Source organism: Pseudopipra pipra, chromosome Z (genome assembly GCF_036250125.1).
Source record: "Pseudopipra pipra isolate bDixPip1 chromosome Z, bDixPip1.hap1, whole genome shotgun sequence".
Lineage (NCBI taxonomy): Eukaryota > Metazoa > Chordata > Aves > Passeriformes > Pipridae > Pseudopipra > Pseudopipra pipra.
In genome coordinates this window covers 72,391,392-72,535,570 of record NC_087581.1, presented here as the reverse complement: position 1 = coordinate 72,535,570, position 144,179 = coordinate 72,391,392, and positions in this window count along the sequence as shown.

The following is a 144,179-nucleotide window of genomic DNA, read 5'->3' as shown; positions in this document are numbered from 1 at the left end:
TAGGATTGAGGGGTTTTATATTTAATTTGCATTTTAGTTGATTAATTGGTACATCTGATCACATATGCTTTGTACTTTTAATTGCAAAAACAAGCAACAAATGTAGAACTGCACATATTATGGTAGGTATAAAACTAGTGTTTCCTTTTCTGCCACTGGACTGACACCAGAGCTCATTACTCTCAACCACTGGCAGAAGATTATTGAAACTGAGGTTCTCACTCTCCATCACTGACAATGAAAAGAATATTTTATCTTGAACTGCTATCAATATCAGTTGTTAGCTGCAGTCCTGCAGCACCTCAGGTTGGGGAAAAAAAGTTTAAACTGCTTATCATCACAACACATCTGACAGCACAGCCTAGAAGAAATCTTATTTATGATGTTAGGTAGTTCTGTTTCTATATCACAGAAGCTAAACATGAATGACAGTCAAGATAACATAAAACATTTTAAATTTGATGTTGTGTAAAATTACAAATGAAGTAAACTCTCTGAAAACAAAGTATCTTACTTGCATCCTTAGCTGGATTTTACAGTGAACCCTTAGCTGGAATAGAGAAGTAAGGAGCTCTAACACCCAGAGGAAGTATCAAAAGGAGTTTGCCTTTGGGGGAATGTTTCCCTGACCTCCTTATTTTCAAAGCAGAAAAAATTATAATCTCTGATGCTCTCTTGTGTAATGCAGTATCTCATCTTATGTGGCCAACCAATATAAAAAAAGATATACAAAAGTGCCATTTTCAGGTGGATTTATTGTGTTTTTATTTGCAGTACAAAATGCAGGATAAAATCAACTGTGCTGGGTACAAAGTTGCTTTAAAATAAGGTTGAGTGTCAAACTAGTGGGCATGGCAGGGGGAGAGTATTTGTATATTTTAAAGCTTTTATGTCCAAATAACCTGCATTAGTATGACCTATTTTGTAGCCAGGAAAAGTCTAATGTGACTCCTTCAGGTGTTAGTCAGCTTGACTCTTGTATAAGGTGTCCCTTTATTCCTCACACAAGAGGAATAAAACTCACAGTATCCTCTGAAAACCTGACTGTGCTGTGTCTTTACTATATTACAAGATAGTTTTGCTCTTGTAACAAAGAACATGGGTCATTAGTCAAACCCTAGGGTTTTTCTCTTGGACAGTCATATGGGCTTGTGAACTCCATCTGTATTACCAATATGTAAGATTTGTTTAACTAAAAGACCTTTGTTTAATCAGATTATCCACCCTCAGTTGTATTGGTTCTGGCATACTGTAACATTATAATTACTTTTAATGAATTTTCTGTTTCATAGAGGGAAGAAGAGAAGTTTGATTTTAAAAACCCATCGCATGTTTTATGTCATCCTACTAATTGCTATTTAGGAAGGAACTATGATAAGGTGATTCATTAATGGAAAGAAACATTGAAAAATTAGGGGTCATCAATTAGTACAGTAAAAATTAAATGTCATCAAAGAAATTAGAAGACAAATCTTACATATACCTTGTCTCACCAGGAGTCATTATTACAATATGAAGATGGGTTTATTTGGTTAAATCAGAGGAATTTGCATAAAATATCCAGGAAGAGGAGATTCCATAAAGCTATCACTGTGCTAGAATATTCTTTTTAAGCTTTGTAACAAATGTAAGTTTCTGTCACAAAACGACATGCTAGGAAATTAAAATCTCTAGCCATAAGTAATAGAAACAAATCTATAGAAGCAAATTCACAAGTAAGACAAAATTATAAACTGAGTGATGAGGCACATATACAGAGGTTGCACCAATATTATTTCTGGATTTACTAGCCCATCTGCCTCTGAAGATTTGTCTCTTCAACTCAATTGCATTAATGCAATCCAGGCTTTAGAAAAGGAATTAGTATTAAGCTGCCAAAAAAGATTCAAAACAAACAAACAAAACCACTACAGAAATCTAAGTACATACAGGATAGCAGTCTAATCAACAATCAAGTATATGTAACTAAAATCCCACCTAGGCCACAGCCTCTTTCAAGTGTTACATTCATGTTTTATTAAGCTGAAAGGAAAGGAACAGACGATTTTTTTTGTCTCATCATGTTAAAGAAGCAGATGTTTTAAGCCTGAAAAAGATGTTATTCTCTCCTTCTGATTCTGTGCTGCCTTTATATTCAATGTATTGCAAAGTCTGTGTTGGTGCACTGGGTGATTCTCTGATGTGGTAGGTCTGTACTTAAGGTCCAAGCCAATCTAACACTTCCATCAAAGTTTAGTGTGTTCTCTGTATGTTAAAGCTGACATATCCTTGCAGTTTCTGGGATGTGTTTTATCAAAAATGTTAGAAGGATAGGCTTGGTTTCATGTAGAATAGGGGAGTGCCTCCAAGTGTCTTTGTTCTTCTCCTTGTTCAGCATTTAGATGTTCATTACAGAGCTGACATAACTGGCAAACAAGTTGCAAGTATAAACTGAACAAAAAAATGAACACCCCAGAGACTGGGAAGGTCCTCAGTGCCTAGAAAAACTGTGGTATTAACTTTTCATCTGAGAGACAGAAAAGTGGAATAGGGATAACCATTTTGTTGGGTTTGGGGAATTTTTGTTTTTAAGGGAGAACAAAAAAAGGAAAACAGCCTTGTAATAGTATTCTGGTGCTGGTATCTGATCTATGCAGATCAGAGTGTCTTCACATGTTGAAGTTCATGAGATATTTTAAATTCCAGCATAGTTCTTGGACCATAACAATGTAAAATCCCTGTAGATGTAGAACAGACTGGAGAGACTAAAAAGGACAAAAGTAGCACTGCTTTACAGCTGAGGTTTAAGGAGCCCTTAGTTCACATTCAGATTAAAATGGCTTGCAGCTGTATGTTCACTACGTGGGGTTTTTCTCCCACTATTAGTTGGTTCACAATTTCTCTCTTTCTCTTTCTAAAACTGCAGACAGAACTGTGAGGACAGTTTTAAAATGTGCAGCTCTCGTAGGCACTTATTACTGTAAACTTACCTTGAACAAACAAGTCACACCAAGTGCTCAGATTTTGAAATAAGGCTTTTGACAAAACGTGTGGTTTCCAGTTAGTTCTCTAAAATGGCTGATATTTTAACTTCCTATATTTAGAGATTTTAATTTTTCAGGGGAATATTGGCACAGAATAAAATGTGAAATATTTTTCATTTGGATGCATTCCTAATTCCATAATCAGGGGCATGATGGAGACAGTGAAAACCAAATAGATAAAAAGGACAGTCACATTACTACATTACACTTACTACATTAAGGCAATAAATACAGTATTTCAGCCAAAGAGAGAAAGAGCCTATTTCTATCCTTAATGATGCCTAGCACCTCTGGAGAACCTTTATGAAGCCTGGTTCAGCAGACAGAGAAATGTGCATTAAGTCTCAGGGAGCAAGCCCTTGTACAAACCATAATTCACTACTATATCTTCAGATAAAGTAATTCATCCATAAAAATTTATAGCAGTTTTAGGAAATGTATTAGTATGCAGAAACCACTTGAAATTAAAGTTTCCTGTAGTAAAAGTGAAGTAATACACTCAATTAATGGGCTCTGCATCTGGCTCTTGCATCTTGCCTTTATTCATTTGGTGTGATGAATGATGCGGCATTTACTGAATATTGTGGTGTAGATGCTTTTCTCCTTGAAGAACATTAGGTGGTTACCACATGCTGGACCAAGCTACATCCAGCCTATTTAATGTGATTCATACCAATACAGTATTTTCTTGCTTACTTAGTAAATATGATCCCTGTATTTATTACCCTTTTTTCCTAGATGAAACTATGATGGCTGTTATGCAGCCCTTGCTCAATGGATGCAGCCAAAACAAGTAAATAAATCAATCTGTTAAATGCACTGCTAAAGTCCTTCAACTCCAGGGAATTATATCCATGCCCCTTACTTTGTTCTGTGGGTAACTCCAACCGAAACTGTACATTTTTCTCTTGAGTCATCTGTGGCACATGCAGGCACTAGCAGTGAGCTGACAGCAAGAGAATAATCCCACTCAGCATAGTGCAACATGATAAAAAGAACTGCTGTGTTTCCCAGAAGTGGCCAGACAATGTTATTATACTGTTCCTGATACTAAAACTAGTTTGTTTTTCACTAACTCAGTTGTCTTTGAATTGTTTTTATTTGCTCATTGCAGACTGTGCCAGACTTCTTCTAAAAAGATCAATACATACACAGAGATGAATAATAAGCAGATGTGGTGGAAATTGGTTTGCTGAATAACTGCCTCTTAGGAATTCTTGACTAGACAGAATGAGTTGGCAGGGCATTTAACCTCTTTCTTTGAGTTTCCTGTACAGAGCAGGGATAATGATAATCACTCTATCGTTTTCTTTCATTAATGTTTCCAGAATGTTTTAAAAGCTCAAAGTGAAAAAAATTGTTAGCAATATAACATATAATAATTATGACTCATTTCAGGGTCAGTTTAGGCTGTTCGAAGATTCCTCATAATTTTATCACCAATGTGTAGCAAATTAATGGTGAGTGAAGGGAAAAAATATCAGTAGGATGAGCACTTTTCTTTTTTGCCTCTGTGAGAAACCTGAGTACTCTCTTCTGTAATTACTCTTAAAGAAAAAATCTATTCAGGAACTATTCTGGTGTCATATTTTCTCAGGGTTTCATCAAGCCAATTTACAATCTACCTTTCAGCAACACTCATTACACTATTTTATATCCAAACAGTAATCCAGCTCTATCCATTTTAATAGACATTCAACTCAGCCTATAAAGTTAATTAACTTTTACAATATTTAGAAATGAGTTTAGACATTCTTAGACCTTGAAATCGGAGACATTAGCCAAGTCAAATGATTTTACAGGCAGTTTGGTTAATAGGGCTATAATCGAGCCATAACAGCCTCTTTGGGTTTGGGCCAAGGTAAGCATTTTAAATATGCCTCCTTCCTCTGTTAATAGCTGACTCAGAACTTTAGAAGAAAAAAAAGTATCCCTCAAACTTAGAGAAGCAAACACATGACAGTGAGAATCTAGATTGTTTTATTTTGCGATGTCCTTGTACTTTTCTGTGGCCTTGTTGGAAAAGTTTACAACAAGGAATTTCTATCATTTTGAGAGATGGTGCTCTGTAGTGAATTAAAACCACATTACATATCTGATAGTAACTCCTAAATTTCTTAAGATGTCTGCTTCATCTGTTGATGCTTTGAGGTGTTAAATGTAGGGTATGATAAATTATAAGGACAAGAGGTAATGGGCACCAATTAAAACACCTTGAAATTCCATCTGGAAAGAAAAACACTTTTACTGTGAGGGTGGTCAAACATGGGCACAGCTTGTCCGTAGAGATTGTGGAATCTTCATCCTTGGAGATATTCAAAGTGTGACTGGATGCAGTCCTCAGTAAACTGTTTTAGCTGTTCCTGCTTGAGCAGATGTTTTGACCAGGTGACCTCAAGAGATGCGTTCCAACTTCAGATGATCCTCCGCCAAAAACAGAATTGGATTGTTTTTGTTTAAAAATAACTATGAGACTGTATTTTCAAATAACTGAATAATGGGATGGGGAAAAAATAAGACTGAAACACAGAAGAAACACAGAAACCATGCCTGTGCCTGACATCCTCAATTTTAATTTAAGACTGTATTTTTTAGACGTAAAAGTAGGCAAACTCCACTATGAAGCAGGCATGTGGTGGTTGGATGTCTACACAGTATTTCACAACCACACAGAGCTGTCCAATGCTCCTATTGCCTGAGTGTGAATTGACACTGCTGTGCCAGCTTTAAGGCAACTTTGATGTTCTCAGCTGTATATGCTGAATGCAAAAGAAGGGTGGGAAAGTCCTGGGCCTGAACCACTCTTTTTCATGATCTCGAGCAGAGACGTGCCTACATGTATCATACATGGTAAGGTCTTTGGCAGCAGGCAAGGCTGCAGCAGTGGCCTCTGTGAGAAGACACCAGGAGTGGCCCCTGGGTTGGGCAGAGCTGGTTCCAGCTGACTGCAAAACAGACACAGTGAGCTGGTCCCAACCCATATCAGTGAATTTAGTGAGATTCAGATCCAGCATCTCACAAGCAGCTCTCGAAAAGCTGAAGCATGTGGGAAGGACACACGTTGGAGAAGTCTGAGAAGAACTTTATCCCATGGGATTAATTTTTCTCATAGACATGGAGCCCACCATCACCTCTGTCCAACAACACGGCAGGTGGAGTTAAAGAGCACATGGGCCTCCCCACTCCCTCCTGCCTGAGTTTCTCTGACAATGCAAAAGCAGTTCTGCAACTTCTCACGGTCGAGTAGGAAGAGCCTTTTAGTTGCCCACAAAAAGAACAAGCCCCAAAAAAGAGCAGCCTTCATGCATGTTTCTGTAATATGCTTTTGTGCTTGAGTATGGATCATAACAACTGAAAGCATTTTTGCAAGCCAGCACTGCAGGAGCAATTTGCCATCACTGCACACCTGATCAACTTGTTTTGACTTCATTTTGTTCAGGTGGTCCTGGGTAACCTTGAAAACACTGACATCAAATGTTAATCAACGATGAAGACCATTCTTATTTAGTCAGGTTTCTTAGAGTTATTGCCATCATTCCCTCTATATGTGCAATTCAAGGTGTTTATAAATCTGACTAAATGAAGAGATATTTTTCTTCTGAATGAACATACATTTTAATGTTCTTGCAAATGTCTCTCAAGGCAGTAGTAATAACATCTAAAACTAATGCATCTAAATAGCATCTAAAGTGCCTTAATTTTTCATATTCTGAAGAACACGTCTTCACTAATATTTCCATTTATTTAGTAAAACAAATTGTTGTCAGCTGCTGGTTTTGAACATTCACATATGATCACAGGTACCCTTACAAAACACTAGGGTAAAAAAAAGAAAAATTACTTTTTTTTTTCCTTCCATCTCAAATTTCAGGGAAAACAAGCCTGTTTTGCTATGACTTCCAGGTTAAGATCCTGTATAACAAGCTGCAAATCAAAGTGATTTAGTATCTTTTATATACAGTAAAAAAAATCCGGTTTTGTTTTTTCTGTTGGGTTTTTTTTTCATTGTTGGTTTTTTTTTTTTCCATCCAAAAAACCAGCAAATTAAAAAAGATAAGGTCCAAAAAGTGCAAGCAAAATATTTAGGTAAGCTGAGAGATGAGGTAGGAGTTGTCATTACCAAGAGCAGACAGAAAACAAAGATTTATTTGATTGTTGGGGTTTTTTAAAGCAAACAAACAAAACTCTTTTTTTATTTGAATCTCTTTGAATTTGCTTGAAATTATTGTCTATAATGCAACTGTGATAACAAATATCAGGTAAAATTAGAAGTGAGGTGAGTTGGGTGATATCCAAAAATAGCAGAGGAATTTGTGAAATTTCCAAAATTACCATTTCAAGCAGAGATACAGGAGCTGAGTCTGTTTATGCATCACTTATGATCTCTCTCTTGCATCTGTACACCTGAAATGTCACTCCTATGAATTTTCACGTGAAGCAGGTATTAAATGATAGATAATTAACAGGTGAAGAACATTGTAATATAACAGATATACATATAACCAGTTCAGCTTCCAAAAGAGGACAAATTCTAAATTAAAATGGCATTGTTTTTAACTGACAATATGCAGCTGAGAATTAATCTCAACAGTAGTGAATTCCTTATTCTGTTAGCTCTTTACATCTATTTGCAAACTCTTTCTAAAGAGTTTGCCTGTTCTGCATCTCAGGCAGCACAGGGAATCCATTTTAGCAGTGCCCTGTTATGCAGAAGGTCTCACAAGAATAACTCATAAGTTATTCCAGACTTATAGGGTAAAAATATATGAATACCATAAAATTTTAGATTTGTAAGGGAAGTGATTGCTTAGCTACCCACTGAAAAAAAACAAACAAAACAAAACCAAAAAAAACCCCACAAACCAAAAAAAACTGAAACAAAACAAACCACAAAAACTCTCGATATAAGTCATGGAATAGGGAACATATGGAAAGATTAATGAGTGATATCAAGGTGAAGAACGAAGAAATTAAGAAGAAATTAAGAAGAAATAAAATATTTGATGGAATCATGAAATGCATGGCAACTCCACCTCTTGATCAGCAGTAGCACTGCCCTAGTCTGTGCCCTGCTTCAAAAGCAGTGCAGCCAGCAAGTTAAAGGAGGTGATTCTTCCTCTCTGCTTTGCTCTCATGGGAACCCACGAGCGAATACTGGGAACAGTCCTGATGCCCCCAACATAAAAAGGACGTTGCACTGTCGTAGAAAGTGCAGAGGAGGGCCACGAAGTTGTTAAGAGGACAGAAGCACCTCCCCTATCAAGACAGGCTGAGGAAGCTGGGGCTGCTCAGCCTGGAGAAGAGAAGGTTTCATGGAGACCTCATGGAAACCTTCCAGTGTCTGAAGGGGGCCTACAGGGATGCTGGAGAAGGATCCTTCTTCAGCCATTTTAGTGATAGGACAATGAGCATAGGGGCATGGCTTGAAACTAAAAGGCAGTACGGTTAGATTAGATGTTAGGATGAAATTCTTTGCTGTGAGGGTGGTGAGGAACAGGCTGCCCAGAGAAGTCATGGATGCCCCAGCCTTGGCTGTGTTAAATGCCAGGTTGGACAGGGCTTTGAGTAACCTGGTCTGAGAGGACGTGTCCCTGCCCATGGCAGGGACATTGAAACTAGATCTTTAAGGTCCCTTCCAACCCAAACCCTTCTGTGATTCTGTGATTGGTATCTTCTCCACCACTTTTCTGACACGGCTGGATGTGGTCAAAATATTTCCCACTGAGCATTCACACATTATGACCCCATTTTGGATATAGCAACATAATTTGGAATGAGGTATTTAGGGAAAGAGCAGGAAAATAAAAAGAAAAGTGGGGCCCTAATATCAACATTATGGACCCAGCATGACTGAAAAGAATAGTTACTGGTTGTTTCTGTTATATTTGACTGAGCACAACCTTTTGCTGGTTGGTTCCTCCTACAGAACAAACAAAGAGATTTTAAATGCAAAAAGTAAGAGAAGCTTTGCATTCCTCTTAACTCTAGGGTGGCCTAAGATTTCAGTTGCAAGGCTATTGTTCAAACTTGTTTGTCCTCTGCGATCAAAGACTCCAAATCACACACCTGGGGCCCCTCAGGCAAGCTGAAGTGAAGAACGTAGACAGGACAGACTCCTGCCCTGAAAGAAAGCAAACAAAACACCTTAGTCAGACTTCAAAGCTAGACTTTAGGAAAAAGTGGTAAATGGAAAAAGAAATGGAAAAAAACACTTTTCCCTAAAAGCATAGCATTTCTAAACATTCAAAATTACAAACACAGTGATTGTGCTATAACGGCTTTTCAGGACTATGTGGCTGCAATTTAAAATAAGCACGCTTTGAAAATTTTGATTTGAGTTTTCTTTAGATGAATCTGGGATTACAGGCTTTCCTTGTGTCTTTAAGTTTGTATATTTTCTTTGAAAAACGTTCCAATTTCACATATAACTGCTGTTTTCTTCTTTCACTTCTTATATACCACTTGGTCAATGCCATCAAGAAATGTTCATTATTTGTTCTCTCTTGTGGATTATCTGGACAACATACTAAATAAATCCAAATTATTGTACAAAAGACCATGATTTATCATGTAGATTTTCCTTCTTACATGATCACAGTTATGTTTTAGATGACTTATCTGTGTATGGCACTTTTTAGTAATAGTCAATTCAAAATGCTCTTTCAGTTTTACAGTTTTCAAATTTATACTCCTATTTTCCTGTTGTTGCTTTATATTACTAAATGCCTTTCAGATTTACTATCCTTCATCAATGAGAGGTCTTATAACATCTCAGAACTGCTTGCTCAATATTACTACTCGTAAAGATTATGTTCCTTTGAGAGTGATAGGTTTTTCATTCTTCTAACAACTTCCTTTAAACAAGACAAAAGAAAGGCTTTATTTATTTCTGTTATTGCAGTAAGGACAACAAGACTTTATTATGTATCCTTTATTTTCAACTAGACTTTTTAAGACAAAAATATCTTATAAGTTTTTTTTCTTAATTAGTGTATGGGCTTCCCAACAGTGTACCCATACTGGGAAATGATAATTTATATTTGCCCAATTGGAAATTTTAAGACTTTTTTGCACATCATTTGTTCATGAGTTTAAAAAGTCCTAAACTGCAGGAAAAAAATTCAAAACAACTTTACTTGATGGTTAAGAGTTAAGCAAAACCTATTGAAATTCAGAACAAACTTTGTTATTGAAAATAATGAGCCCTTTAGTGCAACACAGCTCATTATGATTGATAAAGAAGTGTTGAAATCCTTCAGGTATACTACTGAAAAATCTTTTCTCTGAAGGCACCATCCAGATTTTGAAATAGAAAATAAGCTGGCAGCGAGAGGCTCAGAAGTGGGGAAAAAGAAAAAAAAAAAAATCTCTTGACTTACACCTATATCAGCCCATGGGAAACTCACTGTCATAATGTATTTGAACACTCTATTAAAAATGTGAATTTTGCTGTAAAATATTTTAACAGAATGGATCTGGTTTGGATTATTTTTTTTAACTATAATTTACTTTCTATTAATTTCCACAGATACTGGAAATTAGACACACTTAAGAGAAGTGAACAGGCTTATCGAGAATTTTGTCAAGGCCTCTCAATGAAAAAATGCATGCCTCAGTACTGCTGTCACCTCCAGGACATAAATGTATGCCCAGTGATTTGAAATTTAATATGATTATTATAAAAGCTGCTCTTTTGACATGTCCCTTCCTGGACATTACAATAACTGGAAGCCAGGTGCAAGACAGCAATATAATATTTCTGGCCTTTTATGTCAAGGTACTGCAATGACTATTAGGTAATAAAATTATTCAGTAATAAAATTTCCCCAACTACAATCTAAAAAGCTGAAGAGAGAAGTTTCTTTTTACCTCTACTGTGACAAAGAATCCCATCAAACTGAAACCTGAAAATCCTAGGCAACATTGCTTTCATCATTTGTAAAATAAAAAAGCAACCCAACCCTTTGTGCTGGTTCACTCTCTTCATAGTAGTTGTGGGGCTGTTTTGGATTTGCACTGAATATATAGATAATACAGAGATGTTTTTGTTGTTGCTGAGCAGTACCTGCACAACATCAGGGACTTCTCTGCCTCTCTCACTGCCCCCCCAGAGAGTCTGCTGGGGGGTTCATGGGAAACTGGGAGGAGTCACAGCCAGGACAGCTGACCCCAACTGGCCAAATATATTCCATATCATATGACATGCTTGTTTCGAGGGGACAGATGGAAAGACTTTTATAGAACGGGTTTATTTTAAAATATTTTTTTTCTCCACTCGTTCTTTAAATCTACTCTTTCTGTTTATTTATTGGAAATTTTGGGGCACTACAGTCACTGACCTCTAGATACTCAATTATAAAAGACATTCTCGTCTCTAAAACCATGGATGTTCTAGAAATAAATACTTTAAAAAACAGAAATAAAAAAACCCCAAAGCACAACCAAGCACAAACCACAGGTTCTGGTTTGAAGATTCTGGACATTCATGTGATACCAGCAGCCTTGAAACTCTCAGTAACACAGTGAAGTTTCCTAGCCATTGGTATCTCATTTTGGCATTTATACTACATTCTGTGAAACTTCATCTAGTGTTCATAGGTTATTACAAGCCCTGTTGCCTTTTCTTTTCCCCCCTTAAATTACATATAAAAATCATGAACATAGATAACAAAGCAAAAATTACAGGCTTGAGTATAGTATTTTATATAATGTGCAGTTTCATTTGGATGAGGGTGGCATTTACAACAAATTACGTAAATATTGACCAACAGCAGTCATTCAGTTGAATATAATTGGTCATGTCCTGATACAGTCTTTTTCAAAAAATGTAAAGTGCAACACTTTCTCAGGCTCAGAAAACTGCACTTTTGATTTCTGTTCCTAAAGGACAGAAAAATGCTTCATACATTTAATGCTATATAAAGTAAATATTTTTACCAATTAAGAACAATTGTCTGTGGCTAGCTAAGTACATTGCAAATCTGCCAGTAAAGCTTTGGTTCTCTCTTTGTGTACCAATGTTACCAGCAGACGATCTACCCTCTTAATCTACTCTTTCTTGCTAACTTAGGGAGCAATGATCTTTAAAGTACAATTCTAAACAACTACTTTTTTTTTTTTTTTTCCCCAGATTCCAAATCAAGCAGGTAGATGCAGCTGGAAAATACTTTTTATCACAAGGGCAGTCAGAACAGAGTTGATTACAGATATTGTTCCCGTAAAAAAGCAGCAGAGGATCTCAGCTCCTGGTGACATCAAGACCATGGAAGATGCAGTTCTCACTGTGGTCATACACTAATCTTGCATTTTGCCTAAGGGAATCACCTGAGTGAATCTTTCATATATATCCTTCATTAATTCAACCTAAGCTTTTACCACTGAAGTAATTTTCTTCTTCTTCACCTGATAAGACCAAGGGTTCTCATTCAGTTCTTACTCGGCATTTTTGACGTTTCTTCTTTTTGCTGGTTACCACATTTTCTGTATTTCCCTATTTCTGATTTCCAGTCATGCTTTTGGCAATGCATTTTCCTTCAATTCTGGGACACAAAGCCGAAGACAAGACATCTTCTGCTTTAGGCTTCAAAATCCACTGCCTCCAGGAGCAGTGTCTGCAGGTTTTTACAGGCACATGTGAAAACAAACCACGGATGTGTAACTTCAGAGTACTTAAATGTCACTAACCAGTGGGAAAATAGGACTGAAGCAAATTCTTTCCCCAGTAACCCAAGAGAATGGAAGAGAGGATGGAACATCAGCACCTTTAAACAGAGTTTTCTGTATCAGTGAAGGGTGGTCTTTGTTAATTGAATGGCATCCGGAAAATATGCTGTCTCACTGTTTTATTTTCAGCTCTGAGAAGGTGAGTTGACCTCATCACTAAGGTTCTTCAAAAGTTTTTACATAAAATAGAGGGTAATAGAGGTGTACATGTATAGGAAGAAAGGTTGTCTCAACGTTGCCTTTATTGAAGTGTTAGACATGATTTAAAATTTGTCTTCCTGTGAAAGAGAGCTGATACCATCCACTGTAAGATTTTTATCTATGGGAATGTTTAATAAGGTTGAAAGAATACCTGCACTGGAAATCGCTACTTGAAAGACAGGTAGTATGTATGTAAAAAGAGTAACAAGTCCATTCTTAAAAATTCTTCAATAATTTACAGTTGCTTCTCTTCTGTATTTAAGAAACTTTTGTAGAAGCTATAGTTTTGTTATGGTTTTACTGGTGATGATAAGATGATAATGATAATGTGATGTTCTACTGTCCTTGAACCTCATAATTAATTTGACACACTTCTTTCACTGGCAGTTTGTTCTGTTCCTTATTATCTACAGAATTTCGCCACTACCAGCAAATAATCCTATTTCAAAGTTAATATTAAACACATAAATTAGTATGTATATGCATAAAGTTGCTTCTCATATATTTTAATAACAAAAATTATAATAAAAGATCAAAGTAACCATATTAATGCAAACACTCATCATCTTGTATCTTAATCCTTCTGGCTGTCTAGATGATTTTGATTGCAGAGGATCTCTTCATACCAGTGCCACATTTAGTCTAGATGTATGTTATACTCAAAGGCACTGCAGAAAAACTGGAAATTGCCAAGATTTTAAACAAGACACATCAAATACAAGATATTGAATGCACTCTTCATCAGTGGATGCAACTCATTCAGCACAGTGAAAGCATGGTAGCTGTGCAAGACCAAGCCTGGCTATGCCTTCCTGCCTTTTCAGGGGAGTATGTTAAAACACAGGAACCAGGACCAAAAAATATGTTGCAAACTTCTAGTTAATTATACTTTTACCACTTTTCACTCTAGTGTTTTTTCCTTTAATCATCTCTGTTGTGGGTTGTTTTTTTTTTTCATTCCTAGTTAGTAAAATATCTACTTTCAAGTGAAAATACAAGGGACTCTTTTTACTTGTTCATTACTCAGTAATGAGTGGGTGAGACAGGTCAGAAATTCTTATAGTATTTTCTTCCACTCATGTTTTTTTCTTCCTCATCTTCTTTTCTCTGCATACTGTTTTTATTTTTCCTTTAGATCATAGAAAGTTTAAAAAGTTTGAAGAAAGCTACACTTTGTAATCTGCTTTTCCAAAGACAGTTTTTGTGCACCCAATGCTCTATAATATAAATGAGAAATTATTTTCCTGAGCTTTCACTGAAGCCACTAAAATCCTTTCTTGCAACATCAAAGTGCGTTCCTTTATTTTGGTTTTCATTCAGTTTTTTTGCAGTTAGTAGTTAACCCCTTTGCAGGCAGTCACACATTAAATCATTTTGTCTTCCAGTGATGCCAGATCTGCCTCCATTTCTTCCATCATCCTCAAAGTACTGACACTTGCTTTCTACAATATTTCACAGACCAAAAAAAAATAAAAGAGAACCACAAACATCTTATAGGAAACTGTGATTCCTGGGAGGCAGCTGGAAAAAATGGAGTAAACTTACAAAAAATGTAAGTCAAGCTCTGTGCAGAGGAAAGTCCCTCTTTCTAACAGGGTTTTACTTTTCTATGAAACAAATTGGTTAGTTAGGGCTACCCTCTCTCAAAACTTTACTCTGTCACCACAGGACTTTTTCTTAATGGAGCTCCTGGACATGTGTATCAGATTTGCTCAGCTGTAGTTTTTCTCTTTAACTGAAACTAGACTAAAATAAAGTAAAAAGCATGTTGAAGCTGCTAGTTCCTTTCTGGCGGCTATTTCTGTGTGACAGTGTGAGAGACTGGATGGTTAATGGTCAGCGACTCAAAACAACTACCCATTTGTGGAGACACTAGGGTGCTTTGTTGGACCAGGTCTGCACCCCCTGAGAGGTGAGTTTTTGGCAATTCAAATAGGACAGAACACCCACCAACTTAGGGCTTTGAGGCCTGCAAGGGGCAGACCCTGTGAGGTGGGGTGATGCTTTTTATCATCCTCTAATCGTCCTCTCAGTTGTAAAACACACACCCACACACGCAAACCCCTTCCCCATTCCCTACCTCTCCCCTCCTCTGTTCTCCCCACCATTCCCTCAGGGAAAGGCATAACCAGCTCAACTGTGTTGACGTGAGAGGCAGCTGCCATGTCTTGGAAGCGGTCATAGACCATCAAAGACCCCCAAAGTGCCCTCACACTCCTTTCTGAGCCCTTCCACCAAAGGACTGAGAGCTGCCTCCTCCCATGGGTATTCCCACCAAGCCTGAGTGTATTTTAACCCCATGGATTTTGTGTTTCCTGGGCCTTTCCCCAATGGATCAAGACAGCGATCATCTCTTTGAAATTACAACAATCAAGTCTCATCATGGATCCGTGGGTGGTGATGTTTCTGCTTGTATCCTTTCATTCTCTTTCTTTCTTTTCTCTTATACATTTTCTTAAGTGACATTTTTATGTTTTCATATTGCTGTATTACTATGGATAATAATAACCTGAATGGCTGCATAACTGCTTTCCATTGCAACCAAACTGTTCTAAAATAAACCCCACATATGGAGGGGTTACAAACATGGATCATTCAATGCAGTTTCACTCTGATTTGCCCCAAGAGATCTATTAACAAGAACCTGGGTTATTCTCACCTTAACAGATAGTTATCTAAGTGTGCAGGATATACTTTCTTCACCTTAATCTTTATTCTCAAGCAATGTCACTCCAATGTGCACAATACTCTGAGGCATCTACATTGTTCAAACAGCAGAAAGAGTCTCTGATCCTTGTGAAATTAAGTGTGAGGTAACACTTCTCCTTTGATCATACAAATCCAGTCCCACTGATTGTTTTTGGGGGTTTGATTTTTATTTTTTTTTCCCTGGAGCAAGTGTAGAAAAGAGAAATCATGACCAGTCTGTCACAGCTCCAATATCAAACAACTGCTAAACTCACTGACAGTGGACCAAATTTTCAAGAGGGTAATGAATGTCTCACTGGTAGGGAGTTGCAAAACAGGGTGAGAACACAAGCCTGGATTTATTCCCACTACTCAGTCCTAGCTGTTGACCTGAATCACTGGCATCACAGCAGTAACTGGTGATTGACTTGGTTTCCAGAACAAGGCAAACCCTGGAATTCTAGTCTTGCAGGTCAACACAAGACTTGCATGGGACAGACGTCATTACCAGCAATAGAATTTCATGCAGTGTTAAATTAGGTATGAGAGGTCACCTATTGTTTTCAGCATGCCAAAAACATACCAAGAGTTTTGAACAGGATAACAGCAAGAAAAATACACTTAAGGTTCAAAATCATGCACTGCAGTATTTAATTTAATTAAGTCTAGTTACAGTACTAAATAGCTAGAAGCCAAATAATCACCCAACTTAGTTTAGGAAAGGAGAAACTATTTCAGTTCAGAAGGAATGAACCACATGATGACTTTTAAATAAAATTTGGCAGGATCAAGCACAAATAATCTTTGAACCATAAATCCACTCTGAGACACTTATAAATCCTCTGTCTGTACTATTGCTGGTATTTTATCAAAGCTTGTGGAATACTTTCTACTAGTACTACTGTTTGTTTTGCAACAAAAATATCTCCAATTTTGACGTCCCAGTCATTGTGGATGCAGTCCAAAGAAAGATTCCTCTTTTCTTTTCAGCATTATCATCCAGTAACTCGGTATGTGAACTGTGAAAGTCTCCAGTTTCTATTTCTGGTCTTTTATTTCCTATACACCTGTAAGCAACACCTAAAAACTTCCCATCTTTATTCTTGGATTCTAGTTTTTGCCCTTCCTACTGGGAAAATGCATCCTATTTTCACTCTGGAAAGACCATCACAGTTCAAATGTTCCTGTCAGTTATAGGGATTACCACAAGATTAGAGCTACTCCATCCCAGAACTACAGGTTTTTCCATAGGACACCACATGTTCTTCTTGTAGATATGTCTGTGGTAGTGGTTAGCAAGCACTACTTTTTTTAAAAGCTACTTTTCTGGTTAACTGTTTCATTTATGTCTTCCTTGCCACCATTTTGCCTGTGATTACTCTGCATCAGCTCTGTCCACAGTATTGTTGCATCGTGCGCTTGACTCTGTCGACTCAATATTTCATCTACAGCTGTGGTCTTCCAGTGGTCACATTCCTGCTTGTCTATTCATGCTTCAAATTATTCTGATTCCTATTGTTTCTGCTAAATCATTTTAACTTCTTAGTTTTAGCTAGAGCCATAATCAGCTCTAAGCAATTGCAGACATCTGGGAAAGTTTTATTTCAATTATTTCATGGCTAGGCTTCGCGAACAAAGATTTGGGATTTCAATTATTTACAGTCTTTTCTATGGTACCTAAAGAATGTCTACTTCTCTTAAGCCATCTCTTCACATTCATTGCTCCTGGGAATTACTATAGATATCCATCAATATTCAATAATCACTTTTTGCTCTTACCTGGACCCTGCCTTCCCCTTGTTTCCCATGGCAGTTAGTCTTTTCACACTCATGTATAGAGAATTTAAGCAGCAAAACCCACAAAGATAGATTTTTCCTGGTGGAAAGACTTAGGAAGTGAGCATACCAAAAGGGTAAAACTACATGTGAGACCAGAACAGAAGCAAACCTGTGGAACAAGCCTACATATATTTCATATATGTACATTACAACATCTCTATAGCTGGTATAAACTTCTGTGTCTCCAAGAACATCAGCTTATACACGTTGATTTACAGCAGTTGAGCAGCTGGCCTATCTGACTCCTGCTTCTTCTCTTCTCCTACACAAAAAAGGAAACACTGTGACACTTTCTATTGGAGTTTCACAATTGTTCTGACTGGGTTTTTGAGCCCTTTCCCTGCTAGGCAGTCTCTCATCTGTCCCCTATTTTCCAACTCTAGGGGTAAGGTGTTGAGGGGGTGTTTTGTAGTGCTGAAGCAAAGGTACTCAAATTCATGGAAATATTCATATTAGATGACCAAATTGTACTCCCATATGTCCAGAATATACACAATACATATTCTGGGATTTTTACTTAATCTTTTTTAAATTAAATGTTTTAATTAGCAGATAATTAATATTCAGTAATCATTCAGTAACTCAAAAACTTGTGCTCCTTTTTAAGGCATACCTAATTAGAAACAATGATGTTATAATCTAAAGCATTCTATAATCTAAATTACCCCCAGTGGAGCTCATTACCTTATAAATACAAGTGCCTGGTTAGAAAAGATACTCCATCCCAAGAGCCCATTTAACGGTGCTGAAGGTTTTTTAGCTAACTTCACCAGGCTCTCAAACACAGACAACATTAAGAAGAAACTGTTTTCTGCTAAAAGCTACCTTTTCTAGGGAATGTTGCTTCTACAGCTGTCACTGATTAATTGTGAAATGTAGTTAGAAAAGTTGTGTCTGATCCCCCAGGGACACGTGTAAGGGGGGGCAATCTGCACGCACCTCACAAAGTCATTCAAGTGTTCGTGGCTTTCTTATCAAATAATAGAAGCAAACAAATAAGAAAGTACATGGTAGGATGGCTTTATGCTGACATAAGATGTGGATTGGCACATGCAGCCATGAGATATGGCTGTCCTATGTCACACCCTCATCCAAAGCTCCAGTCTCTTGTCGGGTGTGCACCGTAATTTTGGACTTCATGAGACTTCACCCACATGAACTCTTGCAAACTCTTTGATTCTTTGATACCTCGAGTTCATGCCCGGAGACAGAGCCACAGACTCTTTCTCCAGGACATTTCTTTCAATTTGGTGAGAAAATAGGCATTTTGGCAGGAAGGGGTTTACAGAAATAACATGCAAACCAAGGAAAAGCATCATTTCAGCATTACTGGGACTAGCACTGCTGTGGAGTAAGGAACCTTTGCTACACCCAGTAAGCACAAACTCCATACAACTTAAGTGAAATACAGAAAATAGGTGTTTAAGTTGCCCACAGGAGTAAAGGAAGAGAGATTAAGAGAAGAATGTGATCTTCTGCACATGCCTCTTTATATTTGTTCTCCTTGTTAATAGTTGCACTGCTTTTATTTGGTTTTTTATACATATCCTAAGTCTATACATGCAATTTGCTTTCTGAAGGACTTAAAAGGAGGAAAAAAAAGGACTCAAAAATCTTTTCTTCTGACCTAAAAATCATTTAATGCCTTTTCCACAGGAAGAGTACACTGTCTTACTCCAGTTGCAGCTTTATGGGAAGAGACAGGAGTGGGAGGAGAGACATGTTCTTGAAGCATCTGCACAACCTTGATGCTCGTTCTTCAGATAGGCCTTAACAGATCTTGATTACATGTTTTCTGTGAACTAGATATCTGTCTTTCAAAGGAGGACTTCAGACTTGTCAGACTTGAAACAGCTCTGCTGAAAATATCAGCTGGAATCAGTGTTTTCCTCAAGGTATTGTCTGAAGTGGTTGGACAAGTTATTTATGCTTTTGCTTTGATTTGTTAGTCAGATGCCTCAAATGAGATGTATGCACACAAAATCATGTATTTCCAAAGAGCACTTCTGATGAAATTATGCTCACTTACATGAATGATGAATTTCTTTAGATATATCCTACTCATTTGATTGAGAAAGGAAGGGGGACAGCGGAAGATGGCAGTTTTATGGGCTTTTGCTGATTTTCTTATTTATTTCTCTATGTCCTTCCCTAAGAAACTTTAAACAAACTATGGTGTCTGTCTATACATCTTCCCACAGATGATTTTAGTGGCTCGAAACTACCAGAGATAATACTATATGACAAGCTGAAAAGCTTCCTTTCCCTTGAGAACAGGGCAAAGGCTTTCAGCCCTCAGCTTTTAATGTGTTTTAACCCATCTTCTCACAACATATGCATATCTTATAATTAATTAATTTAAAAATTCTTCCTTTTGTGGCTTTTTATATTAATAATTTAAAATGCAGGAGCAGATATATTTTTGCCAGCACTTTTCTCATATCTTCAGATGGGCTGTTCTCTTTTTCAGAAGTGTTAAAATCATGGCCACCGTGAAAAGTGATCCAGATAGTGACAAGACAGCATGGCTTTATGAGTATATTCTTTTTGTGTGCAGTGGTATCACCACTATAACATACTTTTGGATTAATCTTTTCTAACAGTTTGCTTTGACAATATCACAGGGCACTGCACTAATGTATGTTCAAGATCAGATCTCGCTTCGTTTCTAAATAATCCCAAGGGGAAAAGTGATTTGTTTCAAGGTCACTCTTTTGAACCAATGCTATCAGCCCAATATGAAACAGCATGTTGCTAACGTCAAATAGATTAAAAGAACTTCCCAAAACACCAAGTTGAAGGTCCCTAACCTTCTACTTTTCCATAAAGTAAAGAAAATACTACTTTAAAGTGGAACTCTGTTTTGTGTCTAACATTTCTATATGAATATGTTGAGTGTGGTGATTATAGGATGTCTTAATTTACATTATTAACAGTCATTCATTACCAAATTCCATTTCTAGATGAAGTTTCCACGTGTCAGCATTTAACCCCATGTGTTTAAAGCTAGAAATCAAGTTTTCTCCAGCCTTCTGATTTGCTAGCATGACAAACTATAAAAGAGCTCAACACGTTTGAAAGTTTTTTTGTTCAAAATTTCCCATTTTCCCAATTGGCCTAACATCCTTTCTATATGTGTCTTTTACAAATGTTTCTTATTTTTTGAGCATGCACATGGTGTTCCACACAGAATTTTTAGAGTAAGTTTTCCTTACCACTTTTGTTGAATTGGTGTTTCACATTTTGCTGGGTGCACTGGGAGATGCATTAGAACAGAACAAAAGGACTAATAGAGGGACTCAATATCATCAGAGCATTAGATAAAGCAGGTCATCAGGGCAGTTCTGTGAATGAAGTAGAAATAAAAAGAAAGGAAGCAACCTCAAAAGAACAAAGAAATCAGTTGCAGAAGCAATGGTAAAGATGTATTTTGAACATGTACTGCTTGCTGCCTATTATTTTATTTTTATCCATTGATACAAAAGAGAGAAAAAATCTTTGAGAACACACAGAGAAATTTACAGTGGCTTCTGGTGGATTGCAAGGAAAATGGTATGCCAATACCATAACTCATAGTTTTATGATATAAAATATGAGAGATGTTTAGCATGTCCAATGCACATGGAATTTTTTCAAAGTGGCATGCTTACTAAATATCTTTGCAGAAGTCAGTTTTGAAAACTCAGAGACTATAGCACTGTGAATATTTTTCTTCTTTTTTACCTTTTTTTTTTGCAGTTGGTTTTACAAACATCCAGAAGGCTCCAACCAATTATCTGAAGGTACGAAGGCTTAAAGAACTGTGCAAATTTCTGCTGTGTCCAACAGTTTTTCAATGCATTGCTAAGTTGCTTTATTATTTGGAATAATAAATAAAGAAAATTCTCAGAGGAATGCAAAGCAATGGCTGCTCTTTGTGGGTGCTCCAGTCAGCAATAACTTCATAGGCCAGAGTTTCTAACACTGCAACTACTGAAGCATTTTCTTGGTGATCCATTTATTCCAACATATTCAAATCACTTTCTTTAAGTTTACCTCACACTTGGAGAGCACGTTCCCTTCTAGCTGGTTTCCAAGATGCAGTGTTTAACATTATACAGTAAGTTTTTTGGAAAAGATGCTGGTTCCTTCAAAGTTTATGTCTTGAGTTCTCCGGTTTGTTTGGGTTTTGGGATTTTTGCTTGTTTGTTTGTTTTTGGTTGGTTGGGTTTTTTCAAATTGGTTTTTATGCTGGTTCTCTCTAGTACAGTAAAAAGAGAGGGGAAAATAGAGAGAGGAAAAAGCACAAATTCCTAGTCTTGCAATAGACACAAAAGCTGCTTTCTTTCACAGCTCAGTGAACTACAAGGTTCTGCTCAAAATGAATTACACAAATACGAAAAAATTGTACTTTTTTTCTTGTTATTAAAGGAGTTTTCACTCTTACAAACTAAAGTCATTTAAAGACATTATGAAACCTGTTCACTCTTGCCTTGAGGATTCAGTTTGTCCCTGTCCTTTGTAGAACAAATGAGAAATCATTTAGTTGAACTCAAACATGTTTTATTGCCAAAAATCCTCTGCTCACTCTTGAAAATTCGCAGAGCACTTACTCACATTTCCCGAGGAAAGACTGGCAATTTTGCAAAAAGAAGATTTCTGAATATGCACAAATTTAATACCAAGCTAACAAAGCTAAAAGCCATCATTCTTCCTCCTATTTTGCCCTGAGTTGCTCTTTGGCAGTACTGTGTCTGCGACCTACAACACCAGGTAACAGTGTTTTATTTTTGTTGTTTCTTCTGATCAATAGAAACTAAGCAATTTCCATGTGGGTTGCCAGTTGCTCAATCGTGCAACAAATGGATCCTACAATACATTCTTATATTATTTTTATTTACAAATGAAAACAGTCTACAAATAAGACAAAGGACATCAAACCCTGCAGCACTACAGTCTCACTTCATAATTTCTTAGTTGCTTTAGTAAAAACAAACTCACAAAAAAAAACCCCTGTCAGCTATTTTTCATGTTAATGCGGGATTGTTTATAGAAGAAAAGATTGATGTATTAGAAATAAAAGTTAAAAATAGAAAGTACGTAAAACTGCTATTGGATAGGTAACCCTACACATTAGTAGTCACTACAAGGATCTGTGTAACTTTTGCCACAAATATTCTTGTCCTTTATTCACAGAAACTGTAACTTTTCGTAAATGAACTCTGCTCTCTCATTCTCACTTACCTTTGTCTCTTCTGCAGATATGTGTTGCCCACCCCCCAAAAAATTGTGATCTTTCTCAATATTATATTTTTTTCTGATAGCTAAACTCATTTTAATTGCTCTTTTCCTTGTGGACACCTCCTTCATTTGAATTACCTCTCACAGTCTTTTTCAATATGTGCCCTTTTTTTGTAAAATACAACAGTTTCTGTATAGACTACACACTGGCAGAGCTGCCACTGAAATATAAGACATTAGTAACCACAAATGCATAGCAAAGGAAACAAAAAATGTGCAGTTGCACATGGAAGCATGTATGTGCACTTCTGTAACTCATTGTAAACGTAAAATATATCATTTTTTATGTATTATTTGTTTATTTCTAATTTTCTTCATCTGCATATGGGAATGTTGCCTTTAACTGCCCCTTAACAGGATTGTTTTAGGGGTGTTGACTCCACCCCAGACCACAGTCAGGAAATAACTTCCCATCAAGAAAATGAAACTGTAAAAGTGGTGATGCTCCAAAACCTGTCAAATTAGTCTTGAATTTTGCTGTCCCCATAGGCAGATGGAATTGTTGATTATAACTGCACACACCATACAAAGAGAGGCCATGTGGTATGTAATGAGTTTTCACGCAAGAAATGACATGATGGCCATCACTCTCCACCACATTATGCCTGTTGTCTTCTTTTAAACATCATCAAGGCAGAGTGTATTTATATTGTTGCTCCACAAGAAAACAATTGTTGAGTCCTCTACCAACTTTCTAAATATTCTCTGAGGAGCTTAAAAAATGGAAAGTACTTGGAGAGATCTTAGTCATCCTTGCACAGAAAAAAAATTAAGTGAACCCATGAAGGGGGTAGAGGCTTTCTTTTCAGTGATTTGGACAGGAAAATAAACACCTCTTTGAATCCTGTGCCTTTCTGTTTGAACAATGTCCATCACTACAGAAGTCAGCTATGAGACTGCCAGGATAAAAGAAAGCTGTGAGGATCAGTGAGCTCCAGAAATTATACTGAAGGGCAACCTTGGGACAGATAAATAGAAGAATGGTTTAGTACTTAGGTTAAGTGTTAAATAATAATCTAGCTATTGGCATTGCCACAGTAAATGGAAAGGGGAATCATCCTTCAGGAAGGAAATTGAGGTGTGGGAGTGGGTCCAGAGAAGGCCAAAAAGCCTTGCCTTGCCTTGCCTTGCCTTGCCTTGCCTTCCCTCTCCTCCCCTCCCCTCCCCTCCCCTTACCTCTCCTCTCCAGGAACAGTTCCTGAAATTTCCTTTCCTTTCCTGAAATTTCCTTTCCTGAAATTTCCTTTCCTTCCCAAACCTTCCCTTTCCAACATAACAAGCCTTATTTAATTTATCTACTCCATGGAGTAGATATTTCTCCCCATGAAGGATCAGGAATTTAGATTCTACCATGAGAGCCGTTGTGTTTTCTTAACTGCAATCACGTTTTCATTTGTGACAATTGACTGTAGAGGGAATAGAAGTCATCATCTTGCATAAAAGTAATATACAAACCTACCTTTTTAAATTGTCACATAAGTCTCATAAAATATGAATTTTTTAATTCTTCAAATATTAATTATTTATTTTAAAATAATTTATTGTGTCTTGATTTCATATATATGTAATTTATCTTTGAGTGGTCATAAAATGTTTATAGATTTTTTCCTACCTATTAGGAACTGATAAAATTCCCGTCCATCTTAAATGAGATGGTTTCTCTACCAAGTGTGAATACAAATCTTCTCTTCATGAGATAAGTTTTCTGTTCTAATAATTTTTATCAGAAAGGGGGAAAGGAATTTTCAAATAATTTCATACACAGCTTGAAAAAATTAAGACAGTAATTAGAAAGAAAAATGGATCATTGCCACATGAAAAAGAATAGTCATTTTATATGATGAATTTTGATTTGATTATCCAAGAAAAGTAATGAACTCATGTCATGGAAATAATCAGTGTTAATAGACTCTCATTTTTCATCATCAATGGGGAAAAATAATTCCAATCAATATATCAAAAGGACTTCATTTCAGCACTGCTTATCATAAGTATCAAAGAACCTCTCAGCTTTGAGGGTCTCTGAGTTTCTGCAAGACATGGAAAATTTTGAAGTATAGTACAAAAGAGGGAATATTCTGGTAGCTGATAAGACACAAGAAAACAAACGCAAGAACAGAAATTGAAAGTGAATCTCTAAGAAAACTCTATAATGCATCATCAAAGAATGTTTTCATAGAAAATTTTTTACATCAACAGTACTGACTGAAGCAGGCAGATAACGATATCCTTCCTTACAATTTCTTAGCAAAATTTTATAGTTCAAACTAGGAAACGTGGAAAATTCAACAATGACTGAATCAAAGACTTCCATTCATTCTATTTAGCTTTGATACTACATTTATATTTTAAATATATCCCAAGCTGACCAAAGGGATATTCCACACCATACAAAGTCATGCCCAGCATAGAAACTGGGGGGATTTATCCAGAAGAAGGATCTGGCAGTGGGTGGTGAGCAACTGCATTGTCCATCACTTGCTTTCCCTTTTTTATTATCATTATTGTTAAAATTTATTATTATTATTATTATTACTGTATTTTACTTTATTCACAATTATTAAACTGTTCTTATCTCAACATACAAGTTTTACTTTGATTTTCCTCCCCTTCCACCAGTGTTGGAGGGAGATAGAGTGGGCTGAGCAAGTGACTGAATGGTGCTTAATTTCCAGCTGGACTTAAATCACAACAATATCATATATATTTGCATATATGTATATTTGCATATATGTATATTTGCATACACACACACATTAATATTTATGGTGTGAGATACCAAACTGCTCATTTAGTTTTTTTCAAGTTTGCTAAATGACATTCTAACCCTAAATTACTGCAGTGGAAAGGTCTGTCATTCTGGATAATGTGTTGCCTCTGTGAAAAGAGAATCTTTTAAATTCTTTTAAGTAATGATTCTGAAACATACCTTTAAATATAACCAAACATGGTTTTCAAAATGCTATAACCTGTATCAGATTCATACATTCTTCTTTTATTAATATAGTAAAATGCTGAGGGATAATGAGTATCACCTTAAGTTTCCTGAGAGTATTCTCCAGAATTTAAAAGCAAATCTCCTTTGGCTGGAGTTTTATTTCATCTGTATTTCACTTCCACAGTCATGAAAGTGATTCCTGTTTCCCACTTGCTTGTGTACAGTAAATAGATAATAATGAGATTGGGATAATATTCAGATATCCTACAAGTCAAACACACATACTGCTTGCCAAGTGCTTTTAAAGACAAGATTCTGAAAATTCTGAATATACAACAGTACACACGCAATTTAGCAAAGCAGGAAAGGTTTTCTTCGAAACTTTGCAATTAGGACCACATGTATCCTTTGTGGGTTTGTCATCTGGCACAATGAGAAAAAAAATTAGTCTTCCCTATCACTTGTTCCAGCAAAAGCTGTCATTCATCAAGGAAGCAGGCTGACAGACAAAGCAGCTCCCACAAAGAAATAACCCCCAAACCCCTTCAGCCTCCTTCTTTCCCCTCTAATCTTCTCTTTGAAGTATATCTTTACCTGAACAAATTCAAAGACATAAAGAATCATTAATTTTTTACAACCTGTTCATTCCTGAAAGCACCACATAGATGATCTCCAATGGTCTTAACAGAAGTTCCAGACAGTTCCAGACTCTAAACACAGAGATTATAATAATTCTGCATATATAAATTTTAACTTGTTTAATATATACTGAATATTCCCAGTCTAACAAAAAATCTATTGCATGTGCAACTGTAAAGACTTGTGATCAAAGATGACCTTTAGAGTGGAAGACTTGGAAGACCATGGCATGTGTTCTAGATGAACACAATTATGATTATAGACATTAGATTTCAGGATTTACAAACTAAAATGCAGAAAGAAATCTCAGCCCACTGTTCATGGAGTGCAGTCATTATGCTGCACTATCCAGGATAGTAGACTTGTTCAACAAAGGCAAAATAAATATATATTGACTCACTAGCACGAGCAAGAAAAATTATAAATATATGTTGTAGAGATAGTAGTAGATTAAATAAACATAACTTTAAAAAATGATCAATGCATTGCACTGATCCCCTTTTTCATACAGTAAGGTATCAAGGATTATTTTTAAATGCTCATTACGCTTGTAATGGTTTGGTTTATCGTCTGTCTGAGATCATCTTAGGCAAATTGATAAAAATTCTTCCTGTCTTTTTCTTTTTTTTTTTTAATTTTTGAGAGATAAATCAGCTCTTTCCCCCTAGGACACGACTGTATAAGTGTGTGACACTGCACACAGCTCCTGTGCCTACACTATAGCTGAGAGACATTCCTTCCCACCTTGGTTACATGCATTGTCACCTTCATCAGGTGGCAGCTCGAAGCCTGCAATGCAGTGAGTTTTACACTCGGCCCAGTCAGCATCTGTACATCCCCAGTTTCACAGTAAACCTCAGGGAAAACACCTTCTAACAGCTAAGGCTTCTTGGGGTTCTCCTGAAGAACATACCCATAACCGGGAGCACACGCTTTACAAGTGCCGGTCCAAAATTTGCCCACACAAAATATAGATTAAATTATGGTTCTTCTACCCTTTATGCTGATGCTCTATTTTTTTGAGGCTTGTTATATTGAGGATAAATGGGAAAAGACTACATCCTTCGTGCATTGAGCCTGTACTTCACTGTGAAACATGAATACTAATATCCTCTAAATTGCAGGTCAGCATCATGTGTTGATAAGGGTATCCAAGGGGCATAGATGTTGTTCCCATAACATGGGGTGATATCTGTATAAGCAGTTGTTTCCTTTTCCACAGTATTGCCACAGTGGGAATTCTTGTCCAGTCACATTAACCAGGGTGTGCTAACCAAACCTCACCTCTCTTAGGCCTGGAATTAGAACCTTCTTACTGTGGATACATCAAGTCCCCCCTGCATTGGCTTATCTTCTGACAAATTCCTTCTGTGGCCCTGACAGCGTTTTGAGACAGGCAATAGCATCCTTCTAGTCCTTACAGACACAAATAGCAAAAATAGAGAATCCACGATTTCCTTACACTGTAATATTTTTTTTAGTGAGGTTCCCTCAGGGAAGAAGGTACAGGAATATTTCCCTTGAGGTTCTTTCTTGTGAGTTTTCCTTTTGACTTGCATTACTGTACATGTGGTACACACAGCATCCTTATTGTTGTTCTTTATAGAAGACCAGTATTTGAAGATATTTCAGGTTTTTCAGTCCCTTCAGACACAATTTGTCTGGTGTCAGTGTCATTCCTTAAGGAAGGTCATGATATTTGCTTGCAGTAAATATAAATAGTTTCTGTTTAATGACTTGTAAATAACTTTCATTTCAGACAGATTTTTATTTATCACATGCAATTCACAAGCTACTGTAAACTATGTCAAAACACAGCTGATTAATAAAAAACAAGTCTTGAAATACATTATTTTTTTACTTGGCAAATTCTGAATACTCTTGTAAGTGTTGACTGAAAGGGACTAAATTACACAGCCGGCTGTAATCAAGTCTTTGTCTCTTTTCAGCTGGTTGTTGTTTGCGTTTTTTTTGGCAAATAAGACCGTTGTTTTGTTATATTTTTTTCTCTTCCATCATCTCAAGCTGCCAATGTTTTAGTAGAGTTCAGAGGGACATTCACACTTTAAAGACTGGCTTCAGTAAAGTCTGCCACTTCTCTCTTGATAGATCCATGTTCTTTCCCAATCTTTTGTTTAAAAAACATATTCTCATATGTAGTTTTTTGCTCGCAGTCCACTCAGCCTGCAATGACAACCTGCTCATCATACCAGACAAATTTAGAATTCTTTCTTCTCATTTTCCTGCAAACCAGCTTCTTTATTCTATTGCAGCTCAGTTATCAGAACTCTTTTGGGTATTACGCCTACAGAAAACTAAATATTGTTTCTCTGTGTCCTTGTTTGCATATGTACTCACAGTCTGATTCTGATCTTTTATTTAGAGTGAAAGATTGTGAGGATTTTTTGTTCTGTGCCCAGTCAGAGGCAGTGGCAGTGGCATAACCAAAAACACACAATTTTACTCCTGAGCATCAGGAGACTTCTTTTTACTGGGACAGTGAGCAACTACTGCCACAGGTTGCCCAGAAATGGATTCTCCGTCTCGGAGATTCTTGGACATCTCCCAAAATCATGGGCCCAGACAACAGGTCCTAGATGGAGAGTGGAGAGTTGAACTGAGTGACCTCCAGAGGTTTCTTCCAGACTCAGACACTCTGTGATTCTTCAGCACAGCCTTTGGCATTTTCTTGATACTCATGATCACATATTATACCTGTGGGGCATTGTCTGTACACATCATCTATAAAAGTCTATAGAGATAAGGAAACATACATTAAAATTTCAAATAGCCTGCCACAGGATCAACAAAGAAGTCTTCTCATTTCACTTGAAATACTTCTTTATAACTCAGAATAGCTACCTCTAGATAATTTTAACAATATTAACCCTAGCTCAATTATCATGTATTTCAGCAAATTTGTTTTGCTTTGCTTTTAATTATTCCCAAGGAAAAGCAACTTTCTGAAAAGATTTAAAAATGTTGTGAAAATTCTGAATCTTTGAAAAAAAAATATGTAGCTAAGATATTTATTCATTATTTCCCAGAAAAAAAAAAAAAGGAAAAAAAAAGTTTTGATTTTAATGACTTGGTATTTTTCAGCAACTTCTGTTGCAATTCTCTGTACTATCTGTCTATTACTATTTTCACTTAGGTTCCTGTCACCTGCTACTTGAAAGAGACAAAACACTATCCCAGTCTGCCAAAAGCAATCAACTCATAAATTTGAACTGGTTAAAATGATGGAACAAACAGTTTTAGACTTTCAAATAGTCTCTATAGTCAATATACCTAGACAAACAACCTTCATATTTCAGCTGCCTCTAGAGAGTTCATATGTATTGCAGCCTGGGTGACAGATGCAGAGGTACCAAGGTGCAGTTCCCTACACAGGTTTCCTCTATATCAAATGATTAAGCACATTTTTTTTTTGCATACCCATCCTTTTTTGTATGTGCATCATAATTTGGGGAGCACAAGAAATTGAAAAATGACTTTTTATCTGTATATAATGCTTAGGGTATTATCTTACTGCACAATACACAGTAGCAGAAAAGCACTCGCAAGAGGCAATGAAACCAAGGATAATGTGGCAACTGCGGTGTATTAAATATGGGGACAGCTAATTGTGCATGTTCTACGTGAATCAGTCTTCTGATAAAATTCATTAAGAATGCACATTAAAGAAATTGGCAATTGCATTACCTTTTAGTCAAATGTCTCCTTTCTAACAACATTGTTAGTACTGTGAGAATTCTGCTTAGTGAGCTCACTGCACAGGTGCATCCACAGTAATTCAATGAGCAATTCAAAAATCTCTAGAAAGCATTCAAATTATCTAACTCCAAGGCCATTTAATAAGGTGTAGGAGTTCATCAGCTTCTTACTGCTCCCTTCTTCTTTTTAAATATCACAGCCACATACCTGACAAAAGAAAATGCTAGACTCTTGGCTTGAAACTGTTCAAAATCCTGACATGTAGTGGCTTGCAGAAGGTAGGAAAAATAACAATGATGGTGGTAGCCAAATTTTTAAGGGTTTGCTGTTGGATTTAGGAATACAACAAAACATATGGATGGTGTGCAGACCTTGTCACCTTGAGGGAGTTGCAGAAGTAGCATCAAAATAGCAGTAATCTGAGGGTGTTGCAGAACTAGAATCATAATAGCAATAATCCAATTCTATTCCAGAAGAAGGGAACATACTCTTCAAAACTAGCTTGTAAAAAATATCCCATTTTCTGAGAAATCATCTATAGCCCAGTTTGAAATTCAGAAACTTAAAAATAATTTAGAAAATCTTGATAAAATATGTTTCATGTTTCTGCCCTATTAATTATCTATTAGCAGTCTTGTGACTGAAAATTAGTTCAATTATCTAGTTAAACTGCATTTTATATGTGGACTCTTTAGAAGAGTATAAGTAAAAATGGTGGTGTTATCAGAAGCAAACTTCTTGACATAGACCTATAGAGATTATACAAAGTGTTTGTTTCAATTATACAGTGTTTGTACCTCAGAAACATTGATTTATGCTCTCAAAACTCAAGTACCAACACCAGTGCAGAATTTTGAGATTTTTCTGTTGCCCAAAAATAAAAAGTTGATATCAGTAGAGCTTTCTGAATTTAGAGCAACTAAAGGTTTGTTCGCAGAACTTTAGGGAACAACCCATGAACTGACCGAGGTATGTAAAGCTGACCTTAGGCAAAACTGAAGGACTTGCATTTAAATCCAAATCACCCCAAAATAGTTCGTGCACTTACATAACACTGGAGGTGCCAACATTTAATGTATGTAGAAGCGTTTAGTACAACATTCAATAAAAATAAAAATAAAAATCTATTGTTTTTATTTTTGTGCTTCTGAGGACACCAATTACAAATTAGATCAGCTTATACCTCCTGCACAGCTCCAAGACAAAACTGAAAATTTCTTTGCCAGTGCTCTGCAGATACACCAAAGAGCCATCCGTTGGATCTGTCTTTCGGGTTTATTTATTTACCTATTAAATATTGATGCAGTTTCTTTGTTTTAAAGCAGAGGTGAAGAAAAGAGCAGTACAAACACAGCAGCTGGAGAACTGACTCAGAGGTGAATGCCTTCTACTCACTACTCCTCCTTGCCCGAGGACGTTCAAGGCCGTATCTTTCACCACCAAGTGAAATGTGAGACTGTAAGACAAGCCAAAGGGAAGCTTTCTCTTCCCAATATTCACCTGCTTTGTTGAAACTGTACCATTTGTATGGGAAACAACACAAGATTTACAGTGGAGGGCGTGCAGACCACAGATCTGATCTTCCTGGTCAGCACAGTCCTGGGAAGAGGGAACAAAGGCTTCAGCTCCTGCACAATAAATTATTTCTACATTTTTGCCAGTGATTGTTCTGACTAAGGCAAAAGCTTGACAAGAATCATCATTCATCTGGCCAGACCATTTCTACTTGTCTTCAGAAGAAAATATGCTAGATGGATAGTGAATGGTACATAGAACCACAGCCCTAAATGATACACGTTTGTAGAAGGTCAGGATTCTAAAACCATCAAGCAATTTCATTTACTTGAAGTATTTCAAGTTATGTACAATGTTGCATTAACTGAGTGTCAATGACAACCACAATCAGTGTGTGAAACTCAGATTTCACAGTTGGAAAGGTAATTATTTTTTTTGGTGAGACACAGGAAACTACCTTGGGATCTTATTTCACGTTTGGCTATTGTGTCGTTGAGAGACAGCTGGAAGCTCGGGGCTTTGACTGCAGGGTTTCTGTCTTCTGGGAAATTTATTTTTGTAACTGGCCCTTTTGTAGCAGATGTGTCTTTCACTTAGCAGCTAAATTAAAAATTGCACTTTTAATAATGGAATGCAGTGTGGGTGAAGATTGTGTCAAGAGACTGCAGAGGAAGCAGAGCTGTTTAGTGAAAGTGTCCTACTTCTTTTAAGATAGATTATCTAAAATGGATCAAAATGCTTCCAATGTCTACACATGTATTGCATTAAAACACAAAATTATATGAATTGGGAACACAACAACCCATTAAAAAAAACCTTCCTTCTCCATGGTATCTTCACAAAGTGGCTAATTTCCTCAAGGTTTGCCTTCTGTTCTCTCAGTATTAAGGTTTCCCCGTCCAAAAAAAATCTTTATGAAGGCTTCTCCTGCTTCTCAGGAACAACATCCTTCCCTTACACTTGCAACCAGGCATTTCTTTTTTCAACAGGAGCCTCACAGAATGATATCTTCTTGCAAGATTCTGACTGTTTTGCCATCTATCATTGGATATTGTGAAACATTGTGTTGAGTTTAGTAATGAGAACTGTATTTTCTAGGCAGCAAAGATTGCAATTATTTTTCATAGGAGCTTATACACAAATGTGAAGGTGACTAAGAAGTATTTGGCTTCAAATAGTCCTCCTTACATATCCACTGTGGTACTGATCGTGGTCAAAATGAAATCCTGAGTCAAGTAGGGCATTAGTCGTCCCCACGTAGAGGTTCTGCTGCAGTTTTGGGGAAAAAAATGGGATACTGTTTTATTTATATGAAAGGTAAATCAATACTGAGCCTGTGTTTTGTCCTCTCTGTGGGATGCCAAGCAAGAGTCTTACAGGCATCCCAGAGGGGCCACACAACTTTTTTTCTCACCCCAGCTTTGTATTCCCTGCCCATCTAGGATGCCAGAGACTCTGAACTACTCCAACACAACAGTCTCTAGGCTATTAAGTACAATTGTTTGCCTTATCCTGAAGCACTGTCATTTTCCTGAGGATTTATAATAAACCCAGTTAAAAAACATGTAATGAAATTCACAGCTGTGTGCATAAAAGATGCTTTTCAAAACAAATCCTTCCTTGTTAATACAAGGCTTTATGTGTATATACATCATAATAATCAGAGATCTAGAAGTAAAAGTTATCATTTTACTTACTGAGATTTATATTTTACATGTTCATTTTCAACTGTGTTAATACTTCCCTGAAATCCTAATCCATCAAACTGATTGTTCACAGAAGATGCTCATTGCTTTTAATTGTAAACGTCAGCAAGAAGAATATAATTGAAATACTCTTTCCAGCCAAGTTCACATCTCTAAAGTACTTTATGCTATGCTACATTAGGCAGCTTTCTTGTGAGTTGTCAAGGGGGATGAGAGGGAACAGGGAAGAGACAGGCTGAGGACTTATAGTATGCAGGAAAACATTCACTGCTCATGGTGTACCTATAACCTTAAACACCCACCTGGACCCCCTGGAATTATCCTTGGAACAATAATAATTGAATCTTATTGCCTGATCAATCTATGGTCTATTTGCAAGACTGTTAATTATGTGTGATTACTACTGAAGTGAACAAGAGTACACTGTTTTCATAATGGCCACCAAAACTAAGGCCATTTTTTTCCTTAACTGAACAATAATTCTTACATTTTGTTGGCTGGTTTTTGTTTTTTTTCTTTTCTGATTTCAATGTTGATTTAAAAACAACAGGAGCTCAGCACATTAAAATTGTGGAAACTCTGTATATAGCACATTGGTCAGGTTTCTTTCCTCTTAATTTTTCCATTCACACCAGACATGTACATCCAATCAGCATAGCCAGACTCACTAAAAGGTATTTGCCTAATGAACCTTCTCACATTTTGTTTTTGTTTAGGAAATTCTTTATATTATCATAATACACACTTTTTTTCTCTCTTTTATATATTCTCCAACTGTCACTACAGTACACTGTTTACCTATCTCAAGTTTAAATCACACGTATGTTCTTAAGTGACCTGCTAAACTAGGTTTTGGAGCCAAGTTTATAGAAAAGTCTATTAGAAAAAGCAAGAAAAATAGTTTCACCATGTCTTTTTAACATTAGACTTAATGTTTAATGTTTAATGTTTAATGTTTAATGTTTACTTAATGTAAAACTCAGAGTTTTACACTTTAACACTTCACCTCAGCTTTCCTGAAGTATCTTCTTCAAAATATACTCCATCATTCATAAGTGTCTCTATTCTACAATATATTCTGTATTTCCTTCTGTATCCTACTTCCTTCCCTTGGTAATGTTGATATACCCAGACAGTGCTTTAGTGTCTAAAAAGTCTAAAACCCTCAGATAGACAAACTGATATGTGGTGAGAAAGGAACATTTTCATTTGCCAATCAGCAGGTCACAGACTGCTACTATTTCTCATCTTTCTCTATGAAAATAAAACATTTGATTTGTTATATATGAGAGAAATATCATCAATGTAATATGTATAGACTATGATGAACAAGAAGATAGCACATAATCCACTTAAAATAATGCTTAGAAAGTAAAGCTGTATTCTGTCAGATTTGTTGTCCATGCAAGATGACCAATGAGATGATAAAGTAGATAATTGCAATGCATTTGTGCTGTTACAAAGTGTGTAATTATTACTTTTCTTCAAGTTTTGGACATGGGACAAGTGAAATGAATAGAATATTCAGTTGCACTTCCAGCAATGAAAATGTATCAGTTAATTAAGTATACTTTGTGACCTGAATATGTTTGAAGAGAGACAGTGGGTGCATAGGAAAAAAGTATACCCTCAGGCCTCATTGTTCCTTTGCAGTTAGCCCCACTCTTTATATGCATAAATTATCTTAGGTTAAATAGTTGTCTTTTTCAAATTACAGTATTTTCTTTGACTAATGATTTGGAAAAAACGCTTCCTTTTTAAAACCTACTCGCATTCCACAAGTGCAACTTATTTGGTTGCATTTCCTAGTTGTGGGACACACACACAGACACACAAACACAATTTATTAACAAAAAAAGCTAGACAACCAGATTTCATTTTTGTGCTGTCATTAATGCAAGTGCTCTGGTGCAAGTGAATTTTCAGCACTAAAGGGCTGTACAAAAAAAGTGCTTGCAGTTTCTACACCCATTAACGCTGGAATTAGGAAAAGGAGCAAAAGTGTGTGTCTGCCAGTCCAAATTCTATCACACATAAAAAAATGTTGTAGATTAATATAGCTGTGGGGGTTTTATTTATTTATGCTATTGTGTTGGCATATAACTCCACCAATTTGACTGGGGACATTGCACAGCTCAACAATGTCACTGACTACATCATGTGCTAAAATACTCATAGATTTTACACTGAATACTAGCCCATCCTAGCTCAATAAACACATTTGAAAATACATCTTTGTATAGAAAGTTCAGACACATGTAGTAACTATTTAAGTTCTAAAAGCACTGAAAAAATCCTGCATCCATATCTAAAATGCATTGAGAGCTACATTAAGCCAAGTATTTGCTCACAGAGGTGGATTTGAGCAGCTGCAAAACAAGATATTTCTGTTGATCTGCATTTTTAAGAGATACTATTTCTTGATACAACATTAATAGTATTCAGTAAGATAAATTTTAACAAGCCAGGCATCACTTCAGGAGAGAAATCTGACATTGCTTTGCTACTTAATTCTTCATATCCTGAGCATCTATTTTTACATGTGTGAATTAGTGTAGATTAGAATGATTATTTTAAGCATCCTTAGAAAAAACAGGAGAATTTTATGGGATCAAATATTTTAAGTCTCTTTTCTATTTACCTTGAATCATGTTACATTGTCCTTTGGATATTAACAGTTTGATAAAACACCAGAATGTCTACATATTCAAAGTGAACTATGAGTTGTTTTTTTGTAAGCAGTGACAAGACACAATTTCCAAAAATATTTGAGTGAATTATCCAGTAAACTTCAGATCCATATTTATATTTATACATCTCTCTAGAGAGAGAAACAACACTTTCATTAGACTGAGGTAAGTGACATACTTGGAAAAAAAGTCCCAAAACTTTTCATTTTGAAAAATATATTCCTTATGGCATATGCATAAAGTTTGCTGAGAAAAATAATTAGTTGTTCTACCCTATTTTGTATCTAAGTATTACTCTGCAAAGGAAAATAAAGAAAGAATTAATTATATGAAAAAAAAAAAAATAATCTGTAACTCCAGGGACCAGATTAATGACATCATTGGACATGCAGTCCTTAAAAATCTGACATGTCAATAGAACAGATTTTTTGCAAACAGGCTTAAAATTTATGTGTAATCTTCATATCGGTATTATATTACTTCAAAAAAAATTAAAAAGAACATGTGAAAAAATTGTGGTCTAGCAAGTGTTGCCTGACAATCTCTTAAGCAGCTGAATCTCTTGATGTTACTGTGCTGCTGTATAAATAGGAACAGGTACAGGAATGCCTAGTGACCTAAAAACCCAAGGACAAGATTCTGATTTTTCATTCGTTACAAAAAGGTGTGATAATGCTGTCTACAAGTTATGTGAACATCACATAAATCTGAAGAAAAATGTATTGTTGCAATGACATGCTACAGCTGAAGATGTGTTTGGTTCACTTTTGGCATTAAGTGGAGTTACAGTGAGTTAAACTTAGAGAAACCTCATTAAAGCAAACCATAAATTCCAAGGTGACACCTACAGTATATGTTATTACTACACATAGGAAGAGGAGTTAGGGGAAAGGACTGTCAGTCTTGAAGATAGGAATGAAGGAAGATACTAATCTATATAGACTCATCTGATAGCAGTTCAAGAGATACAGAGTGAACAGATTATCCATGGGATATTGGTGCAATTCTGTGAGCAGAGATGGAAGTTTCAGATGGGATTTTCATCACTTTCAGAGCAGGTAAATCTCTCTGTTAACAAGTACAGAGGCAAAAAAGTAAGCAACTCCAGGTCTACATGAAAAGTTGCCAGGGAAGAAAGATTTCATGTGTCTAAGAAAATGTGATTTATACAGTTATACAGCCAGCAACATCTGTCACTGGGCCAGAGAGAATACATTGCTGAAAATGTAAAATAGTTTCCTAATTGTAAGATCACAAGAGGTATTGTTGCCTCACATAAAGGAGAGTGTGTTTGATCTTGGCTTTTCTTTCCTTTTAGGCCTCAGGTTGTTAAATCATTATGTATATTAACCAAGAGGGGAAAAACCGAACCAAACCAAACAAACCAAACCAAATCAAAACAAAAAAAAAAAAAAAAAAAAAAAAAACAAACCAAAAAGCAACCAAATCAAACCAAACCAGAAAAAAAAGAAGGAAACCACAACCAAAAAACCAAAACACATTAAAATAGTGAAATGAACTGTGGGGTTTCTTCACTGCATTTGTAGTTCAAAGTACGTTTTTACACTAACATCCACACCAGATCTCTTTTTAAATGTGTAGAGCTCTTAAGCACACAGCTACTGTTTTCACTGGCAAGAAAATATGCCTATCCAAAGGCAATATCAGGAGGTTGTCCATCATTACAATGAATAAATGTTGACTTTGGCAAGATTACAGAATGCTAGAGAGTATTCCAGGAAAAAAAGTGGGGATTTATAGGAGATAAGCTTGAAGTCTTTTAGCACTTATGTTCTTTTTATCATACACTCAATCACGAAGACCTGAGAGCAATTGGCTCATTTACAAGGAAGCACACGTTGCCTTTTCTCTGGAGATTTTTGTTTTCAATATATTTCAGTTATTTAGTAAACAAGTGCAAGACAAAAATGAGAGGAAAAGCATAAAAAGCAACACTTAGGATTTCTTAGGCACAAAGAACATAACTAGGTATTGCATCAGGTTGACATGTCAGAACATTGGGTCCCTCTTCCACAGTAGGCAGCTGAATTACACAAACGTTTATGAAGTTCAACAAAAGTGGAAAGATAGAGGGAAGTTTCTATTCTTACAAAACATGGAAAGGAAAAATTGCCAATTTGAGGTAAATGTCTCACCTAAATTTACTAAAAAGTCCCCCGTGTCATTTATGGAAGTGGGCCATTAAGTACTGACAGGTTCTATAAATGGATTTTGCAGAAAGGAGGGAGCTAAAGTACTTGTATGAAGCTGACATTTATTGCTGGTACTTATTAGCAGCATATATGACAAACTCTCTTCTGCTACAACTATTGAGGCACCGCAGAATTTATGTGGAGTATGTAGGCTGTCCAAGGGAATCCTTCAGTTAATAGCCCAAGCACTCCTTAAGGAAAATCCTGCTTAGGAACACCACCCCTGCTCTAGTTTGCACAGCATCAAGCTGATGAGCGGAATACTTTGTGCCCGCAGAACTTTGCAAGCCAACACGTAGAAAAATTTTAAACAGAACTGGGAGAGGATGTTGCCGTGGGATTTAGGTGCTGAAAAAATCTCCAGAGCAGTTAATTAGGGGTGAGATAAGAAAGGGTTTATTTTGCCAAGGCTAAGGTGTTACAAGACGCGTGCTGGCCCTGCCTGAGATGTTACATTTTATAACACCATCCATCCAATCCCAGATGTGTCCACCCTGTGGCCTTTACTCTGGACCGCCCCGGGGGCCACCCCCTGAGAAATGGGTCTGGGGGTTTTGGGACCCCCTGTTTATCCCACCTTCCTCTTCATCAGAGCACAAAGGGTACATAGTTACCTAATTCTTGACCGTATTCTGTGGTTTAGGCCCTGATATGCTGTTCTCCAACAATCTAGGCCTTGCCTTGACAAAAGACTAAACATTTCTGCTATATTCAGGGGTATGAGTGATATAGGGAGCATAGGATGGGGTAAGAGGGTTCAGGAATGTGTAAAAAAGGGTGCTAGAGAGAAAGGGAAAGGGACAAGGGACAAAGGAGGGAGGGGTTGCTGCTTTTAAAATCTACTTCAACTACTTATAAAACTTACAAGTCTTACAAATATTAGAAAAATTAAAAAACATTAGGGGCTTAAGGCATCAAGGAGAAGGCAATTTCCCATTTCATTTTGGTGCTGCATCAGGACTCAACGCTCCCCAGGAAGTGCCTAAATTCAGAGGAGGAAGAGACGACCCTCCAAAAAGTGCTTTGCGACAGGCACATATTGCGGGTGTTCTTAAGGCGTTCTGAATTCCCTGCCAAGCCTTCCGAGGTTCATCCAGCTGCTGAATGTGTGCTCCGTAGCCAGCTCCTGATGGCTTTGTCTGCTGCTGCCCACGAAGAACAGGCTGGCGTGCTGAAGTGGTGTGGTAGTTTAGTCTGAGCCTTCCTTGGTGACCAGTTTGTAACCAAGGAAGTGGCCAGACTACCCATTATTCCCTATGACTTTTACATAAGCCGGGGTATAAGAAGAAAGGAGGAGAGGCCTTCGCTCTCTTTCCTTCCAGTGGCTTTGGATGTGCAGGTTCCCTGCTGTTGAGTCTGTCGGGTTGGGGAGCGAGGCCTGGTGAGGCCTTGCCGACCTTGGGAGGCGGAGGTTGCCGGCGATCGTTCCAGCGTGACTTTCTGTTGTCCCAAGGAGAGTAGTGAGATATTCTTTTGCTAATTCTTTTAGTTGCTAGATCTTGGGCTATTGATCATGTACATTTTATTTTGGTTTTGTTCCTTTTTTTCCTTCCCTTTTCCCTTTCCCTTTCCCTTTTCCTTTTGAAATTATACATATGTTTCAATTGTATAGAAATGTAATATAAGTGTAAATGTATTTATATATATTGCTTTAGCTGCTTCTCATTTCAGTTGTCTTGGTTTTTTCTCTTCTCTGTTGGTTTGGAGGGTGGGGGAGCTCTTCTAGTGAGGTTTGGAGACTTGGCAGGGAGCCAGCTTCAAACCCCCTCAAGTGGTCTGTAAGAAGACACAGCATGTCTGCCTGCTCCAATTTGGGAAACTGGACACAGCTGGCGTCAGGCAAGAAGTCAATGCTTCACCCATTCAGAGGAACTGGCAGCAACTACGTCTCCAGTGGCCAGAGCTCTGCCTTGCCTTGTGAGCAGACTAGAGGGCCACTGAGCTGGTTGAACAGAATCCTTGTTGTGGAGATGCACCCTTGCCTCTCTGTCAGGGTTGACAGCAAACCTGTCAGCAGCCTGGCATTTATCAACAAAGCAGTGGACATAAACCGGATTACAGTACACCCCTGAAAGGAGGAGAACACAGCATGCAGAGGAATGTGGGCAACTTTCAGAAAGGAAGAAGATGGAGGACAGAAATGGACTTCTTGTACTTTCTGCAAGTCATCATGACTTGACAGAAGCTGTGTCAGTATGAGTTTACTATATTTCAGCCAATCCTGATTTATTTATACATCAAGACACCAATAGTAGATTGACATGAATATGGCCTGATGTGTGTGTACATGAAAATACCAATCACCAAGCTGACAAGTATATGGCCTAACCTATGTGTACCAATAGCAGGATGACGTGTATAGCCTGATATATGTTTATATGAAGACACCAATAGAAAGTTAGCATGTGTGATATGTGAAAAGTATAAATGTTTGCAACCTGTTACAATAAAGTGATTACAGCCTGTCCCTGCTTTGAAAGAAGATTCTATGTCGCTCTGCCCGTCCCAACTTTAACAGCAACACCTCTCGGCCTAAAGAGATGGGATGGAAGCATCATCCAAGCCAGAGCTGGTCTGTAGATCACCCATTTGGTCATGCTGCTTTACTTGTCAGTTTGCACAAAAAAAGCCAGCTGCTGCTTCATTCTGAGCAAAAATGTGAGAAGGAAATCTATCTTAAAACATGAAACTTTTATCTACTGACTCAGGCATGCTCCTACTTTAACCTTCAGCACTTCGGATCAACTCTCCAGCAGTGTGAAATGATGGAGGCATAAATCAGTCAATCTGGTCAAGAAATAGGCAAGAATGGAAGAACCCTACCACTTCACATACCCCTATCCAGTAATTAGAATCTTCACTGCTTCCAGTTCAGTAAGGGCAGAATATTGGTACTTGGTACTTGTTGCTGTACATACATCAATGAGTGTATTACCCTGGCTTAACAACTCCCATATGGGCTTCCTGTACATGTTTATTTTTATGGTTACTATTTCCACCAAGCTTTGATCATTGGCTGTTGTTTATTTACTTTATTTCTAATGCAAAGTATGTTGACTAGAATTAGTTGAAAAACATGAGAAAGACATATATATATATACACACCATCTCCCCAGTGCATATTGTTTTATTCATGTATGCACCATGAATGAGTGCACGCTGATTTATGTTTGCAATTTGCACTAACAGTAAAAGAAAGCAGTAGGTTTTGTTGGTTGGTGGGTTTTTCTAAGAGTTAAAGGAAAAAAAGAATGGTCATAAATAGAAATTGTACAAAAGCTCTGAAAGCAATCCCATAAAATTAAACGCAAAAAGAAATATTCACACACACACACACACATACACACAGACACACACACTCCAAGTTAAGATATTTCATAAAACAGAAAGCTAAGATAAAAATACAAGCATGTAAGGCATTTTCCAGAACTATATTTTTTTTAAAACAGTGAGAATTGCTGAGCAGGCAAATTGTTTATTTTATATTTCTCTTCAGAGAAAAGTGAGACAGAGAAAATTATACAAGCAGGTACATTCTCATACGTGTATGCTCATGGGAGTAAATGCCAAAGTAATACATTATCTGAGACACTCTTAAAATGAAAAAAATGGGCTTCAAAAATTCCACGATACTGTGAAGGCTTCCAAATGAATGTTTTACTCATGCCCAGACTAATAAGCAGATAACTTATGTCCACAGTAGTATTTTTCCCAGCTGTGAAAGCATATAATAAGGAAGAGATGATAAGAACACATAATAAGAAAAAAAAAAAAAACAAAGGTAAATTTCCTTGAACAATGACAGGCTAGCGTTCCAGTAATCAAGTTTTGTGTGATCACATGCTTATGCTCATGCAGCCCTAAAAACTGTTGAGCTTGTTGGCCAGTGTCAGCAAAATTTGGAGTTGGTACACAAAATTCATCAAATGGCTCTGAAAGCAGGTAGTTAGACAGAGGAAGGAGGTTTCAGCTCAGGAAAAGGCTGTAACCCAAGCAAATGTATCAGGATACCTAAATAGAAGGTGTTCCTAAAACTGCCCCGATTTTAGGAAATGTTTTAGTCAGCGAGCAAATAACGGCAGGTACCAAAAGAAAGAGTTAAACACACGTTTGCAAGAAAAATTGTTCATTCCTGCTGGTTTTCATAACTATTTGGTTTTGTATTGGTTTTATTTTAATTTGTCTGATTAAAGTCCTCTTCACATAATGCCCTTTCTTCTCCCTGAAATTGTAACTTCTTGCAAAAAATTTTTAGACATAAGCGGTGCCCAAATCACCGAGTTTTGTTCAATGATGATAATTCCCATAAACTGAATTTTTGTTTCCTTGGCTAGGAGCAAATTTGCCCCTCTTTACAGAGGCCTACCAGATTATATGTTGACCTAGCTGACCAATATGAGCCTAAAGATTTGGTACTGAAGGTATTACGATTGCCTCGAGCATCTGTCTTAAACATTGAGAAATCAGGTTGTTTCATCATGTTCATCTTGGTTTGCTATAGTTTGCTACAGGAAAACAGATTTGTATTAGGTTAACAGTAAGATGAGGCTGACTAAGGTTTATCTTTTTTCTGATGAAAGATTGTTTAACACTCAAGGGGTAAGGGGAACTAGTTCAACCACCAATGAAAAATAATTTCCCCCTTCTATACGAAGCCAGGAGACCTCCCCCTAAATCTTAATGCTTAACCTAACTATTGCATTTCAGATAGGAGAAAAGAGTCTGCCCCTTCAAATTTGACTCTTCACTGTGTGACAAAATCCAGAGTTCAAAAGGAATTGAACCAAAATTAGAGTATAAGGCAGTACTCTCAGTTTTAAAACTGTAAGCATTTCACTTCTAGGAGGGTAGTAAACACTGCAAAGGTGTGGGATGCCACTGATTAAAACAACAGCTTTTCACCTGTGCTCTATATTTTTCTGTCAGTTTTCCTGATTTATAGAAGAAGGACAAGCATGAGTCTCTTGATAATGTTTATTGATTATTTGTGCCCTTCCAAAGATCAGATCCTTGCATCATTTATCTGAGAAAGAGAAGAGAATGCAACAAGATATATAGCATGGCTTAGTAACCATGAAAGAATCTAATGGAAAGACAGTAGCTAAACCATTAGCAAAACATCTAAAGATTGTTACTACTTGAATATTGTGGTAGAGATTCTGTGTTTCTCTAACAGATGTGTTGCAATAAAAAAGCCAAATTACTTGAGTTTGATTTATCTATCAAAGATCCGTTGCATTTTCAAAAGACTAGGAATTATTTTTTGATGTAAATGTTGTCCTAAATAATTTTATATCCTTTGAATGAAAATCAGCCAATATACAGTCAGTGAGGGCTGTAATGTTCATTTCTATAGCACTCTATCCACTACCTGCAAAACTGTTGTTATTTTTTTAATTTTGAAAAGCCACTGTCCAACACCTCAAATGAGATCTATCTAGCTAATTCATTCATCTTTCATCAGATTAATCCAAGTCAGAAGAAAAATACAGAAATACTTTTTACTACCTTGTTTTGATTTTTTTTTTTTTCAATTGTGAAGTAGAAAGTTTCTTCTCAGGATGACTCATCAGAGACTTTCATTGTTTCATGTGGTTCCTTTTGTGAATGGATGAAATCTCAAGGACCACTTAGAACTTCCTTTCAACTTTATCCAGATACTTAAAATGCTTCTGAAAAATCTTAATATACCGTATTGGAAGAATGAAGCATAGATTGAAAAGGCAGTGGACTAATACAAATGCTTCACTGCTCTGTGTCAACTGCACATCTCTCATTCTTGAGTGCCAAAATGGTCTATTATCCCCCTATCTACCTCTTCTTGAAAAAGAATCTGTAATCTCACAGCACAAATTCAAACCTCCAAAGTAAAATGAGCTCTGACAGCAGGGAAATAAAAGTACAACATGAAAACATCTCCATTAAGAATCTTCTTGTGAAACATGGAAGATACTAGAAATCTTAGGCCATCATTTAAGTATATTACTAATTATGTGAGCTGCCATATGTCTTAACTGAAAGGTGATGACTCCTGTGTTGTTTCAGTAAGTACCAGCTGCAGAGAGGTGTTTGTGTGAAAGGAATGGCAATGAATAAGTGACTAAAATTTGAGAATCAATAATGTGATTAGTGAGCAAGATTCATCTTTAACCTCACAAAGCTAGGTATATTATTCTGACTTAAGTCACCAGAAAGATGCCCACTCCTACAATAAAAACATCTAATGCTATTTCATAGCTGGTCCACCTTCCTTCAGCATCACTGGCTGCAGTGTCTACTGCAAAAAGGAATATTGCCCCTTTAAAACATTGGGTTCATGGGTACATGAACATAAACCAAATACAACTGTTCAAAGAAAAAGGAATATATGGAAGTACAGCATTAACACCTCTACTGTCATGTGGGAGAGACAAGTGTTGCCTCTGGTTTGTGCAATTATTCAGTTTGAATTCATAAATATACAAATTAATGTATGGAGCTTTATGTCTAATGCTTTCCCTTTATATCAAAAAACCATAGCACTATGAGAGAACACTGAACAATTCAAATGTAATAATTAACCATACTAGCTCTCTCTTTTTTTGACATAACCATGCACAGTTTTTAGTAGTACACAGAGGAAATTATTAACACACTGTCATTCAGTGCTTTATATGGTGGAATATATATACAGAATAAAACATTGAAATAAATTAGAAAGAGTAATTTTAAATGGCAGAAGAAATTTTGGACTGTCTGGCTAGATTTTATCATCTCTCAGGCCCTGTCTTTAGTCTTTTCTTGGGTTTTGCTGGTGGGAATTTTATTGAAAAAACTTTATAATAATTGTCTCATGATCCATTAATGTGTATATAACTACCAACATTTTTTCACTGTAAGTTAACTACCACTGTGGTTACTGTTACATTCTTCTATTCTTGACTATTTTCTGAAGCTTTATGACACATTAAGACTTATTTGAGACTTAGCACTTTTCTTTCAGTCCCTATATATACCTGACCCCTATTACCACAATAACAAATTACAGATCTCTCTTTATAATAGATGTATTGCCTACTGTCCTAAAATGTAATATAACTGTTTTGTAAAGCCAGAAAAAGAGAATCAGCTTACTGCTTCATCAGATAGTACAGTCCTTCCCAGCAGCATGTCCCTTGAGCATGGCTGCTCCAGAAGATTTGCTGAGGAAACAGATGTTCCACTGGAAGTAGACTCTTCTGTTGGTATCTTCATCCTGAAGTTGCTGTCAAACTGGAGAGGGGTTTGATAAAATGCTTCAAGTTGCTTTATTAAATCACTTCTTTGTTACTAATGACTGCTATTAGTATTTATTTTTATATCTCCCAAATGCATGCTACATGTTCCAGAGCTCGTATCTCACGAACGTATCATAATTAAATGGTTAGCACAGAGATTTATAAACTTTTTTTTATACTGTAGACCACAGTCTGAGGCAAGACTTCTTCCTAGACCACTTCCTCTTCCATTCACTACATTAATGCATTGTACTAATGGTCCCTATGATTCTTACAGAAATTGCTTACAGAGAGAAAATAACAAGGAAAGAATTTAATGGATGATTTATTCTTCTTTAAAATGCAGTCTCTCTGGTAAATGTAAAACAATAGAAAACAGATTTTCAACTAGCTTACCACAGACCACCAAAAAACTTTTCCAATACCTCAGTACAAAAGCCTCTAGCCTTTTGAGAGTGTTGCACCATTTTCTCTATGGTCAGATTAGAATTCATATTAGTTTTTTTATCAAATGCCTAACACAACCTTCTGTTGATAATAGGAAAAGATTTGAAGAAAAATTGAAAGCATCATTGAGTCCATGTACTAAGTATAATTTTCAAGCTAGGAAAAATTACTGCTCTATTTGCTATGACTGACCTGACATCAAATAAAATATGGCATTTCGAAAAATCTTTTTTTTTCTTATATTCTTTGCTTTTTTATGAGTGTCCAAGACTCTTATCTCTTGACAATTCAAATATTTCAAATTATTATCCACATAATTAGGTTTTGGCATTAACAGCTCTCATGGATAACATTCAGGAGAAGAAACATGTCACAAGAAGAAATATTAGGATTACTGGTATAACAGATATTTTGTCTATAAAAAAATCTGAATCTTTTGTGACATCAGACAAGTTCATGAAGAGGATGATGTGCTCACATTCCCAGGATGTCTTGATTCCCCTGCATTTAAGTCAAAATCTTAACTTTCTGTGTCATTAACTGCCTAAAGACAAAGCTTTTTTCTGACAATCAAAATAAATGTTAAAATAACAACTGTTGTTAACAACTTGAAGCAACAATTTGTTATAGCACCCCCAAATAAAGGTAGGCACCTGTATAAATCCCAAGGGCATAAATTAAAATGAAATAACAAAGGAGTTATTTACATTATCTTCAATGTTTTTGTACCTTCACCAAAATATTATATCCATGATCACGCAGCTTTCTCCTTTCAGAAAGCAACATGTCATGGTTTTTATTCACTCTAAGAATAAATTTTTTCAAAATTTATGCCTACACATATGCACGCATACATAGGTATCACAGACCACATGAAAACCTCTCCTACTACAAACTTCACTTAAAAATAAGTAAGTGCTTGAATGCCTGTGTGCAATTTGCCTCAATAATATTTTCTCACCAGAGTCAAGGGAAGGTGGAGAAGAAGAAAAGGAGCAAGGCAAGGCAAAAATATTCTGCTTAGTCTCTCCTAACAAAGCAAAGCTGACATAATTTGAAATTTACAGACAAAACAAATCTGAAACACTGAACAACAGGTCACAATTTGTGCTATGACAGTGTTACATTTTTCTTTATACTTACAATATGCAGTTTTACTGTCACTGAACAGTGAGTTACTTTTTTTCAAGTAGGCTTGACAATCTATTTCACAAACCCTGCAAGTTATTATGAAACAAAAGTGCCCAGGTGCTATTGCAACACATGTCTATGATTACAGATAAGGAGTATTTAGCACTAATTATGCCCCTCATGCCACTTCCCAAACCTCAGAAAGAGTGGTCCTAAAATCTTGCCCTTTTCACAGATATTTACTTGGACTTTGTATGTATAACTTCAAGCAAGTTGCCATTTGGTAAATAATTTTGGTAAGGCACAAAGGTCAGAAGACAGTGCAGGAAAATTATGGAGAATACTCTATCTCCTGACTAGATGTATCCTGAATTGTAGACAAAAGAGACCTAAAAAGAGAATTTTTCACAGAAAGACTGGAGATGGTTGATTACCTGATGTGCTGCTGCACCCGTTGCTGGTTGTACAAACTGACCAAAAGGTTCAAGGGCTGTGGTTGAATGTAGTATAATGAACACAGATGTAAGTGCACAGGGAAGTAAGAACTGAACACACGGAAATAAAGAGAATGCAAAACTGGATTCTGAGGTGTCATAGTCTTAAAAAAATGTCACTGTTGTGAGACCCATCCCTTCAAATGTTTTTTTACATTTGAACTACATCCTATACAATTTAATAAGAAATTAACTTACTTCAGAAAGATGATTTTAAGCCTTTCATAAAGTTCAATCCTTAAAGACACGAGAGAGAGTGCAAACCTGTGTGAAGCTTAATGAAGTTTCATTCTAATTAATTGGTGCTTATTTTGTAATTGAAGTAGTACTTACTTCTTTGAAAGGAACGTGTTTTCCTCCTGAGAAATTCAGCCTGCTCAAAACAGCGTCAATCTTATTTCCCAGTTCATGAAAGCTGAACAAGTTTTGTGAACCCTTTTGCACTGCATAATAAAACATGACAATGGGGTATGAGTGATATAACCCAACGTGACTCACTGTATACCTGCTTATAAAAAAAATGGACTTATAAAATTTATCTAAGATCAAATTTTTTTTTTCACAGTAAAATAAGAAATTCTTTTTGAAAAAATATATGTTTGTCTTCATCGTCGTGCACATTTTCATAGATAGTTTTGTTCTAAGCTAGAACTTGACAGCAATTAACAATTGAGTATATCAGTATTAAACTGTTGTAGGACTGCCATGAAGGCAGTGACAAGAACAATGACCTTGGAGCTGAGTAAACAATGAACTGGTAATGGGATCTGCTGTACTGGAAGCCAGGTATAGCTTTCAACAAACCTGCTCTGGTTTTGCCTCAGACAGAAAAAGGTCAGCATAATAGCTGATAGTTATTGACAGATACTTATTTAGGTTCAGATAATAGCCTTGGAAGTAAAATTACAAAGCTATTTTGGATGATGGCTTAGAAACTTGGCAGACAAATTGACAATGCTCTTAGCTTGCATTCGTTGGTATTTTTATGAAGTAATTTTGTTGTTTTCTTTTATGATGCCTTGAATGTTTTTACCCATTATTCACTAAGATTTTATTTTGGAGAGTATAAAAGCTAAGCCACATTAAAAAGCTAACATGCAAAGCTAAGGAATGCTCTGGTTAACTAAAATGTAACTTCTGTGGCTTTTATGACTCACTTATTTGTTCGGTTTGTTCTGAAATGTTTATTTGTTATACCCCTTTAGAAAGAAAGATTATTGAAATTACATAGGATGTAGCTTGATAAAGCTGCATCAGGTTTTAAGTGGCTGGGTCTTGAAAAATGAGAAAATTAAGTTATATCTTAGAAGAACCTTCATTCATGGAAAAGGCACAATTCTCCTGAGATGAGACAAAGCAGCAGACAGCTTCCCAGTGGAGGGTCAGCACCACTCCCAGTCCCTTCACTTTTCTCCAGTGTCCTACTGGCTGAAAGCAGTACCCCAGTAGAGTTTTTTGGCTAAAGAGAGGGACAAAAATTGTAATGGAAGCATGAAATAAAGCACCAAACGGCAGAGACCGGCACCTAAAAAGTGAATTTCTAAAGAAAGGTTTGAATATCAATATTTGCTAGTACTAGATACAAGATAAAAAACATTCTGAAGAGTTTGTGCGATCAATATCTTCCCAGCTTCTCTGATAATAAGGAGCATATTGTGAAATGAACTGAAAAAATGGAGCTTAAATTAAAAACCCATTAGAGCCCTCTAATTTCATTAAGATTTAGAAAGCTGTTACTTCATTTGTATATTTAATAACACTAATAGCTCCATGAGATTGCAAGTGTTTAATAAGCCTTTCAGTTTGAGAGAGGGCAAAAGACTCCTAAACATCCCTAAATAGCTGTTTCTAATAGCTAGTTATGACCATCAAAAGAGTCTCTAATTTGCAACAGAATTTTTTTCCACTGTGACACTCGGCATTCCTGATGGGTTGCAGGGATTACTTGGTCCTCCTCTCCCAGTTCTTTCTACATGATGAGCACTTGTAAAATGAGGAGCATGTTAAGCTGGGTGTATTGTTTCAGTCTTGCTACAGCAGTATATAGTCAAGTGTAGATAAATCAGCAAAAGGCAGGGAAGTAGTGACACACGTGGTAGGAGGGACACATGATATGGTATTGCACAGCACACAGTCCAACATACAATTTTCAATTTGCTGAACAGTCTGCCATAAACTGGCTTTTTGAGGCAATTATTCTTCCCAACTTGAACTTGATGTTTTGCTATTTAAGTGCTACTCTAGCCAATGGTAACCTCAGCAACCATGTTGCTCTTCCAAGTTATATCGAATTGGTTTCCAAACCAAAACGCTAGATCTCTACTGAATATCTGCTTTCTGAAAATATTATCTCCTGTATTATTAGTGTAATCTCCACTTTCTATTCCTAGATATACATGGTTTTTCAACCCAAAAAGATGTGTATAATTTACTTGTGCTTTTCTTTAAACACTTAATCAAATTTGGAATAATTTACATATTTATTTAAAAGTATGTTTCCATTTCTATCCCTCTAACTGGTTAAAAATTGGTCAAAAAAAAATCAATAGTAGTAGGCTATTCCTTTTGGAATCTCACCAGAAACATCCTTAAATAGTGATTGTCCATATGCTTTTGCTTTTGGAAGTCCCCCAGCAAATTTAATCATTCAATATTATTTAATTTCCTTTGTATTCCTGAGGAAGCTTTCATAAGGTCCTTTCCTAAGCTAAAATTATTAAGTCTTGACTCAATCATTCATGTTTAGCTTAACTTGGCTTGGCATATAATGGTAGTAGATGTAATAAATGTAAACTTCAGCCAAGAATTTCTGACTTTTGCTACTTAACATGAAGACTGAAAAATAATCATGATAAAAATTATGAAATGATTGAAAATTAGGTACTTGATAGAGCCTAAAGATGTCTTGAAAACTGAGAATTGTCATAGAACAAGTGTATTACAAAGGAGTGCTACAGGGACTGATAATCAGGAAGAAAAGTCATAAAGAAATTAGCAGATTGTGGAAAGATTTGTTTGTAGCAAAGAGAACAATCCTACATCATTTAGTAAACAAGTTACAGAATCACAGAATCATGGAATGGTTTGGGTTGGAAGGGACCTTAAAAATCATCTAGTTCCACAACCTCTCTGGGCAACCTGTTCCAGGGCCTCACCACCCTCACAGTAAAGAATTTCTTCCTAATATCTAACCTAAACTTTCCTTCGTTCCTTCAGCTTCAGGCCATTCATTTAGTGCAACACGACTAACTTATATAAGGTAAGGGTGCAATTAAACCGTGTTGTTGAACATGATCAAGTCAATAATGAAAATTTCTACTGATCATTCCACTCACTAGAACTGGAAAAATATTCCAGAAGCAGATATAGTTCAAGAACTGCTGGGTCCTGCCCTTTGGCCACAACAACCCCCGGCAGCCCCACGGGCTGGGACAGAGTGGCTGGAGAGCAGCCAGGCAGGAAGGGAGCTGGGAGTGGGGATGGACAGGGAGCTGAACAGGAGCCAGAGTGTGCCCAGGGGGACAAGAGGGCCAATGGATCCTGGCCTGGCTCAGGAACAGTGTGGCCAACAGGTCCAAGGAAGTGATTCTTGCCCTGGACTCAGCACTGGTGAGGCCACCCCTGGAGTGCTGTGTCCAGTTCTGGGCCCTCAGCTCAGGAAGGACATGGAGGGGCTGGAGCAGGTCCAGAGGAGAGCAACAAGGCTGGGGAAGGGACTGGAGCACAAGTGCTGTGAGGAGAGGCTGAGGGAGCTGGGGGGGCTCAGCCTGGAGAAGAGGAGGCTCAGGGGAGACCTCCTCACTCTCTGCAACTCCCTGACAGGAGGGGGGAGCCAGGGGGGGTTGGTCTCTTTTCCCAGGCAACTCTCAGCAAGACAAGAGGGCTGGGTCTTCAGCTGTGCCAGGGGAGGGTTAGGTTGGATATTAGAAAGAATTTCTTTCCAGAAAGGGTGCTCAGCCATTGGAATGGGGTGCCCAGGGAAGGGGTGGATTCTCATCCCTGGAGGTTTTTAAGGTGAGACTGGATGTGGCATCAGTGCCATGGGCTGGGAACCACAGCGGGGTTGGATCAAGGATTGGACTTGACGATCTTGGAGGTCCCTTCCAATCCAGCTGATTCTGTGATTCTATGAAGAAGAGAGCAGAAAAACTGTCAAAGAGTCCAAAGTAGAGTCACAAAAATGACTCACAGTCTAGAAAATTAACTTTGCCAGTAGAGCCACCTCTCTCACTTTACACCACAAAAGCTGTGCAAGCACAAACACAGAAGTCTCTAGGAATAATGTTAATTATAAAAAAGATTCCAGAATAGAAGAGTTAACATCCTTCAACAGAGGAAAGCTGAAGCACCTGTCAGAGGTGCAAGTTTTTTAAGATTAATGCCTTGGTTAAGTCTTGGGAATGTTAATGGGATTATTTCTTTGAAAAGAACCTTTCATGAATGGAATTCTCAATGAGAAGTCCAGACCCAATCGAAGAGCCACAGCATTTCAAAAGCCTCTTGAAATCTGCAAAAGCTCAGATTCACTATGATGAGTAAAAATTAAAATATTTACTCATGACAGCTCAAGCCACACTGAGTTTTCAGACAGAAAAAGTCTGCCCTTAGATATACTACACAGAACCTGTGCTAAAAAGAAAACTAATATTAGAAAATGTACAATAGAGACAAAAGGGATTTCTGACACTTTTTAGGAATGCCCTAAAGACAAGCATCTAAACAAACCCATCATGCAGTTCCCGAGTTCCTGCGTATCCCTGTTCATCTTTGTCTCATGTTTCTTTACCATTATTACAACTGAAAATAAAATACTAAAAAGAAAGAAGCTGTAGATAGGGGTAACAGCTTGTTACTGCTGCCTCACATATCTAAGAAATACAGGAAAAAATTGATTCCCTGTCCTTAGAAAAAGGTACCAAATATCATGTTTGATATCATGTTTTCCCTTACAGCTCTTAAATCAAGATAGGATATTTTTATAGTAGAAACATTGCAGCTCAATCAGTGCTACTGACCATAAACCCAGAAATAATTTGTTCTTTTGAAAGTCAGGCTGGATGAATGGAGCATTCACTTCAGTTTTTACATCTGTTGCCTGTCCTAAACATGGCATACTCTTCTTTTTCATAGAGATGCTGTCTCCTACAAAGGCATGATGCACCTGCTATGGTTAAAATAGCTTCTATTGAATGATATTTTATATAATCCTAATTAAAAGAAAGATATTTATTTAAATCACATGACATTCAACAACATCCTTCCTCCTCAGCCATATGTTCCAGGATCATCTCCCTAATGTGGAACTATCCCAATACACTTACATGGTAAAAATAAGGCCATAAATCTGTATCCATTACATACCACCAGCATATGTCCTTGATGCACTTCATTGAGCAGCCAGAGTGCTGACAATAGCTGAAAATAAGCGTTTGTGCAAATCTTCATGTGGTCATGGTTGGACTTTTTAGGGCTGGATCCTTTAACTGATTATGCCAATGTGTAATCAAATTTTTATTAAAAAGTCTTTGAATAGAAAGAAGCTGTCTAGAGTTCAGTTTCAGAAGAGTGCTGTAGCTGTTCCATAAAGCCCTATTCAGCTACCTTATATAGAAAAATTTTGGAAATCATCCAGATATTTCATTGAATACTCAGTAAATAAAATAGGAAGACACAATTTATATATCATCAGATCTCTGGCAATTCAATTATATTTTCAGTTATATGGATTGTGAGGAAGATTTTACACTTTTACCCAAATTACAGAGCTAAACTGTAACACTACATATATGACACAGTTCTAACTGAAAACATCCCAGTGCATTTTAGCAGTCACTAGACACATTGGCAAGCCCTAAATTTATGCTCCTTATCATTTCAAATTTAAATAAATTTAAAATATTTTGAAATGTAACTGGTTTGCTTAATCTAAAGGTTTCATCATTTCAGTTTTTTGAGTAGGGAAAATGCATCCTACACAGCCAGATAGTTGGCAACAACAAATCCAGAGTTTTGAGTTCTTCTTCAAGAGCATTAGAATCACTTTTACAATTCAGCTGTAATGGCCAGTTGTAGTTCCTAATTGTAGAATTTGATATTAGGAATTTTTTTTTTTTTTTTTTTTTTTTTTTTTTGGAAAACAAATGGTTGAAAGTAGGCATTACACAACTTTCAGATGCAAGCTAACTTTTTTATATGAATACATGGCTGGGTATCAATTCAGAGCAGTACAAACCTGAGACTTGCTGGTGACGTGAAAGCAGAAGAATTGCTGGGCCAATGACAAGTCACAGGATGATTCTAATACACCAAACAGAGACAGTCCTTTCAGGGCTTAACACTGGAACTGAACAGGAACAAAAGTGGTAGAGGCCATTAGGGAAAGAGTACAAAAGGAACATTCAAGTTGTCTTCAAATGACGACATGTCTCTGTACCAGCACTGTGAAGCCCCCTGGCTGCTGTTTCCTAAACCTAATTGAGTAACAATTGTTCAATATAAAAGTCAGTGAAAATTGCTAATTTTTCATTTAAAAAAATGGAGTTAGAAGGGCTGTTCTTTGTATTCCAGGAGTGCTGTAGCTGACCATCTCCTATTTGTCAAATAAATTATTCAGTGGATACCAGCAACATTTGTAAAGTGATTTATTTATGAAAGCACTTATTTGGTATTCAGCCAACTCTCTGTCACTTGTTTGTTTGTAATGTCTAAATTGGAAAGTGTTCAATATCTGGGTAACAAACTGCTGCCTTATTTTACACCATGTTTCATCCAGATTTTCTGATGACCACAGTTCCCACGACTCAAATTTCAACCCAACCACAAGAAGTATCTACAAGACTATGGCAGAGGTCACCTTGTTCTTAAAGAATATAATTCCAAAACAATGAAACTCCTTCAGAACGTTCTCTTCATAAGTGCCATTAAGCACTGCGCCAAAAATGTTACATAAAAAAAAAATTAATTGTCATCTGTAGATCTTTTAGTGCCAAATTTGAAGATTGAATTCAACCATTAGAGACAACAAAACCACCCAGTTTTAGTTCTGTATTCAGAGCTGGTTCCTCGTGTTCCCGAACTGTAGGGCTACTGTTGAAGCAGAGAATTTACAAACACATAATAATTAAATACCTCCAGAAAGAGCTCAGGGAAATAAGCAAAATTAATTTGTATATTTCCCTGGCATTCAAGGGGTTAATTAAAGTGTTTTAAAATGTTTTTTGATGACATTCAACTGAGTCATGATTCATTGCTGATTTTTCATTTAGTTTTATTAGCATGGGCTTTGATGATATACATGAATGGGAAAGAGAGAAAGATAACACCATAGAAGGCAAAATATTGTTACAACAGAGATTTTTATCCCAGAGTAGCTTTACTGTATTTACTGTATTTACTGTAGCTTTACAGAGTAGTTTACTGTATTTTCACAAACTTAGGCTACCTGAATTTTTAGAAGCTCTGGATCTTTGTGAAAAGTGGAATGCCAAAACAATGGGAGAGAAAAAATTGTATTAAATTGCTTACTGCATTATAAAATAATTAATTAACTAGTTCAGGGATAGTGCACATTTTGAAAAAGCTTTGTAAGCACATCTTAATAGCTGCAGGGAAAGTGGTCCTTTTTCCTGTTAAATATTATTTCTAGATGATTTGTAAGTTTTTATTTGTTTTTATTTATTATTTTATAATAATTACAGGGAAGTGCAGGATTATTTTTCCACTAGTTCAGGTTGGACGTACTGGTGCATAAATAACCAGGCAGAAGTGAAAATATATCTTGTAGGAGATGAAAAATTAAACAAATTATAAATTTGCATCCAAATGTCAATTATATGAGGAGCATTGCTAGCTGCACATGAATGAAAACAACATAGTTCTGAAAACTACATGCATACTCTCCAATTTTTAAATTGAAAAAAGGTGTGTCAGATAAAGGCAAGTACTACAGGGAGAGAAAGTAAAACAAATTAAAAAATAATGACAAAAAAAAGGCACAAAACAAAAAAAAAACCAAACCAACCAAACGAATTAAACCCAAACCAGAACAAAACAAAAACCCACAAAAACAAAACCAACCAAACAAACAAATTAAAAACCAACCAACCAAACAAAGATGAAAAAAAACCCAACCAACCAAACAAAAAAAACCCCACCCTTCCAACCCAAACCATTCTATGATTTCAACATTGTGATTCTTTTATTCTATAACTATGAAATGGGGGCAGAAGATAACAGGTCAAGGACTGCTTGACTCTCAAGCCTCTGCATGAAATGAAACCTGAAAAGGGTTTTGGAAGAGTGCAGAGGTGGGTATATAAAACCTGGGAAAAAAAAGGAAATATTTACTGAGAGAACTTTTATGAAAACATGATGATAAATTATTATAAAGAGCAGTGATCGAGACTGTTTTGTGAGAAGGTGACAGCTGTAGGAGTGAAATTTAAACACAGACTTCACCATCTGTATCATGCACATGTTTTAATATTTTGATATAACAGCATATTGCAGTTTTTCTGTAGAAAAGAACAAGTTGTTTCTATGAGAATACAGTCCAGTTTGTCAGCTGAGGTAGGACAGCATAATCCTCATTCAGTCACTGAGAGCTGGGCTGATTTACAGTGAATAAATTCTCAAATCCAAACTTAGCTCTGTTCAAGGAAATAGAAAGAATTAAATGAAAGATGATGCTATTTCTGGATAGGAAAACTCTGGGAAGGTAAGGGAGAAAGTCAGCACTTGGTATTACGTCTTGTGTAGAAACTTCATCCACAAATGAGTTACTAATGAGTGTTCAAATCAAACATAAAAACTCACTGATTCTGACTTTACAACACCTAAAATTTACACTTTTGGGGGCCTGTGGGGTGGAAAAGCCATAATAATAAAACAGCTTTGAGGAAATCATTGGAAAAGAGGCAGTCAGTCTAGGTTACTCTTGACTTAGATTATTTCTTCAAGCATTATCATCTGAAACTTTTAATAAGAAAGAAGAAATAATAGAGAACATAATCTGTTTTTTTTTCAAGCAGTGTTTAGAATCTTTTTCAAAGGTATCAGCCAGATAAACAGAAAAGTCATCTTTGCCTACATTCAAGCTACATGTTCCCAGTAGCATTTCCCAACAACCCCCAGTCTTCAACAGACCTATCATGTATTGTTAGTACCGATATATATGAGTGATAATGAATAAACAAACTAAAAAATCCTTTTTAAAAGGTAGATTCATGTACTTTGGCCAGTATTTGTAGTTCTTGTAACTTGTCATGATCAATACCTTCCAGGTGAGAATCACTTCTCCTGAAGTTTTCCTTTGTTTTTTCCTGCTATAGGGCTTTCAACAAAAGTAACTCTATTTTGTGACTATCTCAAGTAGCAGACAAATATTTCTGCAGTATTAAATATAAAGATTCAAAATCAGAAACAGCACAGTAGGAGACAGTAATCTTTGTGGACACAAATCTGAAAAGCTACAAGACATATGTATACTTGAAATGAAATTTTGAATTTCTCACAATCATTGACCATCCTTTACATGGCTCCCTCAATCTGATGAGATGCTCTGACCTACTATTCAGAGATATTATGTGCTTATGCAGTGAGAGTTCCAAATTTGATGGTTATTTACCAAGGTTAATGTTTCTTCAATTAAGCTCCTTTAACACTTTTACTCTTGTACATGCTCATTCTACATTAAGATTATATTACAGGTTAATGTTCAAAATTAGTTCACTTAATCCTGCAAGGGTTTCCTGTTTATACAATACCACCAAATTGTAATAAGGAAAAAAAAAAAACAACTAAAATAACAACCAAAAAAACCAAAACCAAACCAAAACAAAGCCAAAAAAAAAAAAGCAAGCAAGCAAACACACAAACAAAAAAAAAACATGCTATGTTCTATGTGGATCAAACTTACTGTAGTTTCAGGCCCACAAATCAGTAAAAGAATTCACCTTTCTACCTTCTAAACTAACTTCTTTGTTTACAGTCCATCATTGCTTTCCAGAGTAATTAAAGCATTATCTGCAAGGCTCATGTTCAGGTTCTTGCATGACATTGTTCAATACTAGGTCAAAACTCTTCAGGGTGGACCTACCTGGAGAGCAGATTGCCCTCAGGAACATGGAAGTAGGGCAGGCACACCAGTAGCAATGATGTTACTGCAAGGAAAATCACAACACAAGTAAATAAATGTTTCAGCCCCAAGACAATATAATACATACAGCTGAATACTATGTTATCTTGAATATTTTAAGTGCCAAAGGATAGCACCCAGTCTTTGTTATTTGTTACTACAGCTCCTTTGTGGTCATCTGTGAGTTTAAAAGACAGCGTTGCATCTGCTTTTACTAAATACCCTTGCATCAAAAACCAATTTTTAAGGAACTCCAGTACAGGCAGCGTTGTTAGTAGCCTTACTAGTACCTAACTAGCTCTTTTTTCAGAACCCTCAATGAGCTAGTTTTTATGTGAGATATAGTCTCTCTATTCCCTAAAATTCTGATCAAAATATCAGGAAATTTCAATAGAGAAGTCAAGAGTAATTTCATTACGGGGGTTTCACAACTGAAAAATTAGTTTAGCTTCAGTACCCACTTTCTTAATGACATATAAATATTTTAAACCAAAACAGGGTTTTTTCCCAGTGACTAAACATTTTAAGATTCTTTCATTCTTCCATTATCTTTATTTGTTAATTTAATTATCTTTTTTTTTCTATTATCTTTGTCTACTTCCTTAGTTGACCTGGTTTTTTTCTTTATCAACTTTCACCATCTGTTCATTTAGTTGTGAAGTTCTTTGAAGCAGTTCTCTTCCCTCAAAAAGGGAACAAAATCCTTTTGTTTCACTCTCACACTGACTGCATAGGAAAGTTTGAGTAGTTTACAGAATTCACAGCATTTATCATTCTCTTGAAATAGAATAATCAACCTGTTGGAGGAGAAGAATTCCTCTTCAAAAATGCTTGAAAATTCCTTTAAAAATTTTTTTAAAAATATTTCTACTAAGTGTTGCCCCCAACATTTTTTTCAAGGATTAAGTTGAAAAAAATATTACATTTTAAAGCATGAAGAAGTCAACCTTTATAAACCGAATAACTGTCCATTCTGGTGGTTAACATAGTATTTTTATTAGACCTTTAACATTCCCTGAACTACACTAGATAAATCAATATACAATGCTTCCTTCTTTCTTCTTGAAAAGATAAAGTTTGTGACTTCTGAATGTCACTGAGGTTCCAAAAGTTATCAAATCTGCTTTGCATAAGGCATTGCTCCTACATGCACTTCAGGTAATTCAGAATGACAAAAAAAATCAGTGCAACATACAACACAGAGGATATCTCTCATCTCATATTTCTTTCTAGTTGGACATGCTTTAGTTGTTCTATTATGCAAGAAAATCCCACTGGCGACAAAGGGAGTTCAAAGCAATATAAGAAGAGAATATGAAGTGAAAATCAGAAGTGCAGATAGTAGAGACAAATCTTCTCTTAGGCTTATAAAGGTAAATCAACAGCTGTACGTCACACAGAAAATATACATAGACTATATACACAGAGAGAATATATGTATATAGAGAGAGAATATATATATATATATATATATATATTCTAATATATATAAATGTTAGAGAGAAAATTTCCTCCCAGGAACAACAGGGAGGGATTAACTGGAAGGCAGTCAATCTATACAACCTCTCTGACATCAGGAGCTTTACAGGATATGAGTGTTTCTCTTATTTCTGTAGACCTCTTATTGGAAGGTTGAACAGGGGGTCTGTCTACAGAGGAGCCATTTTATTTGAAATATTGAATAAAACATCAAATAGCCTCCTGTGATACTGTAAGTTTCTATTTAATGCCCCCCTGGACTTGCTCCTTCTGTGTATAAAAGCCTTGATACTCAGTAAATAAATTTTTAAAAAAAAAATTCTTCTATCTATAAGGTATAAGCATTTTTTTAATATCTTTTTTTTAATTTTCCACCTCAGATTGCAGGCTGTTTTGTTTCAAGTGGCACTGGAAAAATTCATTTAAAAAAACCCATAAAAACCATTTTAGCAAACATGAAAATCTGTAAGTTTTCGTTTAGAGGTACAATGAAAAATATCCAAGTAAAATGTCATTTTGGTTATTTCAGGGACCATTCATCAGAAGTCAGGATTTAAACACTTGTCTACTGTAAGTATATTAGTATATGGCAAGACTACCAAGCATTCACCTTCAAGTCCTCGTGGAGTCCAAGGCTCAGAGCAGTCAGTCTGTCAAGATATTCAGTAGATGTTTTTGTATTTCTTACTTGACACCATTAAGATTTATTAAATGCTGTATGAAGCTTTGAGAAGATAAAGAATTTTAATTTTTTTTTTTTATATTTAGAATTATAATTTTATTTATTCTGGTGGTCAGTGTGTTTTCACATTGCAAGTCTACAAGCACAGTGGAAGCTATCTGCAGATAAATGACATATTAAACCAGCAACATACCTTTCTACTGTTTCTGATCACAGATGTTCCAGCTAAGTGTGAGATAGCTTCCTATACAAGTCATTCATTTAGAAAACAACTCACTGAGAACATACTTTGAAACAACATCTCTAGTGCCATACCTTTAGCTCGCCTCATGTCAGGGAATTCCACTGTAGAATGGACAGACAGTGCTTAAAATGGAAAAAGTCACTTCGCATAAGGATATTCAGATCACGAATGAGAGTTTCATGATGACAGATTATTTCTGATAATCAAGTAGGAGATGACATTTCAGTGATTCAGTAACTGAAACACAAACAGAGCAAATGAAAATCTTATTTTTGCCAAGTCAGGTTCTGATAGTAACCCGGGAGACAAATTAAGCTGATTGTTTCTGAGATGCAGGAGTTTACAAGAGCTCTGCCTAGCCATCAAAAAAAAAACTTCAAAATATAAGTTGCATTACGTGCTGCTGGACATAAATCACCAGCCAACAGCCTTTCAGTCACATCAGAAGATCTACAACAGTGTCAGCTACTTAAGGAAAAAAAAAATTCACAGAACTACTCTAAATTGAGGGCCAAGTTTAGCTCTACCTGTTTAAACCACACTGTGGTTTGTGCGTGTTTGGGTGCTGAAATGATAACTTACTACTCATACCCCTTGAAAATAAAGGTCTTTTTGAGTCACGCTGCTTAATTTCACTCAATAAAACATTCTTGCTCAAGCTTTTTTGTGTGTTTATTTCCTGAGCGTGTGCCCAAAAACATTTATTCACTGACAGCCTCCCCACGGTGGTACTAATGGAAGGTTCAAAAAGAGGTAATCCAGAGTTACAATATTTCATAAATGACAAGTTCAGGAAGGGCTGAAAAAATTCTTACTTAATCTCCTGTACATCACAAGCCATTATATTTCACTCCACTCCACCCATAGGCTTAATAAGTCTATGAAGATGAAATCTTCCCTCAGAAAATAACCTATTGTCAGAATTTCTGACAATTTCTCAGCAACTGGTGAAGTCAGAGGTGCTGCTGTGTATACATTTGGCACTGCCAAAGGCCTTAAAAAAAGTTTTCCCATATCAGTCTGGTTGAATACAGTTTTTTGAACATAAAATTTCCACATAATTTGGACCCTAAACACTGGAAAAGATCTACTAAGAGCACTCTGAGAAGACTGCCATCTTAGCGTGTGAGTCCAGATCCTTTGGTTTCTTATTTCACATATTGGCAAATCCCAACATGTTTCAAAGCAAATATTGAACAGAGAGAATGATTAAAAAAAAAAAAAAAAGAGAGAAGAAGAACTAACTGATGCATTTAGCTTCCCACATCATGTTTTAAACTAGTTTCCACATGACCTTCACATGGAATATTTGATTTTGCAAATGCTTAACTAGAGTTTCTTGAAAACTCTGTTTTGCCTAGGATATGAAGCAAGGTATAACACCAGAGGGTCGTCTGATCAAGCATAAGAATTTCAGTAGGTACAAGCAGGAAAAAATTGGAATATCTCTTCTCCATGTAAAACAAGGATGAAATGGTGATGGCATAAAGTCCCAATATAGAATTTTGATCCATTCTCATTTTTACATGTATTTACCTATCTATTTCCTCATACATTCCTTTGCCATTATATATTATGCCTTAAATTAAGTCTCAAGTTCTGGATTAATTTTCAGAAGACTTAATAAATAAGCAATTGTGTTTTATGTGGATTATATACACATTTAGAGAACTTTATTTCATCTGAAAAAAGCTCATAATTCAACTTGTAATATAAAAATCCAAATAACAGTTTTTATCCTAACACATTGCTAACCCAGAGACATTAAAAACCAAACATGCTTCAATGAATAATAAGATCAAACAGATAATTTAACTTCAAATACAACCACCAATGGAAAAAACAAAATTGACAATGCAAGACAAACATGCATTATATCTCTTATGCATTTTATCCAGAGTCATTCTCATCGTTCTAAATAAAAGCAAAATAATCTGCTAAGAACAGAATCAATGGATGCCTGAATAAACCCTAAGTTAAAATAAAAAAAATAGCAGTTTTCTGTCCCAAACATCATTCAGTAATGAAAATTTCAGTATCCATCAGTATGCAAGGAAAACAGTAGCACAAGCTGCATTTCACATATCGATTGTTCTGCATCTGAGGTCAAATCCTGCATTTCTTGTTTGGTTGTCTGTTAGTCTAGACTTACATTGACTTCCAATGTAAAATTGGAAGTCCTTAAACCAGGACTCCATTTTTTGGCCTGCAAGGTATAGTATTTAAAGGCAGAGTCAGAGAAGTCCATGGTGTTTTGTCTATGTAATTACCTTAAATAAAGACTCTACTCAACAAACTATCCAGATTTCTTCTTAATGAAACAAAACTGTGAGCCCAAAGGTCAATACTGGCTAATGATGATCATGCAGAGCCAAATCCATCTGGGTTTTGGGTTTCAAAGGTTTCATCAACTTGAGCAACAAGACTAAAAGGGGGAAATAAAAGAATATACCTACAAACCATTGTTTCTAATACATTATCATGAATGATCCCAAGTGAAAGAAAATCACTGAAAAAAAGAAAATAAAATAACTATTGATAAATTTAGGCTGTATAACTTCAGGGTCTCATTGATGATGATCTCGATTGACGATCATGATTTTTTATCTTTTGGGTGGAGAAATTTGAATTCAGTCATTCAACGGGGTAAAGAGAAAAGTAAGGATTTTAAATAGGTACAAATGAATATAAAAATGTGGAGAAATTATTGTCTGTTTCTCTGGGTAACCCAAAAAGCTGTTATGCCTCTGTTATAATGAAACCACAACACCTCAAGTTCTGTCACATCTGTGGAGTCATAAAAGTCTGCAGTGCAATGTAGTACAAAATATTTTATCATAATACCTACACAGTCACCCGTCATGTCTTCAGGGATAAGACATCAAACACATCATAATAAAAGTATATTCATAACACATTTTAATTCAAGGTATCAAGACAGTACTTGCATTTCACCATGAAATCCATAATTCAAATGCAATAGCAAAGAGTTTTCTTATTTAATCAACGAAGACCAAGATGTACCTAGAGGTTTACCATGCCTTTATTGTAACTGTGTTGATGTTCCACAATATATCACTGAAATACATTAAAGGAAATATAAGAAAGAAAAAAAATAAATTACGAATATTCACAGAAATTTTTTTAAATGCATGAAACCCAATTATTTATATAAAGGCGTGGAAGAAAGATTATTTAATTGTAGTTGCTGAACTTGCCGCTAATTAAACACAAAAAAACCAATGTTGAAGTAAGGGAGACATATCTGAAGAAATACATTTTTTCTTCTTTGTGTGCATAGACAGGGCACTTGCTAGGATCCTGGAAAAACAGATCATACATTTATCTGCTGTTCAGTCTTTCCACAGGCTGCCATTTCGATGACATTTAACACTTCACACCACAAGGCACTTACAAAAAGATACAAGAGATGTTTGATGGCATGAAGGGCAACAGAGTCCAGACAAATGTTTTGATCTGGAGAAAGGAATCCTTTTCTCACCAGCAACAACTATGAAACGAAGGAAATTGTTTTAGGAGGCATCCAACTATCAAAAGAGAGGGGAAAATATACATACAGCCTTTAAAAAAAAAAAACCAACCAAACAAACAAAAAACAAACCTGCAGAATAATGTAGGTAGCTTATTCCTCAGAGCTGGAGAAAAAATCCAGCATTTGGGCAGCTCTGCTCTTTAAATGGGGTATGAGGGTATGAGGCTGACATGCTAACAAATCTGGGGTTGCACTCAGAGAGGTTGTTTTTTCAAACCAAGAGAATAACGGTACAAAACAGAAAATAAATGAGAAAAAAAAAATGAGAACATTAGAAAATAAAACTGTCAGAAACTGGTGGTCAGACTTGCAAGTGCAGGCTTGCAAAAACTGGAGTTAAAGATGATTCTTCCCCAAGAGCCATATATAAGCTGTGGTTGTGATCTTTCAACTCTTTCATGTTACTGGGCTCATAAGTAGATGAAAAAGTGAAGCTTAGTGTCTGTTATGAAAACAGGTGAAAAAGATTAACCAGATTTGAGGAATGTAGCCTGATTTAAACTATGTTGGCTGTATGCAACAGCTAGTCTTAATAAATTAAGTAATTCTGAGTTGCTAAACTATGAGAGACAGCTCCTTTAAGGACTTCAGGTCATCTGAACCATTTAAACTGTGTTAACAGGAGAGCTGGTAGGGGTTTATAAAATGCTTGATTTATGGATTCTCAAAAGATAAACCTACATCTGAAACTCCTACTGATTTAAAAAAAAATCTGACCTTGAAGTCCTTAAAGCAACTCAGATACTCCTGAAAACAATTTAATTTTTCATTTTTCATTAAAAATAAAATAAAAAATACCCCCATAGCTGTGTTTTGTGCTCTTTATTCCAAATACTTCAAATCAGTACAGAGTCCACTGTTGTGGATATACTGAACTCATTCTAGATATGTGTCCTATCTCAAATAGTAATGGTAATGGGATATCACTCTTTTCTCCCACTCTTTTACAGCTTTGAAGTTTTGTTTATTGACCAAATGGGAGCAACCATTACATTTAATTCAGATATATTAAAAAAAAAAAGTGATGAAACACATGGTAGAAAATTTCTTCATACACCTCAGATACCAAGTAGCAGGCAGACAGGTAGGGCACCACCTGGCAAAGTCTAAACTTTGGTGATATTTGCAGTGTTCACATGTTCCAGAGACATATGCTCCTGCATTCTGAAATTAAATTCACAGGCAAAAAAAAATAATCACAGAAATACAGTACACTGCTGGGGATTTCTGTAGCAGTCAGTCCTGACAAGCAGGGTGAACTACTCCCACGGAGATCAAACAATCTGCTAGGATTTAGGTATCAGGGACTTGATCAGAAAGAGGTAGGATGGGAATATTTGAATAGACTGGTTTAATATTCTCTGCGTTGCTTCTCACTGTCTCATTACATCAGGCCAAGCATGTGATGTGCTCTAAGAGAGTTTGGCAGTCCATGGCTAGCATGCTGCAAGAAAGGGAGAGGTGTAAAAGAAAGCTCCCATGGTCTCCCTGCCCATTTCCCTCTCAAGTGTTTCCCACGTAAATCCGGATTTCGAAGCTCGCCAACTACAAACACCCACCCCAAACACAGATCACAGCCTCAGCCACTGTGGTTCTCACAACAGGCATTTGAAACAAATAAAAAGGTACTTATTCTTCTTGAAAATTCAAAGAAATATTTGTGAGGACTCTTTGACATACAGCAACTGTTGGACACATAAAGTTGATTCAAACCCGTTTTGAGTATATGTTATGCTGCACCATTAAACTGGCAGAGTCACACTTTTCCTTCTTCATAAAATCTTTCATCATTTACTATACAAAATGGATAGTTCTCATTTAGCAATCAGTTATTTGATATGCTGTTTTCTCTTCATCATTAATTGGATTGCCCTGGGCCTTAGATATCACATATTATTCCTGGTGACAAAGATATTAATTTCCTCATGTGACTTTCTATGCCACTTATTATTAGAGTATCAACTAGAATTTCTATTGAATTTGGTTGCAACTGAATATTAGTCCTGAAAGCACTGACAGGCTGGCACCCAGGAATCAAGGCACATGTGAATGAAACTGAGGGTTTGCTGGCTTTGGGGTTTTCTTGTTAGAAAAAAAATAGGAGGGAAAATAGGCCAAAAAAAAGAAACAAACAAACAAAAAAAAGAAACAAACAAACAACAACCAAAAGATTGGTTTAAGTAGCACGCATAACATCACACAGGAATTGCCTAGGAAAATCTGTTCTATCCTGGTTTCTGCCACAACTAAGTGTGAGATAGTTTCTAGTTTTGCTTTAATCCTCTTTTACCATGACTGGACAGCTACTGGCAAGAGGGGGGAGGATTCATGAATGTAAGTTTCTTAAGGTGAATTAGTAGCAGAGAAAAATTTCCCTTTTTTATATAACTGATTCATGTTTTTTTACAACTTCTCACTACAAAAAAAAAAAAAAAAAAAAGAGCCCTCATTTTTCAGTGATTCCATTAAAAAGCCTAAAATTTATGCACTGTGAGACAATATATTTTTAACAAGCATAAGTTATTTTATCTTTACTTTCTTCTTGCCCAGTGAGATAGAACAACAAGATGTTAAATATTACTTTCAGTCATAAATATGAATACCAACAAAAGGATGAAAGGAGCAAAGCCAGTAATACCAGCTTTTATAACAAAACTTGCATGCAGTAGATACAGAGACAGATGGGATTTGAAGGAGTCTTAAGAGAGTTCTGGTAAGTAAACAGTAAAATCTGTAAAAAAATATCACCACTAGGAACTTTTTATGCACATTTCTTAGAGATCTTTCTGTATAAACTCCAAGAGCTCTGAAAAATATGAAGCAGACCAAAAAAATAATGAAGAATACTTGAATTCAGTTCTTGATTGTTAAAATGAAGAATCTGCCATAAATTGCACCTAAAGGATGTTAGGAATTGTAGACTACGGTGCTGTACCTACCAGTGTTTCCCTTGTTCTATCCTTTGGTTTTAGTTGGTTGTTTCTAAAAGTCATTGGTATCATGCACTTCTAGGTAACTGCATTCTGCTTAGCTCTGACAGCTGATATGAGACTATATAGGAAACCCTGAAAAACTCAAAGGATATGCAGGTTTTATAAAAAGAAGGATTTTAACAATTTGGAAAATAGTCTTAACATTATTTAAGGAACTATTCTGCCGTCTCACATATACAGGCTCCAGTAAAGGGCATTAATGAGAAGTGTTTCCTCTATTTAACTTATAAATGTCATGTTATTTCTGCCGACAATTATTTTAGTTGCAAATGAAATTAATTGCATCCATTTTTTTATTACCACGAAGCAGTATGATACAAATTGGTTTATTATGTGAAATCGATATTTAATGAGAGCCGTATTATTACAAGTGTGGCAATATTTTTGCTGGAGTTATTATGTCATGTTCACAGTTTCCTCCCCCCGTTGTCAGCCATCTTTTCCAATTCAAATAAAGCACTTCACTGCAATTCCAATTTCCAGGATCCGAACTACCAATTTCAAAATAAATGTTGCCTCTTTCTGTGGGAAACGCAGGTTTCTTTCGTTGTCTGGAGATGGTAGAAGAAGATAGATTTAGTTATAACTTAGTATTCTGATTTTTTAGCGTGCTACTTAGTCTGTTGGAAAAACAGCTTTCAAAGTGCCTCAGAGCTTCATCCTGCACTGTGCTGTTTGCCAAGGTTATAGGAAAGCTGTGCCATTATCCTGGTTTAGCTGTTCCCTTGCTCCTGTTTGTAGCAGTGTTTCCTGGACTCTGTGGCTGCAGCCATGCAGCACAGTGCTGCAGACTGGTTCTGAACACTACAATTAGCTTATTTAACCAAAAGAATCTGGCAGACCCAACTGGCAACTCTATTTATTTCTCTGCTGACTTGATGCTCCATGAAATAAAGAAAGCAAGCTTTATGAAACACGAAGATTTCGTCTTGCAAAACGAGAGATGAAAAAGGTCGGTAGGCTGAGTTTTTAGAAATTACCAGAGTACAGGAACAAAGAGCCTTTCAGTCCCTTAATTTTTTTAAATTAATTCCACTAGACTTATACTGAGGGTATGTGTTATTTAAATTCCTTTGCTTGGTTTCATTCTATAGACCCTTTCCAGAAAAAAGCAACATTATTTAAAGAATGAAGGATTCTGAAGAATGAAGGGTTGTCACTATTATGCTGACTTCTAAGAAGGAAATTGCCATTATCTTTATCTATTTCAATATCCTGTAATTGAAGACTGACTTGAGGGAGCTTGTAAGACTATCTGAGACCTTGTTTCCTGCATTAACTTTAAATGCTATTCTCTGGAATAGCTGTTCCCTCCTCTACAAGGATTTCAACAGAGCCAGGCCATGGTGTCTCCACTCTCCTCCACCCTTTGTTTTGTCCCTACTTAACCTGTATTGTATGTGGGAAGACAGACATGCTGACTGCATTTCATCCAGGTAATAACAACCTCTTTTTTCCCCTTAGCATGTCTTGGGTGAGGAGAATAGGGCATGCTAACTGCACTCTCTGTCCATATAAACGTAGTTTTACCCCCACCCTTTTTCCCATGAAAATGCATCACAATGAGAGGTATTCAAAGGCTCCAAGATGCTGATACCATTTTTTTACTGTATGGAAGTAGTAAACAAGTACCCCACTGTAGAATCCTAAAAAATAAGAGGCCAGTGTGTTTGTCTCAAACACCAACAGCTGGATGGGTGTGGAGCCAGCCACGGATTGTTGGCAATAACCAACAAAGATTGTTTCCGATAACCAAGGAGTTTTGGTAAAACAAGGACTGTTAGTAATAACAATGAGGGAAAGAACAAGGTGTGGCTGGAGAAGGGGGCCATGCAGAAGTAGGGCAGCACTTTTCTGGGGCAAACCTCTGCTCTAGTTCCTGGAAATAAGCACAACACAGTACAGCACAAGTCCAGGAATGAGGCCAATAAGTGGGCATGGACTCTAGGAAGTGATCAAGACCCCCAAAAACTCTCCAACCCATTTCCAGAGAGGTCTGAAAGAATGAACTGAGCGTGATGACTAATTTTATTAGAAAGTGAGAAACCTGTCTTCAGAATGGGGAATACCTATCTCTAAAAAGTTGCCCCCACCAAGTCTGGGTGGTGCCCCCAGGGCTCTGGACACCTCACCGACCATATCAACACTATAACTAGGACTGGTGGCTTCTTTCTTTCCTTCTTTCTCTCTTTCTCTTTTCCTTCTCTTTTTCTTCTCTTTTCCTTCTCTTCTCCTTCTCTTTTCCTTCTCTTCTCCTCTTTTCCTTCTCTTTTCTTTCCTTCCTTCCTTCCTTTTCCCTTTCTATCTTTGTCTTTAATTCATCTCTCATTCTCACTTGCTTTTCATCTTATCCCTTCATCCAAAACTCCCTGTCATGTGTTTATATAGAAGGTCAGGGACTAACATACCAATTTCCACACCAAGTGTGTTATTTACTCGTAAAACTTCGTGAGTTTTTGCAGACCCTCTGACTTTTGTTGTTCCTTTCGAATGCAAGCATCTACCAATCTTGGGTGTCCCCTTTCCTTTAAGGGTGGGATCTCACACCCACTGCAGGCATCCTGTTATGCTTTATTTTTCCAGTTGCTCTTGCTTGAGAAATATCTGAGAATGTCACGTGCAAGACATTTCTCTAAGATAGTACTAGAGGACCAGCATGTTCTTCCATGTATTCACCATCCTTAATGGTCAAAATGGAATACCATCTCTACATATATTACAGGAGGTAGAAATAGCTTTTCCACCACGTTAACCTATTTCTCAGACACCTGATATTTCTGATCATCATTAGTTCAATACTATGCTCATAAGAAATATCTTTGTTAAATATAATGCCTGCTTGAACTAAAGCATTACGTTGGTCCTATTCTAGAAGGAGCACTGTAACACAACAGGAAATATTCAAAGGTGGTTAAAGCTGCTGGCAGAGATTTCTCTTTCAGAATTTTCTCACAAAGTTTAGAATCAGCTTAAATGGCATGCCACCCAGCACTGACAGTTCCTGCTGCCTTGAATGACTAAACAACAAAATAGAAAGAAAAAGAGAAAAAAAGAGAGACAGACACAGTTGCAACCAAGGTCAGAGAAACAGCAAAATTAAATTAAAATAATAAAACTATTGCAAAGGTAAAGTGGTTTCTCACATTAAATGTGTAGTAGCCAGCTAGCAATGCTCTGTCTGTGCAAAGTAGACTAAATTAGGAAAATTGAAAATGTGTTTGGCAATCCCAGTAGAACTTCCATTTGTCTGCAGCAAAAAAACCCTCAGTATTGTAAAATTTAGCATGTCTAGCAAGCATTTTGGCTCAGGAGCAGCTCAGAAATAAACCAGACAGTTGATATTTAGGTACAGGACTGAAGAGCATTGGCAGAGCTGTGCAGGAGTTGTGTGTAAATCACCTGCTTCCGTTCTGACTTGCCCAAACCAATGCCATCTACCTTTTGCTAAACTGGCCACTAAATTCCCGCATAACATTTGGAGCAAGGGAGGTAGAAGCAGGAAATCAAAAGTGCCTGGTATATGAACTTCCAAGTACAGGACAGTTTGCAACAAGCAAAGGTTAAAGGGCTACTTTTTGCCTGCTCTGAGCTGAAAATTCTCAAGATTGACGAACATAAAGATGCCCAAGGAAAAGGAGCTATGCAGAAAAATGGACACTTTGTCACATGTCAGCAGTCTCAGAAACTTGAAACAAAACTTTATTACTAACAACCAATCTTCCTTTCAGGCTAGAAAGGATGGGTAAGAGTTACCTTGCCAAATATTTGGCCTCTGAAGTGGCAACAGAGATAACAGACAATTCATTTATGGATTGAGGATGAAAAGGTTTATTAGGCAAAGCATTTCAAGTAGGAGATCAACAATCCCCAAAATCTTTGTAAACTTTGTATTAAAAGATGAATCAATGAAAAAAAAATTATAAGCCCTAGAGAAAAATTAAAACTTACTGGGCATATTGTCTACCAGTGTGCCGTGAAATCACTTCCAATGTTTAATTCCGTGGATACAGCTCCATATATTGTAATCTTATATTCTCAGTTGGGTTGCCTTTCTTGCTTAAGAGTTATTCTTTAAGAGACACGTAGGTACATTTGGCCCACCAGGTAACTCTCAACCACTCATCATTTTCCACGTGGAAACAGATATATGTTGCTTTAGCAGCATAAGCCATGCACATAGATGGCTTATGAAACAAAGTACTTCTATGAAATATATACATTCATTTTTATACGATAAACCAGTTTTATCACGTTTTATACGATAAACATTCAGGCCTGCATACAGAATATATCTTATTAATTGTTAACTGTTCCAGTGAAATAACAAAATGTGATTATTTAATGAAATAAATTGGAAAAGGTGTCCTAATAATTGCCAGAATTCTTCAGTCTGTTTCAAAATCTGCTTTCTCTCTTTCGCTTTTGTTGTTGGTTACTTAATAATCTTCAATTGAAGGATATTAGTGCACTGTGCAATCCAAGGTGCTTTAATGTAAATAACATTGATTACTTTATTAAATCCTTACCGAAAATACAGCTTAAATTAATAATCAGTTTTATTTTGCAGGTATGATGGGTTGACTGTGGCTGAACTCCAAGTTCCCACCAAAGCTGCTCCATCCCTCCCCTTCTCAGGTGGACATAGGAGAGAAAACAAAACAAAAGGCTCCTGTATTGAGATAAAGACAGAGAGAGATCACTCACCAATTACTTGAGCTATAGAGACTCAAAAAAATTTGGAAATTTAATTTAATTTCTTGTCAATCAAATTACTGTAGGATAATGAGAAATAAAAAACAATTTAAAACACTCTACCCCTCCCTTCTTCCTGGGCTCAACCTGTGTGAATTTATAATCAATTCCACGTGAAAACAGCATCACTAAGAAGTAAAAACGAAGTTGCTCTGAGGAGGCAACCTTTTTCACTTACAAATTCAGTGAACACTGATTGACTGTTTTATTTTTTTAAAAAATCAATGTTGTTTATTGGAGAACAGAGAAAGACAAAATAGTTGCCCATTTGAACAAGTCAATAAAAGTAGAAATGCTTAAAAAATTCCTCAAGAGGAATAATTACATTGAGAGGATTTCATTAGTGTGGAGATTATCTTGAAGTAAATTTCAGCATCAGAAGTCAATAACTACCCTGAGTGTTTTGTCATTATTTTGCCAGTTTTCCACTAGAGACATACTTCTGTGGTAAAGACAAGACAAGGCAAATAACTAAAATCTGCCACAGTGTTCTGAATAGCAAACTAATTCTGTTCCTATATAGCCTTTTGTTTTCTGTTGGTGTTTGCTTATATTATATCTTGCCTTGACAGTCAAGAGAAGGGATGAATTATCATGTCAACAAAAAGTTCTAGTTCTGTCCTGCATTCAACCATTCAATATGTTGTTTAATATCATCTATAAAATATTGAACACATGCTTATAGTTGTTCAAAGTTTCAAAGCCTGAAAAGGCTCAGTCCTACAACAAAACATAATCAAGAGAATTGGTCTCCTACTCCATTTTTGGTCTGATAACAGCCTGTTGGGTTAACTTTCATGTTTAACAATTGGCTTTATTTCAATTTTTTTTCATGTCAGGAAGGATTAGAATATTTCATCACTTTTGTCTTATTTCTTATTAAATACAATAAGAATGAATTGGGTTGGACAAAAACAATTAAGGAATTGCACCTGAAGGAAAGCAAGATTGTTTGTTTTCTAATTAGCAAACTAGAAATTTTGATGATTCATAACTACTGTATATACCTACATGTTATTTTTTGTTCAGTCTTGTTTTTTGGTCTAAAATGCTTTGGTTACTTGTATCACAACATATACGCTTAATAAAGGCAGAAAGAATATATATGAAAACATGACTGTGAGATACTCTTAAACTTTAATATTGCATTTCCTTATGGTTAGAAACACAGTTAATAAGCATGTATGTTTAGAGCATTACTCCAAATAGTATCTTTAAGCTACCTGTAGACATATCTCATCCTTAGATTTGGAGATCACTGTATGTTCCTGAAAAGCTGAAAAGCTGTTTCTTTACCCAGGGCTGTAACTGCTTTTAAATGCAAAAACAAAACTAGAATTTTTAAGAACTAGAAATTTGTACATCCAACAGAAACAGATTAGAATTATGAACTTGTTTGTGCATAAAAAAACCTTAGCGAGCCTAAGTAGCTTTATATACTAGAATGAGTTTTTCTACAAAGGTTAGCCAGACTAACAGTAAGCTACATCTGCTCTTGCAGATGTTGACCAAAATAATAATTACTTTTGAGACAACTACACTTAAAATTAAATGTGTTCTCTCCTGCATAAGAAAATAGTGTCTGTACTGGTATTTAATATCATTTCACAAACCTATTTAAATTCAATCTTTTAGTTAATCTGTAGAAGTTTTTTGTACTTTTCACGATGGTCTGAGATTCAAAGCACTCCATAAAGTCACAGGAATAATAAGAGGTTCTGTAGGCTGAGCCCAGCCCGTAAGAGGATGTTTAGTCTTCCTGCACCCATTCATTACATGATGTGACTAAAAGCTTTTAAGTGTTAGAAAATTAATGTTAAACGTACATTTATTTCCACAGAAGTTTATTTTATTCCGAATTCAGATGTACGCGTCCCAATTCTTACATTTAAAACCAGATTTATATGGAAACATAAATTGATTGGGCTAAATGCTGAGTAATCATTATCCTGACTTTACTTATCTATAGATGGGGATACTCAACCACTTCGAATGATGTATCTCAACTCAGCACTGAAGCTTGTACCTAGAAACATGCTCCAGCAAACAGCCACTGAAGAGTTTCATGCTCTTCTGATTCAGTATGTTTTTTAACAGCTCACTAGTGTCAAGATGACTTGTTCTCCTGTAAAATCTGTTCTTGGCCCACAGTGACAACAACTTATTGTTGTGGGTCTGAAGGGCAGAAAGATAAGTAATCAGATTATCTTCTCAGGCATAGTTTTAGAGGAAAGATGCTACAAAATTCTTTTTTAACAATTGCTGCTGCAAATCCTAGCAACCATTTGATCTATATGTGGTCCTGTTTTATATCAAATCTCTACAGAGTAGTTGCTAAAATTAATCAGTTGATGCAGTGTGTCTTATAATCTAAAAGCCCTCTTTACCTGTGTGAATTCAGAGATGACTCCTTTTAAATAGATGCAAAATATTGTCATAGAAGCAGATGAGTTGTTTTCTCCTAGGAAACAGAGCTTTCTGTACCCAAATTTAATTTACCAGGGAAGTATTTGGAGAAGTATCAACCAATTTATCTGTACTTCTTCTTCTCTGCCCGATAGAAAGACAGTCAATTAGAAAAAGGTAATTCATAGCATCCCTCACTGATTCTTTGTCTAAATTACCCCTTGGGATATCTACCTTCCCTCTTTTTCTGTTATGGGTAGAGGTAGTCAGAGGGGAAGGGGTAAAAATGCTATCTGTGCTGTCTAAATTAATTGCCTACTGGATGGTAGGGCAGTAACATAAAACTCTTCTTTTTTTCTCTCCATTTCTAATTGATGTTGTGGTCATAAGATCATCTGTTCACACATACCCTTGATTAGCCTGTTTTGCATCACCCAAACACAGCTGTATGAAATCTGGTAGCTTATTTTTAGGCAGTGCCTTCCAGACTGTAGACAGTGTTGCTTTAGAGAGATGAAGGATCCACCACTGCTTATGCAGGGTTTAATCCCTTTCACTATTCAAAACGTATTCACTGGTTTGATTGCAGCTTCTGCCTCTTGGTGTTGTTATGCCTTTCTTTGCCTGGGAAATTGCAAAGTACTTAAGCAACTGGCTTTTTCTCCTTGTGAAAGTACTTACAAACTGCAGTCAAGACACTTCCAAGGTTTTTCTCTCAAAAAGTGTGAACTCCTTGTGTATCTCCATGATATAAATTACTTCTGCCTCTTGGATCATTCTCTCTTTTTTGCCCAATTCCATGTGTTGAATTTTAAAATGTGAGCATATCATCTGTACATAGTATTCTGATTTTGATAATGCCTATTTTTTCTGCATCAGAAAAGGTCACTTCTCTTTTTTAACTTACTCTTTCTCTACACAAGCAGATGATAAGGTCACAAATCTGCATCAAAGAGAGATTTAGAATCAGTTATGCAACTCCTAGGATCTCTTGGAACTGCTTAACATGTATTATTTCTTTACTACACCAACTCTTAAGCTTATGTATGCTAAATTTCACCGAATGCCTTGTTTCCAATATTTTAATGGAGGGAAGTACACCCCAAAATGGACTGTCACCAGTGTTCCCTGATAGATCCCTATTTATAAGACCATACCGTAAGAAAAAATGGCAAATTCTTGCTCAGAAAAACTGAAAAAGATAAAAAATATCCACAATATGAGAAACTTAACTGCAAACTGAAGTTAGCCCTTTATGCAGAATACACAAATCCTTCTAACTTATGTGCAAGGGGCTCTATTTTTATTAAAAACAAAAAAAGTCCCACTTTATTCCGGCAAAACAAAGCAGAACCAGAGTTAACTTACAGTTAATGTAATTTGGCTAACATTGTTATGATATCAATTGCTGTCAATTATATATTCTGCACAGGGTAGTTGAAACAATTTGCATAGAATAAATTACTAGCTATTCTGAAACTATTTTCTCATAGCACAGTGCTCCAAATGTGCTGTAATTGCATCTGATGTCTATCTGACAGGTTCGGCATTTCGTACCCATCGAACGAACAAAGTATGCTCTCCATCCAGCAGGATGCATTAAGAACAAAATGAAATCTGGCACTTACATGCCACTTCCATTGATATTCATGCAAGAAAATTTTGTGGTTCTGCTGCTCAGTCCAACAGCCCTCAAAGTGAATGGGAAGAGTCACAGCAACACCCACGGCAGCTGAATCACGAGCAGGGGCCTGGCAGAGGCAAGCTACCCATGGCACATGAAAATGAGGCACCAAGCCAAGCACCCCTACTGGGTAAAAAATAACAAGAGTGTTCTTAAGAGTGTTAATCTGCCTTGCAGTAAATATATAATAGCCTGCTTAGGTTCAAATAAATAACCAAGTCCACTAATAAATTATTCAGGCATTTCTGTGCTGCAGGTTAGGTACCAGACACATTTCTTTGACTGTCAGCACACACACTCCCTTAACATTCTTGTAGCAACTTTCTCTTTTTGAATGGGAGCAAAGTCCATTTCATTCCTCCTCTTAATTTTTATTTTTATTTTTTAATTATTATTATTTATTTTTTTTAGTGCTGTGGTAGCATCCAATATCCCTTATGATCAAAATAGCAACAGAAGTTTATGGTACCCAATGAATGGGATTTTAAAGAATTTTTCTGACATATAAAATTATACCAGTACCAGAAATAATTTCTTTTTACCTTTTTGACTGTACAGTACATTTACAATGAAATTTTGTGGGGTTTGGAAAAGTTCAAACTTCGGAAAAAAGAATATTCCAAACCTCAAAAGTGTTTTCTTCATCACAGTTGTCTTTATTTCTCTATGTGTCTTTATTCCACTGTTTCCCACAAGAGTTTGCACCGAGGGTTTTCAATAGGTAGACAGAGTTATACATAATCTACTACTTCGTCATGGCTCCTGTAAACACATTAGGATGCACCTTAAAAGCTACCTTCAAGACAGTAACATATTAATTCATAAGCATGTCTCCAATTTCAGTGCTTTCCCTAAATTATTACTCATTTTATTACTTTTGTGGGATTGATAGAATTATAAAATGGCTTGTGTTGAAAAGGACCTTAAAGATCTTCTAGTTCCAACGCCACTGACGTGGACAGGGACACCTTCCACTATATTCAGAGCTCCATCCAACCTAGCCTTGAACACTTCCAGGCATAAGGCATCCACAAATTCTCTGTGCAACCTGTTCTAATCCCTCACCACCCTCACAGTAAAGGATTCTTCCTAATACTGAACTTAAACCTACTCTCTTTCAATCTGAAACCATTCCCCCTTGTCTTATGACTAAAAAGCTCTTGTAAAAGGTCTCTCTCTGTCTTTCTTATGACATCCCTTCAGGTGCTGGAAGGCCAAAACTAGTTCACCATAAAACCAGGGTGAAGATCTTTTCCAGGTTGAACAATCCCAATTCTCTCAGCCTTGCCTCTATCCCTCTAATCACCCTGCTGGCCCTGCTCTGGACTTGCTCCAACAGGTTGATGTCCTTTCACAGCTGGGAACCCCAGAGCTGGATGCAGCTGGATTATTCATATGCTAAAAGTTATATGTGCACTTAGATTGTGAATACAGATCCAGTTATTTGGTGTAATTTCCATCCACGTAATGAAAATTTTATGCTGAGACTTGGCTTCGTCTTCCTGAAGAGCACTAATTTTCCCTTCTCACTTTCACGTGATGTTTGTTGCCTTCAATCTACTTAAAGTTGGCCTTAAGTTCCCAACTTAGTGTCAAGAAGTAGAGGTTACATCTATGTCATTACAGCGACTGATCCTTGTTGTATAGCTTCCTACTGGTAACAAAGCAGTTTTTAGGCTTGCCAGAAATATACCATTTTCAGCTGTATTTATAAAGCATTTTGGGGGTAATCTAGGACCCTTCAACATGTGACCATCTGGTTGTAAAATTAAAGAAAGCTTCAGTGTTGCTCAGTATAATCTATTTTTCAAAACTGCTAGCCTCTATATTGACATTTAAAGCTGGGGATAGTAAAGCTGACACAATTATTCTAGTGTACATTTTAAATAACCAGGAAAAAATATGGGTTTTTTTTCTATAAATGCAAATATCTTCTTTAAATAAATGTTCATTTCTGCATACTGCATGGAAGCTACAAACCAGCCAATTAACATTTTCGCCTCTGCTTATCCACCAACTCTTGATAAGTGTATGAGTGATTAAATGGACCGTTAAAACATGAAACAGATTATTTTATTCCAAAGATCAATTCATACTTCATACTGTACTGAAGATCTGAATACAAGATTTAAATTTTTTGCAGTTTTCCCCCTGTATATTGCATAATACTTGTTTTAGAGTATTTACAGTAATATTTGATTTATAGTAATAATATATGTGCAATTCTTATGACTGCATGCATACTTCCTTTGAGATAAATATCTAATAAAGTACAGAATATTTATGAAGGCTTACTGATTGTCAGTTTGAAGGCAACTTCTTAGGAAACATAGTTCAGGAACTTAGCTTTCAAAAACTTTAGCAACACATTTTCCTACTGATAGATTATTGACCAATACTAGAAAATAAATTCCTGCAAAGCAACCTTTTTCCTGGACAATGGTGGTTTTGCAAAGTTAAAATGGTCAGCAGCAAAGTCCATCTCATTTTGACAAAAGATATAATTCCTTGCAAAGACAGAAAGGCCATTTAAGTTAGTCTAACCTGTAACATTTTCCTCTGTCCATGTATTATAAATGAGTTCAATATTAATAGATTCACATTTTCCGTGAAATCTGCTCTCTTCTCAAATGGCAGAGAACTTGTGTGATGTCAAAGGAGTTACCTTACAGCTCATACATCACAGGATTGTTATTTCCTTCACCAAGCATAGTACAAAACTGGTTTCAGATCCTCTGTAACTCAGTCAAGCAAACCAACATCTTGCAAAAATGCAATTCACATACAATCAACTTGAAATCAATCATGTTAATTGGTTTAAACTAAATTTTAGATTAGAAACAGGGGTCTGAATGAAACTATTTCTGCAAGTTCTGTTCTCAGAAAAATGTTTTCATATTTTTATACTAAGTGTTCAATGTGAAAGAATTTTCATTTCCTGAAGGAATATAAATTTTGAATTTATTTCAGCTCAAACAGATGCCTGAAAATCTTCGGGAATAATAATATTACTAGTTATAACTTCATGGCCCCTGGAGAGTTGCTTTGGAAAAGGAAATGTATATTTTATGTTATAAAATGTGTCGTAAAGGGCATGAGAAATCTTTTTGTATTGAATACTGTAATCCAGTAAAATGTTTGCCATTCTGTCTTAGACATGTTACTTCCTTCAGTTCGAGGTTTTCCTGCACATGAACACAGTGATCTGTCGTTTGTTTCTCCATGCAGAGGGAAATATCACACAGAGAAAACAGGGTACAGAGTAACTGCAGAGTGAAAACTGAGCAGCATATAGGGGGGTAAACAAGACCCAGTCCCACATATATGCAGAGGAGCCACATACACACAAAAATACCTCAGACACACCAAAGAGCAGAAACATCTCCTTGAAAAATGTGGCTTGGCTGACTAAAACCTGTCCCTTAAAAGGCTGCCATAACCACAGGAACTTTATTGTTCTGTGTGTCTGTTTTAATGTTATTTCACAACCTGCAAAGTGGATTTTTAGAGCAAAATACTCTGCTAAGTGGCTTTTAACCTTAGTCTTTTCTATCTACATCTTTGTGCCCTGTATTACCCAAATTTCAGCCGCCTCTATAGAAAGATTTTGAAAAGAAGCCTTTCATCTTTATCCCTTGAAAACTGGAAAATTATTTGGAAAAAGGTTTTATAAAGCATCTTTGGACTTTCTAACCCTCTAAAAAAAAAAAAAAAAAGGTAATCACAGCTTTTATTCTTTAATATCTCTTCCAAATTTTGCAGTTCTCACACGGAGTTCTCACAACTACAGTTGCCTTGTGAACAATTTGGGAAAAAAACAGGGAGGAACTGTACACCACATAACATCATTTCACATTAATGTGATGAGTTTTGTGGGCTCTCTGCATTACCTCACTTTAAAAAGGCATAACCATCACATTCACGCAGCTTGAGAGAGTTCTAGAATCTCAGAAACACAAACTGTGAAATCAGCGTCGAGGAAGCAGGTATTTTTTTGCTACTAGCTTTGTCAGGCCCAGGCTTTTCCTTTGTTCATGTCATAAAACACAACACAGACCTGCTACGCAGCACAGCACTGACCACTAAGTTGGTTGTCAGCATATGAGTTATTATTTCCTGCCCATCCCACAGCTTTGGCAGGGAGGGGAGAACCTCAGTAAAAAGAAAAGACAAAATACAAGCTGTGGCTGAAAGACTTCCATTTGGAATGGGCAATAGTTTGTCTGGAGCACAGGTTATCAATAACCATTTCCATTTCCCAGCCCAACAGTATGTATACAATACTGTGGTTTAGTTGCCATAAGAAGGTTAATTCAAACTACAATCAGTTGCAAAGGCAGATACACAAAAAAATCCCACAGGTGTTGGACTTTAGCAGCACATCCCAAGGGAAAGAAAAACAACAAACAACACAACTGGTGCAAGTTCAGTTGACTGAACAATGTTTGAATTGCACTGAACCTGACAGCAGCAAATGCAGGTAGAAAAGTCTTCTCCCTCCCCCTGAAAACCTTCTTTTAAAAGTCTACAACGAATGTGATACAGCCTGAGGCTAAATACCAGCACATACAGAAATGGATGACACTTCTGTTCATTCCAGTTTTTCAGACTTTATCTCAAAGCTATCATTCAGCATGTATTGAAAGCAGAAAAAAAAAAAAAAACTTGCAACTATAATTGTAAGACCTGCAGGAAAACACGATGTGCAGGAAGGAATGCATAAAGCACAAACCTTCAGCATTTTCTGTGTATTGTTCTGGTTTGATGTGCTTACAGAATTTAAATTGAAGGGGAAAGCATATGCACCTTTCAGCCCATAAATGGACCAAAGTAGGAGTGTCATGTAGCTCATATGAAGCAGTGAGGCAGAATAGCCTTTTTCATTCACTGTTGGCAGATATGTGTATATGCATGTGTGCATGCACACTCATACTGTCAGTGAAATTAAAACTAACAAATTATAACTTTGCACTGAACAATGTCTTGCAAATTTGATGAACCCACAGCAGGAACTGGCAACTCTTAATCTTTGTATTTAACTTTAAATAAATAATTGCCTCTTATTAAACTATGAGCAACAGGGACTTCAATTTCAGCTAGTACCTTGAATTTTTGTGTTGATCCTTGTTCCAAACTACCAATGTATAAACCCAGTGCCAGTGTCAGTTACAAATATATGCAATTCAGAGAAGAACCTGGGAATCTCTTGTAGATACAGTTTATGGCATACTTACTGGATTGGTTCACAGGTCAGAATACACATACCTTCAAAAACTCAATCAACATTGAATTTAAATCTAAACTTAAGGTTCAGAAACAGTGCTTTTATATATGTTTGCAGTGACAATATCCTTCATGTTTCTTTAAAAAAAAAATATGACTGTTCACAGAGAATATATGATTCATGCTCATGTTCTCAGACAGATTTAGAAAAAAAAGCACACATTCTTTTATTGACAGCCATTTCTGCAGGAATCAAGAAAAGGCCTTTTAGTCAATAAACTGAGAAATAAGGGCATCCATTATCCCTTTGAGAACATTTTTTCCAGTACTTGTAATCCCCAAGTCCAATTAAAGAAGAGGTGACTGATGTCTCACAGATTAGAATAGTAACAACAGCTTCCTTTATTAGGAAGTAAATTAGAGTTAGACTACTGTCTAACTCTAGGTTTGGGATTTTGAGACCAATATCAGGCAATGCTTAAGAGCTGTTAAAGAAATGGTGTATTATTTATTCCCTTTGGACAACACTGGTAGTATTTTTATGGTTAGTAATACAATATAGGGAACATATTTCACCACTTGTGCAGCAATGAGATCTTCTAAAGTCTCTAAATGAAGCATAAGAAAACATCTCAAACTCTTTAGGCCGCATGTGGAGGTTTAGATTATAACAGCTTTGACATCTTTTCTGTTCATCATATGCCAACTTTTACATGGCATTTATTTCAACTTCATTTGATGCTTCCTAGTCTTCATAGATATTCTGCATTCTTGTGTTTGCACCTGCTTTCCACCATACTGAAAGCAAGCTGTCGAGGTGAACAGGCCAGCACAAAGCACTGCATTGGTTTTTTTATCTGTGTTGATTTTTCTCTTAGCAGTGTATCCTTTCAGCTGCCCTGTGTATCATATTTCGTATGCAACTGAATGACTCTCTGAGAACTCATCATTATCCAGCCTGGTCATCAAAGGTTTTAAGGGTGCAGCAATTTGTGTTTTCCACTTAATAATTCACCTGATGCATAAGAGGTCAGTGTAAATTACCAAAGACCTGTAATTTAAACATTTGCTGGCTTTCTGCTTCGCAAGTTTGATGGACATCTTAATGGTATGACTTTAGATTGCTGAGGAACGTAAAGATCACCCTTTATAAAGAGCTCACAGCTGCAAACACTTTCACAATAAGCTTCAAATTACAGTTGTATTTTCTGAAACTAGATTTGTGTTTTCTGTCAGATATACTTAATACCTGCAGAATGCTCATGCCATATGTGCCATCAGCTTCACCTGAAGTGTAGCCATCGATCCCTTGTAAAATCACATTGAATGGGCTGACACTTTTCTGCAATGAACTCCCGATTTTGAAGAGGTTGTGCTTTTCTTCAGGATTTCTGCTAATGAAACTGGGAGAAACTCCGGATAGTTTCACATGAAATGATTTGCACAAACAATGACAAATTCTTGATTAAACAATCTGGCAGCCAATTTTCATTAAATTGAAAAGCTATTAAATTATATAGACTTACTTTGCTTTAGCACTCAGGCTGCAATCTACATTTAATAGTTTCTAAGCATTCTTCTGATGTCTAAACTATTTCTAGACAGAAACAAAATTGATTTTGTAATAAAAGTAGAATTAAAGAAAATAAACTAATAGGAATCTGTTAATTTTTATTCACTTTATTTTGTACCATCTGCATACTAAGGACTTTGTACGGTATAGTAAACAAGTGCACATATGGACAGGAATATGTGCCAAAAAATTCTCCAACAAACTGAAATGTTAAAGTAAAATGATAAGCAGGTAGGCATCTTTCTGTTCTTAACAGGGGAAATTCCATTTCTGATGTATTTACTAGTTCTTTAGGGATTGGGGCTTTCTTTTTAAATTAATGTCATCCTTTATTTTATCCACTTAGTAAGATTTTAACTCTATCTCAAGACTGAAAAGGGAGCAGAAAGCAATACAAAAAACCTGTCATCTCTGGAAAGGACTCATAAAGACTGTTAGCTGCATTAATAATTCTATTTTACCATGCTTTGTGAATTACAGTGATAGGCACTGTCCTCTGCTAGCACTGCTTTTTGTGGTGTCTAGCTGATGCTAGTATTATTTAGCATACTGGTATCATGGGAGGCTTTTCCTTAATGCACAATGCAGCCAGGTTTGTCTAGCACTGCACTTTTTTTCCCCCTCGGTTAAGAACTGAAGACAACAAGGCACTAGGAATTTCAGGCTAACATCCACAAGGAGGAGACAAATGTACCTTTCCTCCTAGCATCACCCTGGGGTGAAGTTTCTGTCAAAGGATGAAGGACTTCAGTAAGGACCATGAGGGAGATGAGAGTGATAAGATGTCTAGTGGCAAAAGTAGAAAACCCATTCTGTCACTACTGCTTGACAGTCAAAATGGCTGTGCCCTAGTGGCTTACTAACCTCATGATCTTGTACCAGTACTATCAAATATTCAAAAAGTTTTATTTATTTATATTTTATTTATACTTATTTTTATTTATTTATTTTATTTATTTGTTTGTTTATTTATTTATTTCTACTTTATTTTTATTTATTTATTTATAATTTACTATCAATTATTCAAAAATATTAATATTCAAAAAGTATCCACTTCCTGTGAGGGGGATATCAGTTTGACCTCTGATATCTGTCTTTGGAAATAATAAGTCTGCAGGTAGCATTTTACCTTAACCTGTTGGAAGCCACTTTCAACTGGGCAAAGGCACATAAAGCGTCCCTGCCTTCCTCAGAGCACAGGACATCCAAGGAAATCTAAAACTTTCCCTCCCTGATTTTGCTGAGAGCTCTGTGGATTCTGTTCAGCCACCCCTGAAATCTTCTTCAAACCCCACCAGTATAAACATAGTTTTGCCTGGTTCTGGACCTTAGATGTGGGGTGCACTCTGGTAGCAATAGAAATAAAAAGTTAAATAAAAAAATCCTTTCGTTTTCCACTGTTTGATACAACAAACCAGTAAAACATGGAGTGGAGAATCTGGACTGCACGAGTGAGAGCCCTGTCCCTGCTCCTTCCTGTGTCAATACTTCTTGTGCCACATCATGGGTTCAATCTCCAGGACAATCATTTACGGCTGTGAAAGACACTCGTACCTGACGTCAAAACACTCCCAGCAATTCCGAGGAGCCATAAATAAGTTCAAGGGCCACCTGCAGAGCGATAACCGTGTGTTTAGGCTCAAGGAAATATCAATAGCTGCAGACTCTTTCCAGGTCCCACGAGGCAGTTCTCAGGCCCTCAATCCATTCCACAAAGCTATCACAATAGCATTAAGCACTGTTGCTGTGAGGGCAGTGAGCCATAAAATCAATGGTTTCTACTACCAGAAAAAAAATCCTCCCTGTCTTTCGCTTGCGCAGCTGCTCCTTCCCCTCCCGATTCCTAAGCAGGGAACAGGCATGTTGGAGCAAGTACTAGCAAATCTTGACCCAATCTTCAGCTTGTTAGACAGAGGCACTAAGGCAGAAGGACTAGGGAACTATTTTTCAGCCAGTGAAAGACAGGCACATGCATTTTCTCTTTCTCCCTCTCTTACACGTCAGAAAAAAAATGGGTAACCAACAAGTCTGATGCACCTCCTTTGTGATTTAGTAGTTCCCCAGGTTGCTCCTGAGGCAATACAGTGATGTACTACTTTTCCTTCAGGGGAAAGGGAACCTCATACCATAGCCCCTGTTTAAATGACATTTCACAAACACTTTTTTTTCTGTTGGCATAGCTCCTAGCAGAAAATATGATCTTCCTACGGGAGGAATTCAGTCCAAGAAACACATTTTAAACAGTGTAAGTCAAGCCCAAGAGAAATAAAGAGGGGGAAACACATAGCTTGGTCAGTAAGTTTCTGTTCTAGTATAACCACAAACTACAACCTCCTTTCAGAGCTGCTGGCAACATCAGTACAGCCAGAACTAGACAAGTTGCTGAATCTCTGCTAGTAAAGCTGTGTCAGTTCTGTTTGTGTATATATTACTCATGAATTTGTTGTCTTCAGGACAGTACAGCGAAACATAACCCAGAAATTATGAGGGCAAAGGACAACTTTTAAAGAGCAAATATCAAATTATATTGGGACAGATATATTGTTGTGTATATTGGAAAGAAGAAGCCTGCTGATTTTTCTCACAACTAACAACTGGTTGCAAAGAAAACAATAAAGATAGAAGAAACTCATATGTTGTTGGCTTTGTTTTTCTCTACGAGACAAGAGAAAAATGACTGTATATTTGGGTTCTCAATAGAACCCAGGTGAACGGCTGGAAAAGGAAATGTTACAAAGAAAGGAGTGATGAAACAGCTTGACTCTATTACCTTTATTATTAGGTGCCCCTCACCCTGCATTGCTAAATGCTTTGTCTTTGCCTCCTAGTGTGTCATTTGGCAGCACCTTTTTTCCCAGCTGTTAGCAAACACAACTTTCCTGTAACACTCCAAACAGGCTGTCTGATTATATATGGTTATTTTTCTAAGCAGAAAACTCCTGTGTGCTAACACACCATGTCCTAGAGTTGAGACGAAACTCCTAGGAGAAGTTAGTAAGATAGATTCTGTTTGTTGAGGTTAAATTCTGATATATCTACAACTCTTAGCAAAGGACACTAGAAAATTCTGTGACAAAATTCTCAGATGACACTGAGTATATTTACAAGAAAATGATATTTGAGACATATCATCCAGCTGCCCTATATCCAGTGATTCTCATTCTATTAATTTTCAGTGTTATTCTCTCCATCAGAGCAATTATAAATATCACACAGCAGCAAAGTGTCCCATGTTCCTATTTGCTGTGACCTGTTCTTAGACCACATGATGTTAAGCTTTTACTCACCCAGGCAGCTTTTCTGCCTAAAGCTCTTGAGCTGCTAACCCAGCAGACAGCCTTGCTCTACAAAAGCAGTTACAAACAGTTTCAGGAACAGCAACATGACAATCCAATAATTGAAGTACACTTTATATGGTGACATACCATTTTTTAACGGTCAACAGGATCATGACACTGAGAAAAATTTGTGTGAAGTTTAGCTTTGGGACATTTTTAAGTATGGTTTGATTTATCAGCAAATCTCAGGGCAAATTAGAATACAACCTTTCTTAAGTCACCATAAAATTCAAGGGTTACAAAAGAGGATAGGGTCTCAGCTTTCCTGTCAACCTGTGTCTTGATTACAGTGAATTTTCTCATTCTCAATTTCTTGTTAATGCCAAAGTTGAGCTTTAATTACCCAAACGAAAAGGTGGAACAGAAAAGAAAGGATAAGAATGTCAGAGGCAACTAAAATAACTTGGATAAAAAAGGTGTGGCTTAATTAGGGATTTAACTTTCATGAGTTAAAAAGCGCTGCTTAAACACTAATGTTGAAAGCCCAATCTACATCTCACTGAAGTCTACAGAGGAAAAATCCTCTACGACCTTAAAGGACTTTGAATCAGCCCCATAAAAGTTAATTTTGGTTTATACAAGTGTGTAGACTAAGGTTTTCCTTCCTTTCAGGGGAAAGCTGACGCACTAATGGTGTCTGGCAGCTTTGAGATAGTGTGGGTTTCAGCACGAGCCTCCTTGCCCCAGGCCAGTTCTGTGCTTGTGTGCCTTCTCCTGAGATGCCTCACTGTCTCACGGGAGTTACTGAAAGGAGGCACAGCATGCCTCCACCCTCAATTACGAAAAGCTTCTTATTCTAAATGGCACCAATCATCATTTATAGCAGTCTCCTGTCTGGCCAAGCACGTGTAGTGCATTCCAGGAGACAAATTCTAGTCAGCAGTGTGGGCACATGGGAGATATCAGAGCAGGAGCAATTTAAATATCTCTCTGAGGTGTCGCTGTAGTGTCCCCGAGTCCAAACCATTTTCCAAAGACACAGCACACCAGTGGTCTGATACAGAAGGAATTTGATCTTTTCATCTAATGCTTAATCAAAAAGCCTGAGAGAATAAAATATAATAATCAAATTCTTTTTTACTAAATAAGGGTTGCCAGTACCTTGTCTTCATTTTCCTACAATCTTTACTTTTCTTGCAGCTGATAAGGCTTTTCCAAGAGAGAAAAACCAGGGAATGGAGCACAAATTTGATGAAAAGGTGATTCACATATATCCAAGCACCTCTGGGACTATTTTTCACTTTATTTAAATTTGTCCCTTTCTTCCACAAAATACCAAAGACACAAAACATGGAACACTGCCCCTATTTTAAGGTATACAGACACACACACATAAACATGTATACACCAGATGTTTTCTTACAGCCCTGTTTTTACCCAATTCTGACTAATTATTTCCACAATCTTCGTTTTCATTTCCTTCTGTCCTTATACTCCTGCACAGGATTCACTCCTTAGGTGTAACAGAAAATAAGCAAGTCTTCAGCCTCAGCTCATCTTTCTTTTGCAAAAGTTTACATCATAAAATCCTCCTGGAGTAGTTAAGCAGCCTCAGACAGTTCAATTTTCAACTGAAGAAAATAAATATTTTTCCCAGATCTTGTATTCTACAGAACTGTTTAATAATTTAACTCATGTTCTAATGTGTAGTGAAAAAAAGTAATGAAACATCACCTTTTTCTCAGTTCTTCAATGAATCATTTCTAGATCTAACCAGCTTGTTCCTCTTCTTCTGTCCTCAAAAAAAGCTTTCTCCAGAATTATTTTTCTCCTCAACAAAAGTGTAGTGAGTTTCCATCAATTTTCCTCTACTTTTGACTTCTCCAGAAGAGACTTAAAATCTTAAGTAGGCTGACAACTGCAAGGGAGTCACTTTTGCAAATGCCTTTAGATCTGAGCCAAAGAGGGTTTTATCTCTACAGTTTAACTTTACTTGTTTTCCACGCTTCAGAACAACCTTTTTCATAACTATAGATAGTCTTTAGGTAATAGCCATTCAAATATACCATGGCAGCAAGCAAGCTTTGCTTTTGAGTTTGTACTTTACTGTAATTATCCCATATGTATTCATCCTCAAAGATTAACACTTACTGAGAGCTGGTGCAAGGTTTCCATTTTCACTTCCAAAAAATTTTTAACTTTCATTGTCAGCTGGAATACAGAGATTAAAATGTTCAAAACCACACATCAACGAGCTTCTAAAAAAAATTGAAATTTTTCAGTGCATTTATTTTGGATACACAGTATTCTCTTTGATGTTGCATCTTACCAAGCAAGATCTCACCTCTGACCTTACTGTATTTTCCTTTTTCGAAGTACCAATAGCAACCCAAATATATAGTAGTCATCACAGTGAATATTGTGACTAGTTGCTACACGTAGAGCTAAGGGGAAGAAAAATTTCCCCTGACACCATAGATCCTTGCTCCTAATGAAGACCTGTCCATTTTAAAAGAAGTCCATAATGGCAAGTTTACGGTTTCATTCCGTGTTGCTCAGCACAGCTGTCTGGGTCTGTATCACAGCCTGCAGCCCTAAGTGTGGTCAGACATCGACCAGAGCAGACTCCCTCTCAGCTGATCTGATTTCCCAAAAACACTTTGAGCCTCCTGAATTCCTTTCTAGCGTAACTGAGGGAACCGAGGCAGAGTTGGAATTATTTCAAAATTAAATGCGTCTTATACCTTTTTAAACTACATGAAAATATGACACAAAGGGACTTTTGATCAGATTCAGGGGGAAGTGGTGAAGTCAAACTCATGATTCATCCATTAGAATTTCTCAAAATAGGAAATAAATGAGGCATTACTGGAGCAACTGAATAATTTGTACATTTTCACAGTAGATCAGACTCATATAGCAGAAGCTGTTTTTGTAATTGTGACACATTGAGGGAAATTCAGTGACTTAGCGTTCAGAGGTTTTCATTTCCACCTTGATGGTATCTTGTTGGAATACAGGCAGACAAATCTTATAAAATAAGCCATGTAGAAACACTTGTTACCCAGAGGATTCAATTTTCTCACGCAATCAGTGATTCTTTAGCTATATTTCCTGTGCAAACCTCAGTTTTAGAATAGAATACACAGGAATTTTAATTAGTTTTAAAAACTCAGATTAACTTTTTTAACCAAAGTCACTTTGATCATTGATATATCCTTATGCCCGTAAAGCAGTGTAAGAAAGAATTTAACACTATCATTTCTTGAGGAGAACTCCACAACCTTTGAATTAGAATAATAAATACCAGTATTAATTTATACAGGTTGTTACACAAGGAAGGATAAAGCAAATACATTGATAATGTAATAAAAGAGGTTAATTGCCTTGCTCCCTTCTGCACACAAAAGCAAAGGAAGATGTGACTGAACAAATTACTCATACCTTAAGAAGCAGAGAAAAAAACCCTCCTTTATATGTTCCAATTAAAAAGAATTTGATTTTTAAAAAAAAGTGGTTTAAAAATAGACAAACAGAACACAAACATTTTTTTCCTTGATTGGAAGTTTAGGAGGTGACTGAAGAGTAACAAAGTTGTTCAAAGGATTTGCATGATTTGAAACGAGCCATCGTGAAGATCCTGTATATTTCAAGAGGAACCAAAATGATAAAAGTTCATAACATGGCTGACTGAAAAAATCTCTTTATGTCTGTATGAAGGTAAGTTCAAACATAATGGCCTTAGGAAGAATACTCTCCCCTGTGTGCCCTGTTTCACAGAATGGCGTTAAAATTCAGTTAATTCGTGCTGAAGGGTAGGTATTAATCTGCCTTAGGAAACAAAATGAGCAGTTGAAAGATGGCATAGAATAGTCAAGCTGATTTTCTTCTTTTTATCTGGTTTTCATTTTTGAAATTTTTATGTTTTAATGTGGCAATCATTCCTCACCACTTCCAAATCTGAGGTGTAGAAAATTAGCCCTTGCATACACTTTTCTCTTTCTCACTTGCCTTAGATAGAACTAGCTGCTCTAAGGGTGCTTCCCAGGTACTGGCAAACTAGGCTGCATGACAGCATGAGGTCAAATAGGAACATATACACACCATGCCTCAGATGCCTCAGAGCTTTTTTGATTTTTAACTTTTATAGATTTTAGAAGCAGATGTGTAGCGAATGTAGGTTTTAATGTAGCTGTATTATATCTCTCACCCTGCAGCATAATGTTTACACACACCCAACCCTACTTCCCCATTTCATACCAATCCCTCTAAAATTCCCTTAGCTTGTTTAGTCTTCTTTTCAAGGTAGAATTGTAGAAAAACACCTTAAGGCCTGGACTAGAAGATGTCACACAGCCACAGCGACCTTCAAGCCCAGAACTTTGGAGGAACTAGTTACAGAGGGGTACTCACAGATCTGGGGATGCTTCTCAGCATTGTCTAAATGGTTCCTGAATGTGTGATTCATGAGTTGCATCACTGACACTGATCTCTGTGTAGCTCACTGATTGCCAGTTAATTACATGTCATTAATAAATCAATAAACCACTTTGATCACAATTTAATTCAACAACATGGAATCGTAATCTTTCCCCTTTGGAAGCCCATGACTCCTTGTCATGAAAACACGAAATGGGTCCCCTGATGTTTAGATGTATTGTAGATATTTATTACAGAAGAAAAATTCTTCATAGCCAGCAAAGTTAAACTCAGTTTATAATCACTACAATTAAGAAACTAGTGCCATACGCCTGTGGCTTTAAGCTTCTAATAAATGTTACTTTCAACATTTTACAAAGGACTCATCTTAAATAACTCTATAATGAGAGTATCAGAGTTAAAGCAACGGGTGTGACAGCAGAGATTTCTCCTACTGCTTTTTTTCATTCACTTTTGGCCAGATCTTTTGCCAGTTTCTTTCCCTTTCGTCTTTTACTGTGTCCATCTAATTATAGAAACAGAAAGCGAAGCACACTCTTAAGCAGATTGTGTTTGCCCTTTTCAGAAATTTTTTCCTTCATTTCTGTGAACTCCTCAGATTATACAGCTCTTGATCTTTTGCAGTCACTTGAACAGCAGGTGGGAAAGCCAACTAATTTTAGAGACATATTTTAGAAACTGCACGCAGATAAATATGTTCTTTAGACATGTTTATTTTATACAATTAAAGCAATGTTAACACAAGTTCTTAATAAAAAATAGTCATAAAAAGCCCCACATGCATATACATATAGAGGGAGGGATTTAGTTAAAAAACACAACAGAAAAAATATTTTAATGAAGGCACAAAAGTTTATGAATTAAACCTGACATATTCTCAAGATTTCTATAACAAAATTACTGCCTCACTTGTCACATAACAAACTGTATAATGAAATCTCGTTTTGGAGACATCCCCAGGTGGCTCTGTTCTGCTGCATAAGAATCTTTTAATGCTTTCTATATTAAAACATTTGAATCATACTTGGATTTGAGCCTAGAAGTCTATTATGAAATTATTTTTCTGGGAAACAAAGTGGATCTGATTCCAAATATTTAAGACCATTTAAAAAAACCTCACCTTACAAATAACTGGTTTTCTGTCCTATATGTTTTTGTTCTTGAAGGAGTGCAGTTGATATTCTATGTATTATGAGTCTGGATGATGCAGACATCATCATCATCATCATCATCATCATCATCATCATCATCATCATCATCATCATCATCATTGCCAGGCTTCGTGAACGAAGATTTGGGAAGGGCTCTGCCCACGTTTGTTACAAACACACTGGTGGCTAAAAAGGCCAATACGAGACAGACACGTCCGGTTGCAAAAGGCACAGCAGAAAGACTCCTTAGGTGGGAAATTCTGCAAGACACGATTCTTTCTGCGTTGTCTTTTCTCCTCAAGGGTGATCCTGCTGCGTTCTCAAAGGCATCAGCAGCGTTAGAGATGGGGTGTCTCCAGACCTCCCCATTGGAGCCCAGAGTAGACCAGTTCTGATGATCAATATGGCCAAGGATGAGATGTTGTTTCAGGCAGTCCTTGTATCTCCTCTTTGGGGCTCCTCTCTTGCAGCAGCCGGTGGCAAGTTCCCCATAAAGCAAGATCTTAGGGAGAGGGTGGTTGGTCCTTCATCCTGGAGACGTGCCCTGCCCAGCACAGCTGTGTTCTCAGCAACATGGCCTCAATGCTTGTGACTGCTGCTTGTTCTAGAACAGATGTGTTGGTCACATCATCTGACCAGGGGATGTTTAGGATTGTTCGGAGGCAGCGTTGATGGAAGCGTTCCAGGAGTCGCAGGTGGTGGCGGTAGATGACCCATGATTCAGATCCATATGAGAGAGCAGACAGCACTATGGCTCTGTAAACACTGACCTTGGTACTTTTCTTCAGGTCTTTATTTCCCCAAACTCTTTTATGAAGCTTTCTGAAGGCACTGTATGCCTTTGCTAACCTGTTGTCTGTCTCCCCGTCAATCTCACCATCCGAGGAGATGAGGCTGCCTAGGGAATTAAACTGCTGGACTGATTTGAGCTCTGACTGGTCAATGCTGATGTGGGGATGATGGAAGACTTCCTGAGGTGCAGGTTGATGGAGAACTTCTGTTTTCTTTAAGCTGACTTCCAGCCCAAAGAGCTCAGCAGCCTCAGCAAAGCAGGATGTTAAACGCTGCAGAGCTGCTTCTGTGTGGGCAACCAGGGCGGCGTCATCAGCATAAAGCAGCTCCTGGACAAGATGGTTTAAGGGCAGACATCATAATAGGTGACTGAAAAGCAGTTTGAGGAAAGTAATTGGCCGGAACCAGTTAGGCTGAAAGATTCCTCGAGGATAGTCATGTCCTTTGCCCTAGGGCTCATGTAAATCTGAGGGGCTGTAGTCATTAAGTATCTCATGAAAACAGGACTGAAAGTTTTCTTTGCATGTTTGTATTTCTTACTAGGCCATGCAGGTGCAGGGGAACACCAGCAGTGTGACACCCAGCACTGAAAGCCAGGTAAATGCACAGCAACTTCTCTAATGAAGCCATGTGTTTTCCACATAAAAGCCAGCTGTTATATCATTTTTCAAGCTCAAATGATACCAACATGTGGTATGATCTCTTGGTATGTCAGAGCCAACATACACTTCTCCATGCATGTGTATATGTGCCCCTTGATTTAAAATAAGTAAATGAACAAATAAATAAATTTAAAAGTTAGAGACTGAGACACCACTGTGCTGGGTTGTGTTTCAGTTTTGTGGTTGATTTGCATTTTGGTGAGGGGTTTTTTTATATTTGTATACTTTTTAAATTTAAAAAAAAAAAAAGAAAGAAAAAAAAGAAAAAGAAAAAGAAAAAAAAAAGACAACATGATTCTCAGTTCTCAGCCTGAGGAAGCATAGTAAAAGAAATCCTTACAGCTTGCATTTCAGTTTAACCAAAAGTTCACTTGAAGCAAATTATAAACAAGTAGAGAGGTTCTTCGGCAATTCAAGAAACATCCCATTCTACACTAGTGCTGTAGAATTAATGGAATAAGGAGAATACAAGTTTCCCCGCACCTAAACAAAATTCAAATGTACTGAATATATAACCAACGGGCATCAATAACCCATACCAGTGACTCTCAATAGAGTCAGAATTTCAAGGTACAGCTCTGCCTGGAAAATCAGATATCAAATTTAATAGCCAGACTCTCCTTAGAAATCTTATATTGATACTAAGTCTGGGAATCTGAAATATTCTGTTAAATTGTGGTATTTGACCAGAAATGGGAATATGGAAATTGACCCTGATATTCAAAGCATCTTGTGGTAAGCTGAGTTTGCCCAAGCATCTCATTTTAGCTCCATGCCAACGCACCACTTCTGTGAGAGTCGGAATGAATAAATTTTAGGGGAAGTAAAACAATCAACAGCTAAAAAAAAAAAAAAAAAAAAAAAAGAGAAAAAGAATAAGACTTTTATCAAGTTATCTAGCCATTCGTAAATTCTTACAGAAATAAAACCTTAAATTCAATCTTATTTTAGTGCATTTTCATGTAATTATGCTGTAAAACACTCTCTTCACTACTGCTACATCATACTTTGTTTTTAGAAGATGAGTCCTGGTTTGATAGTGTTTCAAGGGCTGAATATGCAGAAAAACACAACTAAATAAAGACTGCAGTGCTGTTATACATCAAACATTACACTATTTTTTACTTTCTTCCCTGCTGCATCATCGGTATCAGAGAGACTATTTCATATGTCCCGTTCACTTGAAACTGTCCAGAACCTGGTTAACCTGAGCTCTTTCTGTTGAAGTAGGATATTTCTTATTTGTGGGTACCTTTAAAACACTGAAGTGTAAATAAGTGAGCCCTGTCACAGAGTGTGTTCTGAGACTTTGTTCTGAGATGTTTTCATGGAAATGATAGATCCCTTTGCTCCCCAGACTGTGAGAATACGTACTTTCAGAACCAGAACCAATCAAACACCTCTGAAGAGCTGGGACTCATTTCAAAAACCTGGTGAGGGCTTCTGGCATTTCAAGAAGCTTTCCTTCAGATAAACAGTTTTTGCTATTCAGAAAACCCAAAATAAACCATTTAAGAAGCTGCAGAATTACTGTTTTTGATAAAACACATTACTTCGAGAGATTTTTTAGACTTAACGTAAATGAAGGTCATAATTTATTTTAAACACTGCTATTATATTAGTCACAGCTAGTTCAGTTGAACTTGACTTTGCTTTCACTTTGCAAATGGCACTTACAGAATTATGATTTGTACACTCAACATTATAAAAAGAACAATACCTAGAGTCATAGGGCTATTCCTGGAAAATGTTTCCAAGAATATTTTTTGTAATTAGAATCCTTCAAATGACTTGTAAATATGGTTCTTAGCCAATCCTGACTAATTATCAGAGTTTAGCCTCCTTTCTTTGTGTCAGTTTTGGGGTCTTTTCCTTTACTTATTAATCTTTTTCAAAATTGAAAGTATACTCAAATTCCTCTTTCCTATTTTTACCCATATGATTTAAGTATAAGGAAGAAAGAAAACAAAGAAATCCTACTGATTGTAAAGGAGGGCCACATAGGAAGAAAGTAAGAACAAACACAATTTATATAACACTATATTGCAATAAAAATAATTTTTTACATTATGTTCCTATCAGAACCAAAGTTATCTCCTTTTTAAGATGCAGAATTGTTAGATAGTCAATATACACACATCCTAGAGTCTCCTCAAAATGTAGTATTTTGAGCTAATCTAATTCTTTCCTTTCTTATACTTTTCAATAAGCCTTTTTCCTGATGCTGTCTCCAGAAAAAAAGACCCATCTCTGCAACAATCAACCAGTGAAACAAATTGGAGAACGTGTCCTGTGCCTGTGGTTTCTGTGTCTCTAAAAACCCAAGTGGGCACTCAATCATTTAAATTTTCCTAAGAAATGAGCAAAGTTAAAGGACACTTTCAGAAGCATGCAATATTTTGTTTAATACCTCAGCAAGCGTGGGGAATTCATGAATTCTGAGAATGGACAACTGTACAGCTACGTGCATTTCTAGCCAGCTAAATACTACACAACTGTACACAAGAAGCTAAAAGATTTATACTCCCAATACACTCCTGAAAATGTCTGTTAAGTATCTGTCAGTTCAACAAACCTACAATAATGACCTGGTATACCTTTCTTTTTTCTGGTTTGTATTTTTTTTTGTTTGTTTGTTTTTTGTTTTGGTTTTTTGTTTTGGTTTTTTGTTTGGTTGGTTGGTTTTGGTTTTTGTGGGGGTTTTTTGTTTGGTTTTTTTGGGGTTTTTTTGGTTTTTTGTGGGTTTTTTTGTTGTTGTTTGTTTTTTGTATTTTTTTAATGTTTCAAGCAGTCTGTAACTTCTCCTACAAGAGCTCTTTTTCATCATTATGCGGGAATGCTACTTATCTCACATTACAAGGTGACTATAATTACATTCCTGCAGTATTGAGAGCAGTGGGCACAAAAGTCCATACATTTATTTTTTTTTTGGCTATTTCTATCAAAGTCAGGTTTCTAACACTTTCTTAGAGATCGGGTTTCAATGGAAGGGCTCTACCATCCTACTGACCATCACAGTTGATAAGAAAGCAAATAAACAAGTCAAAATGCTTGCAGTGTAATTGTACAAACATTGAATTACATTTTCTTGTCCTAAACACACAATTACCTTTTTGTGATCCTTTGCTGCATTGTTCCATTGCACATGTTCTGTCATATCAACCTCATGGCCAGAAACCCAATAAAAATCCAAAGTTCCAGCTAATCAATCAGTTATTCCACGTAATTATAATCTCTCTGTTATAAAATATAATTTTTAATGTAAACTGTACACTAATATTTGCAATCATTCAGGCTGAAAATCTCCTCTTAAAAAAATTATTTTAGACTAAGCAATTTTTCTCTACCTAAGCATGTTTAACATCATGTATATTACTCACCCTAGGATGAAAGAATAATCAGACTGCAGGCATTTCATTTTCTAACCTATTTTACCATGTTTCCTTTTGTAGTTGTCTAAATACTGTTGTAAAGATTATGCATAGCATTGTTAATGGGCAAGCTCTCCTGACCTTGCTTACTTTGAGTGTCAAACAAGGAAAAATACATGTACTATCTACATTGAGGAAGCGCCTACATCAGTGGATGAGGGAAGGAAGTAATTTATCTGGACTTCTATAAAGCCTTTCACATGGCCCACCACGTCATCCTTCCCTCTAAATTGAAGAGAGATGGATGTGATGGGGGGAATGCACAGTGGCAAAGGAATTTGTTGGATGGTCACATCTAGAGGGTGGTGGTCAATGACTCAGAGTCCCAGTGGACATCAGTGACAAGTGCTGTCCCTTGGGGGTTCCTATGGGCACCAGTGTTATTTAGTATCTTCGTTAATGACACAGACACAGGGATCGAGTGCATCCTCAGCAGATCTGCAGATGACACCAAGCTGAGTGGTGCCACTGCCACACTGGAAGGATGAGATGCCATCCAGAGGGACCTGGATAAGGACAAGAAGTGGGCCTATGAGAGACTCATGAGGTTTAACAAGACCAAGTGCAAGGGGCTGCAGATGCATCAGGGTAACCCCCGTATCAACAAAGGCTGGAGGATGAGCAGATCAAGAGCAGCCCTGCTGAGAGAGGCCTGGGGGTGCTGGTGGGTGAGAGGCTGGACATGAGCCAGCACTGTGCATTTCCAGCAGAGAAAGCCAGTTGTGTCCTGGGCTGCGTCCAAAGCAGCGTAGTCAGCATGACAAAGAAAATTATTCTGTCCCTCTACTCTGCTCTGGTAAGACCCCACCTCGAGCGCTGCATCCAGCTCTGGGTTCTGCAGCACAGGAGGCACATTGACACAGGAGAGAGTCCAGAGGAGGGCCACCAAGATGATTAGAGGGATGGAGCACCTCTCCTATTCAGATAGGCTGAGAGAGTGGGGATTTTTCAGCCTGGAAAAACACAAAAAAGGTTAGGGATGATCTAATTGAGGCCTTCCAGGACCTGAAGGGAGCCCAGACAAAGACGGAGAGAGACTTTTCACAAGAGCATATAGCAAGAGGACAAGGGGTAACGGCTTTAAAGTGAAAGAGACCAGGTTTAGATATTAGGAAGAAATTCTTTGCTGTGAGGGTGGTAAGGCCCTGGCACAGGTTGCCCAGAGAAGCTGCAGATGTCCCATCCCTGGAAGTGTCCAAGGTCAGGCTTGGGGGCTCTGAGCAACTTCATCTGGTGGAAGGTGTCCCTGCTCATGTCAGGGGGGTTGGAACCAGTTGATCTTTAAGGTCCCTTCCAACTCAAGTCTTTCTATGATCCTGCGATTCTTCCTACCCACTCCCACACCCTGGAAAAAGCTCTCTTTACCTAAAGACATGGTTAGTTTTCCTGTCTTCTGAAAGGTCAGAATTCAGCTTCTGATGACACAGAAAGACATGTGCAACTATTTTTGTTTGTGCAAACACACAGAAGCTTTTCTAAGTCCTATGATATTACATACTGAAGAATTTGTTCCTGAATTTTGAAAACCTACTCACATACTTTGTCAGCTTGTCCAAAAGATAATATAATGGCACTCATATCAGCTCCTTTTTTTTTTTTTGTTGAAACTCCATTTAAGAAATGCCATGTCTCTACATATTCCAAAAAAAATGCTGAGATAGTTAAAGAGACTTGTGCCACCTGAACTTCTAAATAACTAGAGTAGCATATACCTACCATATTCAATCATGCTTAAGTAAAGAGGTAATTCTTAGTATGTAAAACTAAGGTATATCTCTTGTTCTAGGCAGCAAAGCTAACTGTTTGGCAGAGAGGCTGATATTCAGAAGGCACAAGTAATGTACATACACCATGGACATCCAGTGTCTAGCAGCCATTAAGGATGCTAAATGATATACAAGCATCATGCAAATATCTCCCGAATTTCTAAATCAGGGAGACTAAATTAAAAAACTAAATAAATAAACAAGCAGACTAATAACTCCCCAGAAATCCCACCAGCTGTGTGTAAGAAGGGATGCAAGAAGGGTCATCAATAAAACCTCTACACTGGACTTCTGGTGGGCAGATTTCAGCCTGTTCAGAAGACAGGTTCAGAGGGCACTCTGGGCAACAACCATCGAAAACAAAGGGGTCCAGGAGGGATGGACATGCTTCAAGAAGGAAGTCTTGAAAGCACAGGACAGACTGTCCCAGGTGTGCCAAAAGGTGAACCAGGAGATTTTGAAGGAAATTAGGGTAAAAAAGGGAGCCTACCAATTAAGGAAAAAAGGGCTGGCCAGTCAGGAAGAGTTTAGGAATGTAATTAGGTCTTGTAGAAAGAAAATTAGAGAGACCAAGGCACAATTTGAACTCAATGTTGCCACATCTGTTAAGGATAACAAGAAGTCTTTCTACAGATCCATCAGTAGCAAAAGGAGGGGCAAGGAAAACCTTCATTCATTTTTGGACATGGACGGGAACATAGTTATCAAAGATGAGGAAAAGGTTGAGGTATTTAACACTTTCTTTGCCTCAGTTTTCAACAGTAAGACAGGTTGTCCTGAGGACAGCTGGCTTCTGGAGCTGGTAGAAAGAGACAGGAATCGGAATAGCCCCCCTGTAATCCAGGAGGGAACAGTCAGGGACCTGCTGAGCCACTTGGATCCTCACACGTCTATGGGACCAGTTGGATCCACCCCAGGGTGATGAGGAGCTGGTGGAAGAGCTCTCCAAGCCTCTCTCCATCATCTACCAACAGCCCTGGCTCACTGGGGAGGTCCCAGGTGATTGGAAGGTGGTGAATGTCACACCCATCCACAAAAAGGGCTGGAAGGAGGACCCAGGAAACTCCAGGCCTGTCAGCCTGACCTCAGTGCCTGGCAAGGTTCTGGAGCAGATCATCCTCAGTGCAATCACACAGCAACTGCAGGATGGACAAGGGATCAGACCCAGCCAGCACGGGTTTAGGAGGGGCAGGTCCTGTCTGACCAACCTGATCTCCTTTTATGACCAGGTGACCCGCCTGGTGGGTGAGGGGAAGGCTGTGGATGTGTCTGTCTGGACTTCAGCAAAGCCTTTGGCACCGTCTCCCACAGCATTCTCCTGGAAAAGCTGCAGCCAGGCTTGGACAGGAACACTCTGTGCTGGGTTAGGAACTGGCTGGAGGGCCGGGCCCAGAGAGTGGTGGGGATGGAGCTGCATCCAGTTGGGATCTGGTCACCAGTGGTGTCCCCAGGGATCAGTGTTGGGCCCAGTCCTGTTTAATATCTTTACTGATGAGGGGATTGAGTCCATCATCAGCAAATTTGCAGATGACACCAAGCTGGGGGGGAGTGTGGATCAGCTGGAAGGCAGGAGGGCTCTGCAGAGGGACCTGGACAGGCTGGAGAGTTGGGCTGATTCCAAGGGGATGAGGTTCAACCAGGCCAAGGGCCGGGTCCTGCCCTTTGGCCACAACAACCCCCGGCAGCCCCACGGGCTGGGACAGAGTGGCTGGAGAGCAGCCAGGCAGGAAGGGAGCTGGGAGTGGGGATGGACAGGGAGCTGAACAGGAGCCAGAGTGTGCCCAGGGGGACAAGAGGGCCAATGGATCCTGGCCTGGCTCAGGAACAGTGTGGCCAACAGGGCCAAGGAAGTGATTCTTGCCCTGGACTCAGCACTGGTGAGGCCACCCCTGGAGTGCTGTGTCCAGTTCTGGGCCCTCAGCTCAGGAAGGACATGGAGGGGCTGGAGCAGGTCCAGAGGAGAGCAACGAGGCTGGGGAAGGGACTGGAGCACAAGTGCTGTGAGGAGAGGCTGAGGGAGGCTGGAGAAGAGGAGGCTCAGGGGAGACCTCCTCACTCTCTGCAACTCCCTGACAGGAGGGGGGAGCCGGGGGGGGGGGGGTTGGGCTCATCTCCTGGGAAGAGCAGTAGGACAAGAGAGCATGGTTGTAAGCTCTGCCACAGGAGGTTTAGGTTGGATATTAGGAAGAATTTCTTTACAGAGAGGGTGCTCAGCCATTGGAATGGGCTGCCCAGGGAAGTGGTGGATTCTCCATCCCTGGAGGTGTTTAAGGTGAGACTGGATGTGGCATCAGTGCCATGGGCTGGGAACCACAGTGGGGCTGGATCAAGGGTTGGACTTTGATGATCTCGGAGGTCCCTTCCAACCCAGCTGATTCTATGATCTAAGATCTAAATCATATGCCTAACATTTTCAATGTGTTTGGAATAAAACTTCAGAGCCAGTCTCTCCTATAATGTTTCAACATTTCACTTTTAATCTGCAAAAGTATTTTTACAAGACCTTTTTGAAATGAAAAGGAATTGAGCTACTAACTCTGGAGCTTCATAAATATTCTAATTGAATTCTGGAACAGTCTTACCCAAAATAAAGACCAATATGATGGGGTCTAGGAAGAAGGAAATTGTTTGCTTAAACGTATTTTATCCAGGGTAGTAATTCTGTCACTTGCCTAATAATGGCCTACAGCCTCTTGTAAATGAATAAACTAATATGTGGACTATTCAAGACAACGGAGGCAAGTAACACTAACTTTTTTAAACATTACAAAGACAAGCCTGTGATTTTTTTCTGCTTACTTCTGCAAATTCAAGTTTTGCAGAGACCTAAGCATTATATGTAGACTGACTTGACCTTTGGAGCAGTGAGCATCTTAGGTTCTTCAGCTGTAACAGGCATCTCAGTATGATGAAAAAAGTGGCACAACTGCAACCCTACTAAGAACCAAAAGGATATAATTAAGAAATTTACAGACGTGATATGTGTAGTGAGTCAATAACTACGACAATCCCAGCAGAGGCAGAAAACTGGAATGCTTTATTGGACTTACAAGTTCATTTTTAAAGGATCTACATTTTCAACAGTCGGTTGTAACTATTACAATTATTACAAACAGGGGGTTTCAGGGGATGACATAAGGGAAAAACCCAGGTTAACAAATTTGGGGTCTTAACAATTACATCATAGGGAAAAACCCATCTTATCATAGGGGGATTACATGGGGAAAAGAGGTATTCAAGTTTGCAGAATGCACAGAATCCAGGGAGAGATAAAACACAATAAGTCTTCTGCACTGGCTTGATGAAATCAGGGCATGATTTCTCCGGGTTTGGGCAGGACATTCCAAACCCATGACATCAATAGATCCTCGTCTAGACTCTAGATGGAGGTTTTTCCCCAGTCTCTGTCAGCCCAAGGCTTTTGTTTAAACCTAGCAGTTTTCTTTTTCTCATATCCAAATTTTGGAATCCAACAGATATGCAGATTTCACTTGATGCCAGCCAAACCTAGATCCAGCTGAACTCCTAACAGTGCTCAGAAAACATGATGAAACATTTGATTTTCATTTCTCAAACACCTCAGATATGTTGGTTTCTGTGAAGACTATAAATTTTATAATACTGCTTAAAACAGAACAATGCTGGTTCTGCTGTCCATGAGGGACTGTCACTCATTAATCTAGGCTATTTAAGGCACTGTTTATTGGGAAAAAAAAAAAGATAACAGTATAATAAAGTCTGCATAGTAGGAATACCCACTTGCACTCCAAACCAATTCTAGAAGACCACTAGACAGCTTCTCTCCAGTAATAACCAAGACCTTCATTAAGTATCAGCTGTTCACTTCCAAGGTAGTTCTGATCCATGATTGAAGCCTATGGGTCTTAAAAAGATAAGTCATTATGTGACAAGTAGGAAAAACTTTCTTTAGAAGATAGTGTTGAAATTTGAGGGAGAAAACATTCCCTGTAAATCAGTCCAAGACTATTTTACTTTATCAGAATTAAAGGTTTTTGACCAACCATTTGGATTTCTTCACACAACTGAAGAAAAAAATTATTATATTGAAAGCCTAGTTTGTTTTCTCCTGCAGCTTGTTTCATGCATTTCCAGGGAAATAGAAGTCTTCTCTCTTCCCTTTGACATTCCTTATTTATTTTATCTTCCCTTTGGGAAAGAAAAAAAAAATGGAAAAAAAAAAAGCCATTGGTTTAAAAAAATTACTTCAAAATATCAAAAGAGGCAGCATAAGGAGAACAGTATTTGCCAGAAATGATAACAGCTTTTACATGGATGCATCAAGCCATTAATTCTTGACAATTCAAGAACACCCTAACTTCCACCTGTGATTGTTGGCAAGGTAGGTTCTGACTGATTTTGTACAGCTTTGGGACATGAGCAAAATTATTTGGGACGTGAGCTGTTATGAGTCTATGTATTTCAGAAATTGTTTTGCTTGTATGGCAGTCCATACACTATAACTAACAAATGAAACATTGGAAAAGAGAAAACCCAAACTCCTCGAGGGGGTACAATTTGGTGGTTTCACGTATTAGTGTGTTTTCTTTATTTGTCTTGATTTCTTTTTGTCAAAACGTTGTTAACTTCACCTCAGATAGTCTAAACAAAATTTCTTTTGACTCAGTGTACCTGAAAAAAAATTTTAATTGTGTTTTGGTTTTATTACTTAGAATTTTTTGATTTCTTGTGGTGTTTTGAGATGCCCTTGAGCTCCCTAAGACAAAATACTGCATTTTAAGTGCATATTAAAAGCAGAAAAAATAAAGAAGGGAATCTAAAAATTTCCTTTTTTCTGAGACAGCAATTGCTGCTGAAGTCAACAACTTACTGATCTTTGAATGAAACAGAAGATTGCTGGAAAACAACACCTATTAGTAAGATGTTTGCTTACTTACATTTTTATTACCATCACAGAAATAAAATGAATGGTACTAAAAGCCATGACTCTACTGCTTCAAAGTTCATCCTGCATGCTTTCAGCTACACCTAGCATTTAAGCAAAAGAACATGAGGAAATAATATCTAAAGTCTAAATTGCCTGAAAGGAATTTATTTTGACATTTGCTACAGTTGAGCCCATTGTCAGAGACGACAGAATTACAGAAGCAATTAGGTTGCAAAAGACCTCTGAGATCACCCTGTCCACCCTTTGACCAAACACCTCCATGGAAACTAGACCCTGGCACTCAGTGCCACATCCAGTCTTTTCTTAAACAACTCCGGGGACAGTGACTCCATCACTTCCCTGGGCAGCCCATTCCAATGTTATCCACCCTTTCTGTAAAGAAATTATTCCTGATGTCCAATCTAAACCTCCCCTGGTGCAGCACGAGATTATGTTCTCTTGTCCTACTGCTGGTTGCCTGGGAGAAGAGCCCGACCCCCACCTGGCTACAACCTCCTTACAGGCAGCTGTAGAGAGCAATAAGGTCTCCCCTGAGCCTCCTCCTCTCCAGGCTGAAAAACTCCAGCTCCCTCAGCCTGTCCTCATGGGACTTACCCTCCAGACCCTTCACCAGCTTCTTGTTTTTCTCTGGACCTGCTCTAGCCCCTCAATGTCCTTCCTGAACTGAGGGGTCCAGAACTGGACGCAGCACTCCAGGGGTGGCAGATTAGTGACAAGGTTCTGTATAACAACATTCTGAGTCTTTTTCTTGTGATTCCGTTATTTTATTGTTGCATATAGTGCAAAAGAAATTAATACTATAAAGGATACCACACTGATGCCACAGTAAGTGCAAACATACTTGGGTAGCAGCCAATACCAGCAAGCATCATTGAGGGCAAGACTATCGGCTGAACACAAGGTGAAGGGTTTATGTTTCCAATATATTTCAAAATCAATTACAGAGAGCTAATTATCAGACAGTGCTTTGTGGTTTTCTCTTGAAAAATACAAATTCCTCATAGGATCTAATAAATAATAAATAGTACAATACCTGCTTTATATACACAGTGTCAAAGAATTAGCAAGGCAGAGTGCAATAAAATCAGGGATCTTGAATTTTATTTGCTATTTTAATGCAAAGTGTAGAGAGTATTTAAGGTTCAGCTAATGCAGTAACACTTTATCGTTATTATTGATGATGATTATGATGATGATGATGATGACATTAACATAATGACCTCTTTATCCAGTGGGGATGTATTGTTGTTACTGTTGCTACAATAAATAAATCATTGTCCAAAGCCAAGAACTAATCTTGAACACAAATTTATCTGCCAGTTCTAATATCTTGATAAGTGCATGTGCATGTCAACTGCAAGTTTTAAAAGAATATTTTTTGATCATAGATGTATACATGTTCATGTTCTGTGGTTTTTTGTCACTCATTATCTAAGGGATACCATCCACCAGGTAGTTGAAAATTTAAAGAACAATTTTAGTAGCAATTAAACACCTAGAAGCAAGATAATACTAAAACTTTTGCTGAGCTGCATACTTTTCCAATCTAAGTGAAACACTGTCTTACTTTTGAACTTTGAAATCTCCAAAGTGTATGTCACCAATCCATAAGTCTGCCTAGAAGCACATCTCACAGGTGTGGACAGTTCTGAATTTATTTCACACCAAAGAATGGTCCTTATTCATAAATGAGATACGCTGCTCAAATCTGTATTAGCTGCACCCTTGGCATGTCAGGGACAAACCCCTTACCAGCCAGCTATCTTCCTTTAGAAACAGGTCAGCAGCAATGGAAAACGTTGATGCTGCTCAACTTCTAATAGTGAGGAGCACAGCACTTAAAGGTAATATCAAATTGGTTGAAAAATAGTGACAGGTTACAGACACATGAACTTCATCTCTTGCTGAAAGCCAGCTTCCCCCTTATACAAAAAGTCCCCCTTTTGCACCTCCAACGCAGTTGCATATCTTTAGCAAATGATGTGGACAGCATCCAGGGCTGTGGCATTCTCTCTAGAGAATAACTTATTTCCTGAGCTCTGTAATACAAGCACATCAAATAGCAGAAAAGAACATGTCCACTCTTTTCAGCCTGTGGGTTTTTGAAAGAAAGCTTGCACATGGATGGAATTTCAGGCTCTTGATGTGGAGTAAACAAAGGTCCATAGGTCCTGGCTCCTTATTTTCCTGTTGGTTGTCTCCAGGCAGATATGTGCCGGTATCTCCGGATTTGCTTAGTGTGTCATTTCAAAATCTGCTAGAAGGTGCCTAATGTACTTGGTATTACTCTACAGAGAGAATTGGCAATTCATTCCAGACCTTCACAATGGGAACAGGCTACCCCAAATTTCAGGACTTCTACATCTGCTGTTTCTGCAACTTGCTGAGCAACTTGCTCAAGATTACATGGAAAATATGAAGCTAAATTTGATATCCAAATTCTGATTCTCAGTCCAGTCCTTTAAGCATAAGCCAATTCTCCCCATGTAAAGATATAGACTGCAAAATACAAAGAACTACTGCCTACATCTGGCAGTTTTTGCTTTGAGCACAGGTTAGAAATAAACGACTTTTTTTCCACATTCACATACTTAGAAATAACAGCATGCATATGAAAAGCCTTAAAGCACTGCAATTATTCTTTTTAATGAAAAGTAAATAAAAATATCTCTAGTTCCATAGATTAATACTAGGGACCAGGAATTAGTATGTAGAGCTCCCAGATGCCAGTTGTACAGTCTGGAGCTGTACAGGCACAAGAGAAAAAAGAAGAATTACAGTAAAGTCTACTGACTGGTGAGCTAGAACTACACTTCCTGCACTGTGGTCTAGGGAGCACACTCAGCAGTCTGGAAAGTCAGTTCTGTCATACCAAGGACACAACTGTCAATCCCCAAGCAGAGATGTGCACCACAGATACAGCCAACCTAGAGTTCCTTCATGCAACCCAGAGGATTTCTTTAATTAGCCAAAAAACAGCATAGGCACAAGCACTGCACTTAAACCTGCATCCTCACCCTCAAGCTCCCTTCACTGCTTGTTTTGACAGATGCAGAACTCAACAGCTAAAAATGAGAGTCAGAGAGGAGGTTTAGGAGGACAAAAGTCTTTTCAATGGCCTGGAATTTACTATCAGAGAGGCTGGAAGAGCACACTCTGCAGCTCGACCTCCATACAACAAACTAGCTGAAGAACAGGTCAGTGCTCCCTCCTCTCCATAGCCAAGAGGTGGAGCCAATCATGCTACCAAGTCAGAAAGAGCCATCAGTTTTATACAGGGATGGGCAAGGAAGCAGGAAGTACACAAAGAAAGAACTTCTCCTCCAAGCCTGGGAGGCTGCAGGGAGGCCTCTGGCATGCCAGGATTGCAGACTTTATCCATGAGTGAAAGGACTGCCATAAAGTTTCCAGGGAAACAGGAATGCCACCTGAGGAAGTGTCTACCTGCCCTAAGTGCTATCACAAATTTTTTAACTCACAGGTCAGCACAACACCCACACAGACACACCAGTGTGTTTCGAAGCTCCACACCTCAACACTGTCCTTTTCTGGCAAGAATAATGGAAACCACCTCTTCCTCTTACTATGGCATTAAATTAAACACAACATCACGCTGTTTTCAGCGTGTTTGCTCAAGTGTTTGTAAAGGATTCTACTGCTGCAGTTCACCATTGAAGTCACACAGAACCTGAGAGCAAGTGTGCTGAGATGGCAACATGAAAGCAGCTGGAGATTTATCATTATTCTGAGGATGCAAAACAAGATCCCAATTCTCAATACACTAGAAACTTTACAACGTTTGGATCTACGGTTACTTAACAGCAAGAAGATGGTGTCTTTTCTCTAATGGGAGTTCATCTGTGAAAAGCTACAAAAAAGTTGAAGTGAATCTATGAGCCCACTTCACCTTAAATTTAGGTCTGAACTTTGCCACCAACATTTAAAGATTTGCTCTTAGGCTCATTTAATTGAGTGCTGCTTTTCCTTTAAAACAAGTGCTAAACACGTATGTACACGTGTCTCTCTGTCCAGAATGTGCATAAATACCAATACACAGCGAAAGAGTCACTGAATGTGTGTGGGGAAGGGAGGGGTGCACGGGGGCACTCGTGCATTTGTGAAAGGCCCTTGCTTGAGGCCCAGGGTTGATAACAAATGATGGGCTGCAAAAGGGTCTGTCTCTGACTGTTCTTCCAGAGCACGCCACCAGTCTTCAGAGATCTGACTGGTGTTGAATATTTGATCCATTTTTCTCCTTGCCACATGGTGAATCTCTCTCACTAGTTCTCATCATTACTTCTAATCTTTGGATTTCACCAGTTACTTTGTTGGTTCACAGAAAGCTGTGACAGCCCAAACTTCACAGGTTCCTTGGTCACTCTTGAAGTCCCATCCTGCAGATAGGATGCCTGAAAGATTGTTCTTTAAAAAGACATCCAAAGGAGCTCAGCCTACTAGAGAACATTATTTAAGATGAAAACAATCTTAAATACATTTCTCTGTGCTGCAGTACTCTTCACTAGATAAGTGGCCAAAGCAAAGGATCATCTTTTCTTCACCGCTGTTTGAAATTTACAGAGGAAGAAAGTAGACAGAAAAAGGTAATCTCCAGCTTTCAGGGAAAAGAAAAAAAATAATATTCTTAAGAAGCATTTTAATAAGAAAAGGCATTTAAATTATTTCATTATTCGGTGTTGATATGTGTTCCTTGGTTAAATCCGTCTTTAAATTCAAACTTTTATGTTATGAATCTATCCTGTTAAAAGACTCGTAACCATCAGGACCTTACTCTTAGATCACTTAGGACTCCACAAGTATGTATAAAGAGAGAAAGTTCATTTCTTAAGCTGAGGTTTTCTTCTTAGCACTAAGATTGCAGAGTCTCTCATCTGTATGGGCACAGCATTCCCCCTGTTAACTAGCATAGTTAAGGATGACTTGTCAAGGTGGTTACAAACACCCTATCTCATTATTTAGGAGCCCCATTCTCTAAAGAATAACAATTATGTCCTATTTACTATTACACTTCACAATTATTGAACATGGCTTTCAAAGAAGACGTTTAAAAAGAGGCATTATTTTCAGCTTATATCTTGTAAACAAGTGATCAAAAATTCTGAAGCTGCCTAACATGTCCAAGTGAGAAAAAAGAACAAGAAAGTTTTTTCAGTCTCCAACTCTGAAATGGAATAACTTAGCATGTCAGCAGCAAATCATGTGGGATTGGTTATATCCGTTAAGAATTATGCTCCTGCCAAGATCAAAATAAGCTTTATATTTTCCTTTTCTACAAGGCAACCACCCTTCTTATTAGCTCCTGATATTTTATTCCCTGCAGCCTGCCTTTGAGAGTACTATGTAAACAATTCTTTCTTCTTTCTTTTTTTTTTGTTCCCACTAAGTCAAATCCAAACTCATTCTCTTTCGTTGACATACAGTATTTGAGCAGGAAAATATGGAAATGGAGCAAATGACATCCACCATCTGATTGATACATTTAGCCCCATAGACTCTCTCATGGCTGCAAATGGCAGTGAAGTTGAAAGGATTTTTGTCAGCTGAGACATTTAATAAGTAACATATTTCTGAAGAAAACTCTAAGTTAAGGGGAGTTTAGCACTCTTCCTTTCTCACAGAGTTTATATTTAATATATCTGGATTGTAGAAAGATCTCATTTCTGCTCTCTGTATTTTAGTAAATGACAAAATCTCTCATTAAAACAGACATTAGAATGTCGGGAGACCATAAAAATAGGTAAAACCACAGTTAATCAATATAGAATGCCAAACATTGACTGCATATTTCATTCCTTAAATATGACTGATTAGTTTCATGTATGATTTTTATTTCTTACAATTCTGACAGGTCAGAGGTAAGACTCTACCTGGCTTAGCCTTCCTGCAGGGGAAAATGATGGGAAATTAGCACTTTCTCATGTGAGTTTGCAAACAGTATAAGCAAGCATCAATCATGTTCAGCCTGATGCCAGCTAGTTTCCTCAAAGTAATTTTCTGAATTTCAAATTTCAGCCCCAAGATTTTCTAGACTTGAAGAGAGTTCTGGTCTCTTAAGGTTTGTTTGTGATTTTTTTTTTTTTCAAGTTTTGGATTACTATTATTTAGTCTAATGACAACTTGTGTTAAAACACCTATGCCTACAAATAAGCCTAAGGTGAAGACTGGCAAACTGTTAACAATGGGCAAGGAGAAGGCTGAGGTGCTCAGTGACTTTTTGCCTCAGTCTTCACTGGCAACCTTTCTTCCCACACCTGCAGAGTGGGTAGTGGTCAATGGCTCAAAGTCCAGATGCAGATCAATGAGTCTCTCAGGGGTCTCCACTGGAACCCAGACTGTTTGATATCTTGACAGATGACCTGGACAGAATAATTGTGGGAGTCAAAGAAACTAACACGATCCCAGGGAGGCAAAATCTGGAATGGTTTATTGTACACACAGGCTTATATTTTAAGGGTCTGGGCCTACATAATCATAGGGGGGCTGAGCTATTACAAACAGGGGGTTTTACAAGGATGAGGCAAGGGAAAAACCCAAGTTACACCTTTTGGGTTTAGCACTTACATTGTGGGGAAAAAACACTTATTTTAGGATTACATTTTTGGGGATTTACATGAGGGAGAGATATCCAATGTTTACAGAATACACAGGATACCCGGGGAGGGGGAAAACAACAATGGATTTTATACAGATAACATCACAGCACAGTGTCTCTGTATCTTGCCAGGACATTCCAAACAGGTGACATCCTATCTGGTCCTCAAACGCAGGTTTTTTCAGCAGCTTTTGTGTCCCAAGGCTTTCTGCTGAGACCCATCAAACTCCTTTCTGCAGATATTTGATCTTGGAATCCTACACAGAATTGACTGCACAGTCAGGAAATTTGCAGAAGATACCAAGATGAATGGTGTGGTTGGCATGTCTGAGGCCTGGGATACCACCCAGAGGGACCTGGAAAAGCTTGAGAATTAGGTCCATGGGTGTCAGAGACTGAAATGGTCAACGGCTTAAACATTGCTAAGATCACCAAAAGACTTCTGTCAAACCACAAAGGAACAGCTGCTCACCCAGCAGAAGCCCACCCCTCCCTGAATGTGCCTGATGCAAAAGGACCTTCAGGTGAGATAAGGGGGTGCCATTGCCCAGGGTGTGCACACCTGTACCTACAAAATGGATTTCCAGATAAGGGAATAGGCCGAAAAGAGACAAATCCTTCTTGGGATAATCCTTCTTACCATGCCAATGTCCTCCCTTATGTGATGACTTTGGTGTGAAAATCCCTCAGAGAACCTTGAAGACATTTCACATCTAGCCTGGGCTGTTCATCTCAGATGCTGGACCATGATGGACCATGATTGATGCTGACACAATAGGCAGCTGCAACATCTTAAGATGTGTCAGAGACTCATGAGATGTCCCATGACACCATCCATTGTGAAATTCTCCACCCCAAGAGAGGTAGAAGGCATTCCCACCTGAGCTTGAAGTGTCTAATAACTCAAGAAATCTTTGAGTTTGGTGGGTTTTCCTCACCTCCAACAGATCAAGACCAACTCTTCAATCAACAGACATCAAAGCTGCGTCTACCAAGTTTCACTGCTGAATCCAGTGGGTGGTGACTATAAATTTATCTTTCCACTTTCACCCTTTCTTTCTCTTCCTTTCCTTATATGTTTCCTTAATTGCTATTTTTATGCTTTAATATTTCTGTATTACTATAGATGATAACAACCAAAATAGCTGTACACCTGTTTTCCTTTGAAACAAAACTATTCTAAAATAAACCCTACACATATACACTTACAAACACCGATTATTCAGTGTCGTTTCACTCTAATCCGCCCCAAGGGATTCATTAGCAAGAACCTGGGTTACCCTCCCGTTCTGGGGTGGGTTATAACAATGGGAACGTCATGAGGTTCAGAAAGGCCAAGTGCAAGATCCGCTCCGCTTGGGACACCTTCTGGTATCAGTACAGCCTGAGGGAATGAAGAGCAGTCCTGCCAAGAAGGACTTGAAGGTGCTGGTGAGTGAAAAGCTGGACATGGTCTGACCATGTGCACTTGCAGCCCAGAAAGCAAATCATGGGTGCATCAAAAGAAGTGTCATGAGGGTGATGATTCTCCTCCTGTGCTCCACTCTGGTGAGATCACACACGGAGTACTGCATCCAGCTCTGGGGCCCACAATAAAAGAAGGACATGAACCTCTTGGAGTGAGTCCAGAGGAGGCCTTGAAGGGGATTCAAGGACTGGAGCACCTCTCCCATGAAAATGGGCTGAGACCTGGGGTTGTTCAGCCTAGAGAAGTCCCTGGGGAGATCTTACAGCAGCCCTCCAGTACCTAAAAGGGGCCTGTAAGAAAGAGTGTAGCGATACTATGAAGGGTAGTGGGTTTAAAGTAAAAGATCGGTGGATTCAGCCTAGATATAAGGAAGACATTTTTCATTATGTGTGTGGTAAAACACTAGAACAGGCTAGAACAGAGAGAGGTGGTAGATTCCCTTCTTTGGAAACATTCAAGGTCAAAGTGGGTGGGGCTCTGAGCTACCTAATCCAGTTGAAAACTTCCCTGCTCGTTGCAGGGGAGATTGGACTAGATGACCTTTAAATGTCCTTCCAGTGCAAAGTGTTCTATGATTCTGACATTCTATCCCTGTATGACAGTGCCCGAAAAATTCAGTTTCTGATATTAACTCTATTCTTGTGTCCTTTCTTTGCACCCAGACATGACCAACAACTGACACTTTCTATTCAAAAACATATTTAAGCATTCGCTTTGGGCAGAACTCATGCAAGTGTTCCTCAGGTCACACCATCTCACTGAAACTGGTTAATCCCTACACATGAAGTTATGGTTCACATTACATTAGCTGACATAACGTGACAACATTCTTTTACCACAAGAGCAAGCAAGTTCTTGGTGGGCATTCCTGTTACAAATTTCACATTTATGCTATTTAGACTCTCCAAATAAGGGTTACAGCAAAAAGCATTTCCCTCAATCTTCCTGGAAACATTTTGGTTCCAAAATATGAAAGTTTAACAAGATCATAGTTGTCTGAAAAAACCACAACATTAGAATAAAAGCAATTATGTAATTCTAAGTCGAGCTGCTGTTGACCACCGTTTTGCTCTAAAACTGCACATCTCTCTAACATTAGTCAAGGAACAGAGAAGAAACTAAGTTATCAAAAGTTACTTTCACACAGAAAGATGTACCAGGTAATATCAACAACGTCCCATTTCGATGATTTTGTGCTCTCATCCCTGATTAGGACTCTTGAACGAACTTTCTGACTCTTAAATAATTCCTGGCACTTTGGCTAGAAAGTTCTTCCTGTGCCCTCCCCTGCAGCAGTCTGCTTGCATTCTCCACTGCTTCACACAAACTGAATGTCAAGCCTCCAAAAGACCTTCATCCATCAATGTCCTTGCTGTCTAGGTTTTACAAGCTCTCTGAAGTTAGGGAAAATATTCTCTGCAGGTACTGGGAGTAGTTCACTAGCACTGCCAGACCAAGAATGTATACAGAAATGAGTTTCTCTGCTGGAAAGAAGTCTGCGGGAGTGATGTTTCATTCTTTCACTCAGGAAAACACATTTCCCTCATATGTGGGGATTTTTGATACTTTTTTAGTAAAATCTTTCCTAGCAGTCGCTTCACATGCAAAGATGCAGCGGCAGAAAATTCTTGAAATGAATAAGGAAAAAGGTTCTGATTTGTGGCATAGTAAATTCAGGTTAGTGATGCTTTTCTTTGTTTGCAACATCTTTGAATTGGGAGTTGCTTGCTACAGGCGTCCCTTTAATATCCTAGACACTGCTTTCAGAAGCAATTTGCAGTTCCATAGAAGTCATTAAGTCAGTCAGCATTGTTCATATCATTGCTGAGTATGGTTCAGTCCTTCCACAAAATATTGGTGTATACGCACACACATTTTAATGTCAGTCCAACTTAAATTACCATATTTTTAGTCTATATTCTCATTGGTGACAGTTATCTCCTCAGTGATACTTCATCACTGAATGATACAAACACAGATTTATAATTTCTTTGCGTTTTTTTTTTAATTATTTCATTGTTTTACTGTAATAAGAGGAATTGAACAAAACATTTTCAAGTATCCTGAGACAACTTCTCTGTCTGTGGGTCCTAATTCTTCTGAGGAAATTTTAACAGTCCCGAACCTGGATTCATAAACAAGGTAAGACCAGCTGGGGGTCATGAATGCTGACTGAAGCCTTGGCTGCATTGACCAAAAGGTACGAGGACAACATGCAGTAAAAATTATGACCTTAGATTTATGAAGAGCAGCTTGCTCAGGTAGATGAGATGCTGTGAGAAGCTGCTCTGAAGGGTAATTTGTGAAGGGACTAAGGGCAGGTGGTTTGTTTTAAAGACAAATTCTTCAAAACAAAAGGAACACAGTAGTGTTCCTTTTTGATGACCTGTATTTCTTATGTTTCCTACAGTTCACCTTCATTTTAAGGAAGTAGTGGTTTCATGTGTTTAACTTGAAATGAAAGCTTATTACACGAGATATACATTACCACTCTAAAATAAGCTTAAAATACCATTTACTATGATTACATGCTGACAATTAAAAGAAGATATTAGTACAAACCTTTTTGTTGCATCAAGATTCTAAGTTATTCTTCATTAGAACTTAAACTTATGCATTTACTTTTTTTCCCAGGTTTGCTATATATCAGTTCCAGAAAATTCAGAGGTGGGATTCTTGCTAAATTCAAAACAGAGCTCACATGAATGTTCATGTGGTTCCCCTCAGTACTGATGAGTAAGTAGGCCCATCCCTTTTATCTCTTCAAAGATGTTAATAGTCTAAGAATTATTCGAACTGAAACGGAGAACTTTTTAACCTGAGAAGAACATCAACACCATTTGTAAACAAACACTTCAACCTGTCAAAATCTGTATGGGGGACATAATGCTAGACAAAGACCAACAAGAGCAACTCAAAGGAATTATATCTGCAGAATATTGAAAAGGGGACAAAAATTCTTTATGGTGTAAGCAACTTGCACACTACACTCTTCTTAATGAATCTGTGTACTTAAAGATACTTAATGGGATTTATAATCCCACTTATGCACAAAATGAAGGACAAGAATCCTAGAAATAGGATTTATTGTTTATTTAAAAAATAAATAAAAAAAAGAGAAAGAGAAAGACTTCTGCAAAACATTTTGTTCAGAAAAATTTGACCATAGCAGTTCTACTTTCAATGTTTGCTCCATCTAAATGCTCCTTCTTTTTTTTTTCCCTTTCAGAGACTTGCTATTATTGATGCATTATTCTTTATTATCTAAAAATCAAAATAGTTCAAGCACAGAAATCTAAAGCTTCATGAAACATGACTGTTTCCAATCCCTGAGGTTATAATGTGATGAGACATTCACTTGAAAACAAAGATCAGCAAATATTAGAACTTGCTCCAGGATAAAGTAACATTTGCTCACAATTAGTAGATTTTATTTGAAATGTTTGCATAGTTTTGCCTACAAGCCAGACTGTGGAATCCTACAAGATGATGCAAGAGGACTATTTTTCCCCTGTAGGGCAATTCTGTATCCTGCAATAAAGGCCTAGAGATATCTTCAGCAAAAGTGCTGCCTCGAGTTACCTCCCAAAAAGATGTGGAGGGACAGCACTTTTGATTGTGTGGGTCCCTGTGTCTAAATAGGGAGGGTATGCCATTTCAGGGCTGTACAGTCTTACTTTCTGTTACCATTCTGGTCACTTACAGTGCTGTAATTTTATTAAGTCAAATAGATACAAAAGTATACAGAAGAAATGAAGAGCCAGTTGCCATCCTTCTCACATGTAAATGCAGATATTGGGATAATTGCTCACTCCCCTGTAAAGAATGAAAGTGAAAAAGCACCAGGTCATATTTCCAGACCCAAAAGTGACATTATGACTGAGTCAAAGGACAAAACTATACAAAATCAAGCATCTGCAAAAAAAAATTAAAAAAAAAAAAGGTAACACAGACTTCAGAGAATGAGCTGGAATAATCAGAATCAAAATCATAGACTTTTTTGGCTTGGAAGAGACCTTTAAGCTCATGAAGTCTGACTGTTAACCAAGCACTGTCAAGTCCACCATTGAACCATGTTCCTGAATGCTACATCTACACATTTAAACACCTCCAGGAAACACTTTCCTGGGCAGCCTATTCCAAAGTTAGATACATTCAGATGTTTAACATAAAACCAGTAAGCTTATGCATCCCTTTGTGTATTTTGCCTTGCTTATGGCACAAAGTGACAAATGCAAATGAGAGAAAACTAAGTGAAATTGTATATAAAGATAGAAAAGGTAGTGTAAGAATTGTATCACACAGATATTTCTTAAAGTAAACCCTTTATCATCGCATATAAAACAATTTGTATCATCTCAGATCCCAAGTGTTGTAGAACCAATAGCAACTACTCTTTCCTAATTTGCTTTACTCTTCCTGCCATTACAGCTCTTTTTTTTTTGTTCTTATTAAATATTAGATATAGAAAAAAAGCTCACTCTGGTGATCACTGGGCATCTCCTTCACATTTCCTACCATTAAACTCTGAGTTCATCAGGCTGAGCCAGGATTAGCTATTCACTGATACACTTCAGTGCTTTTTTTGACATGAGACATTAGTGCAACCTCTTCAAACTGTTAAATGGATTGTGATAGCCCTTGATATTATGCCATTACATTTAGCCGTGTCATTATTCTAATCATAATATTAAAATAAGTTACCACAAATGGAATTCCAAACAAAATTATAGTGGCTTTATTTTTTTCCCTTAAGTTTCTGTCCATCCCATAACATTCATACACCAGAATATCTCCTCTACAGAAGACAGCAGGTTTGATTTTATGCAGACCCGATTTCACCTTAAATGCTGTTAAGATAAAAGTAGTTTTTAATCTCATCCTCCCCTCATGAAACACCAGAGACAAGATTTGCTCCTGCCTGAAGTCTGTGCCTGAACTAAAGCTCTTGACCCACGGAAATTAAAGCAGCAGTAAGGAACACATATTTAAACTGATCTAGTAAACAGAATTTACCAGGGGTCGTGATGTATCCCCAGAGGAGGGATGAAGGAGTCAGGGGCATTCCTGACATGAGTACTCTGGATGTCTGGGAATGGTGGCTGCACTGCACCCTGGCCAGCTGTACAGGAGCCAGGAGCACTGAATGAGAGGTGACACTTTTCCCTGAGCAAGAGGCCACGACAATGTTTTAACAAAACAGTGACTCAGATCACAGTGTCCTGTGATTCCCCCTAAGGTCATCTGCAGCCTTGCAGGCACAACTAATTCCATCACAAGTGGCCAGTGGCATGATTTACCAAAAGGGGTGTCAGAGGACAGAGAGCTACTTGCCTTCAGCACCATCATGTTTCATCAAGGGCTGGTCATATTTACTACTTCAAAGCTGCTGAAATGCACACTAAAAAGAATGCATACCCTAAAAAACGTTGTTATGTTGCCAAACAGCAAATAAATACGGTATTGAAATCTTTCTTAAAGCAGTATACTATGTATGTTGCCCAAAGGAAAAAAGGAATTAACCTCAGCATTTAAATATAGTGACTAGCAGCTGCCACAACTAGATATATATCTAATTTTGCCATTGCAGATTGTACATCCACTGGTATTTTTTGCATCGTAACAGTCTAATTTTGTAAAATGACAGCTAAGAATAGATTTTCAGAGTGGTAAATACACAACTGCACCTCTAATTTGCATGCAAAGAACTCATGGCACTGTGTGCAAATGTAGTAAATAAGCATGAAAATTTGAGTATAACTGTACACTTATGGAAGACTGAGTATAACACTTATGGGCGTGTATAGTATAACTACACACTTACAAAGCACAGTGTCATAATTACATAAATATTTTTGTAACAATCACTACTGTTGCAAGAAGTAAAACATGAAATAAATAATAAATTGGCTTCTTTATTTTTTTTCCCAAATCAAGATGCTGTTTTGGCACTCTCATCTGCTGGGATGAAAACATCCTATCTGTTCAAAACAGGTTGCCTATTCAATGTATTCAATTTTCTACATATGTTGTGTGCATATACAATTCAAAGGTTTATTTTTCTGAAAAGTGAGTTATGAATTCTAAACTTATTAAGAGCAGTCAGGAAATAATTTGCATAGTCCATGATAATTCTTACAGATTTTGAAACACACAGAAGCCATTCAGGAAAAATACTGCTTTATTTGAATCAAAACATCTTGCCAATAGTGAGATTCACATACATGTTAGTATAAACTTTCAAATTTCAAGAAGAGAAAGAATTTAAGGTCAGATTGGATGGGGCTCTGAGCAACCTGATCCAGTTGAAGTTGTCATTAATCATTGCAGGAGGGTTGGTCTAGAAGGCCTTTGAAGGTCCCTTTCAACCCAAACCATTCCATAAGGTCAGAGCCTTGTATTGTTGGAGGACTAATCAGGGCCCACAGAGGAGGATGAAATATCTGAGCTTTTTGCTTTCCTCAGCTTTCCTTCAGGAGGGGTGGAAGAATTCTGTTCTTGTTTATATTTGAATAAAACCTAATGGCCAGTGGCTTGAAACATTGGTGGAGGGCTGGAAACTTGGTGGAGTCAGTTGTTCAAGCTGATGAAGGAGAAAAAAGATATCATAAAAAGATGGAAGTCAAAGGTGACAAAGAAACAGAAGCCTGGTAAATAGAAAGGTAGTTTGTTTTCTTTTGACTAGGTTTTTTTCCCAGTATCTCTCTTTTCTCACCTTCTATAAGTCCTCTCTTTGTGCTCTTAACTTTGAGCTAACTTTCCCAAAAACTCATTTATGTTCAGTTTTATATCTTCTTAACTTAATTATTTTTTTTTTAAACTGGCAAATTGCACTCACTTGGCACTGGTTTCTGACTGCCTTCCACCACCAGAATCTGTATACAGAGTTACCACTCTATGGGCTTTCTTATGGTCTCTATTTTGCTGGGTTTTTAAAGATCTAATCCTTTCTCTTTATGTGATGCACTTATATCTTGCAAAGCATTTTATCACTCCTGTGATGAAGATTAACCACAGTGGAAGAGCTCTGTGTCTCTAATATGATTATTATTTGTTTGTTTCCTTGGTGAGGAACTCTACCATCATTCCCCATTGAGTACTGCAAGAACACAATCTGTTTTCCTGGATGGGAGCCCGACATAATTTTTACCAACTATTGGCATAAAAGGGCTGTATCATGTTACCATTTATGGGTATGGAATTTATAGCTCTCATAAGTAATTAAGTAATGAAGAATCATGCATGTCTACCCTAGTACATGTCCAAAAGTTAAATATCTTTCATGATGCAAGTATGCCATTCTTTTCCTTTATTTTTATTGCCAACTCTCTCCCATGTTCCACCTCAGTAACATACAGCCTTTTCGTTAGGAGGAATCTACTGATCATTACAAATATGTATATGAGAATTAGAGGTTCCTTTAATTGTTTCAGTAAATATTAAAAGCTTCTTTTTAGTATTCTCTCTGTTGTTAGCAATTCGTCTTGTTCAAGCCTCTCTATGGCTAATTAATTTAGCATAATAATAGTTTTCAATCTGCTGCTTTTTCAGTTTTTAATCAAAAGTGATAGAAAAGTAAAGCTTAAGATATATATTTGAATAAACTCAGTTTATCTTCACATATGCTTAAGTTTTTCCTTTCATGTTTGCTAAACCATATCCTATAATAAATGACTGTAGTCCCTGGAAAGATTCAAGTGCAGTATTGTGCAAGTCATTGAAAGGTCAAGTGGAACTTCGTCTTCAGTAAACTGCAGTCTGTAAAGTTTATGTTAAAAAGCTTCTAAGATTTACTAGTTTACATGGTTATTACTGCAGGTCATTATGCCGTGAAAGTAGGCATGTATACCATGTGAAGTGACAGTTGCTGTACAAATTGTAAGGGTTGTTTTTCAATAACTGGGGTTTTTTCCCCCCTCTAGCACTCCTTAAAACTCTCTTGTATCAAATCTAATGTAATTTCAGATATTTAAGAAATGTAAATTTAGGAGGCCTTTTGAAACAATAAATTTTGATATTTTTTCCCCCCCTCAATGTAAAGAGCTAAAATTTCCAACTATCAGAATCAAAAATAGTGATTTTTTTTTATTCATTGTAAGTTTTCCCTCTAAATACTCTGCATTTATTTTTTTCCTTTGCAAATTGTACTTCTACAAAATTTATGGAGAAAGTTAAAGTTTCACATAATTTTAGCTCAAACCTCTTTTACTTTTATCTAACATGTATTTACAAGGTTCATTCCTTTATATTTCTTTTGGCAATAATGTTTCCTATTTGTAAGTGGGAAGTTGTATGCTTTTAGACTTTATTTTCACAGAGATTTATAACTGATATTTGAAATAAATATCTCCTTTTGTATTTAATGTCGACTCGCTGTCAGAAAAAGAATAGAGGAAATGTGCCATATCCCAGTTCTGGTCTGGGAATTAAGCCCAAATAGAAGGTGACAATAAAGAGTTGTCTAATGGCAGGAAAACTCAGCTATATCAAAAAACAGATGTGTTGGTTTTGTGGGAAAATTATTCCTAGTTAACTAACTTTACAGATGTATCCTAGTCATCTAGGTGGAAAAATGAACTTGTATAGAATCTTTATATCCTCCTGTTAATATCCAAATTCTTGCTGGTCTACTGCTCACCCAACATTAACTCTTGTATATCAGGAATAGAATGTTCTGCATACATGTTAATAAATGAGTTTACATCCACTCAGAAATATTCAGTGAGAACTAAATTAAGTGAATAAATGTGAAACTACTTAAATTAAAATTAGATTTTATGAATAACAAGCACTAAGGTAGTGTTTACATTGAAAATATTGTTCAATATATTCATGTATTTTTGTAATATATGCATGTAATATCTAGGGCAATATCTCTGGCTTGTTCTGCATGCCATACTTCCCTATGATTGTATTATTTGTCAACATCTGTATGTTGAAGTAAAAATACATTTATGAACATATAATTTCATGTCAGCACACACCAGCTTTGGACCAGCTCTAAGAACATACTACAGACATGTTGGAGTTACTTGATTTCATAGCTAGTTATCAAGACACTGCATTATTTAAATTCTAATACAGTAAATTCTTCTATCTGCTCTATGCTATCTAATTCATTTGCTTCCACAACCCTAATACTAAATTTTTTTTCCCCTTCCTTTCCATCCTACCACATTTGCTACCACAGTCCTTGCATGTCACATTCTCACAGCATGTTCACATAAGCTGAAGAACGTGTAAATATGCAGAGAATTAAAGCTATCTCGAACTTTAAGTCAGCTTCACGTTTCCAGGGAATAAAAGTTTTACACGTCTGTCGTTTGGAACAGAAGCACAGTTACCACCATCTTGGGTAACACACTGAGAATTTAACTGAAAAGTTGTAGAGCTAAAACGACAGTCTGTTACAGCTGATAATCTTCACTACTTAAGATGTCTTATACTATCCATCAACAAGCCAAAGATAAGATGGAGTGTGCAATCAAAAAGGAAATACTGAGTTTGAGCATGTTTTGGAAGTAACTGCAGCAAGTACTCCACAGCATGATCCAAACCATCTAGTTTTGTAATGGGTTAAACAATTTCTAGTAGTTAGACATCATAAAAATTTCAGCAACAGTCTGGCAACATATTCTGTGTAGTATGCTCATCCAAGTATCATTTAAAAAGCATTTTCAGCACTCTGGTTATGTACTGTTTCTCTTTATTCCCTATGTTCTTTGAGAATGTAAACTTTTTAGCTCTTTCCGGAAAGCGCCCGAACAATGAAGAGTGCTTGAATGTAATTATGTTTGTGAGTTGTTCTCAGTGGAAAATCAGTTATAATGGCTTTTAAACAAAAAAAAAAAAAATACTCCTAAAACTGGGAAGGGATACGCGTGTGGGAGCAAATGAGCTACCAAGTTCTTAATGGAAATGGAAACAGCAAGTCGGTTTATTTCTGTGTGTGAGTTCTCTGGGACTGTGCTGATATGCACAGCCAAGAAGAGAGCTCAAGCTATTTTTGATCGGATTATGCTTGCGGCCTGAAAATGCATGAATAGTAAAACTGAACAAAAAGCAAGGCACGAGGTACCTTCTCACAGAATATCTCTTGCTAAACAGAAATATACCCTATCAACCTCTAACCAGAGGACCATAGAAAAAGTTCAGACTTCTGAGAGGCAAAGAAGTTGAACAGCAGATAAGAGGAAGGCAGGACTACATGCCTTCGGTTTCCTTACTGGCTCTGGCAGCTTCTTCACTGACTGAGATAAATTACTAGAAACAGAAGATAAAGCAGGCTACCTTGGAGGGCACTGATACTGAAGAAACAAGTACTGCACTGGGAACTCACAACCAGGTGAACTGATTGCTTCTTCTGGGATAAAATTACCCTGAACTGGAAAGGGATAAATTCTCGTATGAGGAGAGTTATCTCAGTTCAAAGAGAGGATACCAGTATTTGTTTATCTATTACTTTCTGGACCCAGAAGATGATGTATTCTGTTCATGTATCCAAGATCTGATGCAGCCTGCAGCTTTAGGCCTCACTTGGCCAAATCCCTCTGCATCATGTTTCGGGGCATGTCTGCCCTGTAATGTCTTCAGTTCATGCCGATATGCCTCCCCTAGCTGTGGTGCACACTGCTCAGCACAGGACACAGAAAATTTGCCCAAAAACACGGGTAAAAGTCCTGGCTGTGAGGTTGGCCAGAGCGACAGGGAAACACTCCATTTAGCAGCAACCAAACTAGTTCAGAATTCTCTTGGAGGGGACGTGCAACATAAATGTACCTGAGATTCATCATTAGCAAATAGGCCAACTATATTGATAGAGAGATGGTATATCCTCAGGGTGTTGCAAAGTTAGCCTGCACTTTGAACATACTTGTAAATGTTAAACATTGCTATGATTCTCCCACAGGCGTAATGAGGTCTGAGGAATGATTATCATTCTCTGACAAAGTGAAGTCTTGCATTGCCCTCATTGTAAGTCAGCATAAGTTACAAAGACAGACTTTGGGGGCTGATGTTCAAAGACACAGAAAAATTCCTTTGAAATTACCCCTCTTTCATCCAAACAGCACTTTTTATCTATTTTTATTTTGTAACATAACCTAACCTCTCAAGAAATTTTCTTTGTTCATCCCTCTTCAACTCAACAGTTAAAAAACGTCTCTGAATGTGTTTCCAGCTGAAGGTTTGCTTCTCCAGTGTCACATGCACCAACTGTCACCATAGTGATTCCTCCAGGACTGTAACACATTTAAAAAAAAAAAAAAAAAGAAAGCAAAAAAATCTACTGCCAAGCACAGCTAGCTCCCATATCTTTAACATCTGATGACATTTCCATGAGAGAATGCAACTTCCTGCTGGGAAACCAAAAGTACAGATGTACATTTCACAGGTACACACAGGATCCAGAGAGTGTGCCAGTAGCTATCCTGAATATCACAGCAAGGCTGGTGGTCTCCAGAATATTTTTTCCATAAGACATTAAAAACAATACCAAAAAAAAAAAAAAAAAAAAAAAAAAAAAAAGAAAAAAAATCAGAAAGTGCAAGAGTATCTTACAACTGACCTTCTCCTCTACTGAACTAGTAGTGATTCTCTAATGCTCACAGACAACAGATGGTCTGAATTTGAAAGTCCACTATCTTTAACCTCTTCCCTCATTTATCCTGAATAACCTGAGGGTCTCTAGATGAGTGTGGCAACACTGCATGCAGTAAAGTAGGAGTCTGGGGAATACATTTTCTTTTTTTGTACAAGAACCGAACCAAACAAATGGAACTGTTTATGCTGCACTTTTCTTTAAGCTTCAACAGATGCATAACGTGAGTCCTAACACAGCATCCATAATTAACAAGACTATAGTTGTCTTTTAATAGTGCCCTTTTGGCATAAAAACATTTTAATTGGAAACCAGCACAGGGAAGATCAGAATCACCTAGTTAGTGAAGCTGTACAGGGGACAAATTGGCTAAGTTCTAATTTTCTGTTGAACAGGCATAATTTATATCCAGCTTAATTTGAAGTTTAATGCATATTTATGACTCTGCTAAGCCATACTAGAAACATTTTTGGTAAGCTATGGAAGATGCACTCTTTTCCTTAAATGTACAATGATTATAAACACTGCATTCTCTGCCGGTATATCAATAACTTCTAAACCTGCCTTGTCTTAGAATGTGGTCAAATGCCGAAAGAAAATAATGGTATGAACCACTACTGACAACAACAGAATAGAACAGAGAAAAGGCATTTTGGAAGTTCTTTTTCAATGTGAGAAAATTAAGGAGCTGCACGTTTATGTCACTATATGTAATGATTAGCCCAGAATTGAAACATGTCTTTTAGAATGAATTATTTTCCTGTGAATATAAAAGTACTATTTTACTGTCTCCAAAAGCCTTTAATATATTCTCCATCAACAGTTTTCAAAGCCTACAACCACGGTAAAAGACCCAAAACTTCTTTGCATAGAAAAGCTCATAGGTACAAAAATTATGCTGCTTCCCTTGAAATGAAGCACCATGACAATTACATTCAAGGTAATCTTTAAGGAAAGTTTGGGGTGAGTTGTCCTAGAGATACTTTGGGATTGAAAATAACATGCTTTTCTTTTATACAGTGCCTTTGTGGACAAATCTATACTTCTCGAAAATTTAAATGTCTGGTATTTTGCAATGAGACTGCTCAGGTTGCTCATGACTGAAAAAACAAAAGAAGACTTGATTCCTTGTGCAGAATTAGATTAATTTCTAAATGTGCAATTGCCAATGGAAAAAAAAAAAGGTTTTAAAAGTTATCCCATGAGGAAATGTCATATTTTATCATTTGATTTAAATATATATAATTATATATATAAATATATAAATATAAATATATATATATATCCTAGCAGATATATATATATATATATATAAGCCTGCAGCTTAAAATCACACAGACAACTGTGAAGTAAGCAGTTATTTAGGATTCTGGTAATGCAGCTAATCCACGACCTAAAATTGCAGTTTTACTTAAATCCACCACTAAGTACCTCCTACATATGAACACATCCCTATCCTGCCTCTCAGATATTTTACATTCCTAACCTTTCTTCCACTAGCTTAGCAGATTCTCCTTGCCCTGTTTCATATTAACTAGTTTTAAATTAGAAGTGCAATAATTTTACAGGAAAATAATTTTCTTTTTTTCCAAGACACTTTATACTTACTGTGACATGAACATACATAGTTCAAGATACTCTTGAATTTCAGTGACATAGCAGTTAAAAGATTTAGGCAACATGCTGGTGAAGAATATTTAGCTATGGCAGGATGTGGTAGGAATTTGCCAAGGAAACAAGTGTCTACTTTTGCCTGTCCAGTGTTTGTCATCTTTACTGCTAAGTAAAGAAAAAAAAAAAAAAAGGCATTTTTACTGTAATGATCTGGTGTTGTTACTAGAAGTGTCACACCAGCACTGTGACTCCAGCATCAGCAAAAGCTTGCCTACTAGTCAAGTCTTTAACACAATATTTAAGGTCAGATGAGGAATACAAGTGACTTAACACACTTTTTCTCTGTCTTGGAAGACATTAATAATGACATATGGCTTATAATTCTTTTTTGTAAGGCACTCAGCAAAGTGATGCTAATTAGTAAGCAAATCTAAGTTAAATAAGCCACATACCATATCTGAAATAGGTGGAGTAAAGTTCTTGAACCAAAATTCGTTCATCTGGATGAAGACAGTGGGCAGAGACAACATTATCAAGCAAATCTCCACTAGGAATGTCACACCAGGCATTGTTGCCTCTTAAACTTCTTACAGTCCATGACAGGCTTACCAAAATGTAGAAGTCCTGATCATTTTTCATTAAGCTATATGCCCTGCATTACTAATGCAAAGGTACTGCTCAAGGAGCCTCACAGAATTCCACACCAAAAAGAGACGGAAAACATGTATGAGGCAAACCCTCCCCATTCACATAAACAGATTGGAGGTCACAACTTCAAAGCCTTCACACCGGTTCAAAGAGGGATTCAACAAGCTCAGTCTCTGCTGAAATTTCAGAAAAAAACAAAAAATATTTGGACTATATATGGAATTCTGAAACTAATGTAAAACAAGGTGATGAATACTTACTACTCAAAGTTGCAAATAAGACTTTACACTCAAACTGAAACCAACACTGAGGTGTGATTCCATATGAATCTGAGCAGTTTCCAAGGAACCTTTGAGCACAAATCAGGAGGAACTGCCACTCAGTCTTAGTCCTAGAAGACAGTGTTTGTCTTTATATTTGCTCCCTTTCCTCTTCTATCCTTTGCTCAGGTGGCCCAAAACTCCCCCGTTCCACTGAGTGCTACAAATATTGCATTCAGCTTCCATTCCCTCCTTTATTAAGTTGAAGTAGTTTTCAGGCTATTCAGGAAGTTCTCTCTCCAATAGTTCTTCCAATATTCTCTGTTTCTCTTGTGTAATCTACCCTAGATTAAATATCTTAATTTATGCAGATGAAAATCCTGGTTTCTAGATCTCCTCCTGCTCTCTGTCTAGAATCAAGGTTAGCCCAGCATGGTACATGGAGTTATAAACTGAGTTTGTTCCTCACTGCTTTTAATTTTAGTATCTGAAGCTGTGGTTTTTGAAGGAAGGCTTCAACAAAGAGGGTTTAAAAATTAAAAATACATTATTTTGGCAATGGGATATATTCACTTGATAATAATCATACAGCTTTCGGGTAGGTAGCCTGTCATAGCTTTAAGGGGGGAAAATTATGAAATCTATTCTAGTTTGAGGGTAATTTATTATTCATTTTGGGAAAGCATATAGGAAGTGGAAAATTTTGCATTTATCCTCCTGTATATTTTTTGCTTGCTCAGCTCTGATCAGTATCCAGAAATGATGTACCTACAATAATAAATGCCTCTTAAAATCCCCGTTTTTCAACATTTCTTAATGATTGTCACATTCTGCGGTTCAATCAGATCTGTCACGATCACAAACTACAATATGTGTCCTTAGTGTGCCCTGCATCATTTTATGAATCATTTTTGTTCTCCACCCACTCCAAAGCCACTCCTTCCCAAATTATTTTATCTTTGACTTCATTAATCTATTACACTGCTCTTTGCTCTGTTTGCTTCTGCCTTGGACTATAAGCTTTTATGGCCAAAGTCTTTGTAAAAAAAAATAACAATTTACTGTATATTTTTGCATGTAGTTGTCAGTATTCTAACGCAAAAAGATTATTGACTTTGATCTCTCTGCAAGACAGGTCTGACCCAGACAAGGAGACAATATTTTCTGGAGTGAGTACACACAATTTGAATGTTTAAATGTTACAGTGGAGATGAAATTGCAGTATTTATGCACAGGAAACTGGCAGGAGAAAAATTCCCCAAAAGAGCACAATTATCTCTACTTACTAAACCTGAAAGATTAATCTGAAAAGCTAAGCAGCAGGAAAAACATCCTGCTACGACAGATGTGAAATTATAATCAGCATTTTCTAAAATGCTAAATAAATTTAAAAAAACCCCACCTTGCTCTTTCTTGGGCTGAGATTAATTTTTTTAGACTGACAACATCAACAACTGAAAGAAACTGGATAAAATGCTGTCTTTTAAACATAATGTTGTCTTTTAAACATACTCAGTATTATTGTTGTTGCCACTGTCACTATGTAATTTTATTTTAATTTAATTTTTTCTTGGCTGAAGCCCATGGGGTTTTGTTTTATTTTTTGTCTTTTTTTTTGTTTCTCCTCCTGGTAGCACTGTGGGGTTGGGGGCAGTGAGTGAGCATCTGTGCAGTTCTTAGCTGCTGGCTGTGGTTAAACCACAGCAGTGTATTTTAAGCTGGCAGGGGAAAAAAATGAACAATTTCTTCCTAATCAGAGCAGTGCCCTGCTTTGGATGCTAAATGCTGTGTCACTCTAACTCTTTGCATACACTTGGGTGCAATGTAGTATTTGTGGGGCCCTGTTCTTAGAGTCTTTGCTTCCACCATAATCAAGTAAAAACCCATTGCCTTTTTAAAATATGCAAATATCTATCATCTTCTAATTCTTTTGCAGTGTTTATGTCATCGAGCCCATCTTTTATCCCATTTTAATGTGCCTTTATCCAGGCAGAAACAAGAATAAGTGGCTTTACAAGAAGGACATCTCATAGCATAGTATATCCTAGCTCTTACTGACAACTCAGGGTCAGCATTCTGCACTAGGTTATAGAGAAATTCTGATTGATAAGCCTCTGCAGGACTGCTTTAGGTACCTTAGGACAATGACAAATGGGCAGCTTCTAGAACAAATGGTTTTAGACCTCCACAGCAGCTCCAAACTGCATTTTCAAAAGCTGTAAAAAATTTCCAAATAAGTAAAAGCCCTTATTGTCTTTTGCATTTCAGACTTCTATACAGCACCCAAGGGTCTTCAGTTCACTGGATTTATTCTGCTAGAGGGACTGGAAAGAGTTAGTTTCACAGCCACACAAAAAAAAGTGTTTACATCTTGCATTGCATTTAACAGAGGGAAGTGTAGATGGAATATGTAAAACAAAAAGTCTTCATAAACTGTATGCAAGGAAATTAATGTAATTAAATAGGCTTTGCAATACAATTCTATGTAAAATACATTAAATCTATAAAAATTAAGAATATATTAGTCATATGGAAGTCAACATACTAATTTCCATACACTGAGAATTTCAATTAAACTTACAGGACATGTTTTCAAAATCTTTACACATGAAATCTAAAGTCCTTCCCTAATTCTTATGTTTCTGTTGACAAAGGCAAGCCCCATGAAATGTGAGCATCAAAATGAAATCAAATGCCTTGTGTCATTCTGAAAGTACAACAGCATCATTCTGAAATGAAGCACTCTTAAGGGAAAGGCCTTGTTTAAAGCAGTCATCTTGGAGAGGATCAGTATTCCTGGGAACAAAAATATCATCTCAAGAGACACAAAAAAAACCAATCTCTAAAATGTTAAGTGTTAGATTATGTTTATTTACCTGTGTGCTTAATAAACCATATCACAAATCTCAGTTCAAATACCACGTACTTACAGGTTTCTGCTTACACAGTGATAAAATATGAGCACATGTTAATTAACCAATACACCTGGTGAATTCCAGATTTGACCAACTCCACTGTTCCTTTTATGTTTCTCCAGTACAAACATGCTTGGTATTTATTTCAGTTGAAAGGAACATGATGGGCTTATTCCAGGCAAAGTATGAGATTACCTACTGTCTTAAAATAAATGCATTTTAAAAACTCCTTTTTTAAAAATAAAATCTATATTGATATGAAATTGAAAAATTATGTATGCTTTGATGGAGATGGAATCATTGTCTTAAAACTGAAGGAAACATGTTCAAGTCAAATCAAAATGTTTCATTTCATGTAAGTGTAAGGGTACTTATTATTTTAAAATAAAAGTTAGGTAAATTTCTCAAGGATAACATATTTTTACTAATAAAAGTGCAAATTTTTAAGCTGGCAATTTTCTAAAAATATTTTCTAACAGGTCAGAATTTGGGGAAAGGGTGAGCATTCAGATTAGACTATCTTATGAATCTTACATGTTGTTGTAAAATGTTCTAGCTAACCAGCATCTGCATTTTTTCAGGCTTTCAAAAAAAAATTAATTTGTACTGTAGTACAGCAAAATTAAGATATTGGTCTTTAACTTCTGCCACTAATAGCCTAGTCTTAAGCTTTTATTTCCTTCATCCATATTCCTGAAAGAATTGCCATGTCAGAGTGCTCTTTAGACTTTTTGCTGTCATTGTTTTTTGTTCTGGGTTGTACCTAAATGTCTCAATCAAGGCAATGAACCAGAAAATGTTTTTCTGTACCTTCCACTAGATTTCTAAACAGTTCTATTCCTTCATATTATGTTTCCTTTTAAGACGCAGAAACCCATCGGGACTAAACAGTGGATGTAATAAATTCCTTGCAACTACAAGAAATGAACAGTGTTTCTTCTGATTTTGTCTCTCACGTGAAAGCACTGGAAATAGAATTTTGTTCACTGAATGTCTGTTTTTCTGTATAAATTGATGTATTGAGGAACAGAGCTTTGATTTCCTAATAGCACAGAAAATTTTGTAACAGTGTTTTCCATGGGATTCTCCCATCTTGACAGGTGCTACCACTTGCTTCATGATATGTCTGCAAGTCTGTAGCACTGGCCCATTATTTTCCTAGTGATCAGCCACTCATCTTAACATTATGACATCTTTGGAGTTTCATGGTCAAAAAATATGCACACTCTGCCAAAATTTCATTCGGAGTCCACCTACTCACTACAAAATGCTGCAAAGACTGAGCGTAGAGTAGCTGGATTTGCTGATGTGTTAGAAAACTCTCCCTCCTTCAGATCTTTCACAATCTTCCCAATGTGATGGAGCTAAAGGAAAAAGACAAAACCTAGAACTATTCAAGAGCTCTTTTTCAGCATACTGCAAACATAGTTTGTCCCTACAGACATTCAGGATTAGTCTTTACACCCAGCACCATCAATACAAAAATAGAGCCAAGTACATAGGCATGCTCAGAAATGCCATGAGATGTTACACTCTAGATTTGAAGGAAGTATTTTAACAGTTATACAAACAAGGAGAGGACTCTCACTTCCACCCACCCACCCCCCAATGGCCAGTCTTGCACAGTACTGGTTTTCTTATAAATAAAGGCATTACTGTTCAGTGCTGCAGAGGAACCCTGCAGTGGTGCTTCCCCGCTCAGTTTGTACGGAGGCAAACAAATCAATGCCCTTGCAAACTTCTTCAAAAAAGGTTTAATGTAAGGATTCTGTATAATTGCATTCACTTCCTTATGACTTCTTCCAGGAGCCCAAATTAGCCTAAAAAAGGAGCAGTTTGCCATCGTAACTAGTGATCTGGACAGCCAGTTTCATCTGGCAGCTGAGTCTGTAAAAAGTAGTTCGGAGACTATGATTCAAAAGAGAGCTGCTGGCACTTAGTTCACATTTAGTTAGACCTGTTCTCATTAGCTTTTTCAAGTTGTGCTTTTGGAAGCATTGTCAATCATTTGTCATCTGCCTATTCACTTCTATACTTAAAAGAACAAAGTTGTTATACCCATCTACAGTAATATTTTTGTGCTTTTATGTGCATGGAAAATCAATTCTGTTGACTCGCAGGAGCTGTGTGGAAAGAAAAATCTATTACACCCAGTGAAGAAAAATTGTTGCAATAAATTAATTTTCTTTAAATTCCAAGCTGATTTCCGTCTGGCACATGCACTGTAACACCAATTTTACTGTTAAAAACTGCAAAACCAATTTCATTGTTAAAATTCTAGAACAGCAATTTGTAGCTTGCTACTAAAGGTATATATACTAAAGGTATATGAAACATTTTCTCTTGGCCTTATCCTTATGATGGACCATCCATGTTTGGTAAATTTGGCTTGGTAGACTAATGATAACTTTTACAATATATTGCAGATCTCAGTCTGGGAGAACAAAAGGAAAATATTGGCTTGCATTGCTTGTCATTTACAGAACCAACTTGGAGTTGAACATTTTAAGCATCTTAAAATAAATCCATAAGCTAAACCAGACAAATAGGTAAACGCCACTTATTTTCTCTTTCCATAGTGGACTTAATATTAACCTGGATTATTTGGGTTGCACGGACCTTCTTGGGAATCTGCTACTCAAATTTCTTGTGAGTCCTGAGTTCCTAAGAAGTGTCTCACTGACACTTCATTTTATTGAAGATGAAGTCAAACCACACAATCTATCTGTGCAGCACATATTGGTTTTGCTTCTTCAGGGTTTCTAAGATTCATAAAGTAAACCCTTTTGTCTTTGCAATTGACTTCAAAAATGGTAAAGACTGTCCCACGTATCAATCAAGTCAGTAAACAGTGACAGAATGAGAAGAAGCACTTCTTCAGACTTCCATCCTAGACCCATTTACATTCTAGCATGAAAAATGAGAAAGTCACAAAATAACACTTCAGGAATATGTGATGATAGGCCAGCCACAGAATACACCCTTGTTTGTAAGTAAGTATCTATATTTGACTGCAAATGTAAAGACTTAAAAAAGTCCTTAGCTTCAAGAAATATGTTAATTTTTCTTATGCTCGTATCTTTTTTTTGATGCAATTTCCTTGTATAAAATATAAATGGTCTTTGCAATCTTTTCCTCACTTGCTTTAAGTGAAGGAAAACCCAATAAAACAAGCTTTGCTGGTCAGACAATATTTTAGTTTCTTCATTTTCTTTCAACAAGGTAGCTGATGAAAAGCTACTGTTGTGGTTTAAAGCCCACCAAACCTCACGCAGCTGCTTGTTCACTCCCCTGCCAGCAGAATCAGGGAAGGAATCAGAAGGGCAAAAGGTAGAAAAACATAGTGGTTTTGTTTCCTTTTCCTGGGAGAAAACCTAGGATAAGCCACCTGATTCGTATTGACTCAGAAGATATTCCATACCACGTTACGTCAGCTCAGATATAAAGAGTGGGGAAGGAAGTAGCTTGCTCTCTTTCCGTGGCAGCTGTCCGGTGGTGTCCTGAGTTGAGCAGATCCCTGCCCTGGGGGGGCCCTGGTTTAGAAATAGTCAGTCCCAGATGAGATTCCGGCCGGGGGGACCAAGAGCAGCTGTTCCTTTTTCGCTCCTGCGAAATTAAATATCAGAACCACCAGAAGTGAGTTGGCAGAGTTGTCTGTGTGTGGGAGAGTGTGGGAGAGAGAGAGAGACAGAGAAGATAAGGGGTGGACTCGACCCCCATCTGGGGGCCCCATGGCCCTGGCCAAGCTGGGGCTGAAGGCAGCATGTAAGAGTGAGTGTGTGTTGTGAGGGAAGGGACTCACAACAGCTGAGGTAAGAGGGAGGGAGAGGCAAGCTCCTCGCCAGGAGGCCAAGCCCTCTTCCCCCCTCCTTTTTCAGCCAGAGTGCAGAGCTTGGGACAGTTCATAACTGGACTGAGCTGCCTGTAGCCAGCTAGGGGGCTTTTCTTTCCCCACTGTAGGTAGGGGGTGAATTTTACGGTTCAATCTTTTAAGCTGAGCCAAGGAGACGTGCTGAAATGAAAGCTCGGTGCCAGGAGGAGGAAAAGCTCCAGGTGAAACTGGAGATGGGCCAAGCAGGCTCCGAGGTGCTCTGCATTGGCTTTGGACGTGGACTGCCGAAATGGAAAGCTGCAGCATCTGGAGAAGAGTGAGAGAGCCAACCAGCAGCAAGAGAGTTCCAGGTAAAGACTCAGAACAGCATCTTACCCTGGGAGGAAACCTCCACGGACCAAAGAGGACAGACTCAGAGTTATCTCTTTGGACCTTGTGAAGAAGAAGAGGCTTCAGCATGGAGCTGGGACTGGTGGTGGGGGGTGGATCAGAGAAACCTCTCTCCCTGACACCCCAATGAAAGACTGTTCACCTATCAGCCTAAGGGCTTCTCCTGGACTGATTGTGGGAGGGGCTCAGAGGGATGATAGAAGTGCGTTAATATTGTATACATATAGTTGCTTTTAGTTTGTACAGTATTTATTTGTATAGTAATAAATGTATTTTTTTTCCCTTCCCCCATTCAGAGGTGTGCCTGCCTGAAAATTTCTCTTTGGTGTTGAGGTAAATTGTGGGGGAGGTGGAGGAAGATTGGAGATTGGATTTTTGTGGGGGTCACCTCTCCTGGCTGTGTCTCCTCCCAGCCTCCAATGCACCCCCAGCTTCCCTCCTCAGCGTGGCAGTATGAAAAGCAACTCTGTGTAAGCCCTGCTCAGCAATAACAAAAATATCCCTGTATTGTCAGCCCTGTGTTCAGCACAAATCCAAAACACAGCCCCACACTAGACACTATGGAGAAAATTAGCTCTACCCCAGCCAAAACCAGTGCAATGCCCCATGTCCTATGGAGAAGGTTTAAACAAAAAGTAAGGCATATTAGAAGAAAAAAATATCATTGAGAGGTGTCATTACAATTGTGTTTCACTGTTTTAGAATTACAGCTATGATGTAGATGCTGATTCTATTTGGGGAGTAAGTGAAAGCATTTTTTTTAAGATGGTGATGATAGTTATAAAAAAGAGTGAGCATTGATAACATCAAATTCATAATTGAAATGGAAGACAAAAAGATCTGTGCTGTCAGCCTATTCATCAGGACATGATGTTCTGGTGAATATGTGATCTCCATGTTGCTTAATGAAAGACATCAGGTGACTCTCTGCTGAAAATTATCTTTAGCTTCACAATGGCCAAGCAACAATGCTGGAACTTACTAACAACAGCATAATTGCAATTTTCTCCTGGAAAGCATCTGCAACAAGCTAAAGAGCAAGATGTACAAAGCAGATGAACAGCAAAATATGAGCTACATTTAAAACACAGGTGTGCAATTTATTAACAGTAATTTGATTCTGGTAATTATACCTGACAAGTCCAATACCAATCTTGAGTCCTTAGGCAATGCATTTTGGTAAAACTAATATCTGACCAGATATAAGGGTCTTTGCTTTAATATGCCCTCTGCACAAGAGGCCTCTTATATCTCTTCTAAAGACATAGAGGACATAAAGGAAAATATGATACAGCAGAGGGAAGAAAAAAAGAGAAAAAAAAAAGAAAAAAACCTGAAATAGTGGTTTGGGGCATTTAATAAGCTTTTATATTATTCATTAGCTGAAACCTCACTTATAAAAGAGCTCTAGGAGCAACAAAAGAGATAAAAAACAGACAATTACTTTGTTTCCTATATGGGCAGCTGGATGCTTATTTAATATCCTTTAAGTACTTTAAGACCTCAAACCAACATGTTCAAGTCAAATATATTAGATTTTACATTTAGATTTTTAAGATTATGGATAAAGATATTTTTTCTTAGCCAACTCCTGAAATTTTTTATTCTTTTCATAAAACCAAGTACACATGTAGGCTTCTTCCTGTGGTTCTGCACCTCAGGAACACACACAGTAACACCCCAGATTTATGTGCAGAACATTGAACACGTCACGGGCACTGAGTCTTCTTTGCATCAGACATACCACAGCTTGTGACTGAGGCCTAATGGACTGTTCAAAACAGAATGTGCTGTGTTTCATGCTGGAGAAAGGACTCTCAGACATCATATAACATTCCCCCCCTTCACACACACACAGTCCTATTCACTGCAGCAAAGTTCAACATCAGGATCTCTTATGCAGTCCCCAAATATCGTTGCTAATAACCACAATAACCTGACAGCTGTGGCCTGAAAAGAACAACACAGTAGCTAATTGGGTTAACAGATAGTACTCTGACATTTCTTTGCTTATTGGCAGAATTTGTATAAAAATGAAAAATGCATGTTTTTCCCTGTTAACATGTATTGAATAAAGAAGAAGGAAATTAAGGGAAGATCTGCAAAGAAGCTTTCAGTGACACACAACGGGGATCAGAGCAGGCATTTGCTGGAGTACCAGACAGGGTGTGAATGCACATGCTAGTTTTTTCATGCCAGCATAAAAATTCAAAATTCAGTGTTACCATGATACAAGCTGCAGATCATTAGCAGATGGTATAGCTAATTAACACAGAAGAACAAGAAAGAAGTGTTGAAGTGGAGCTTTTCAGCGCTGTAAACAAATTTCTAACAGTAATTATTCTCCCTTGTTCCACAGAAGAAACTGAGATTTAGTTCTTAAAGTATTCATTTAAAATTCAGCCAAAAGCATATATATTTGTATAGATATACAGAAAATACAAAAATCAACTTTGCAAAGTACATAGGGTATTAAAAGTCAGTACTCTAAATAGCAAATAATAATAAAAAAAAATCTCAAAACTGAGGGACACAAAAACCTTTTTCCTTTCTCCAATTTAAACACTTCCACATGCTAAAACAGGTCAGGTATTTTCAAGAAGGTGCGTTCTACATGCCATGCACAATGTAAATGTCAAGCCAGTACCTTGAATTTCACCCAGAAACCCACGAATAAGTTTTGAAGGTTATGAGACTCTAGTATTATGCACTTTAGATTGGGCAATTTTGCTTAAAAATAGAGCAGAGCAGTCACTGACTGAGAGGGTCTCGGTTATAACCCAAATGCAGAAAAGGAATCTTCGATTACTATGAATTTGAACTTGACATGGAATGAATTATAGCAGGAAAAAGGAAGGTAGTACTGTTGGACTGACCAATCCAGTCTGCAAACAGATGTATTCATATCTACGTTTTTAAAAATTGCTGCAATTTGTAAACAGATGGACTGCTTTAACAGCACCACAGGCTGTTTCTGGGAATGCAGGTAACATGAATACATACATAGTCAAAAAGGATATTATTTTTTCCCCTAACATTTTGAGAAAGGCCCATGACACGAATGGAAAGAATTCTACGTAAAGGAATTTATTTCACACTCTCGTGAGAAAATACTGAGCTTTTCTTTATGATGCAGAGCCTGCCAAAGTATTCTATGCCTTTATTATCATAAAACTATTTCTCTTATATCTGCTTCACATGGGACTGAGCTATGGAATTGCTCAGGCTAAGCAGGAAATGCTGTGGTAAATGGTCAGAATCGTACAGTGTTGATTTAAGATGGTGAAGAATTGATGAGGTTGGTTGAGAAAAACATGAGCTGAGCCTCTTGCTTATCTTGCATCTGGCTGGAGCAGTGTCTAAAAACTGAATGATGTCTGGAGTGAAGCACAGCTCTCACAGCCCAATGTTGTTTCATTGAGGCACAGAAAAACATCAGCCCCTGTACCAAACAATTGCCACACTCCTTTCACCACGAAAAGAAAAAACAACCCTTGTTATAAATCTGGTTCATTCACAAAGCTGCACTGATGACGGTCAGACAGCCTTTAGTCTGCCTCAGAATGTGGAGGAGAACAAAAGTGTTTATTCTACCTCTTCTGTCAGCTATAAAACCTGACCAAAAGTAACCAAGACCCTCCTTAAGCTCCATTAACATATTAACTTACATACCCCTCGGGATGCAAATGAAGGAGAACATGTGTTGTGCAATGCATGCATGACCAAAGTCACCAAATCCCACATGTGATTGTTCCACTCCCTTGGGACATGCCAAAATTTATAGCATAAAAGGAGAGCTTCAGGGCAGAAAAGGCTGAAGGAGGAAAACACCTCTCAGTACTGGCAACAGCTTCTTCTTACTTAAAGCTTCAGCTCCCACCAAGTCAGTTCCATTCATGTCTCTTCTCTCTCAGATGTATGGCAACCAGGTGGGCTGAGGGCAGGTACCTTTTAAGGCGCTACAGCTTTTTGCACTGTACTCTGTATTTTACAACGTGTAACAATAAAAAATATTCTCATCAAAGACACAGACAGTGACATCAGATGCACCCTCAGAATATTTGCAGATGACACCAAGCTGAGCAGTGTGGTTCCCACACCTGAAGGTGTGATGGTGTCCAGATGCCATCCAGAGGGACCTGAACATGCTCGGGAAGAGGGCCCATGGGAGTCCCATGAGGTTCAAAGAGGCCAAGTGCAAGAGGCCAAGAGGTCTGCTGCACCAGGGCTGGGGCAATCCCCCGTATCGATAAAGACTGGGGGATGAAGGAATTGAGAGCAGCCCTGCCGAGAAGGACTTGGGGGTGCTGGTGGACAAGAAGCTGGACATGACCCAGCAATGGGCTCACACAGCCCAGAAAGCCTATTTGTCCTGGGTTGTGTCCAAAGCAGCGTGGGCAGCCCAGAGAGGGAGGGGATTCTACCCCTCTGATCTGCTCTGGTGAGACCTCACCTGGAGGGCTGCATCCACCACTGAAATAACACTGACCTGTTGAAGTGAGTTCAGAGGAGGGACATAGAGAGTTGAATTGGAGGGTTGAAACACCTGTCTAATGAGGAAGGGCTGAGAGAATTGGGATTATTCAGTGTAGAAAATAGAAGGTTCCAGGGTGACCTCATTGTGGACTCCCAGTACCTGACAAGGGGCCTGTAAGAATGCTGGAGAGGGACTTTTGACAAGGACTAAGTCCTTTTGATTTAAAACTGAAAGACAGTAGGTTTATGTTAATAAACTGAGAAATTCTTTACCACAAGAAAGCTGTGGCTGCCCCATCCCTGGAAGTGTTCAGTGGCACACTGGGTGAGGCTTTGAGCAACCTGGTCTAGTGGAAGGTGCCCCTGCCCATGGCAAGGGTGTTTGAACTAGGTGAGCTTTAAGACATAGAGAAAGCAATTAGGAGGTATCATAACACAGGATTTGTTGGCAATTCTGTAAGAAAACACACACACACACTCAAATAGGAGAAAAAAAAAAAAACCACGGGAGGATATCCCAATGTGCTGCAATAGCAATATTTCTTCACAGCATGGGCAGCAGAGTTCTAAAGATCAGTGGCAACAGATTTTCTCCACCAACCATAGCTTCTAGAGTTCACTGTGAACCAACTGGAAGTGTACATTCACTACTCAATAAATGCCACTCACATGATCATGGATAACTAGTTGCAGCCTCGATGCCAAGCAGGAATTTCAATGCAGAGCATAAAAAACACAGAACTTTTTTATTCCTTATGACAGATGAGGATGCTGAAGGACGAATACCTCCTTTAGCTATTTTCTTGACAAGGGTTTTAATTTTAATTAAAACATCCTTCCATGATAAATCCTCTGCATGTAACTCATCATATAGTTAGGAACAATATTAGTATTATATTGACAACCTTTTCTAAAGCAGTGAAACTTAACCTGGTGAAATGTACTGGTTTTATAAGTGAAATTCTTCAGTGATGTATCCAGTGCAATGGGGTTTTCTAAAAGAACGTATGATTATCAAAAAGACCATGCTTATCTTTTTCTTCCTCTTTAAGAACAACAGAAAGGGGCCAACACTCCTACAATACTCCAGCTTTTTGAGAAGAAACACAACAGATTTTTTAGCCAACATTTCTAAGGTCAGTATGAGGAAGGGGAAAAAATCTCTCAAGGCATAAGTGGCTTTTTATCAACATCAGTGCAATTTTGAAATGCAGTATTGACAAGATTAGGTGATAAAAATACTTTAAACTGTCTAAAAACTCAGGATGTATTTTCAATCTGTATTCTTATGAATATGGCAAGCATAAAAATAATGTTGTGTAGTTAAATGCTATCAAAAAAGGATTCCTGCTGGTGTTATATAAGTCAATCAATGAAAGCAGGGAATGAAAAAAAGGATAGCAATATCTTTCTGTGTCCTGTAGCCTAAAACCTATATTAATAATGAGTTTGTACCAGTTTTCTAAGACACTGTTTAAGACTTTCAAAATATAGGAATTTCTAATGAGGAAAGAAGGCTCCTCTATTTGTTAAAATGGAGCTGAGAAAAGACATAACATCGGATGGAGCCAGACAAAATTCACTAAGAGCCTTGAAACTGTTCCAGGAGGAGTGATACTGTGCCAAAGACCAAGGAACAAGATGAGGAAGACGAAGGTAAAAGGGTCTTAGAGACCTTCAACTCAAATTCAGGTGTGTGTCAGGGGTGGGGTAAAGAGGGTACTGTGGGAGGGACAGTTTTGGAAGTGGGTGTAACAGTATTAGGTAATGCTTTGAATTGTTAAACAGCTAAGTAAATAAAAGTAAGAGGCTTTTGTTACTCAGGTGTGCATGCTTTTGAAGAAATTAGATTCTTATAATAATAATTATAATAATTAAAGGAATGCTGTCTGCCAAAACTCATAGATTGAGTCTTAGGGGGTTTCTCTTCAGAACTGATTTTAAGCATTGGTCCAAAAAACAGCAACAAAGTTGGTGGGGGTGTGGAGCACAAGTCTTATGAGGAGTGGCTGAGGGAGCTGGGGTTGTTTAGCCTGGAGAGGAGGAGGCTCAGGGGGGTCCTTGTTGCTCTCTACAACCACCTGAAAGCAGGTTGCAGCCGGGTTGGTCTTTTCTCCCAAGGAATAAGGGACAAGAAAAGAGGAAATGGTATCAAACTGCACCAGGGGAGGTTTAGATTGGATATTAGCAAAAATTTCTTCACCAAAATGGATATGAAGCACTGGGACAGGCTGCCCGGGGAAGTGGTCAAATCATCATCCCTGGAGGTGTTTAAAATAGGTGTATATGTCAAATTTAGCTTAAGGGTGAAGTTGGCAGTGGTTGGACTCGATGATCTTAGGGGTCTTTTCCAACCTATATGTTGCTAGGGATCTGTGATGCTTCTTGCATATGAGGGTCACAGGAAGCTTCAAACTTCCTCGTGAAAACGCTCAATTAGATTTGATATAAAAATCCAAGCACAGTATTTCTTACATATTTTCCTACTCTCAACCTCTCCAACTCATGATGCAAAACATCTGCAAGGAAAATGGCAGTAAGGAAAGTATTCCAAGTCTTTAGAGAAGCAATCTGCTCAAGAGTTACAAGATTAAATCTTTTAAACTATATGAGATGTCTGTTCTGTTATGGACCCAAGATTTGTGCGTGGTTTGACTCTGATCAAATTTATGATCAAATCCTGCATCAACAGCCACCACTAAAATGGTACCAAAGTGTGCATGGTTGAACATTTTTCTTCTCCTGTTCTCTTACCACTGAAAAGCAGAGGCAAGTCAAACGAAGCTGAGGTAAGTTAAATCACTGGGCTTGCATATCGAGTTGAGAACCAGGCCACTGGTGTCCGAAGGCAGATAAAGTCAAAATTTGTTAGTGGAACCAGTGTTCCTGCAGGGCCAAATGACAAAGAATCTCATTAATTTCCAAGAAAGAGGAGTCAGTTACCATGGTAACACAGCTAGCACTGGCTTTTATACTTGAAGAAATAATTTTTTTTTCAAAACTATTATGAATACCTCTGCAAATGAAAGAAGAGGATTGGCAAAAGTAAGGTCAAATCTGAAAACATCAGAGACCAAGCTTTTCAGTAGAAGAAAATTAAGATTTTGCAAGATAATGTGACTAGGTTACAAAAAAGGTAGAAAATCCTAGAATACCGTAGAAGCAGTAATACATGAGCCAGTAAACAGAAATTGCATACAAGATGTTAAATCTGATTAAATGTGTCAATGGAGGGTGAGGGGAGAAGCTCATTCAGGGCAACATAAACTCCATTTTTAACTCAACAGAGAACTGGAGAATATGCTTGTAAGAAATCATCATTTCACTTTGTATTTCTCACCTGACAGAAGCCTTCCTATGCATGACATGACACGTGTTTAAGATTTCTAAATGCATTTCTCTGGGAGCAGTGCCCTGTGCACAGCAAAGAACAGCTGCACTGTCAGAGCATGAAGATTTGGCTCAATATTTTGCCCGTAATTGGGATGAATTCCTCAGTGGATTAAAACTCAACCTATAAATTCCTGTCTTGTGTTTTGTGTTGCTCTTTGGGATAAGGAAAATTTATCCAACTGGAAAGTAAGGTAGGACATTCTCAAATCCAGAAGAAGAAGGTGCTCTCTGTATGCTGTATAAGTGATGATGGTCCTCATTTCTTTCTTTCTTTCTCCTGTTTTGTTTTTGGAATAAAATTAGGTTATTTCCTTATTTACCCCGGTGAAATGCACCCTGGTGTACTTGAATAAAGAATAACTTAGGTTGGTACAAGTGCCAAGCAAAAGCTCAGGCATCTGGTTTTATGGACAGAAGAGAGGCTTTTCCACCTTCTCCACCACCTGAACCTGTTAGTGAAGTGAACCCTTACCACGTTATAAGGTCATTCCCATGCTCATCTACCTTCTTTGCCTCTGTGCTGCAAAAGTAGATATTTAAATGACACATCAATACACTGAAAAGCATTACTTCCCTATCCTGCTTTTAACTGAAGTCAAGGTCAAATAATGAAATAAATAATTTTTTCTGTTAATACTTAGACTTTATGTCATCTACTCACAATTGGATAAGAAAAAAAAACGCTGCAGGAAATAAATGCAGTATTAAAAGCTAAAGTTAACTCATTTTTGAGGTAAATGCATCTAAACCTCCACAACATTTTAAAGTTTGGATATGACTTGAGCTAGTATGATGCTATGCAATTAGCAACAAGGGTTTTGAAAACTAGCCTTCACTTTTTTCAGATTTCCTGTAGAAGCTTTTTGCACAAACAATCCAGGACCTTTTAAACAAGAAATGGTGTAAAATGAACAAGCAATTAAAGAAATGTGAGGAAGGTATACGCTGGCCTGCATTTTTTTTCAATAGCAATTAAGTTGAAGAAATATGCACCAACATGTTTTCGTAATGTGGATAAATGCCAGGCAAACTCCTTTGTGAATTAAAAAGAAACATAGCTTAAATGGAGAGCAAGTCAATAAAAACATAAAAGTAAGAGAGCTATTAAAAATGCATTCAAGAAACAAGCTCAGCAAATCAATCTGTCATCAATAACTCGGTAAGTATGACCAGGGGGAGGAGTAAGTCCATTTCATTGATTAATTAATTCTAGGAAAAGAATATAGGTACTGGATATAAGCATATTCCCTGCGAAAGTCTAGCAGGTTCATACATGTCTCAGCAAAAAGAAAAATAGATATGCAGATTCTCTACAGTTTACTTTTCAAAAATCCCACTGAGATCATCAAGGCCTTCCTGTGATATTCTTCACTTTGAATTGGTTCCTTCAGTTCTCTTCCTGCCTTTTTTACAGGCTCCACTTGGAATTCACTGAAAAATAAGAAAAGCAAAACTCCATTTAAATGAGTTTATCACATGATGCTAATGATGAAAAGTTGCCCAAGTATACCTGTCCCACTATCCATTTCCCCTTTCATGCCACAATTTAATAGCTTTGGCTCAAAAATTAGCTTTTTGATTGATATGAAATGTCTCATTTGCCTTCCTGCTCAACTGATAATATTTAGGAGGAAATATATGCTACCTTCTGAATTCAAATAGAATTTTAAAATGGTCAACATTTTCTTTGTAATTGTTCTCAAGGTGATTTAAATAATGGGAAAGGCAGAGCTCAGATTTCATAAGATGCATGGTTAAACTCGGTAATCGGCTCTTACAAAGCATAAAAAACCTGCTACTCCAGGAATCAAACATTTCCTAATCTCCAAGACATATTGGTCCCCTATTAATTTTACATGTCATTGCATGAAAGTGTGAGCCAAATAATATTATTCCTGTAAGACATAAAATAAACCACTATTTGCAAATACGTATAATGCAGGTACTAGCAACAATGCTATCATTATTTTTCTGCTACCACTTTAAGTGCTGCAAAAGAGCAGAAAGCACTGAGCACAGGCTCAGAAGTCACGAAATCTCCACAGAAATGTTTATTGTTCAGGTTTAGTAACTCCATTCCTTCTTGCATACCCATTACAGTAGTTTCTAAATACTTGGCTCCTTATTCTTTTTGGAAAATCTATGTAATTTTTGCTCAGCCTGAGAAATTCTAGTGCAATATGTACATGAAATAAGAGATGCCACAGCTCTCCAGGGGTACCATATCCAGCCCATAAACAATATTTTTATGCATAACACACCCTGGAAGAGGCAAATGCCTTTTGCTCATTCACGAGATTGTTGAAAAAGACTAAGATAAAAACCATATGTTTTATATTTATGGCATAGGAAAGAAAATATTCTTGAAAATTTTAGCATGTTTAATTGAAGCTAATAGTAATTTTATGTCTGTTTTTTGGCAACTATAAGATGGATCAATAGCTGATGTGTAGACTTTCACTATTCATTTTAAGCTTTCTCATAAATACGAAAGTCCTAGCTTAGCAATAATCTTGCCAATTTGTCTGAGAATGTCACCAAGAAAGCAAGCTTTTTGGAGGTCAATAAAGCTAAGACAATCCCAGCTTGGGAGCAAGAAACTGGAATGCTTTATTGGACTTACAAGTTCATATTTAAAGGGTTTAGGGTCTACACATTCATCAGGGGGTTGCACCTGTTACAATTATTACAATTAGGAAGCTTCAGGGTGTGACATAAGGGAAAAACTTGACACATTTTGGGGTTTTCACAGAGGTGACATCAGGGGAAAATCCAAGTTACACTTCTTGGGGTCTTAGGAATTACCTCATGGGGAAAAACCTATTTATCTTTGGGGATTTCCATGGGGGAAAGACATTCAAATTTACAGAATACACAGGGTACAGAGAGCAACAATAGGACATGTGACAACATCATGCAAGGAGTCTCTTCACATCCCGCTGGAGAAGGCAGGAAAATTCCACAGAGATGAGGTCCATGCAGAGGGTTTTTCCCAACCACTGTGACTCGAGGTTTCTGTTTAAACTCAGCAGTTCCCTTTTCTGATATCCAAATTTTGAAATCCAAGAAAGCATATACTGTTTGGACACAGAAAGTGAACTTTCATCATCTACATGCTGAGAAATCCTTGCACAGGAATAGAGACCTTGGTAGAAAAGTTACAGCTGCTGAGCAGCAAAACAGCAAACAGAGTTGTACTCAGGCAGTAGGTTGGACAAATCAAGACTTCAGGCCAAAAAATAGGTAAAATATTGGAAAATGCTGGTAGCTAACCACAGAAAAAGTAATACATCCCTCTTTGAATGTAGGTCCAAACTGGGTTATTGCCACAGTCAGGGATTCAGAGCAACAGACAAATGCTTACCAGAGAAACTAACCTTTTTACAGTCTCTGAGCTCTGTGAGAAAGAAGAGTGCCAGCAAAATGGCACAAGGTGTCAACAGAAAATGAACATTAAATTATCATAAAATAGATTTTTACAAAAAGAAAAAAAAATCAAACTCAAGAAAATATAGTATCCCTTTCTTCTGCTTTATTCTCACCTCAGCCCCTCATCAGCCTTGTCCTGTTCCTACCTTGTCTTCGTTGAATTTCCTCTATCTCCCCTGGAAGGAGCCTCTCTAATCTTCACTCTGATCCAGATCTAGCTACAAAGGCAGGTTAATAGCATATGCATGTGCATATGTGTAAAATCTGTTAGTTCTTCTGTTCCCCCAGCAGTGAATATTTAATTCACTAAAAAAAATCCACAAAACTAATATTCTTTTCATTTGATATACAATTTTATTCCTAATTCAGTTACAATACTGTGTCATATGAATTCATGTAAGTTCTTCTAAAATACTCTACTGAGATTTCAATGCCTTTCTGATATTCTGTGTATACATATTATATGTATGACTTTCTTCACCTACATGTTTATGTGGTCAGTAATTTATTACAATTAATCACACATTTTAAAAATTGGACTGCACTGTTGGAAGAGCACTGAAAACGACATGGAATTATTTCAGTATGTTGGGCCTAATACTGCACATCTCAATACACAAATAATTTTATTAATTCAGAAGCACTATTTCTGTCCCTGGTCCCGTGAATCTGAGAGCACTTACAGCCTCTGTGAAGTGTAAGTGAGCTGCTACTGGCATGAAAGAGCTGTTGCTTCAGCAGAAACAGCAGGGAGTTTGCTTTGGAGGCTGCAGTCACCTCTCCTTTTTTATGCACGTGGGTTTTCTTGACCATACTCCACTAGAAAATGAAATATAATCACAACAGTATTGTTAACGAGAGACTCTGCATATGC